At 44.4% G+C, this 144179-nt stretch overlaps 2 protein-coding genes across 7 annotated transcripts; one reads left to right on the plus strand and one right to left on the minus strand.

Moving 5' to 3' along the window:
- Nucleotides 1-1495: 1495 nt before the first annotated feature.
- On the minus strand, nucleotides 1496-29456 carry Dcaf17 (DDB1 and CUL4 associated factor 17). Of its 3 annotated transcripts, XM_075984926.1 has the most exons (14): nucleotides 29092-29456; nucleotides 28636-28739; nucleotides 24770-24860; nucleotides 20923-21059; nucleotides 20445-20523; nucleotides 16342-16431; nucleotides 13696-13800; nucleotides 13320-13425; nucleotides 10332-10474; nucleotides 7314-7423; nucleotides 5146-5233; nucleotides 4368-4451; nucleotides 3246-3401; nucleotides 1496-2348 (listed from the first exon to the last, which is right to left on the minus strand). In XM_075984926.1, the coding sequence occupies exons 1-14, from the start codon at nucleotides 29215-29217 to the stop codon at nucleotides 2208-2210; spliced, it is 1560 nt and encodes a 519-aa protein (XP_075841041.1). In that variant the 5' UTR covers nucleotides 29218-29456; the 3' UTR covers nucleotides 1496-2207. The 3 variants fall into 3 exon arrangements, 2 of the variants coding, with proteins under 2 accessions (XP_075841041.1, XP_075841042.1); XR_012911773.1 differs by lacking the exon at nucleotides 13320-13425 and having other exon boundaries at nucleotides 1619-2348; nucleotides 29092-29432; XM_075984927.1 differs by lacking the exons at nucleotides 1496-2348; nucleotides 3246-3401; nucleotides 4368-4451; ... (1 more) ...; nucleotides 7314-7423; nucleotides 13320-13425 and having other exon boundaries at nucleotides 10328-10474; nucleotides 29092-29432.
- Nucleotides 29457-29604: 148 nt separating this feature from the next.
- Nucleotides 29605-99801, plus strand: Mettl8 (methyltransferase 8, tRNA N3-cytidine). 4 transcript variants are annotated; one of them, XM_075984928.1, is made up of 10 exons: nucleotides 29605-29810; nucleotides 54282-54436; nucleotides 68815-68906; nucleotides 83424-83767; nucleotides 85168-85217; nucleotides 88553-88616; nucleotides 91811-91950; nucleotides 97436-97542; nucleotides 97883-97948; nucleotides 98704-99801. In XM_075984928.1, the coding sequence occupies exons 2-10, from the start codon at nucleotides 54294-54296 to the stop codon at nucleotides 98859-98861; spliced, it is 1164 nt and encodes a 387-aa protein (XP_075841043.1). In that variant the 5' UTR covers nucleotides 29605-29810; nucleotides 54282-54293; the 3' UTR covers nucleotides 98862-99801. The 4 variants fall into 4 exon arrangements, 3 of the variants coding, with proteins under 3 accessions (XP_075841043.1, XP_075841044.1, XP_075841045.1); XR_012911774.1 differs by lacking the exon at nucleotides 97436-97542; XM_075984929.1 differs by lacking the exon at nucleotides 97883-97948.
- The last annotated feature ends 44378 nt before the right edge of the window (nucleotides 99802-144179 follow it).

The following is a 144179-nucleotide window of genomic DNA, read 5'->3' on the forward strand; positions in this document are numbered from 1 at the left end:
TTTTAAACAGCCAACACCTTTCTCCTTAGTCCCGCTGATCATCATCAACTAGAAACATCTTTGCAGACTTTCAAGGGCCAACGGGACAGGACTCACACCATTCCGAACATGAGGAGGGCCAAAATGAAGAGACCTTTATACAAATCTTCCAAGCTAAAATTCCATATATCAACCTTATACTTGAATCAAAAATGGTTTATTGCTGCTCTTTTATGCTTTGAGACAGGGTCTTATGTACAGGTTGGCTCCTATACTCCAAGCTGATACTGAACTCTATAGATTGTTCTCCCTCTGCCTTTGGAATTAAGGTGTTTTGTTGTTGCTGTTTTCTGTTTGTTTTTTAAGGCAAGGTTTTATTTCATAGCCCAAGTTGGCTTTAAGTTTACAGCAATTCTGCTGCAGTTCCCTGAGTGCTCAGGTTACAGGTGTGAGCTACCTGCCCTGCCCTATTCTTGTTTTATATTGTTCTTTTGAGGCTGAATTAGAAAAATGAGATGGACATGTGGATTCTGAGAAACTGAATTTCTCTAACAGGGAATGTAAGCAACAGTTTCTCCCTACACTTAGGTTGTCTTTATCTAACATTCTGAAAAGTGGTTAGTGGAATTCAAGGGCCAGGCTTAAACATGTTCTAAGAAAAAACAAAAACAAAATATTCCTTCCACCGACACTCTGCTTCTGGCTAACCAGGAGATTCCGGGCAGGAAAAAACTGGGGTTTCAACTGTGCTACAGGGAAGAGGCCACCAGGGGCCAGCAGTGCACGGAAGTGGCCTAACAGACGCCCCTTTATATTCTAGCACAGATATGAAAATATCGTTCAATGAAACAGATTCAGTGAGTCAATAGGATGGAAAAATCAGTCCAACATCTTTAGACGTATTAGGAGCTAAATGGGTTACAAATCAGGAAAAGGTTTCATTTCAATTTTGCTTGGATTTTTTATTTATTTTTTATTTTTTGGTTTTTCGAGACAGGGTTTCTCTGTAGCTTTGGAGCCTGTCCTGGAACTCCCTTGGTAGACCAGGCTGGCCTCGAACTCACAGAGATCCGCCTGTCTCTGCCTCCCAAGTGCTGGGATTACAGGAGTGCACCACCACCGTCCGGCTACGCTTGGATTTTTTATAACACAGATACACAGTGCTGGGGGATAGCTCAGTCTGGGAGGTGCTTGTTACACGACCATGCAAATCTGAGTTTGGTGCCCAGCCCCCGAGCAGACATCGGGCTTGATGGTACACCTTTAACCCCAGTGCTGGGGAAGCAGACGGAATCCCAGATTAGCCAACCAGACTAGCAGAATCAGTGAGCCCGGATTATAATGAGAGCCTATCTCAAAACACAAAGTAGGTGGCTCTTGAGAACACCACCACTGGCTGACTTCTGGCCTCTGACTGCACATGCAGGCACACCTGCACAACATGAACATGTAGATATATCCACACAAACACACCCACGTGCACAGATATAGTCAATGAGAACATCAAGTCATGGAATAAGATCATATAAGAAATGGTAATTTTATAACTAGAATCAATTCTTGATATTGTATAGAAACATACACACACAAAGCTATATGTATATTTTTTGTTTTTTACAAAGAAGCTGTGATGATTTTTGGCTCAAAAGTATAATTTTTATTACAAATCCTATTTATAATCTTTAAGAAAAGTTTGGTATAGAGTACATAGGATTTATTTATCTTTTTGTTGTCATTTTGAGAGCAACCTGGCCTTAAATTTGCTATATAGCCAACACTGGCTTTGAACTCCTGTTCTTTTTGCTCTACATGCCATGTGCTGGGATTACAGGTGTGTTACACCTGGCTTCTATGTTTAATATTTTTATTTGTTTCTCTCTCCTAGCCTTACCAATTAAAACATTACAGTAGTCGTTAAAAGTCATGGTAATTATCCCTGCATCAATGATGTCTCCTGACACCTAAATGTAACTGTCCCGTTCCCTAGCATTTCATATCCACAGTAGCACCTCGTCTAGAAGAGTCACAGGCTGGGTCTATTGGGACAGCAGTCTAGAGAGCATTCACATTAAATGGAGTCCTTACCCCCTTATGTGCAAGAGTTTAACCTAGTCCTTTGAAGCTAGCACACGACCTGTTATGTAAAATATTGCAGAATGTTCCATGCAGATAATAAGCTGAGATAGGGTGTTTCACCAAATGCTTCAAGTTACAATGATCTCACTGTCTTAATCACTTCTGTTGACAATTTCTTCTTCTTCTCCAGGGTCACAGACCATCTGGTAAACATAGCAGCTGAAGACCCGGTTGGGTTTCTGTTCGATGTGCAGCACCAAGTCTCTGTCAAAGTAGACTTCATGGCTATATGTCTGTAATGAAAACAGTCACCTGGGGTCTGCTTTTCACACAGTCATCGTCACTGCTGTGTCACCGAAATATCCTAGCACCTACCCCAAGAACCTTTGTACGTACACAGATGTGGAAGAGTTGTCAAAAACGAACTTTTCACAAAAAATGGATTTTTCTGTGAATGTAGATGACTAATAGAAAATACAGACCATTTAGACACTGGAAAGAGCTGTGGACTCAGGAGCCCGGGGACCAGCTCACTGCACTCGGCTGCATGAGCACACACGCACACACACATTCACACGCTCCAGTTCCTAATGATGGAAAGGGCTAAGGCAGAAGCACGCTGTTCCTTATGCATTTATGTGGGTGCTGGGGATCCAAACTTGAAAGTGCCGTATTTCACAGCAACTGAACCATGTCCCCAGTCTCCTGAGCCTTGTTTACTGTCACCACCTACTCAGTTCTGGGTGGTGCAGGGTCTCTACCCAATCTGCAACAGCCCCAGGACATGCACATTTTATAACATTTGTAAGAACAAGTATTTCCAAGTGCTGGACACCCAGCTTGCTCAGATACTGCCTCTTATTAACTAGCTGTGGAAGATAATTATATTATAATTTCATTTAAAAAAATGTTACCAAAAAAATTGGAAGGAAAATGAAAGACTATGTTAAGGAAATTACATGTCTCAAAACCCACAAAGCTTTATCTTCGAGGGAACTGATGAAAAGATAACCCTAATGCTAAGAGAAAAAAAGTTTAAGAAGTACTTATTTTGTCTTGCATGTTGGGCAATAACGTCTTTCCTGCTGTCATGGCACCGGTCCTGAGTGTGGACTGATACGGACATGTTCTAACAAACGGCACCTTTAAAGGAAACTCTTACAACTTAGTACTCCAGTGGGTATACGTACCACATCCCACGACTCCACTAGCGGGATGCTCTTGAGTAAGGTTCCGTACTCGTTACAGTGGAAATCCAAGTGAGCTTTCCCCTCGGCATCTATTTGAGTGACAGCCACTACAGACAGCAAGTCCAGCTCGTCCTCATAGTCCACAATTTTGATAGTCTTGGAGACAGATGAGAGCAGGGCCAATTTCAGTTAATGAGTTAGGACTATTCCTACATTTTAAATTTATTTATTTTATCCCTTATGAAAATAAAAGAGCAGAAGGAACAAGTAGGTGAGAGAATCAGTAGAAATGTATCTCTATGTATATACCTGTATGTATACATGTATACATGTAAAACATGGTATATACCAGATTTTCAGGTGTTAAGCAGTATCCCGTAGACTTTGGCAACAGAACCAGAAAGAACACTGGATCCCTGGGCATGGAGGCATAGGCCTTTGCGGGATGCTCAGTTCATGGGTGCTGGGACCCAAACTCATCCTTATGATTGACTAGCAAGTGCTCTTGACGGCTGAGCTGTCTCTCCAGCCCAAGAGTAGTGCCAGAACACCCTCAACCTTATGGCTCCCAAGTGTTCTCTTTTCCCGTTGCTTCCACAGGGACTGGACCCAGGCGCTCTCGCACGCCATGTGAGCACTCTACTGCTGAACTGTAGTTATCGCTCGTCTTGGAGAATTGGTCTTTTAAAAGCTATTTATCTTAAAGAAAAAAGCGTCTCTGTGTGTGTGTGTGTGCACACACATGGAGCTCAGAAGACAACTCTTGGAGAAGAGTTCTCTCCTGCTACCTTGTAGGAGCCAAGGACTGAATTCAGGTCACCCAGCCTGTACCAGTCTGTGCAGGGCTTCTACCTGCAGAACCCCCTTGAGAGCGAGCCAGTGAGTGCGCACCTCACAGAAACAGTAAGTAAATCGTGCTTTCAAATTATTTTGGCACCATAAACTTGAGTACGAACTGTGTAGAAGATTCCAGTAGGAAAAGAGAAGGTGGGGTGACAGTGACCAAACAACAAACGGCCGCCGGCAGGGACCCCTTATCCAGTGTCCACCCCGGGCCTGGGAAGCTTTCAGCTGGACGGGAATGCCTGTTGGCTCGGCCTGCTATCATGGACTAATGAATACCTCTTGCTCCGGGTCATCATCCAGGAGGCTGAAATTTCTTTTCACCACGCGTCCAGAAGCTGTAACGGTGATTACGTTTTCGTTCTGCCGGAGGGGAAAGGAAAATCAGGACACGCTCCCTTACATGCAGTCGAAGGCAACAATCCTCAGAAATGTGGTAAAACCAGCCGTCCCTTCCCAACACCCACAGTCCGTCAGCTGACCGAGAAAATTCCAAATTTAATTTAAATCTAATTTTCAATCCTTCACTCAGTTAAAAATAATTTATTTTAATAAAGGTTTTAATTGGATAAAATGTTAGAACAGGCAAACACTAATTAGTTAAAGGTTAGACTTGCTCCTCATTCGTCCTCTGATCTGCCTTTTCATAGCAGAGAAGAGGAAAGGTGGATTTGCTTTCAGAAACACCCTCTTCAATCTCAGCTTATACACTAACGGCAAAATAACAGCTACCTACAGTTAATGTATGGTATCTGGTTTTTAAAAGATTTATTCTACACCTAGTCCTAAATTTGCACAGTTATTTAGAACCAAATATTGACAATTCAGCAATAAAAAATTTGAAGAGGAAAAAAAAAAGAAGAAATGAACAAGATAAACTCAGTATAATCAACTGTCTTCAACTCCTATCCGTGAGTGGGGGTTAGACCAGCTACTCATGCAGACAAGACGAGCAGATCCTGCACAGCTGTGCTGTCTGCAGCCAGGCAGGAAAACATGCATATTACAAGTTACCTAGACAGTTCTATAGAAAGGACATAAAATATTTCTGACTTACTCTGTCTTCTCTATTGGCCCAGATGACAAAATCTTCAGAGACCTGATGCTGAGAACTATTATTTTCTACCTCACTTAGCTTCAAGACTCTGAAAAGGAGTAAGAATTGTAAGAATTCAACACTGCAGAACACCATCAAGCTGCCAAAGCTGACCTCCAATGAAACTCAGCAAATGAAAACTGCAGCAGCTCACTTCTCCTCCATTGACTAGGCTGTTCTATTAATCTCATCACCGACACTCATGACCTTCCTCACACTCACATTTGTGACACAGAAAAGCGCTACTGAAATAGGTAACGCGTGGCTTGCTCAGGCCTAAACCATTTTTCAACAAGTTTCCTGACGACACCATGCCACCCTCAGCTGTCCCTGCGGCAGGCCCTGCGTGTCTCACCCTAACACAGAGCAGACAGTTCCACTGCTGTGTCTGCACAGTGCACAGCTAACAACAGCACTCAGCGTTGCCAGTGATTGAGACAGGACAACAATTAGGGAAGAACTTTTCAAAGAGAGTAAAATCCTCACTCAACAATACCATTTTTTTAGGATTGTATTTAAGATTTGGATTTGTAGAGATAAATGATCTCATGGGTCAAGTTGACTAATCAAGAGAAAAGAAAATAATCTGCTTCCCACCCATAGAAATCTGTTCACATCATTAAAAACTTCAAGATCACAAGTTCTCAAACCTCCACAGTCCCATACGCAAAGAGAACAGCAAGGAGAAGCCACAGTGGCAGGGACAACTGAAACTTCCCATTGACAACAACAAAGAAATCAGATCATGTTTCAAACTGATAGATGATTTTGTCAATCAGTGGAAATATTCAAAGGGGATTATCTTTTAAGACATGGGAGAAGCCAGGCTTGGTGACACCTGCTTTTTATCCTAGCACTAGGGAGGCAAAGGCAGGTAGATCTCTGTGAGTTCAAGGCCAGCCTGGTCTACATTTTAAGTTCCAGGACAACATAGAGAAACCTTATCCAAAAAAAAAAAAGGTTTCTGTTTCTGGCATGAGAGCTCTGTGTTAGTGTACAACCAGGGTGGAGTTGAGCAGCGAAAGAACTAGAATCAAACAGGAAGAAATTCCTGAGTGAGAAGACAAGACCTAAACGCCGAGGTAAGCAACAGTTAGTGGAAGTCTGGATAGAAGATGAAAACCATGAGAGAGCCGGGCGATGGTGGTGCCCGCCTTTAATCCCAGCACTCGGGAGGCAGAGGCAGGCGGATCTCTGTGAGTTCGAGACCAGCCTGGTCTACAGAGCTAGTTCCAGGACAGGCTCCAAAACCACAGAGAAACCCTGTCTCGAAAGACCAAAAAAAAAAAAAAAAAAAAAAAGAAAAGAAAAAGAAAACCATGAGAGATTAGAACAAAGAAGGCTGAGAAGCAGGAGAACATAGCTTGATGTCAGAGCTATGACACATGAGGGCCATTTTAAGGCAGAAAGTTGATGTGAAAGCAAACAGTACACAAACACCAGTCCAGGAGCTCAGAACAAAGGCAAACCACCACCTTTCTCTAGGCACCAGAGACTGGACCAGGCGCTCACCCACAACAGCCAAGTACTCTACTGTGAACTACATCTCCAGCACCCCTTCCCCATTTTTTTTTTTTTTTTTACAAACAAGGTCTCACAAAGTTGCCCAGACTGGCCTTGAACTTGCCATCTTCCTGCCTCGGCCTTTTGGGCAGCTGGGATTTCAGGCCTGTGCCACCTGGCTCAGTGATCATCTTTCTCACCAGTCCTACAAAATGAAGACCCATTTAGGTGTGTGCCACACTCCTATAATCCCAGGATTCAGTGCAGAGGCAGAAAGACTATGAGTTCAAAGTCAGGCTGAGCTACAGACACTTGCAGCCAGTATGAGCTACACACTAAACCCCTAAGAATCTGCCTTAAAACAAAGCAAACAAAACTCAACGAAGAAAGGATAACCTATAATTCCCTTCCATTCATTCACATACCATCAATCAAGAAAGTTATGTGCAATACTTACAGACAATAAAGCTAAAGTATAAAAACCAGACTCTGTGGACAAGTCTCTCAGGAAATACTCTGCACAAGCAAATTTTTCATAAAATTAAAATGGCTACGAGCAAAATAAAAAAAGTCAATAAATGCACAAAAAATGCTTTTAATTTTAAAGTACTAACATAATTACTCACTTGACTTGATTTGGGCCAACATGTATAATTCTTCCAGAAGCATCAGGGTGAAAATAGATCCAGTCAGATTCTAGGGAACAACACTCCATTTCTTGGATTCCATTTTTTGCCTGAAGTTGGAAAAAAAAAAAAGACAGATTAAAAGGGTAAATAAAATTTTCAAACTTAACCGTTTCGGTGACTCCCAGGTACAGGAAAGAATCTAGAGCGGCTGGCTGAAGGGGGATGTGGACGATGGCTAACTGAGGACACGCAAAGTCGAGAAATTCAGAGCATCTAGAGTCAGAAGCTTTGCAGTAACAGTAACCCAAGCCGCCAGCGCTTGTGCGTGTGCTGTGTATTGGGGGCTGTGGGGTGCTCATCACAGCTGCACTGAATTTTAACACTCAAAGCAAATATCAACCCCATTCTATGGCTAGGAGACTGACACACAAAGAGAACAAATCTGCCCCATGTTTTGAACCTATTAAACGGCAAATCTGACTCCAAAGTCCACGAACGTTCCATTACTATACCTGTGCAGCTCCCTACAGCGTCCTCCGCCCAACCCCAGCCACAGCTGCCTGTCAATCAAAAGAGCCGGTACGCTCACTTAAACACGCAACCAAGCCAAGAGTCTCTGACTCAGGCCACACAATCTCCTTAAATAAGTCAAATATTAAACTCTCACATCTGAGAAAGGAATCTAATACTGATGAGCATTTAAGACAAGAAACGAGTATTTTTATTCTAAAATATGTAGGTATACTTAAACATTTAAATAAAGAAAAACGCCACATACTGGTGTTGCATGCCTTTAATTCTATTGCTCGGGAGGCAAAAGCAGGTGGAGCTCTGTGAGCTCCAGCCTGGGCTACATAGTGAATTCCAGGACAGCCAGGGTACATAGTAAGATCCTGTCTCAAGAAAGAGGGGTATTTGGGGGTGAGCACTGTATGACAAATGATCCACATGTGCTCCTATGTTTTACCTTCTACACAGCAGCACCAGGAACTAACAGCAGTCTGCGTCCAGTAATGCCTGGGCCATTATTTATAAATGTACTAAAATGCAGGCCTGACTACATGCTGTAGTTGTTATTAACGAGGATGTGATAGGTATGTTTAATTCTTCACCAAAGAACACACACAGTCAGTTCTTCTATAGGAACACACGGACTCTACAAGCTGTGACTGGATGACACATCAGGCAGAGCACAGAGGCAGAGAGTGACCGGTACTGATAGCTGAACAAAGTCCCGGATGAGAGGGAGCAGTCACACCAGGACTTGCAATGGCAGGGAAATCCTTTGTAAAATGATACAAAAGGGGTTTTCACTGGGGGAAGAAAGGGACAAGGCTGTTACATGTGACCAAGAAATGAGAAAAATGCTCTTACAAAAGTAAACTAGAAGGCGCTACTCATAGTGACCCCATGACATCAGGAGAAGGTAAGAGGACCCAAGCCTATGCCACCCTTCAGCACGATGGAAGGTGGAGACCTGGGACTTTAAAAGCTACTAGAGCCATAGTGACTGACTACAAGCGTCCTGGAAGACATGTGTGTAGAATAAACTGAATCCACCTCATAAAAAGCAAATTTATCTGATAGAACAAGAGATCTCAGGAATAAACCACATAAGTCAGCGATAGCAGCAGAGGTGAGAGCCACAGCATGGGTCGGGGGTAAAGGTGCTCTCTGGGCCGCCCGTCACACAAACAGGGAAGAGTCTTTGAGGAATTACACACAAGCTGAGAAAGAAACTGTGCTCCCAGGCACGTCTGGCCATGCTAGACTTCAAATGATTGAATGGAAAATCAAGAAAAAAAATCCTATTTTGAAAGAAAATTAAGATGAATTCAGTGAGTAAACTTTTACTGTTTTGCCATGAGCCTTTTCTTCCTGTGGTGCCAGAAGCAACTTGAGGAAACCCTTGAAAAGGCACCATTTCAGTGCCAACACTGTGAGCGCCAGAACTCCATCTGGTTCTGCTCTCTTCAAAATCAACAACACATTCCACAGCAATTTCAGAGGCGGCCCTGAGGATATTCTACCAACAGTTCCCACGGTAGCATCTGAGGGATGTTTTCCACAAGAATCCCGCTGCAAGACTGTTAGAACAAAACCCTGCGCTATGTATGGTGACACACAGCTACAGTCACAACACCTCGGAGGCAAGGTCGGGAGTATCAGATGTTCAAAGCCAGTTTTGCCCATGTAGTGAGTTTGAGGTCAGCCTGCGTTACATGAGTGTCTAGGATGGGAGGGAGAGATCGAGAACCCTTGGTACTCTAAGACCTTTCAAAAATTCATGTTTGGGGCTGGAGAGATGGCTCAGTGGTTAAGGGCATTGCCTGCTCTTCCAAAGATCCTGTGTTCAATTCCTGGCAACCACATGGTGGCTGACAACCATCTGTAATGAGGTCTGGTGCCCTCTTCTGACCTGAAGGCATACACGTAGACATAATATTGTATATATAATAAATAAATTAAAAAAAAACTTAAAAAAAAATTCATGTTTTAAAAATCTGGGTGATGGACTGGAGAGATGGCTTAGCAGTTAAGAGCACTGGCTGCTCTTCCAGAGGTCCTAAGTTCAATTCCCAGCAACCACATGGTGGCTGACAACCATCTATACTGACATCTGATGCCCTCTTCTGGCCTGCAGACATACATAAAGACAGAACACTGTATACATAATAAATAAATAAATCTTAAAAAAAAAAAAGACAATTTCCCAAGAAAGGGAAAAAAACAAGTGCAGTTTTTTAAAAAAAAATCTGGGTGACAAAACAGTATTTCCTATGTTCTCTGCATTTTAAATTGTTCACAAGTGTCAGGAGTGGGAGCGCACGCCTTTAATCCCAACACTGGGACAGCAGAGGCAGGAGGATCACTGTGAGTTCCAGGCCAGCCACCGCTACATAGAGACCTTGTCTAAATGAGAAGGTAATTCCTGGACATACAGAGCTATGAGAGCAGAGAATAAAAATTTCTAATATAAATTTACTGCTAAAAAGCTGAGTCCTCATGAATTACCAAGGAATTATCCTTTAGAGCACAAATATGGAAGACTCCTTTCTGTTTCTTCTTATTAGGGGTGATGATGTAGTGCCAAGGATGGCCGCCAATCTGAAACGCGTTCTCCAGGGAGGAGACTTCAAAGAGCGGGGATGGCGAGCCTGCAGAGATGAGCAAGAGAAATTTATGAGCTTCTCATCTTGGGAGGACTTGCATCATTCATTAACTAAGTTCAACCTTTCTTGGTACATACTTTATGAAGTTCCACTAATGAAAAATTACTATGTTCAAGGAAATAAAATACAGTCAGAAAAGAAGTCTGTCGTTCAGAGGACAGGAAGCTGGTAGGAAACAAAGTGACTCTTAGCTAACTCTCTAGGCACGCATTTTAGAGGGCATGTGTGGCCTACATGAGGACAAAAAGAAAAAAAGGAGGCCCAAGGTGCTTACCACGGGGACGAGGGAGGCAAACACATAATAAAAACTGCAGCCACCCCCAAGGATCTCTGTATAACTCCAGGTTAGCCACAACGTCAACTCCCTAAACAATCGAGGAACATAATCAGGCCTCATAAATCTTTCAAAGGCAAGGAGACCTTCCATATCATAGCCTAACAGGTATACACCAGCAAATTCAACAAAAGCTGCCCTGTGTTAGGTGTCTGGTGTACAAGCAATGTTAGTCTGAACGAATGCAACCAATTTAGGACGGGTCTGCCACAACGGCGACTTTATCAGAGAGTCGACATCACTCTAGTGTTATCATCAAACAAGCTAATCTTTACAGACGTATCCAGTCAGTCTCTTGGGGATGGACATCAAAGAAAATTTTGTTAGTGCTTTTTTTCTCTTCCTCTTTGATCACAGTTTTAATAATAACATAATAGACTGACTCCAAACACTGTAAGGAAAAGGTATTGTAGTGAGGACCCAATTCCTTTTGGTGGCTACAGATCTGACTGCTCATCTATAGCCTCTAGATTTGTGCTTCTACCTGGAGAATATCTGGTTCATAAAGCCACTCGTCTTCAAGAGGTTATTCTCAGAAAGATCGTTCATGTAAGAGTTACGTGTTAAAATGGAAATGTGTGTTTTGTTAGGGCTCCTTTTACTTCTGAGAGCTGCACACAGGAGAAAAACAGATAATGAAAAGTGGCTTACAAGCAATTTTGGGGAGAAAGTAAGAACAGGTACGGATATAATTATATCAAATATACTTAAAGTACATAAAAGTTTTTAAGAAAAGGAAACTATCTTTAATAAGCAAAAGTCTTTACGAGTAAAAGAAAAATATTACTATCCCAATATAATAATAGCCAAATTCAAACGTCACGTGATAATAAACTCAGGTTTGGTCCCCAGCATTCTCATTATAACTATCTGCAACTCCAGTTCCAGAGGATCCGGCACCTTCCTCTGGCCTCTGCTGGCTACAGACATGCACATAGTGACTTACAGACAGCAGACAAAATTTTTAAGGAGCTTTCTGAGCATGTCTATACTGAACTCAGGAGGTATTTCTGAGCTTAGGAGGTATTGCTAACTTTTCATAAAACTGCCTAATTCACTTAAAATGAATCATTTTTAAAGCATTTATTTTGGACTTCATGGAGAGCTTAACTGGTTATACTGAGCACTTTTCATGGCTTACGTAACTACCATTTGCCACTGAACAGAACATTCTTTTCCTTTCTTGCATCTTTCACTTCTGTTTCTTGACCTATTTATTGATGATACAATGGTAAATGATGAGAGAGAAAAAAAATTCCTGTTTTATTTTGGCTATATTAGAAAAACTTTTGGAGTTTCATCTAAAAAACATACTGTTTACTGGTTAGAAAATGATGAAAATGTTCTCAGCATCATGAATGACTCTTAATGAATTAAGAATAGAGGCAAAAATACTAGGATAATGCGATTTATCTACCTGACTCTTTTAACTGGACAGCAATCATCAAGCTGTCCTTGGATGCCTGAGAAAAGACCTGGACAGAGGGCTGCCGTCTCCACAGTGTGCAACAGACACCTAAACACCCTATATACTTTGCTAATTTCCTTAGGCAGATGACTCCCTAAATCATTCAATCGTATTGGTCTGTAACAGGAAATAATTTTATAGACTGTGTTTTTGAATATCATTATTCATTATTATTTTACTTTTTTTGAGACAGGATCTCATGCTGGCTGTCAATTGCTGGTTTTTTACTAAGTTGCTGAATTTAATAAGATAGGGTGGTTGGGTGGTTTTTATTTGTTTTTGAGAGTCTGATATAGCTCAGGCTGGCCTCAAACTCACTATATAGCCAAGGATGACCTTGAACTCCTGATCCTCCTGCCTCCACCTCCCAGGTGTTGGGATTCTAGAAATGAGCCACCATACCTGGACCAGTTAAGTGAGTAAAATACAGAAACTGGTTTTTTTATGGTCTTCATAAAATTCATGTATAACTTTCTTTTTTATCATTCCTAGGTCTAGGATCTGTCTATCTTTAGTTGGCATCGCATTGCTATTTCCTTGGAAAACACTATCCTTAGAAATAGGTAGACTTAACAAAATTAAAAAACCTTAAATTGGCAGGGTCAGTGGTGGTGCACGCCTTTAATCCCAGCACTCCGGAGACAGAGACAGGTGGATCTCTTGAGTTTGAAGCCAGCCTGGTCTACCAGAGCGAGTTCCAGGACAAGTGGGTTCTAAAGCTAGAGAAATCTTGTCTCAAAAAACCAAAACCAAACCAAAACAAAACTTTACGTTGTAAGGAAACTATGATGCTATGAACCGCTGCAACCCATCATTTTCCAGGCAGGAGGCTCAGCATCCTCGGGCCTTCACTGTAGTAAGAGAGGACAGCACTGTGCTGACGATTACTCAGCAGGAGGGTGACATGCTGTACGGAAGTGAAATGAGTCAGTGCACAGTCAGAGAGAGAAGGGTGCGCTTGCAGCACACAACTATTCACGCAAACACTTACTTTCTTAAGTTGAAAAGATCCTGTATAGCAGCCATACCTGTGATCTTAACATTACAAGGAATGCCAAAAGGAGCCTCTCCTACAGTCCCAGTAGTCCCGCCCTGACTGCATGCACACCCTAAGTCAAGTTTCTGTTGCATGAACTAAAAACAAAACAAAACAAAAATGGTGGCTTTAGAGCCTATTTAAGAAGAAATAAAATTTACATGTACATGGCAGAGAAAATATCTTTATTCAAGGGCCTTTCTGTTTATCCTCCCCACCCCTCTTGCAAAGGTTATTGTGCCTTTTCATATTTCTATAATAGCTTTTATAATTTAAAATTATATGACACCTGACTCACTAAAAACAACAACAGAAAACTTCAGTGCAAGCCTCATCCTGAGTGTGTGTCCAACTGTAGTTTTCTCTACCTGCTCAAGGATGGCTTGGAAGCTATACAGTCTGACCAGTCCCGAGCTGTACATCACAATCAGTATTCCATGTGACAAGGTAGCATCTGTGACATTCGCGAAAACCTAAGGAGAAAGGCAGAGGTCACCTAAGAAAGGCCAATAATCCTCTGAGTTATCAAAATGTTTGCTTCCTGCTGTATATTCAGGTCATTGTTGCTGCCTCACATTAAAACTCAATTAAAACTTAGCAGCGTGAAGCTAGAGTGTTATTAGAGGCATGCAGCTCATCCCAGATACCCAGGCTGGAGCATCAATGGAAGCAGGGCACGCAGGGCTCAGAATGATGTGTCAACATCCGTTTGCTGTATAGCTTTGTCAATACAAAGTAATTAAAATTCTACTTTTCGTGGAACAGTGGTATATAGTGAGGCCATGTAATTTTAAAGGAGTATTTATTGGGTATATCCAATAGAGACTCATTGTTTACACTAAGATGTTCTTCACAAAGACAAAAAATCTATAGCTGCTTAATAGCAAGAAGATTGGATCTTGGGAAGTAATTACAAGAGAAATGGCCAGCTACAGATCCGTGTATGTTTGTGTGCTGTGGGTATAGTGCATGCATGTGTGAACGTGCGTAAACCCATGTTCCTGTGTGCAGTACAAGAGGATAACACTGGGTGTCCTGTTCTACCGTTCTCCACAGCGTCTCTCTCACCGCATCCAGAGCTTTCCACCTTTGCAGCCAGGGGAACCGCTCTTGTGCAGTGCTAGGGTTGCGGGCACACATGGCCATGCCTGGGCTTCACGTGGGTGCTGGGGATCTAAACTCATGTTCTCATAGTTATACAGCAAGCACTGTTACCTACCAAGTCACCTCTCTTAGTTCCCAGCTCCAGATTTTTGGCACTATTAAGTTCTTGAATTTCTATTCGAGGTTTCATTTCTCAACTGCTTAAAAAGCAAAACCATAAAGATCAAACCCTACAGACTTTTACCAAGAGTAAGGTTTTGCCTTATTGTTCCCTAAAATTTCTATTCTTGAAGCTTGAGATGATTTTCTCTACAGCTCTGAGAAAGGGCATGATTCCGTGCCTTTTTTAATATTCAACAAAAAGCAAGGTAGGCAAATATTTATAGTACTGAAAGCATTATAGAGAAAATAAAAATCCCTTTGACTCCTTTCAAGGACGATTACTCAGTAAAGATGTTCCATGGTAATAAGTAGCTTAAGTCTGACTGTTCAAGAGCCTCGCCCCTGTATATTTTTAACATAAATAAGTGAAAGCTGTGCTGTAATCCCGAGTTAGAGTCATCAAAACCAAATCCCTCAAGAGACTGGATATACTAGAAATAAACAGGAACAGCTTTGACTTTGCTGGTCTTTTTGTGTTTTTCCTGTTGTAGAATGTAATGCACATATAATTACTCAATCCACAAACATAAAGAAAACAATGAAGTTACAAGGTGGGCTTTTTGTCATTTTCTTAGAAAGATAATTATGGTTTGCTTTGAATTGGGTAGCTCTTAGCTTTTCAATTCCCTGGTTCTATACTTTAAAAGAAGTACTTTGGTAATTCAAACATCTGAAAGTTAGTAAACGTAAACGGCTGCTCAGCTTCCAATAGAACACGCTCTCTGTCACAATGCCCTAAAATACTTAAAATTGCCTAGCACAAAATAAACTATAGGTGACACTAATATTATTCTTTAGTTTATGCAATTCAGTGTAAGCTAATATACTAGAAAATGTTTAGACAGTTAGCTTGTCTGCTCGTGATACTAACAGAGTCTCAGATCTTGTCTCCTACAATATTCCAGCATTTAAACACTAGTAGGAGAATTTCCAAAATAGCTTTTCACAAAGTGAAATTTTTTTTTTTTTTTTTTGAGACAGGGTTTCTCTGTAGCTTTGGGTCCTGTCCTAGAACTAGTTCTTATAGAGCACGCTGGCCTCGAACTCACAGAGATCCGCCTGCCTCTGCCCTCTGAATGCTGAGATTAAAGGCATGCACCATCACTGCCTGGCTACAAAGTGAAAAATTTTAAAAAGAAAATAGACTATTGACTTTTACTTTCCTCTCATTTATTCCACAAATCAAGACAAATGGGAAGACAATAAAAACCCAGGCTGCGTTAGAAAATTTATACATTCCATTCCAAGTCTTGTTATGTAATATAAAGCACGTTTTAGACCTGCACCTTGTAATTTAAAACGAGACATTTTGTTGAAGCTTAATGATCACTTTAACAAGCTCTGACATATTCTCTTTGAAAAGTCCCTTAGGCATTTCATGATTTTATAAACTAGCCGTTTGTTAATGACCACACGATTTCAACAGTAATAACACTAGCCATCTGAGCAGCACAGAAACATGCCGGAAGCTTAGGCTTCTTCCCAAGTCAAATGTTTACATTGTGATATGTAAAAAGACAGATCAGTAAACATTTCATAGACAGGAGAACATTTCTATCAAAATATCTAACAAATAAATGAAGATATTCCACTTAATTGTCAATAAAATATTACATTTAAGTAACTACAGTGTGGCTCTGCACAATTTTGATCCCAGCACTTGGGAGGCAGAAGCTGGTGGATTTCTGAGCTCAAAGCTGGCCTGGTCTACAGAGTGAGATCCTGAATACATTAAAATTTTTTCTTACCTTTTTGTTGATCTCTAGAATCCCTACAAGTGAAAAGGGCAGAACCCGGAACACTGCAAGGTATAACAAAACAGACTGCTGAGTGCCTGCCTAAAAGAAAAGAATAAAATTATAGGTAGCTCTCCAAAGTACTTCAGAAAACAATTATCTTCATAAGTTCAAAATATCCATCTGTCCTTGTATAGTTTCAAAGACAAAAGTTTTCATGAATTGAGAATATCCATCTATTTAGATAATAAACCAAACGTACTTAAAAATGTTCACTAGTTCTCCAGCTCCTCACACACGCAAATTCTTAAACATAAAACTCTACAAAAGGAAACATAAGCATTTCTTACCATCAGAATACAGTGCATTTGCACTGCAAACTAGAGTTCTAACAATGAGCCTAACCAAAAGCATGATGTGGCCATGGTCCTGTCATTCAAAGTACTTGTACTGGTTGGTATGACTCTACTGAAGACAGACATTACATCAATAAAAGTTTGAGTGATTTATCAACTTGGAGAAGAGAGTTCCTTTATCTTGAAAAACAAGCTCCTGGGGCTGGAGAGATGGCTCAATGGTTAAGAGCCAGGTTCAATTCCCAGCACCGACATGGCAGCTTACAACTGCCTGTAATTCTAGTTCCGGGGGATCCGACAGGGTTTCTCTGTAGCTTTGGAGCTTGTCCTGGAAGACCACCTTGTAGACCAGGGTGGCCTTGAACTCTTAAAGATCCGCCAGTCTCTGCCTCCTGAGTGCTGGGATTAAAGGTGTGTGCCACCACCACCCTGCCTGACACCCTCTTCTGACCTTCTTGGACATTGCTCACATGTAGTACACAAACATGCATGTAGGCAAAACACCCATACCATACATATAAAAAAAATAATTTAAAAGAAAAGAAAGATAGGCTTCCAACAATTATTTCCATTATGAAATGCAAAATAATCTATTTACTTCTCTAGTTAAGAATTCAAGGGAGTATCTTCAGTTTGGGGGCAGCACAGCTGGCAGTCCCCCCGTCCCCCTCCCCCCCAGCAAAATTCTGCTTGAGCAGAAATAAGGTTTGAGCACCAAGACTATTAAGCAAAACCACAGGAAATAAAAAGTAAAGGCACAAATAAATACAAAATCAGAATGTGGTGTTTAAAGCCCCAGAGACCTTCCCTTTAAAGAAACATACTTTTACTAAGCTAAGATTTGTGCTCCTAAAACCTAAAGCCAGGTTTTCTATATATACATACATACCATGGGCATATGTGCAGAGTTAGACTGAAGCCCTCGTTCTTACAGAGGGACATTAGACCCGGCACTTCTAGAATTCTCATGAAATGTTGCATTCCTTTGTTCCAGTATTTAACTTTTATGAACTTTCCTTTACCAAAGCCGAGAGCTACACAGTGCATGTGAACAGCAGCAAGAGACAGCAAGCCTTTCTCAGGCTGGCCACCTCGATAACATGAGGAAAAGGCCAAGGAGACCCCGATATGAGGTATGTCATTGTGCTATTAATATGACTGAGCAAGATATAGGAAGTATTTATAAATAGCCATCATTAGAGGAAGTTTAGGTCTGGTGAAACGGTCCAGTGGTGAGGTGTTTGATCCCTGGAACCCAGAGGGTAGACGAGGAGAACTGACTCCTGCAAACATCCTGTCCTCCACTACACGTGCACCGGGACATGTGCTCCTCCACTACACGCGCGCACTGGGACATGTGCTCCTCCACTACACGCGCACTGGGACATGTGCTCCTCCACTACACGCGCACCGGGACATGTGCTCCTCCACTACACGCGCACCGGGACATGTGCTCCTCCACTACACGCGCGCACTGGGACATGTGCTCCTCCACTACACACGCACCGGGACATGTGCTCCTCCACTACACGCACCGGGACATGTGCTCCTCCACTACACGCGCGCACTGGGACATGTGCTCCTCCACTACACACGCACCGGGACATGTGCTCCTCCACTACACGCACCGGGACATGTGCTCCTCCACTACACGCGCGCACTGGGACATGTGCTCCTCCACTACACACGCACCGGGACATGTGCTCCTCCACTACACGCACCGGGACATGTGCTCCTCCACTACACGCGCGCACTGGGACATGTGCTCCGCCACTACACACGCACCGGGACATGTGCTCCTCCACTACACGCACCGGGACATGTGCTCCTCCACTACACGCGCGCACTGGGACATGTGCTCCTCCACTACACACGCACCGGGACATGTGCTCCTCCACTACACGCACCGGGACATGTGCTCCTCCACTACACGCGCGCACTGGGACATGTGCTCCTCCACTACACGCGCACCGGGACATGTGCTCCTCCACTACACACACTGGGACATGTGCTCCTCCACTACACGCACTGGGACATGTGCTCCTCCACTACACGCACCGGGACATGTGCTCCTCCACTACACACGCACCGGGACATGTGCTCCTCCACTACACGCACCGGGACATGTGCTCCTCCACTACACACGCACCGGGACATGTGCTCCTCCACTACACGCACCGGGACATGTGCTCCTCCACTACACACGCACCGGGACATGTGCTCCTCCACTACACGCACCGGGACATGTGCTCCTCCACTACACACACTGGGACATGTGCTCCTCCACTACACGCGCACCGGGACATGTGCTCCTCCACTACACGCGCCCAGGGACATGTGCTCCTCCACTACACGCGCCCAGGGACATGTGCTCCTCCACTACACGCGCCCAGGGACATGTGCTCCTCCACTACACGCGCACTGGGACATGTGCTCCTCCACTACACGCACTGGGACATGTGCTCCTCCACTACACGCACCGGGACATGTGCTCCTCCACTACACGCGCACTGGGACATGTGCTCCTCCACTACACGCGCACCGGGACATGTGCTCCTCCACTACACGCGCACCGGGACATGTGCTCCTCCACTACACGCGCGCCCTGGGACATGTGCTCCTCCACTACACGCGCACCGGGACATGTGCTCCTCCACTACACGCACTGGGACATGTTCTCCTCCACTACACGCGCACTGGGACATGTGCTCCAAACCCCACACACGGAAACAAATTAGTGCCATTTAAATGTTTTGAGATGAAGTTTAAAAAGCTAGACAACAGCTTATCTGGTTCAGTGGCATACACCGAGCCAGAGGAGGCAGGCAGGAAGGGAGGGAAAGTAGATGAAGAGAGGTGCTGGAGTTGACGAGGGAATGCCAGATGGGGTTATCTAAACAAAGGGCAAGCACAGGAACTATTTAATTCGTTATAAGTCCTAAAGCAGGTACAGTGGCATGCAAGTGATCCCAGGGCTTGGCAGGCTGATGCAGGAGGATCTCAGTGTGAAGACAGACTGGGCTGCACAGCCAGACTCTCTCAAAAACAAAACCTAAACAAACTAAACCCACCGCACACAAAAAGGAACCCTAGAATTCTAAGTAAGTTACCTGGCAGTCAGTGCTACAGGAGTTTCTAGAAGGCTATGTTTCATAAAAGAGTACAAGGAGGAATTTTAATACAGAGCTTGCCAAAGCAAACAGAAAATAATAGCTTCTTATTACAGTTGTTTTTTTTTTATATATCCTGTCCTGAGATAAAAACAGAAAACATCTATGAGGAAAAAAAAAAAATCTCTATTTTATAAAAATGCTCAGTATATATTTTGTAAGTATTTCCTCATCACTTAAACAGAAATAAGTTTCTTGCTATGTCTAGGCTTTATAAAGTCTAGTAAATTCTGGATGATACCTTTTGGGGGAGAAGGCAGTGAAGAGGGTCTCACCATGTAGCCCCGGCTGACCTGGAATCAGGGATCCTTTGCTGAGATTGAGGGTCTGCACCACCCTGCCTGACCCATGCTGAGTGATTCCTCGAGAGAACCATTGAGGGAGGTAGCTCAGCACTAGAGCACTTGACCAGCATGCACGAGGCCCTAGGTTCACTTCCCAGTGCCCCAAAAGAAATAAAAAAAATAAAACAGAAAAACGCCCATTTGAACAGTCTGCTTTAGGAGAAAAGTTATCTACAAATTTAAACAGCACTCTTCAGTCACCAAAGGTCACTTTAACCAGTGTGCTAAAGCACGGTGCTGCAGACCTGCCGGGCCACTGCTGAGCCTTTGTTCTGAGCTGACTTGACCGCAATGACCTCTTGAGGGGTGTCCCAGCTCAAGTACCTTTGGAAAAAACAAAGAGGAATTGAGTGGTTTGGATCAGTCCCCTTATATTTAAAATTAAATCATTATACTTTGTTTACTTACCTACATATTTTTGGTTTTCAGAGATAAAATCTAGCCTAGAACTCTTGGATTATACTAGAATGGAGGGAGGACCTACCTCTAACTACTGTGTAGAGGATAATTACTTAGTAGGAATACAAAGATAAATACTGTAGGTCACCAGCCTCAGATCTTCAAACAGAGCGGAGTGAAGGAACAAAGAGAGTAGTTCATAAATAGGGATCATGGAATACACTGGAAAGACTGGGACAGAGGGCAGGACTGAAGAGGTAAAGATTTCCAGGGCCATAAGTCTCAAAAAAAAAAAACTTTAAATAACAACCTCACAGCTGATACCTGAACTTGCAATAGGAAGCAAGGTATATTTTCTCCAGGATTTCCCCTGTAGTCGCCGAAATACGAAGCAGCCAATTATGAGCAGTCAGTGCTATGAGTGAGGATTTATAATCTGACGGGTCAGGAAGTATTTCTCCCTGAAAAAAAAAAGACATAAAAACAAACTGCTTGGCTAGAAACAACATACAGTAAGTACTCTGTGCACAAAGAAAATGGCTAGTTACCTCGTCAATAAGTAAGCTAGAGAATTACTAACTGCACAAATGAAGAAGGCAAGGGAAGGCAAGATTGTGGGTTGCTACTTTAACAGTTACTTATCTTTTTACTACTTTAAAATGTATCATCATTATTCTGTGCATATAGGTGCACCAGCCACAGTGCACATGTGGAGGTCAGAGACAACCAGGGGGGCTCAGTTTTCTCCTTCCTCTTGTTAGTTTGAGACAGGGTTTCACCATGTAGGCTTGGCTGGTTGAGACTCACTCTGTCTACCCGCCTCTGCCTCCCGAGTGCTGGGATTAAAGGTGAGAGCCAGCAAGCTCAGCTCTCCTTCTGCCTTCACGTGGGTTCTGGGATCAAACTCAGGCTGTCAGGCTTGCATCACTAGGAAGCAAGTACCTTTACCACTGGGCCATCCCACTAATCTTCAGAACTTATCAAATGAGTTTATCCATTTACACACACAAAGGAACATACAGCTTGTGGACAGCATCTGGAAGAGCTCACTCAGCATCACTCCAGAGCAGAGCAGTCCCCAGATGTAGCCAACAAGAACAGGAACATCTGCGATGGCGCTGCTGTGGTAACAGAACTACTGGAGCTCTTAGTCTACTCATGAGAGCCACTGTTTGGACAAGGCACAGCTCTGACGCAGGCAGGACAGGGCAAATGTGTTGATTTTAGGTTAGCAAAGTTATGAGTCGAGAAGATGAAATTAATGTGGCATTTGCGCCAGTAAAACATGAACGGGAAAGAAGAGACTAAGGCCTCTGCCCAAGCTACTAGAGCTATCTTCCCCTCAAATTCCAGAGAAATAATCATTGGCTTTTAGTTTGCTTGGTTTTGCTTATTTTTGTTATTTCCTAAGCAGACCCCGTGTAGTGCTGACTAACCCGGTCCTCCTGCAGCCACACTGATGCTGTGATTTTTAAATGTATTAACTAATTATATGTAATTTGTAGGCAACAACATGAATGCTTTTATACTATAATGTCTTTATGTATCATCTCATGGAGACCTTAAAGTTTTCAAATATCTACTGCCCCTACTTAGTCCACTAGAGACACTTGGAACAAGTACACATGGATTCAAACTATTTCTTAAACCAAAAGTGACATTTCATACATATCTCAGAAACAGAACAAAACAGAGTACTAATTTCAAAGTAGTTTTGTTTCCATATATTAACAATACAGTGTTCCTCTGAGTTCCTCACAGACAATCTTGCGTCACCACAAATAAAAACAAAATCATTTAAATGTTTACGGAATGAGAATAAGAATTGGGTTAACTTTATTTTTCCAGGACTGCTCTATATTTTGCGTGTTTGAATTGGCATATTCAAACTTTCTCAATTAAGAAACCTATCATCTCTCTAATCCCCCTCAAGAAAATAGATTAAAAGGCTTGCAATTGTTTAAGGCACAATTATTCACAGCTTTCAATTAAAGAGGAAGAAAACAGGCTTCAAACTTTCTAATTTTTAAAAAGGAGACCTCTATGAAAAGAGTAATTATAGGGGAATGAGAGTTTTAAAAAAATTACAGCTTTATGGAAAAACAACAGCCTGGAAAAAATTTAACATTCAATTCAGGATATTTCTGCCCATGGCTCAGATAGTACTTCCGGGCACAGCCTGGGAGTTCTCTTAAAAAGCAACCAACCACACTCACAGACAGGATTAATTCGCTGCAGTGTGTCCCAAGAGGACTTCCTAGAAATGATGCCATGGAAAACTTACAAAGGGAAGAACTGTCCCTCAAAAGAGGGCTGTGATTAAAGACTTTGGCAAGATGGTCTGACAATTATTGTCTATGTAAGCATTATTAGAAGCAGTATTAAAAGCTGAGGAAGAATTTTACAAATATCTTGGTTTAATCTTTGGAACTTTCGATGTTCCATGTTTATTTTTTTTCCCCAGATTAATTCCTCCTAGCTCCCCTGGTGCATGCATACTCATGTCCTGAAAGTGTCCTGAAAGGAGCACACCCAGGGCAATGCTGGCCTAATGGAGTCACTATTGCAGTTTTAATTTTTATCCTATTATTTTCCTAACTACATTCATAGATGGAATTTATGAGAGTTTACTTTCAAAGATCTACGTAATAGCTGCTCACAAGAATGACTGCAGCCGGGCCGTGGTGGCGCACGCCTTTAATCCCAGCACTCGGGAGGCATAGGCAGGCAGATCTCTGTGAGTTCAAGACCAGCCTGGTCTACAAGAGCTAGTTCCAGGACAGGCTCCAAAACCACAGAGAAACCCTGTCTCGAAAAACCAAAAAAAAAAAAAAAGCTTAAGAATGACTGCAAAGTACCCTACATTATTATAAAACTTTTAATCGGTTTTTAGCTTTTTAAGATTTATAAATTATCTCTAATTTACAATTTTTTATAATAAACTGAACATGGTGGTGCATACTTATAATCCCAACACTCAGGGATGGGTAGAGTTCAAGGTTCAAGCTCATCCTCAGCATCATATCAAGTCTTTAGCGAGCCTGGGCTCATACACGAGCCTGCTCAAAATAAATAAATGAATTCCAAATACTGCTTTAAAAAAAAGTATTACATTTGTGAGTGTGTATGTGTGTGTGCACATGCATGCATGCATGCACATGTGTATGTGCATGGCTGTGTGTGTGCATGCATGTGTATGCACTGGAGGACACCAACAGACAAGTTTTAGAACTTACTTTCTCCCTTTCCCTAAGTAGGTCCTGGTGACTGAACTCAGATCATCAGGCTTGGCAGTAAGCAACATTACCTGCTAAGCTATCTTCCTAGCCTGTAAAAAAGAATGTTTAAAGTAACTTCGTAATGGTACTGAAAAGACACATTGCCTTCTTGGTTATTCTAAAGATTTGGGAGTCACATGATTTTTAAGTTTTATCCATTTTTTTTAACACGCTAACAATGACTAGCTCTTCTAAACAAAAATGCTTTACAGAACATCATGGAGGAGGGGCGAAATGTTGCAAAGCAGCCAGGTGGCAGTGGTGCAGCCTTTAATCCCAGCACCTGAGAGGCAGAGGCACGCAGATCTCTGAGTTTGAGGCCAGCATGGTCTACAGAGCGAGTTCCAGGAAACAGAGAAACCCTATCTAAAAAAAGAGAAACACTGCAAAGCCAGATGACCAGCACATCTGCTATGGGGCTGTGTTCTCCATATATGACAGGAAGCTGCACCCATGAAATCTCATACTACTGCCTGCACAACACCACCAGCTAGATGGGGAAATCTCACGAGGCCCCGCCCCTAAATGAAGAGCTACAGGCAATTAACGGTCGCTGAGAGAGGGAGAGTCGGTCCTTCTCAGAGACTTGCCTCCTGACAGCTTATCCAATCTGAAGGGTCAGTCCTGAACACATATGCATCCGAGCAGCAGTAGATGAACCCAGCAGGTTGTGTGTGTGTATATACAATAATTAAGAAGAGGTCATGAACTTGAGAGGGAGTGTATGTAAGGGAACATGGAAGGAATTGAAATGGGGAGAGAGTAGGGTAGAAATGATATAAATACAGTACTTGTATAGGACTTTTAAACAATGAAATAAACATAAAGATAAAAACATTTAAGAGTTGGGGGAGCTTTAAAAAAAAAAACAACGCTCTAGAAAGAAATCTCACCACTGGGCATTCCCATAACAAAGCATCCTCAATTTTTTCTGATTTGGAACATTTTGGCATTTCATAAAGTTTTCTTGGCTCTGATGCAACACTGGGAAAAAAGAAAATAAACATTATTATTAGTTTAAAACTGAGGCAGTCTTTCACATGTCTGTAGCCCCAAATTACAAATTGCTATTGTTTCCCCTAACTCTTTGTTTTTTTTTTCTGCTCACAAATTCATAACATACAAACACAGAAAAATGTTAAAAAAAAAAAGTCAGGATTAATATAGTTTATAAAAGGGTCTGGAGAGATGGCTTGTTTGGTTCCCAGCACCCACATCAGGCAGCTCACAACTGTTAATTCCAGCTCCAGGGGATCAATGCATTTGGACTCTGCAGGTACCCCTCCCCCCCTCTCACACACACATATTTTGGTTCATCTTCTAGATGTTCCTCATGTAAATGGAGCTATCTGGACATCATTTTACAAAATAGCATTGTATTGATTTCTTTTATCCTTAAACATTTACTGTAAGACTGTTGAATCCACTAAGTTCATTCTATTGCTCTGATATTTAAAAGTGATTGTGTATAGATTAAAAGGTTCCCATTAGGCATTGGCTAGTTTTATGTCAACTTCACACAAGCTAAAATGATCAGAGAGGATGGAATCTCAATTTATAAAATGTCAGAAAGATCAGGCTTCAGGTAAGGCTGTAGGGTATTTCCTTAATTAGTGACTGATGCGAGGGAGGGCCCTGCCCACTGTTGATGGTGCCTACCCTGTGCTGGTGGTCTTGGGTTCTATAACAAAGCAGGCTGAGCAAGTCGGAGGAAGCAAGCCACGAAGCAGCACTCCTCCATGGCCTCTGCATCAGCTCCAACCCCCAGGTTCCTGTCCTGCTTGAGTTTCTGTCCTGACTTTCTTCATGGATGAATAGTGATGTGGAAGTAGAAACGAGATAAACCCTTTCCTCCCCAAGTTTCTTTGATCATGCTGTTTCATCACAGCAATAGAACCTCTAAGACACATTAGTTTGAATGAACTTTTGTGGATACAAAAGGAAACACTCTTTATGTATATTTTATTTTTTCAGAAATATTAAATATGTGTCTCTTCCCACTATCACTGTACGTTCTATCTTCCAGCAAATTGAAGACTAGGCTATGGCATGGTTTAAGGTGCTTGTCTGGTTTCAGGCTCTGTCCCAAGAACTGCATTCACTCTCCTCTGTACTGAAAAAGTGAACACTGTATCCTTGGTGCTTATTTTTGAAACAGTCTTGCTACTAGCCACAGGCAAGCAATCCTCCTGGTCCCAGCTTCCCCAGGCTGAGGCTACAAGCCTGCCACCTCCCCTAGCTAGTCTCGACTTCTCTGGCAACTACTGAGATGTGGTCATAGATGTTTTCTTTTAGCTTATGAACTTTAAAGTTTGACTATTATCAAGAGAAACATTCTTAGGATGACACTTTATTCACCTTTGATAGTAACTCAAAGGTTTAAATGAAACAGAATATCACAGGAGCGAAAGCAATCTGGTATGATCCTACCTGTGGGTGTAACACTCCTCAACAGCACCGTGAAGAACTCTGTATCTTTTATCCCTAGGACACTAATCAACAGCATTTACTTTGCATGAACTTTTAAAAATCAGAACAACTATCTCTGCCTCGAGAAAGTGACGAGCTAGTATTAATCCTGGTTAATACTGCAAGGTATGGTGATGAGCGCCATGAACATATGAGACAATGCCCAGCTTTCCAATGCTAGAACCAGAGCCTTCAAACAAACACTTTTCAGAAAGAACTGATGAAAATGATGAAAGGGCAACCACTCAAAGCCTTTGGTTGTCCTTATAAAAGCACACCGAGAAGCATTTATTCAAGAAAACCCTCTGAACTCAGGAAGGATAACGGGAGCCCAGTGTCTGTACCAGACACTTTCCCTCCCTCCCTCCCTCCCTCCTTCCCTCCCTCCCTCCCTTCCTTCTTCCAGCTCAGGAAGAAGGTATCACAGCTCTAAACTGTTTCTAGTTGGGTATACTACAGTGTAGAACAACAGGACTCTAACATCACTTCTCTTTCTTTGTAAAATCCAGACTGGCCTTCTCTTTCTTTCCTAAGCTGAGTATTCTGTGCACCTGATCTGCTCAACTTCCACCACTAAAGGAGTCACTCCACTAACTCCTGTGACTGGCTCCACAGAGTTAGCCTGGAGACTTGAAGACTCCCTGGGCAGAGAAGCAGTTCCAGACAGATAGCCCACCGTTCTTCCCAACAAAACTGACTTCATTTGAAACAGATGTGGAGGAGTTCAAGTATATGCGCACTCTAGAAAGCATGGGAAGCCACGTCCAAGGGCAAATGGGGGGTCATGGGTAGATTCACTAGCATTAAGGGTTAAATTGAAGGTCAGCCGATTTACCAAAGAACCAAAAGAATAACTACTAGAAGAGTGGTTCTCAATTTGTGGGTTACAACCCCTTTGGGGTCACATACCAGATATCTTAAATATCAGATATTTGTGTTACAATTCATAACAATAGCAAAATTATGGCTATGAAGTCACAACAAAATAATTTTATGGTTGGGGAGTCACCACAACATTAAGGGTCCCAACATTTGGAAGGCTGCGGACCACTGTACTAGAGTCAAGGCAAGTCCCAGAAATCGCTAGGCTCTCTGACTGCTAGTCCCTAATCTGGTAATAGAACTTACACCAGGCAGTGGTGGCACACACATTTAATCCTAACACTCAGGAAGCAAAGACAAGCGGATCTCTTTCAGTTCAAGGCCAGCCTGGTCTACAGAGCGAGTTCCAGGACAGGCTCCAAAGCTACAGAGAAACCTTGCCTCTAAAAACAAAAAAGAACTTAGATGTTATCACCTCTGAGAAAGCTCAGTTGGTAAAACGTTTGCCACTCAAGCAAGAAGATCTGTGTTTAGATCCCACCTCTCATGGTTTCTGGTACTTGTAATCCCAGAGTCGGGGAGGGGGAGATGGGAAAATTCACAGGACTACATCATCTACTGGAAACCTAGCTGCCTGGTCCACTGAACTAAGACCTTGTCTCAACAAAAAGTTGGACGGCTCCTGAGGAGTGGTTCTGGAGGTTGACCAACTGCCTCATTACACACACAAAGGAAATGCCCATAATCTTTATAGAGATGTGAGGTGAAGAATGTGTGTCTAGAATGTACTTTAAAGTATTTACCATTATGGGCGGTGGTGATGCACCCCGTTAATCCCAGCACTTGGGAGGCAGAGGGTAGAGGGATCTCTGAGCTAGAGGTCATCTTGTTCTACAAGGTGAGTTCCAGGGCAGTCAGGGCTACATAGAGAAGCTCTGTGTAAAGTAAAAGAGAGAGAGAGAGAGAGAGAGAGAGAGAGAGAGAGAGAGAGAGAGAGAGAGAGAGGCAAATCGGTAGTATTCTCTGTAGCCTGACCATCGCTGGTTGTGGATGAGGCTAATAAAAACTACGCATCTATAAATACTATGCTTTTGTTTGAATATTTTCCCTTGGAAAAAAAAGTAAGCACTTCTAAAACAAAATATAATACCCATCTCCCAAGCAGCATCTAATTATTTCATAACCTGTTTGCTGGACTCTGATCTCTTAAATGTTATAAAGCTGCATACAGTGCTGAGTAACACAGTATTTTGCCTGTGCTGTAATTTTGTGTGAAATAAGTATTTACAAAGTTGAAACCTGCAACTTTAGATTTAACAAGGTTTTAAAATTGCATGCATTTTCCTCCTAGTTTTATTATGGACTCATTTTTCAATCTTCCTATTTCGCTAAGACTAAAGGAGCCACGTGGTTCTATAAAAACTACAGTCAGGCGAATTATGGCACAAAATCATCACCAAGAATTTACCTGCTGACACAGCACCGGTAATTGTCAAAATAAATTCTTCCTCTTTCATAGGCTATAGGTGACTTGGAATGGGTTGTCCAAACATTCTTAAATTTAGTACTCTCCTGAAAGATACAAAAGAATTTCTGTTTAGGCCAGAACTCAGCCCCCTGCTGTGGAACCATTTTCAAGTGGGAAGTTTAAATCTACTGTTTCAAGTACAATGTTTTTTATTCTTCCTCCCTCTGCCCACACGTGTTGGTTTAATTGGGACGCCCAACTTTTACATCGATTGTTTGCAGGATGGCAAAAGCTTTTTAAAAACTAAAGCCACGAGATGGACCTATAAGTACCTATTTACTAACACCCTAGTTGAAGAACTCCCCACTTATGACCCTCAAAGAAAATCCGAGCGCGTAAAAAACTGCATCCCGGGAGTAGGATGGACCCAGGCACCCCGACGACGGCGGGCGTCACCTGGCACACCAGCGCCCGCAGGATGCCCAGGTTCGCCCTCTGCACCACGCCCGCATCGCGTGCGAAGAAGCCTAATGCCCGGCGACTCAGCCTACGACAAACATTGGCCTTCGGGGTCGGGCCCATGGAGGCTCGGGGTCCGCAGGGCCGCGCCCCTCACTTCCGCGAGGGGTGGCAGCCGCCACCTGCGAGCCTCAAGGGAAAGCTGACGCGAGATCCCTGTTCTGGGCACTCGGGGACAGTGAGCAAGAGTTAGCACCACTCGCGTTCGCTGCAAAGGAAGAGAAGCAACGGCGCCTGCACGGCCTTTCCTTCAGCTCTCGGGCTCACCGCCGCACCTCGCGGCCCGCCGTAGCCACTCCCTCTTCCGGAAATGTAGCTCCCAGGCCCCTTTTTTCCCCACCCACTTGGTTTCCATATCCCAAACTACAATCCCCATCAGGCATAGCGAGGACTGGTCCGGCCCCCGCCTCTCTCCGCCCACAGTCCTCCTCTCCCGACCCTAATAGGCTGCGCGGTGGGTTGGGCCGGCTTCCGGGCTGCACGAGGCTATCGGGAGACCTTTGGGGGCGCTGTGCGGCCGCCTCCTCGTGCGCCTCACTTCTAGTCCCGCACCCAAGGAGCAATCCATTTCCACCCTGGTGGCTGGAAGCCTGTCAGCCCTGCAAGGCTCTGGCCACGTGTCCGGAGGGCGTTGCGTCCAGTGGGACCCTCCTAAGGTACGCCCCGCGCCTTTCTCTCAGCAGCGCTTGGGACCTTGTGGATGAAGCTAACTTAAACATTAGGTTATATGAACACTTACGCTTTTGTCATGTAGTTAGTGGTGAAAGATGCTGGTCCCCCCCCCCCAAAGTAAGATTAAATTTCTCTTTCCCAGAGACCCTAGTGTGGCCAGCAGGGGCCCCGGCTGGTTTTGTGATAATTACTCCTTGCTTCCAGTTTTTATCCCTTATAGGGAATAAAATATGAAACGCTTGCATTCTTATTGGACTGCCTAAGATAATCCAGGTTTACTTCCCTAAGTAAAAATTAGCATTCTCTGTTAACCAGCTCTGCACACTAAAATTTCCGTAACTGTATACCAGATGCCACCACTACCTCGTTGTAAACCCGTCTAGTGTGGTGTGTGCATCTCCCACATAGACTTGGTATGCCACTCCTTGATCTTAGTAGGTGCTTTAAAAAAAAGTCAGTAATGTCAGCTCTCTGATTGACAGCTGGGTCGCGATTTAAACGCTTAGGGTTTTTTGTTTTGTTTTAAAAAAGAAAGAAAGAAAGAAAGAAAGAAAGAAAGAAAGAAAGAAAGAAAGAAAGAAAAAACTGTCTTTTTACCTTTGATGCATTTTTTTTTCCGGGGTCTAGCTTTTTTTCCCCTGATGTTTCATGACTTGCTCATGGCATAGGGTGGAGTGTTTGGTGTATTTTTAGAAAGCTCTACAATAGTTAATTTGGTCATTCATGAATGCAGCTGTCACTGAGAAAACTGGAACCCGGAAAAATATATCTGGATTTCCTCTGGCTGAAGCGAAATGCAAATCATGGCTGAATTGCACTCATCATCTCTCTTTCTTCTCCATGCAGCTCTTGTCTGTCAGCCCTCCCAGCCTTTGTATCTGTGCTTATCTTTCCTGAAGCTTTAAAGCACCGCTCTAATTCAACATTACAACAAAAACAATAGCAAGTAGTGGACGTGTTGGGATTCCACCACCACCCGTTCACTTCGGCACATCAAGTGCCAGCAATGAGTTAGTTATTCCATGGCTGGACCCAGACCACCCCTCAGGCGTGATGGGCATCACCCTCGTTTGCTGCTCCATTAAAGTGACACTGCCGCTCCTGGTTTGGATCAAAGTCCCCTGGTTCTAACAGATCCAACCGCTTGTCCTCTGGGAACTCTGGGAGCAGCTTGAGACGTCTGTTTCCATGTTTCCCCCACCTGCCCTCTCACGGGTAGAACTTGAAGAGTTTTCAGATCTTGCTGAGTGGCTTCAAGCTTGACCCCTAAATCATCCTAGTAAGTGGTTTCTTTCCCCAGTTTTGACAGCCAGTGAGCAGGCTGGGGCTGTGGGGAGCAAGAAGGGTCTGCATACGTGTGCACAGCTTGGGCAACCCTCCACTCTTCTTTTACCATGCGTGTTCTGAAATGTTCCCTCCCTGTGGTTATCTTACCACCAAGCTCCCCAAGTCAAGTCTTTAGATTGTCTCTGCCTCCCCCACAACCAAGTCCTTTGGATTCTCTTTCTGTCCAGTCTTTTCATCTGAGTACTTAAGTGCCTTCCCACTTTTACCATATTATTAATTAGCCTTCTGGTGGCTCTTTCCACCTAGACATGGGTCTAGGCTTGGGTCTTTTCGGTCCCAGCCTGCCACAGTTTCTGTCGAGTGACATTACTAATGTACAAGCTGTCACTCATCCTTGGCGCTCCTCATCCCCCACTGCAGAGTGTTTCAAACCACAGTCCAACCCAGGATCTTCCATTGTTAGAGTAGTTTTAGTATGCTAAACATATGCAAATATAAAACTACCTATAAAGTCCTACGTATCTTCTATGCAACTACAGTAGCCTGGCATTTGTAACAGATTTTTTTAAAAAAAATATTACTCTTGTTGCGAATAGATGACCACGCATGTCTTCTTCCTCCTTAATTGTAGTAATCGTCACTTGTGGGCTTCAGGAGTTTTTCCAGTGATGACAGCCCTTCAGGAAACCGACAGTTTTGTTACGTCTCTGCCTTTATCTTTCATTACTATTTGCTGTCCTACTATGTTGACGGAGATTTGCAGCTGAGTTTCCACTCGGGTAACGATACTGATATTCACTCTAGTGCTTATAAACAGAGTAGCTACCACTGAGGATAACCATGCTAGTACTAGGTCCTGATAGGATTCATCTTCTCTGCTAGCTAAACAGAAAAGGCAGGAAGAGGGCAACAGGTAACAGTGGAAAAATCTCAGAAACACAAACAGGAACAGTCAGAATCAGCAGTTGAAGAAAGATTTGTAATGCAGGTGAGGAAACACACAGCAGACACTCAGAGAAAAGCCCCACCCTCACTCCCCACCTCCCCCACCTCCCCCACCTCAGAAAGCAGAGAAATCCAGGCTCTTCTCAAGGGCTGGGGCTTTGAGGTCTCCGAAGGGTTTTCCTCCCCTGACTTTGGATTGGTGATTTGAAGAAGGACAGGATGGCTGGTGACTCACAGCATTGTGCAAACATGCCTTGATCTGCACAGATCTCCCCATCTGTCCGCCTACCAGGGGATCTATCTGCTCCTAGTCCCTTAGCATCGCAGACTGCTGACGGCTCCTCTTTATCAGGTTAATAAAATTCTCTCCTGTTCCAATTGGCTAAGATCAACTAGACATTGAATTTTATCAGTGTTTTCTGTATATCTGCTGCTGTGATCTGTGATTTTCCCCCTCTATTTTGGTAATGTGGTGAAGTACGTAAATACACTTCAGAATGTTAGACTAAATGAGCCCATTTAGATAAATGTGCTGACATATTTTGTTTTTGTTCATTGTGTGCTTTGGGTTGCTGCTGGCTCCAGTGCTCAGTCAGGTCTGGAATTTTGGTTTCTGGAAATATCTTTCTAGCTTGCTGGATCGGTGATGTATGCTGTTAACATAATATATATTTGTTTACCCATCATTTGGGGGTGCTGCATAGCAGAAAGTCTTCTGAGGTATCAAGTTCACCAGATTTCCAGGGCCAGATTCCATTTCCTCATATTTTTTTTTTTTAACTGTTAAAGCTTTAGTCAACATAGAATAGAATCTAAATGACCCCCAGCAACCCTTCAACACTGCACAAGGAATCCCGGAGTGTGTAGTGGAAAGAGCATCATAGCAAGAGTCAAGATCATGTCGTAGCCGCCGCAGCAGCAGCACCTACTAAGATCTTGGGCAAACCACCTCCTCCCTTTGGGCTTATGCAGTCATCTGCTGAGTGGATATGTGTAGGACTGAAGTGAGATACATATGCCTGCAGGTATTAGCATCACATAAGGGAAAAGCCCGAGATGCATATATGGTACCCGGTGCATTCTCTGTTAGGAAGGATACAGCAGGAATGGAGAGGGTTTAATAAGATACTCTGAGAACTGCTTTTTTTTTTTTTTAGGGTGAGAGACTATTTTATATAAAACTATAATGATGGTATGTATACATTTGCTGAAACTGGGAGTTTACAGTCCTGAGAGAAAGGAGGGGAAGGAGAGGAGAGGAGGGGAAAAGGGGAGGCAGCCAGGGGAGAAATAGAACTTGCTTTTCCTATCCTAAGAGTAGAGACTGTAGGGGGCGTGGCCTGATTTGTGAGGCAGCAATTCCAGACCTGGCAGGTCTGACCTCGAGTTCAATGTAGATGCAAATGTGTGCGTCTGTAGCACTTAGAGCCATAAATGGGAGTCTGGTTGGTTTGTTACAGACATGCATTTGCTGCTTTGTCAACCAAGGGGTACAGAAGCAAAGACAACCTAGTAGTAAAGAGCATACTCAGTGCCCAGACTCTAATGAAAAGGACAAGGACTCTTTGGAGAAATTGCTGGTTGTAGTGTTGGATCAAGAATAAACAAGATGATGGCCGGGCGGTGGTGGCGCACACTTTTAATCCCAGCACTCGGGAGGGGGAAGCAGAGGCAGAGGCAGAGGCAGGCAAATCTCTGTGAATTTGAGGCCAGCCTGGCCTACAAAGTGAGTTCCAGGATAAGCTCCAAAGCTACACAACAAAACCCTGTCTCGAACGTCCCTCCCCCCCTCCCAAAAAAAAAGAATAAACAAGATGAGCTTACAACATGCTGTGGTGTCAGAAAGTATAAAGTGGTAAAAACAAAAGCATGATAGAGGCGTACCTACGGAATATATGTCTGTGCATGTGAAGGCCGTATGTTGACTTGGCTTTGCTGCTCTGTCTTAGTCAGGGTTTTTAATACTGTGGTAAAACACCATGACCACGAGAAACTTGGAGAGGAAAGGGGTTAATTCAGCTTACAACTCTCTTGTCATAATCTATTGCTGAGAGAAGTCAGGGCAGGAGCTGAAGGCAGGAGCTGAAGCAGAGGCTCCGGAGAGGGCGCTGTGTACTGGCTTGTTCCTCAGGACTTGATCAGCCTGCTTTGTTATAGCACCATGACCACCAACCCAGGGTCGCACCACCCACCGTGCCAGTCTACTGAGGGCATTTCCCCAGCTGAGGTCCCCTCTTTCAGAATGGCTCTAGCTTTTGTCATTGACATAAAGCTCACCCCCATATCCTCTTATCACTCTCTGTGCTTCGAGGCAGGTTTCTCTCTGAATTTGACACTTGCTGTTTTGGCGAGGCTGGGTGGCCACCAAGTGCCAAGGTCCAGCTCTCTGCCCTCCATGCTGTGGGGCACAGGCATGCACAGATGCACCCACATTTCAGGCAGGTGCTGGAGACTCAAGCCAGACCTCGTGCTTACATAGCTTTCTATTAAATAAATTGTCAGCGGTCTGACTGAGATGATACATGGAAAAGATTTAGAGGACTGTGCGGCAATATATATTAACTCTGTTTATTATCACTACTCTGCACTTTAGTTTGGGGCACTTTTGTGGTTACAGCTGAATTTCACTGCATTGCACCTTTTCTACATATTGATTTGGGGGTTGGCATGCCAACAAAGCAGTTTAAGGCTACATTCTTAAAGGAGAAAACATCAAGATTGTAAAAATTCAAGAGAAAAAAAAACAGAACTTGAAAATTCCTTTTTTTAAAAATGTGTATGAGTGTTTTTCCTGCATGTATGTCTGTGCACCATGTGCGTGCCTAGTGCCCAGGTTGGTGACAGAATATTAGACCCCTGCACTGGAACTGTGAGTGGTTGTAAATCACCATGTGGGTGCTGGGAATCGAACTCACATCCTCTGCAAGAACAAGTGCCTTTATCACCGAGACATTTCTCCACTCCGAGAATTCTTAACCTTAGCTTCCCGCTTTGTGTGAGGCAGTGACTGAGTGAGCCACGGAGCCTGGCAGGGGCTTCTGTCTGCGAGGATAGGTGCAGACCTGCATTGAGACTCTGAAGTTCACTTCTTTGATCTTCAGCAGGTTTCTGATTAAATCGTCCTGTTTTTTGTTTTGGTTTTGACCCAGATTCTCAGGTATGTGGCACTGACTGGTCTGAAGCACCCCTTTGTAGCCAGGCTGGCCTTGAACTTGCCTCCTGCCTCTGCCACCCAAGTGCAGGTGTGAGCTGGAACTCAGGTGCCAAGCGTGTGAGGCGAGCACCTTTTATCTGTTGAGCCATCTGGTCAGCCCTTTCCCCTTTTTTTAATTTTTTGAGACAGAGGCTCAGCTGTGTAGCCCTGGCTGGCCTGGAACTCAGGATCTTTTTTTCTCAGTCACTGGAATCCTGGGATTTTAAGTGTGGGACACTATGCTTGGCTTTTTATGATGCTTTCTTCTTACTGCTACTTTTAAGTTAGTATACAAAGTCCCACAATGCTGTTGATGGAATATATTTTTGGAGTAATTTGATGTTTCTCTTTAGTGTGAAGAAGGAAAGCAATGTTTTAGTCAGAAGTTGTCTCTTTCAGCAAGCATTTGCAGGAGGACCTTGTTCCCAAATCCCTCACTGAAACCCAAAAGGCAAACGAAATGCCGGTTTGGGAAGTTGTCTCCCTGTAGATGGCCAGCAGGGGGCGCACGAGCTTTCCCAGGGCTGGGCAGATCTGTCTGGGGCCATCTGTGTTTGCTGTCTGATGATTAACAAGTACTATAAATGAAAAGATCGTGGTGCATCAGAGCCACAGTTGCTAATCAAGGAGAGAAGGTAGTCATAATGCCACACAGCAGTGTGGAACTGTGGTCACTAGAGGACAGGAAGGGGAGGGAGGAAGAGGATGCCGGAGGTATCCAGTACCTGGTACCAAAAATGGAGCTGCCATTCTGCTGACAGCACAGTGGCCGCAGTGTATGCTGTAAGGAACCAGAAGAGAGCCACAATGACGTGATAAATCCTTAATGATATAAAATGTTAACTATCCTTATCTGATCATTACATATATGAGCACAACTTCTAAAGAAAAACAAGAAAGTCAAGGTAGCAGGTGCCTGCTATAGTTTGGTGAATAGGAAGCTTCCAGATGATGTAATTTGGCATCCTAATGGGGGTTTCTGAAACCTTCCTAGTGTGAGCGCCACTTCTTCCCCTCCTTCCCTCTACGTATGGATATTATGTCGAACTTGTATACTTACTAAATTTAAAAATAGTTTGTTTTATAAGTACAAAGGTAATTTGATAATTTTTTTTTCCCTTTGAGAGGTGGATAAGAAGAAAAGGAGTTCAAAACCAGCCTTTGCTACATTGTAGTTTTGAAGCCAGCCTGGGTTACCTAAGTCCCTGCCTCAAAACATAGAAGCAAAAACCAACCAGCCAACCAAACCAGAGGGAACTTTTAGGATGCGCTGAGAGCGCCTGTGAGCCTGAGTCAGAAACCGTCTTCCTAGACCACGTCTGTGCGTGTGCACTGGCACAGCCGTGCAGGTCCTGAAGGTTCTCCCCTCAGACTCAACCAGAGAGCTTTTTTCTGTATTAATAAGTTTAAGTTTTGACAACATTTCGCACAGTTACTTGTTTTTCCTCTCTATGGATATGCATATAATAATTTAGCCAGTACTGTAAAAATAGCTATACTTTCTCAGCATATGTACAAACAGTGCTGTGACAAATTCTTAATATATTCTGATTATTTTACAGAACATCTTTCTAAAAATGGAATTTTCCATCATGTTTTATTATGGTGATGCATACTTTCAATCCCAGCACTAGGGAGACAGAGGCAGAAGCCTCAGCAGATCTCTGAGCTCAAGGCCAGCCTGGTCGACAGAGAGAGTTCCAGGCCAGCCTGGGCCACATAGAGAATTAACCTGACAGCCATTAGATTGTTCTGTTTTTGGGTGAGCGAGGCTCTCACTCCCTGTGTGTGGTTTCGTAACATCGTGTCTTGGTATTGTATTAGCTCATCCACTGTAGTGGCTCCTCCAAATGTTGGCATACTCCATTGGGCCCTAAATCAATCAAGGGTTTCTTACACTCAGCACAGCAGAGCACACGCGTTGGAAAGCTGCTACCTCCCAGTGGCGGGCACACATTTACTAGAATTTTAATGTTTGTCTAAAAGCTCGAATTTTAGCAAAGGCAATGTGCGGTGTGTTTTGTTTTCATGACAGGCATATTTTATTTTTGAGGAAATGGCAAAGTAAGAATTGTGCTCCTTGAAGACACTTTTTATGGCTTCATGAAGAGCCGAGTGAGTATGAGTGGCCAGCTCCCTGAGAGGGCAGGGAATGAAGAGGGCTGTGCCTGTGCTCTCCACAAACCGTGGTGGACTGTGGTGACTGACCGTCATCATGAAAACAGTTCTGGCCTCTGCAGATCCCTGACGGGAACTTGGGCCCTCCATGGACATAGGCTGAGAAGCTGAGCGCTCCGTGCCTCACAGCAGCCCATTCTTCCTCCTGATGTTAGCTCGGGGATGACCTGTGACCCCGTTCCTGTGAAACTTCAGAGTGGGCCTTTCAAGGAGCTTGTGAAAAAGTTTCCTCTTTCCTAAGAGACTGAAGAAAGATGTGGCCCTTTTATTTCTCTGGAGGCTGTCATGACTGTGGGAACTCGAGCTGCTGCAACCATTTTGTAACCAGCAACGGGACTCAGCCCTGTTCAAAGAACCCCCAAAGTCATATGGTTAAGGGAAACATTTCTGAGTGGCAGTTTGCATTTATTTTGTGGGTGCCTGTTCATGACATTAGTATATTTTCTACTGAGGTCATGTCTGCTTGTTTTCTAAGCATTCTTTATGTCTATAGTAATAAAACATCCTAATAGTTTACAAATATCCCCACATCTTTTATAACATTTCCAGAATCTTTTCTCACACATCTTAGGTGTGTATGGTGCATGCGTGTGAGTGTGCAGGTGCGCGCACCTATGTGTGCACATGTGTCAGTCAGAGCGCTTCGTCTCCCGCTCTCCTCTCCCTTATTGCCTTCAGACGGGGTCTCTCTCCCTGTTTCCTCCGGCTGGCTGCTCAGGAAAGTGCTGGGATCTGCCTGTCTCCTTCCGGGCTTACAGACTCAACACAGTTATGCCTGGCTTTTTCTGTGGGGTTTGAGTCAGGTCTCCGTGCATGCAGAGCAGGCATTCTTTCCACTGGAACATCTCCCCGGCCCATCAATTAATTCCTTTTCATTTTTTATAGTTTGGTATCATGTTTAAAAGAGTTTTTCCTCCCCACTTTTTAGAAGTATTTATGATTTTCTAAGCCTATTAAGATTCGACTTTAACTTTTTTTGCAATTACATAATTCTGGAACCTGTGGGAAGGTCAGAGGACAGCCTGCAGGACCTACCATCCAGGTTCCAGGGACAGAACTCAGATGGTTTACTTGCCCACTGTCTTCTCACTGGCTTAAGATGTGATTGCTTGCAGGACGGTGGTGGCGCACGCCTTTAATCCCAGCACTCGGGAGGCAGAGGCAGGATCTCTGTGAGTTCGAGGCCAGCCTGGTCTAAAAGAGCTAGTTCCAGGACAGGAACCAAAAGCTACAGAGAAAACCTGTCTCGAAAAAAAAAAAAAGCAAAAAAAGATCTGATTGCTTTATGTTCAAAGTGCAATTTATCTGCAGTTTTCGTGTTTGATATGGAGCAGAGAAATAATATTTCCCCCAAATGGCAGGTAGCCATTTTCTTAAAGTACTTCTTTGAATAAGCCATTGCTCTCTATTCAATCATTGCACTGATTCAAAACACTCGCTATTACAGACAGTCTTCTTAATATGTATTTTGATGAGTTTCTGGACTTCTTAACCTGTTGCATTTGCTGAGCTCCATCTTAGCATTAGATGCATGGCCAGGACTACTTAGAGTGCTGTAGGCTCTGGCCAACAAGCCCACTACCATGGCACTGCCCTGAAGCCCGGCCCAGTCTAGCCGCGTCACCCTTTTCTCTCTGGTACTTTCCTGGTACTTCTGAATGCTTATTTTTCCAAATGAATCCTTAAATTATTTGTTCAAGCTCCCCCCCAAAACACTTTTAGATTTTGAATGGAATTACTTCAATTTTATAGATGATTTTAGAGAAAATTTACTTTTTCTTTTATTTTGCAGTTGTGAATCTTTACCTCCAGAAACTCACATTCTGTCTTTTCATTGACGTTGTCATTCATGCCATTCTGCAGAGCAGCTCAGCTTTCTTCCTACCAGTCCTGTATGCCAGCCTGCTGCGTGTGTGTGTGTGTGTGTTCGTGTTTGTTTTAAGAACATTTTTAAAAACTCTCAGCTCATATATGCAGATAGCTCTGACTTGTTCGGGCTCAGCATGCACTGAGGGCCCCGTCATTCATGGTCTTACAGTGTGTGCCCTGAGCTGGATTTAGGAGCTCTGACTGTTGAAGACTGGTTAAGGAAGCAGAGCATCCTGGAAACTGTTACTTTAATGAATCTGATCTCTGGTGCTGGATACTTGGGGAATTTATACATTTGTAGCAAAAGAACAGCAGCGCTATCAGGAAACAGAGAACATTGTCCTACTGCCAAGAGCTTGGCTGGCTGAGACCCTGGAAGAGAGGAATGGGCTGCTGGGTGCAGCTCCGGAAATGGGGTTTCCGAGCCATTCTGCCGTTATTACTGGGGGAAACTGTGATCTCTTATGATGATTCCAGGGCTCTTGTTTGGCTCCCAGGTTCAGTTTAGTCAGTGTTGCGTTCTGCACGCCCTTTGTGTTGTCAGGCAGCCGGGAGAAGCCGGCAGGTTTTTTTGTTTTGTTGTTGTTATTGTTGTTTTAAAAGAATCATCATTTAATCAGATTGTTTTTGTGTTAAATAAGATTCAAGTTGCCCCAGGCAGTATGGATTGGCAGCGGTTCAGCTATCTGGGAAAATGGAATCTGCCAGCTTTCTAAGGCCATTTGAAATAAACAAACACATTTCTTTTCATCCACATTATGGATTTAAAAAAAAGCATGTGTGAACTAGCCTGGTATCTTAATTACCACTTAAAATGTTCCTATAGAGGATGCGCTTAGAATGGGATGTAGCCGCGTTGCTGCCGTGCTTGCCTAGTGTGTGTGAGGCTCCGGGTTCGATCCCCAGCACCGTTTGTTTCAAAGTGGACGTGGTGGCTCAGTCCCCCTAACCCCAGCACTCAGGGGGCAAAGCAGGAAGATAAAGTCCAGGGTCATCCCTGGCTATGTGGAGTTTCAGGCCAGCCTCAGCTAGGAGACCGTCTCTAGGAGGAAAAGGAGAAAATGCCCTGTGAGCCCTTACCACTGTCTCACAAGTGATTTTAGGGGTAAGACCATCCAGAGGCCGGAGATGCTAAGACTTCTGTACATGAGATGAAAATGGAACTAATAGACTCATTATCTGTCGTGACATTATAATTCATAGACTTCTCTAAACTTTTTTGTTTGAAGTGCTAGAGATTAGGCCAAGGGACCCACTGCTAGGCAGGTATTCCACAGCTGAGTTATGGGGCCCAGCCCTGAGCTATTCTCGGATGTCCAGGGTTGTCATTTTAGCTTTTATGGCTTCTGAGGCTAAGGTTTCTTATGTGTCAAGCAGTAAATGCCTATGTTCTTTCCTTGACTCGCGGGCTCTCTGCCCACATCCCACATGTGGCCTTTCGGGGTGAAACACAAGGGACTGTGGAGCTTTGCCTGGAAGGTGTCTGGGGAGATGCTGGCCCAGTCGGTGCGTTACAAGTGTTCAGGGAGATCACAGCCATGGTCACACATCCAGCTGCATTCCCAGCTCAGGACCTCCATTCGGAGGACTCTCCAGGGGATGTCTTCCAAGATGCTTCCTCTTCTGTATTATTCAATTCTGCCCCATCCCACCAGCAGCTTCGGAGGTCTATAATAGATAGGCCTTTATTTTTTTCTAGGCTCCTTAACGATTTCTCGTCTTTGCTAGACACAGCTGATCTTCACCCTTAGGGGAAATGAAGCACAGGACAGCTGCCTCCTCTTTCTGTTTCTGCCTGCATGGCCGCAGCAGAGCCTTGGCTACTGTCAGTTTGGCTTGTCCAACTGAGCCCTTCAACACCTGATTACTCGCAGTGGTTGGTAAGGATTAATTATTCATTAATTTTATTGTGTTTCTCTTCTTCAAGCTTTAAGCGGTATCCTTTAAAAATGTTAATCGAGGACCAGTGAGTTGGCTCCAAGGAAAAGGTACTTTGAACCAAGCCTAATGATCTCAGTTCAATTCCTGGAACCGGAACCCATATGGTTAGGAGAGAACCAACTTCCTCAAGTTTCCTTCCATTCTCCATGTGCACATGACACACACACACACACACACAAATAAATAAGTAAATAAATAAATAAAATTCTTTTTTAAAAGAATTACATATGAACCTATATTTAAGCAAAGTAAGTACGTCTTCCAAAAACTAGGGATAATAGGTGATCAAACAGGAGATTGAACTCGGGGCTGATCCTGTTATCAGTTTTGCACTCTTTGCAGCCCACTGTAATAGCTTGGTCTTTGGTCTTTGGCCTGCTTGGGAAGCTGGGACTAAATAGAGCTCTTTACATTAAGAAGCCTCCTGGTGGAAAGCTTGGTCCTATATCTGTAGAACCCTGTGGACATTTTAAGGACGGCCAAACTAATTGGCTAGCATCAAAAAACCACGAACCCAGCACTATGCCCATGCCCTATCCACTATGCACTTCCTCCTGGAAGCCTCCTACAATTTGAAATAATCATATGACATTTTATTGATGAAACTAAAATGATCCAAGTATCATGCTGGAAGTTGTCATGCTAAGATATCAGTGACAACCCATGGATGCAGTTGAGGCCAAATCCTTCATCACACCTGAAACCACTTCAGTCCCATGTGCTCCTGCTCCACATGGAGTATTTCTCGATGTTGAGAAATAAAGGATGGTTTCAAGGAAAAACTTCAAAGACTCCTAGGTTCACGTAAAATGTGTCTACTAATTCGTCTGTAAACACAGATCTAGGTATGTATGTGCTCTTTGTGCGTAGAGCGCCTATTCAGCCGCAAAATCGGAATAAGTACAAACACTATGACAAACCCAATAAACTCAGACTAACGGCATTTATAGTGTGACTGCTGTTTTTCTACAGAGGCTAAATTGCAGCTCTCGTTATAAACAAGGCACTGGGCATCACCGCACAGGTTCTTCTGACTTCAGCCCATCTGTGCTGTTGTGTGCTGTGTGTCTGCTCAATTCCCTCACCGTCTTTCTCCATTCAGAATGCTGCAGAGTCTTTTTACAGTGCGGTGTGCTCAGATGCATCATTTACATATTACATCTGTGCTGCTTGTTGCCAACAAGGTCATAAATGCAAACACAGGCGTTGAAATGGAGCAGCGGTTACACGTGTGCTCCTGTTGATTCCGCTTTTAGATTATTATCATAATAAAAACCCAGTGAAATTATCATGGAACCTTTGTTTGACAAAGCCTACTTGAGAAGATGTGCCCATGGGGGAGCTGTGCCGGCTGCCTTTCAGAAGACTGCGGTAAGGTGGTGAATGGATTCCATTATGGGCTTTTCTCAATGCCCAAGTGTTTCCTTTACATAGATGTTTATGGCTTTGTGGTCTTAGCTGTGTTGAAAGACTCTCTCACTCAAAACAGATTGTTCTTCTCGTTGTTACAGTGTTACTGTTTTTGTTACTAGGAGACACAGGGTAGCCAATTTAGAAAACTTAATTACTAAATCCTTTCTCCTGTCTCTTCCCCACCCCCTTGTTTCTATTAAACCTGGGCTGCAACCACATCCAGTTCACCAACCCACCCCATTCTTCATATAGGCCTCTTTCATTTATTTGTTTATTGCTTATTTACTGGGAAATGACCTTGACCTTGTACACGCTGGGTCGCTGGGTAAACGCCCCACTGCAGAACTAAGTCCTCAGCCTCCAGAGGCTGAGATAGAGGTCAGGCCTTTGGGCCAGCCTGAGGCTTTGTTTCAAGTGGAAAAAAGAAAGAATGGCCAAATTTAGTGATAGATAACAGAAAGCTCAAACTGATTTAAATGATTGTAGGAATTTGTTGGCTCAGTAAGGGAGATTGCTTACTTAGGGTTTCTATTGCAGCGTTGCAACACCGCAGCCAGAAAGCAAGATGGGGAAGAAAGTTTATTTACCTTGTACTTCCATATTGCTGTTCATCATCTAAAGAAGTTAGGACAGGAACTCAAACAGAGCAGGAAGCTGGAGGCAGGAGCTGATGCAGAGGCCATGGAGGAGTGCTGCTTACTGGCTTTCTTCCTATGACTTACTCAGTCTGCTTCCTTATAGAACCCAGGACCACCAGCCCAGGGGTAGCAACACCCATAATGGACTGGGCCTTCCCTCATCAATTGCTAATTAAGAAAATGCCTTTCACTGGGTGGTGGTGCAGCCTTTAATCCCAGCATTAGGGAGGCAGAGGCAGGTAGATCTCTGAGTTCGAGGCCAGCCTGGCCTACAGAGTGAGTTCCAGGACAGCCAGGGCTACACAGAGAAACCCTGTCTAAAAGCAAAGAAACAGAACAAAACAAAACAAAAACCAGGGCATTGCAGATGGGGTGCCTTACAGCTGGATCTTATGGAGGCGTTTTCTCAATCGAGGTTCCCTCCTTTCAGATAACTCTAGATTGTGTATAGTTGGCATAAGCCTAGCCAGCACAGGACACTAGGGAGTCGGGGGAGATAAAGGTGGGATTGATTCGAGTGAAAATCCAGCTACATAACCATGGAACATAGCCCCTTTCCACTGTATTAGTTTTCCTTGCTCATAATTGCCTTCACCTTGAATGTATATCATGCTGTGCTAAGGTCAGGCCCAAGAGTGATCTTTTGCCATTATAGTTCCCAGTAGAATCCTGATCCTTCTGAAGCTTCATGAATACAAACTCCCACCAGAACGGCCTGTTAAATTCTGCTTACAGGATTCTAGGATTTCTCTAGCTGGAAGTTCCAACCTCTTTCACACTCTCCCTTCAAACCAGCTCCAAAGGGCTGTGAACCGCAGGGTCAGGTTCATCGTGGTGGCTGTCCCCCTTGATGCCAGTTTTCTGTATTCATTACCTTTTCTTGTTATGTAAAACACCTGCCTTGGGCCACAATTTAAGGAGCAGTTTGTTCAGGCATGGTTTGAGGATTCCAGTCTATCGTGGGGGAAGCATGCGCGGTGATGGGAACTGGAATTAGCGGATGACATTGCATCTGTCGCCTGTTCATCACTCTGTCCTGCTCATTTTCCCTGTTAGTTAGTCTGAGCACCCCATTGGCAGAATGGTGCCTCTCACATCCAGGGTGGGTCTTCTCTCCTCAGTTAAGCTTCTTTGTAGATGCCCTCCTAGACAACATGCCCAGAGATGTGATCCTCAGTGATTCCAAATGCAGTCCAGTTGACAATGAAGACTAATGGTTACAATGGGTACATATGATTCATGCATATATATGCACACATCTGCAGATGCTTTATTTGTGTTTACATCTGTTTATATCAAACTAAACATGCCTTCATGGTGATGGTCTCAGTTCGAATCTGGGAGTTTTGGAAGTAGGGCACCTTCTCCCCTCTTTGTCTCTGACCTCCCACTCCAGTATGAGAAACCTGGTTTCTGCCGTTTACCATCTGCTCATGAGCCGCTGAATTCCGGTTTCCTGGTGCTGCTTTCAGGGCTGTTGAGCTTTCTCAGCTACCACACTGAGAGCTGTATTGCCTGTTGTCTTTAGTCCTGCAGACGCTGCTCTTCCAGAGTTACTCAAGTTAGCACAGCAGCGTGCTTCTCTGACGCTTTCCCTTTACTGGAGATTGTCTGTAATTCTATAGCATTCTCTTTTGTTTTGATAGGGTCTCCCTGAATATCCTAGACTGCCCTGGAACTCACGTTGCTCAGGCTGGCCTCAGACTTGAAATCCTCTGTCTCAGCTGTCTCAGTGCTGGGGTTATGGATGTGAGCCCCCACACACAGCAATTCTAGTTCTTTAAAATAGAACTTACACAGTGTCTCTGCCTGTGTGAATCTCATCTTAATTTAAATTTGTAGAAATAACCAGGCAGTGGAGGCGCACACCTTCAATCCCAGCACTTGGGAGGCAGAGGCCAGTGGATCTTTATGAGTTCAAGACCAGCCTGGTGTACAAAGCAAGTTCCAGAACAGCTAGGACTGTTACACAGAGAACCCCTGTCTCGAAATAACAAAAAATTAAATTTGTAGAAATAAATTCATTTGGACACTCTTATTCATTGAGGATATAGTTCAAGATTTTTAGATCTAATATGCATTTATGACTGGAAATTTTATAATATTCTATTCTCAGCTAGGACAGTCTTATTGATAAGGGCAGTCCAAACATGAATAACCAAGTAAATCTTGCGTATGGGTACAAGTATCTCCTGCTACCTAGTTTACCTAAAGATAGAAACCTCTACAGGGAGTGAAAGCAGAGCAGAGCTCCAGGATCTTGTCCACGTGAGCTTTTTATCTCACTTGTAATGGCTGCTGACAGATGAGCAGGCGTGTGTGTGCCTTAGGACCACTTATCAGCCCACAAACTGGCTAATACTTCCAAATGCTACTGTAGCATAGATAATGTGGAATGGCAATTGATGACTTTAAACCAGTTTTATTCTGAGCTAGCATAATGTATACGTTGGCACTCCCAGAGTGATTAAAATAGTAACCCCTTCAGATATTTTGGATTGGTGGGCTTTCCTGAAATCCCAAACTTATGCTCTGTTCCTGAGTCCTCGCAGCTTCCCTTTGTGTGGGAAAGGGCATGATGCAGCCACCTCTCAGGACAGCCCTGCTGAGCAAACACTAACCATGAGATTCCCATTTTGAAGCTGCAGGGCGACTGACGTCATAGCTTGATCAAAGTGCTCTGCAAGCACTTACTGTAATTATTGTTGTTGTTCTGTTCTTGCTAATAACCTTATTTATACCCCAAAATTATAATCATGCAAAGAAAGATTAAAACAAGATGTGCGAGTTGCGGAGCTGTTTGCCTGCAAATGGTCACCCTCGGAGTTCTCTGAGAGTGCCCGGGTTAATTGAAGCTTCAGTTTTCGCCGTAGTGCAGTCGATACTTAAGTGTTTCTTACCTGACGGCTTTTACTCTCCAAAATAGTGCAGCAATAGCACTTTAATTCCCTCTCGTTAGTGCTAGCCTCTCAGGTGATGTCTAGATGACGCTTGCGCCTCTGAAGGAAACCGCTCTACCAGCTTCCCAGCTGAGAAGAAAGCTAAACAGTTACAGAGGTAATTTGTTTATTTAAAAGAGGCTCGGAACCCTGGAAATGTCTGAAGGGGAGTTAACTTTTAAGTGGTGGGCAGACATGGAGCATATGATTAACACGATTCTCTCTCTTGGGTTTCAGGGAGCCGAGACAACTGGGAATCATTCTTGGGGAGTCTTACAAATAGGTTTTGCCTGGAAGCAGCACAGTGCTCCAGGGGTAATTCCCACAAATGGGATTCCTTGCTCTGTTTCTTGGAGTTCCTTTCAGCACTGAAGTCTCCCTAAGTTAGGATCAAGCTTAACCATCAGGGAAGTTAAGACTTCTTCCTTCCTCCACTCCCTAGCTGTGCTGCTTGCTCAGTGGAAGAACCCGTGGTAAAATGGTGCTTTCTTTCAGGGATGCAGGTATCTTGAGGGCTGAGCACTGGGGAAGAAAGTACTCTCCCCATGTGGGGTGGGGACTCCCAGCTGCATTCCTTGTTGGCTGTTTGATGAAGGCCCAGGAGAAGCTACAGAGATGAGAGAGGAGGAAGAAGAGGAGGAGGGAGAGGAGGACCTCTGATCCTCCTTAAGTCAGTTGCAAAAAATTAGTAACTGGATGAAAACCCAAGAATCAGTACTAGGATACCTTTGATATTTATGGTATTTAAAAGTAGTAGGCAAATGAGTAGCTGGATGGATAGATAGATAGATAGATAGATAGATAGATAGATAGATCGATCGATCGATCGATCGATCGATCAAGGCTGTCCTAACAAAAGAGGACAGAGCATGGGGAAAGGGAACATGACCTCTATACTTAGACAGCTTGCCTTGGAATCAAATTTCATTAATTCCTAGCTGGGTAATACGTGACTGTATTTAATTTGTTATTCCAGTTCAGAGCATGCATTTCCTTTGTCCTTTATTGGTTTCCCCCCTAAAATAAAACCCTCTGATGGAAATGGAGGTTACAGTTAATTAATTGTGATTTAAAATATTTGGGAATGGACTGAAGAGATGGCTCAGAGGTTAAGAGCACTGGTTGTTCTTCCAGAGGTCCTGAGTTCAATTCCCAGCACCCACATGGTGGCTCACAGCCATTTACAATGAGAGCTGGTTCCCTCTTATAACATGCAGGCAGAACTGTATACATGATCAATAAATAAATCTTAAAAAAATATTTGGAACTGGCCTGGTTGTCCAGGGGGCTCATGGAGGATTTCGAGTTCAAGGATTGCCTGAACTACAGACTGACTTTAAGTCTAGCCTGAGTAATTTAGTGGGCCCTCTCAGAAAGAATGTTTTAAAGAGTGGTGGGGATCCGGGAAGGGGCTATGATTCAGCAATAGAGCACTTGCCTAGAATGTAGGAGGCCCTCATTTCAATCTCTAACACCATGCCAAAAAACAAAACAAATAAATTTGGGGCAGGGGTGGAGACTGTCTCTGCACTGAATATACACAATTTACTTACCATTATTCCCTCCATTGTATAGTATAGTAACTGTATCTACAATATTTACTGTGGATTCAGCATTATAAGCTATCTGGGGGATATGCAGATGGAGGAAGGGCTTAGGCCCTGGCTTTCCGCTTTGTAGCCAGTGTCCTCAGTACAACAAAAATAAAGTTGGGCGGGAAGATGGCTCTGTAACTAAAGTACTTCTCATATAGACACGAGGACCTGAGTTCAGTCCTAAGCATCCATGTCAACAAAACAAAACTAAATCCTGGGCATAGTGGCTTGTGCTTCTAATGCCAGTGCACAGAGACGGGGACAGGAAGGTCCCTGGGATTCATTGGCCAGACAGAGACCTTGGCTCAGAAAAACAAGTCAGGGAGGGAGACGGCTAAGTGAGTAGGAACGCTTTAGTGCAAGCTTAAGGACCCGAGTTTGAATCCTCAGGCACCCACATAAAAACCAGGCATGGTCATATGTGCCTGCAGCTCCAGTGTTGGGAGGTAGAGACGGGGGTCCCAGAAGTCCACTGGCCAGCCAGCAAACCCAAGAGAAAGCTTTGGGTTTGATCAGAAGCCGTCTTAAGAGAATGAGTATAACACCCAGTGTTCCTGTCTGTCTTTTGTATGAGTGTGCTTGGACATAGGTGCACACACACAGGCACACATGTGCATGGACATACATGCACTTATACGCACAGAAGAAAAAAGTAAACTGAAGTAAAGCTTAAAGGGAGGTTGTACATAGCTTTCCCAAGAACACTCCTGTTTTGTGTGAAAGATTTGAGCATTTATAGATTTTGATCCCGGGGTCTTAACTAACAATCATGGACTTCAAGGAGCAGTACCTTGAACATATGACATACCTAACTTTTTTTTAAATTGAGTCTTGTATGAACAATGAATTGGAATTGGTGATTTAATTTCTTTTTTCAATTTGCAAAATCTATAATGGATTATTTTCTATCATTAAAACCTTCCTTTTTAGTTAAAAAAAGGTAAAGCAAATAAAACTATTGTTTTACAAGCATAAAATTTGCAGTTATTCCAGAAGTGCTTTTTTTTTTTTTGTGGTCAGAACTATAGCTCAATGGTAAAGTCCTTGTTTAACACCTTGGACTTAATCCCCAGTAAAACACACACACTCACTCGCTCACACACATGGCATGAGAAGCATTTTTATGTGTATGAAGTTCATTTTACCAGCCCCAGTAGACTGGTGTGGGTCAGCAGTTGTGTAGATTACTGGAAAGGGATACATTTTAGAGGGCCAGGCATTGGGCAAGAGCTGTGAACGGGAGCAAGCTGTTTCCTTTCTGATGAGGGCTGCTGCTCCTCTAAGTTTGTGGTGATGGTAGTGGTTGGCCCAGTGGTTGGCCACAGGCCAGTGGGTATCAAGACCATCTTGTCCTCAGCTTGTCACACCCATTACTGGACCCAAGCCATTTCATGCATTGGTTTTTTTCCCCTCAAATTCTAAGGTGGGCAGATACTTGTATTAGTATTCTGTTGCTGTGAAGAGACAGCATGACTAAAAGCAGCTCTTATAGAGGAAAGGATTTAATTAGGGTGGCTCACTTACAGTTTCAGAAGGTCAGTCCATATCATGGCAGGGAGCATGGCAGCATGCAGGCAGACGTGGTGCTGAAGAAGTGTTTTGGAGTTCTGTATCCAGATCTACAGGCAGCAAGAAGAGAGAGACTCTGGGCTTGGCATGGGCTTTTGAATCCTCTGAGCCCACCCCCAGTGACACACTTCCTTCAGTGAGGCCATACCTCCTAATCCTTTCAAATAGTGACACTCCCTGGTGACCAAGCATTTACATATATGAACCTGTGGGGACCATTCTTGTTCAGACCACCACAGCTGCCTACACTGAGAGCTGGCAGGAAGCCAGTTGGCTAATCACTGTATACTTCTGTGACTTTGGTGATGACACTGCCCATCTGGTGCTTGTGTGAGCATTCTCTCCCTCCTGGGTTTCTGTTCCTTAAAGACCGCTTCAGCCAGCTGGCTATGAAGTCTTTGAGCTCTAAAGGGCTCTAATGCTGTTTTCCTGTTCACAGTTCACCTTGGCCCTTACAGCATTCACGTGGAAGGATCACTGCCAGGTGCTAAGCTGAAAATGGGATAGAGGAAGGGAAAGAAAGGCCACTTGGTGACATGTGGCACATTTGTTTGAGCTAAGTGAAGGGTTAGAGCCACATTTCCAGCTGCAAAAGTAAGCAAAGCTCACAGCAGCTAAGGAGGCTGTGTGATTCCCCAGCTCTGAACGGGAGTGCATAAACTACATACAGTTCACCAATGATGGGCACTCCTTCTGAGAGATCATCAGTCGATGGTTTGTTGTCATGCGCACGATAGAATATACTACACCAGTATAGATGGTGTAGCCTCCCTTTCTGCCTAAGCTGTATGCTGTAACCATCGTGCTAGATAACAAACCTATGAACAGTGTCCGGTACTGCTGCCGTGGCTACTGTGACGCAACAGTCTTTGTCTGCTGCACATAGGAAAGGTGTGGTAAAATACTAGGTGGTAGGAAGGTTGTTTTTTATTATAACTTTTTTTCCCACTGTAATCTTAGGGAAACTACTATATGCAATTTGTCTCTAACCAGCATATTGCTATGCAGCTCATGACTGTATCAGCCTCAGCAATTAAAGTATAATAAGAAATGCTCAGAAAACCCTAGGCTTTCCCTCCTTGATAGCCTTAAATTTTATCCCTAGCAAATTCTTTATAATCTGAAAATCTAATGGGAAGCACTGTCTGTGGGGAAATTGTACCGTAATGATGGGGCCATATTCAAACCTTTTTTTTTTCATACAAACTCATTTTAATTCTCCCAATGATGCTGGCCTCAAAAGAGGAGCTTCAGCGTTCTCATCTGCTGTAGGATTTGGTCCTGTTGGTATTGGTTTTTGTTTTTGTTTTTCTTAAATGTTTGTTATTCACTAGTGAGGATGTGTGGGCCTGCAGCTCTCTTTGTAGGAAAGCTGTTTGTTTTTATTGTGGGAAAATACACCTAAAAGAAAATTTCCCATTTTAATCCATCTTAAGGGTGTGGTTTGCAGGCATTGAGCACTCATGTTGGGCAAGCGTCACCAGCACCCATCTCTAGGGCTTTTCATCTTCCTCAGCGGAAACTGCCCCCAATTTCCTGGTCTAGCTGTTCTGTTTTTGATTCATGGATGTGGGTTTTGTTTTGCTTTGCTTTTTGAGACATGGTTTCTCCAGGTTAGCCTTAAACCTTCACTACTTTTACATCAGCCTCCCGAGTGCTGGAATTACAGGCATGTGCCACCATATTTGACGAGCTTCCTTTTACAATTACGTATCTTTAAGGTGTGCGGTAAGACATTTTCACATCACTGCATGTATGTAGTAAAATCTCACTTAGTTACCCTTTGTGTGAGTGTATGTACGTATGTGTGAACATGTACTTTTTAAAATTAAATTTGAGGTTAGCATATAAAGTATTGAATTTCGTCATGGCATCCCCATACATGAGAAGAACATACACTTTTGGAAATCTGTGTTGGCCTTAGCGCTCTAGGTTTGCTCCTCCCACATGCACCTGAATCTGCTGATGTCACTCCATTTCCATTTCTGACCTGTGCCTGCTAGCCTTGCACTTCCCATTCTCCCCTCTGCAAGTACCTCCCCGCTCTGTCACAGGATCTGACTGCTCTAGGAGCCTCCTCTAAGAGGCACAGTAAAGCGTGTGTGCTTTTGCTACTGCCCTGTTTCTAGCTCCAGTGTCTTTCTTTAAGATCCAGTTGTATTGTAACCTGTGTCAGAATACAGTGTTGGGTGTTCCCAATTCCTCCTCCAGAGAGCACTTCAGGTTACTTCACTGTCTACAGTGCCACTGTGAATCTGAGCGTACAAACATCTTTTCCCGTCTCTCCCTGCTTTCCTTCCTTCTGGATGTATACCCAAAAATGGAATCTCTGGCTCTGGGTCTAATTTTTTGGGAAGTTCACTATACTGTTTCCATAGCAGCTGCATCATTTTACATCCTATCAGAGTGTGTAAGGGTTCCAGTTCCCTCATATCCTTGCCAGAACTTGCATTCTCTGATTAATTCTTCACCTATATGGGCATGTATATGTACACACATACACACACACTAAATATGTACTAGTCGTCAAGGTCCTGTTTTTATTTAAATTATAGACTCATTTAATAAGTTTAGTCCTGCTTAAGGGTTTTTTTTTACTTGTGATGTTTTAGAAAGTTATTATAGGTAAGTTGTTTTTCAACATTACTTATCCCATAAATAAATGAATAAAAATTATCTATAATGGCCATTTAGTTTTTCAGTATCTATGAGGTCTTTTTATTCCTTTATGTCATTTTTATGCAGTCAATCAAACAATCCACAAATAGCAGGGCTCTCTACTTCTAGAAGCTGGCAGTTTAGCTTGAGAAGTTTAAATACATTAAAATTATGAATTTAAAAGATGTTTCTGTTTCTGTTAGATATATTAGTTATTTATTTAATTAAGAAGATAAATAGTGCAGCACCAGATGTGGCTATTAAATATGATAAGGAAATGAAAGAAATAGATGTCAGTGTGGTTAATTAAAGAAGCAGCTGCCTAAACAAGGAAGCTGCCACATGCTCAGGCCCTGGCCGTGCTGAGCTCTGACTGCCAGCCAGCAGCCCGCAAGGCTCACACTCCTGACATTTTGCTCAGAGCCAGTCTGGTTGTGACTTTTTGTGTGTGGCCATTTACAGTGAGAGAAGCTTTGCCTTCCTTCCCTTTACTGAACAGCAGCTAGTGTCACGTGATCGCTGGAATCACATTTAGGCTTTCCTGGGTGGGAGCCCCTGTTTGTATCATTTCTCATGAATTACCAGTCTTTGTGGGTGTGATCAGTTTCTGCTCTCCAGCATTAGAGGGCATTTTATGAATATATTTAATGCAGAAAGGTCTAAAGATAGTTTTGTAGGTAGAGTTTTATTGGTGTTGTGTGGAGTGCTGACTGCAGAAAGAACAAAGACACCTGATGGTAAAGGCGGGAGGAGGGCAACAAACCAAAAGCTGGGGCAGGTACTGGCTGCTGCTCGCTGATGGAGCTGGCCAGCATTCACTGCTTGACTAAATCCCCACAGGAAAAACCTTGAAAATCGTTGTGAAAGTATAGCGAGATGTTTTTGACATTTCGAAGTTCATTTTCAGCAGGATAGAAAGGGTGTTCACTACCTCCTGGTTTTATGCCTGTTGCCTTGGTGCCTGTTGTATACATGTCACCTAGCGCCGTTACTATGGGCTGGCTACATCGCTAGGCTGAGTGCTGTGAGGAGCGCCTGAACCGCTCAGCAGCAGCGCGGTGTACACTAAGACTGTCTTTTGAACACTTTCCCATAAAGGCTTGAGAGTGACATGTTTACCGGAATAAATTTACGATGGCATAGTCTTTACAATTTAAATTGTCAACTTAATTGTCAATATCACCTTCAACTAATGATTCTTCTCTTGAGCTAAAATTGAAATGCGTATGTTGTATGGGAAAATATACTTGCAACAGTATTATTGACTGGGTTTTTTTTCTTTCTTTCTTTCTTTCTTTCTTTCTTTCTTTCTTTTTTTTTTTTTTTGATTTTTCAAGACAGGGTTTCTTTGTGTAGCTTTGGAGCCTGTCCTGGAACTAGCTCTTGTAAACCAAGATGGCCTCAAACTCATAGAGATTCACCTGCCTCCCGAGTGCTGGGATTAAAGGCATGTGCCACCACTGCCCGGCTTATAGACCATTCTTAAAAGTATACATGTATTAACTGCTGATCCGGGAGCATGGAAGGTTTTTCCATCATCTGGTATCTCTATGATTTCCTTTTTTAGAAGTAGGTCTGCTAATAGGGATAGTTTGACTTCTTCTTTTCCTATTTTTATCTGTTTTATGCCTCCATCTTGTCGAATTGCTACAGTTCACACTTGGAGTACTCTGTCAAATCAGGGAAGGGAGAGTGGACATCCTTGTCCTGGTCCTGATTTTAAGGAAATGCTCTCGGCTTGTCTCCCTTTACTGTAACATTGACTATAGGTTTGTTGGGCTAGCGCTTGTCTCCACCTACTATAGTGCTGGCTACAGGTTTGTTGGAATAGCCTTAACTACTGTGGGACATGTTGCATCCATTCCTGAAATATCCAGAATTTTTCTTATGAATGCATGTTGAAATTTATCAAATGACTTTCCATCGTCAGTTGAAAGAATTATGTGGTTTCTGTCCTTAACTTTATTTATATGCTGTATTACGTTTATTGAATTATTATGTTGAACCAACCTTGCCTTTTGGGATGATGCCCGCTTGGTCATAATGTATAATCTTCTTTTTGTTTCCCTAAATTTGGTTGGCAACTATTTTGTTGACAATTTTTGCATCTGTGTTCCTCAGAGAAATTCATCTGTAGTTTTCGTCTTCTGTTGTATGTTTGCCTGGTCTTGGCAAACTGTTTTAGTTAGTCCTTGTTGACTAATTCATTTACCTGTGTGTGACTTTGCAGGTCCTGTTTAGCATGAATGTGATTTGGAGAAATTGTATTTGTCGTCTGAGGCAAGGGAAGGCGCCGCACAGATGCCAGAGTGGTGTCCACCCGGTGGCCCCGCTGGGGTCACGGATTCTAACTGATCCAGCCAAAGTTTTCGAGCACAACATGTGGTGAGTTTCCCCCAGCATTTATTTATTTATTTATTTACTTAATATTTACTTATTTCTTTGGGGCGCACATGCCACAGGGTACGCATGGAGGCCAGAGGACAGCTTTGGGAACTCAAAAACCAAATAATAAAATTCTTCCTTGGGAATAATGTGAAAAATGTATCTAAAAAACACATACAATATCAAATGTAAAAGTAAAATTTGGGCCAGCAAGATGGTTCAGTGGGCAGAGGTGCTTGGCGCTAAGCCTTATCAGAGCTGGATCTCCAGAACCTACACGGTGGGTGAGGAGAAAAGAGTTCCCAAAGCTGTCAACAAGGACTAACTAAAACAGTGTCTCTCAGCTAGAGATGTGGAGTCGTGGTCCAGGGCTTTCCGTCTGAAAAGCTCTAGGAGTACTATCAGAAGGTAGCCCAGCGGCTAGAAGCCTTATTCAAGAGACATTTTAACATGAAATTTCAATATTTAAAAGGTGAAAACATGGGCATGATGGTGCACACCCATAATCCCAGTACCTGGGAAGCTGAGGCAGATGGACTGCTTTGAGTTAAAGGCCAGCCTGGGCTATATAGCACAACCTTATCTCAAAAAACCAAGGCGAATGAATGGGTGGATGGATGTAAAAGCAGGCCACTTTGAACAAAGCAGAGGCCTAGGACGTGGGCACCTGCATGCCAGGAGAGGGTATTCAGTTCCATCCTACATGGTTTGAAGCCACCCTGTGGTTGTTGGGAATTTAACTCAGGACTTTTCGAAGCACTGCCAATGCTCTTAACTGCTGAGCCATTGGGTTAGTGAGATGGCACAGCAGGTTAAGACACGTCCCACCAAACCTGGGAACCTGAGTTTGATTGCTGAGCCCATATGGTGGAAGGAGAGAACTGACTTCTGCAGGTTGTTACACACACACACACACACACACACACACACACACACACACACACATGTTTACTATTGTTACTGTTATTTTGACCTTTTGAGACAAAGTCTCACTGTGCACCACAGAGTGGCTTCAAGTGCTGTCCTGCTTCAGCCTCCTGAGTGCCGTATTAGGATGGCTAGTCACACACTCTGCTTGCTTTGGGCTTCTCAGAAGATTTATAAGTTTATTCTTTTTTCTCCAAGTCCACAGTTCTATCCAAAATCTCTCGTTTTTCTCCTTGTTTTCTTTAGGAATGTGTTTTTTGTTTTGACTTGTTTGATTTTTAAAAAGATTTCTAGAAAAGTGCAGTTTATTGCATGGATTGGTGTGTGAAGACAGTATATGTGCATATAAACAGGATTGGGAGTTGAATGGTTAGTTTTACCCTCTGAGCTGTGCACCCATGGTTTCTGGGGTTCCCCCCCCCCCCCGTTTCTCTTTCTAAATGTCATTCAGAATAGCAGAATTGATTTCATGACTCCCCAGAGGGTTATGACCTTTAGTTAAGAAAACACCAAGCTAAGGCATTCTCAGGAGACTCGAGGTAAGACCTGGATGTTGCAACATGACCTGTTACATAAATCATGGGAATAATGGATCATTTCCAAAATCAGAAGAGGTACAGATGGCAGGAGTTCTCTTCATTACATAATCTTTCTTATGTAATCGCTGTGTTTACTGTCTCAGTCCACCCCTGTTGCAGCCTCAGATCTTTAGTACAGTTAATCAATAAGTACTTCCTTTAGCTTCCTCTAGCCTGACTTACCACAAAAGACGCTATCTAGACATGTGGAACACAGACTCAATAATTACCTAACTTTGAGAAGTCGCTTAATCCGTCTAAAGCTCAGTTTCTTTATCTGTGAGATGGGATAATAATAGTAAAAACTGCCTATCTGGTATTGTAAGGATTAAATGATTCTATATAATGTAAAGTGTCTAAATATAGGAAATAAGCAATATACCACCTAAGAATTAGCTATTTTGTTAGTATTATGATCTCTGTATGTTTTACATATATTTTTGGTTATGAGCTTAGCCTTTAATGGAAAGGTCTTTGAAAACAATACACTGTCTAGGAAGTTTTACCTACAAAATAAGGAAAAGAAAGGAGAGAGAAGAATGCAGCATGTCATGTGAGTTAGTGTACTTCTTCCGGTATTTCCTTCAAGGAGTCATGCATGCCTGGCCTCACAGCAGGATTGTTCAGAATTGATCCATGTTGTTCAATGTATCAATAGTTTGTTCCTTTGTGTTGATAAGCTCATAATTAGAATAGATTTTAAAGTTCTTGAAATTTGATAATAAACATCAAGCGAATAAAACTGAGCAAAGACATCATCACTTTACCAAAGAAAACATTGTCAGGAAATAAGCTCACGGGAAGATGCTCATTATAGCTAGTCGTTAGAGGAATGCAAATTAGAGCCACAATGAAACGCAACTCATTTGAATAGCCAAAATTCCAAATACCAACCATGCCAAGTGTTGGTGAGAATGGAAGGACTAGAACTTTCTACACTGCTGGGGGTAATAGGAAGTGACACAGCCACTTTGGAATATAACTTGGCAGTTTCCTGAAAAGCTAAATGTGTACCCACTATTGATACACAACATGGGGCTGGAGAAATGGCCTAGTGGTTAGAGCATTTGCTGCTCTTCTAGAGAACCTGAGTTCAGTTCCCGGCACCGTGTCGATCAGCTCACAACCATCTGACTCCAGCTCCAGAGGATACAACACGCTCTCTGCCACACATGCGGCAAACATACATACACCTGAATAAAAAATTTAAAAAAGATATGCACAACACGCGTGAACTTTAAATTCCTGTAATGAGTAAAAGGCTTTATGGCTGGAGACTATAGTCGTCCCCCCTTCCCAGTTGCAGTTATGTGTGGCTAGTTGCAATTTAAACCTGTGTATTTGAATTTTGTTCACTGCAGTACAAGGTACTTTCTGTCCTGGTCTAGAAAACACAAATTAATTTTTAGAGATAAGCAGCAGGTCAGTGAGTGCTCTTGAGGGCAGAGTGACCTGGTGAGGAGGAGAGGGAGGGAGATGAAGGAATTTCGTTTTGGTTTTCAGGTTTTCTCGTCTTTATTTGAGGCATGATCCCATCATGTAGCTCAGGCTGGCCTCAAATGCTCACTTGCCTACCTCGTTCCCCCCAGTTCTGGAGATGGTAGGCTGCGCAAGCTACACTTTATATGTATAGTGTTAGTAGAATTTGAATTTTAAGGAAATAATGCACTTTCCTATTGGCTCTTCCTTATCTGCCTGGTCCATTGTATGTGCTTTAGTATAGATTAGAACCCCTCAACAATTTTGGTTTTACCCCATCATCCTGATAAGTGGTTCAGAGCTCAGCATCTCATATGTAACAGGATTCCCAGTGAATGTCTCATTAGAGAGATCAAGACTCTGGCCACCTCAGGCTGGCTCCCACCCCATTGTGTTCTGATGTGGAGACCTCAGATTTTTTCATGTTATGTCTGTTAGTCATTTAGCCCTGAGGAATAAACTGACTTGCTAATAACAGTCATCAGGATATATTGACGGCTGAAAAGAGAAGTGGGCATCTAGGAGTCAGTGATACAAATTAGCATAAATAGTGGAAAAGAAGGTTTAATTGAAAATAGTTCACTTATAGCTGATACACCTGTAACCGTTGCAGCGCATCCAGTCTGGGACTCACACTCCTGAACTAATTAACGTCTCTGAAATCATGACTCTTCTTACAGTTGATGACATCTTACTGTTGTAATTGGAGGAGGTTTTATTTCTTACAGGTACAGAAAATAATAGCATCTTAGTTTGATGAAGTAGAATAATTAGAATTTCAAGTACTAATTTGAATACTGTTTTGAGAAGTATTAGTCTTCCTTGATTAATATAAAGCAGAAGGACACATACATCAGGATTTATATACAGAGTATTTGTTACCCTGTTAGAAAAGCAATAAACCCTTTTGATCCATGGGTAAATGGGCAGTGGATATAGAGAATTGAACTAGGAGGGAATACCTGTCAGTACCGGGGGGAAATGTCAATAGTAAGAGATATCGGTTGACACAATACGGTGCTTTTTAGATGGACACAGCATCACATCCAAAGGCACCACTCTTAAGTTTGATGGTTTACAGCATGGTCTATGAGTAAATTCCAAGTTTACTCGTTGTGTACCAAGACCCCGTCTCAAAAATCAAAACAAGACAATTAAACCAGAAACAACAAGACACCTTTTTAAATACATTTAATTTTCACACAGAAGTAAGGGAAGGAAGGGAAAAGGAAGGAAAATAAAGATAAAAGGAAAAGAAACATAACATAGCAGCCCTGGTGATAAATTTCACTTCTTTATTCACATGTGTGTGGTGACTTCTAATCACACTCACGCACTCTAATCTAATCTAATCTAATCTAATCTAATCTAATCACACACTCTCTTACCTCACACCAGCCCTCATTAACCCCTCTCCTTGTGTCTTTAGATTATTCTTTTGTTTTCTGACCCACTGAGTTTCAGCAGGGCCTTCTTCCTGAGCTTAGGTATGGCACTGTCCACCAAAGCATGGGTTGTTCCTTGGTGACTACAGCGCTGATGACCACGACTCCCACCCCCCACCCCCACCCCTATATCCAGTGTTCCCAAGAGAAGGAAAGGGCCCCCGTCCTTCCCAACCACACACTTTGACTAGGTTTACACAATACCAGGCATGAGTTCCCTCCTATGGAGGAGCCTCAAATGTAGTCAGAACCAGTTGGTTCCCTCCTGACCCTCCTTACCACTGTTGCATAGTGAGCACATCCGTCTCGCCTGGTAGGTTGGTATTGTAGCCTCCGTCATCTGCAGCTGGGCAGGATGGATGAATTTTCTCCCTCAGCTGCCTACACAACAGCCCCTTCTGGGTCTAGGCAAACTACCAGTCTGGACTATAGGCAAGGAGGGAACGTCCAGCTCAGTCTCAGCTTGATTTCTCTTTGTCTTGCTACCAAGGTGGGTGCTGACTTTATTCAGCCTAGGTCGAATATGTAGGTCCGGAGAGAAGCCAAGACCACTGGCTGTGTTGTTTGGGGGTTGCTGAGGCCTCCTGACCAACTCCGAGAATATCCCACATCTGGCATGGGGATTTTATTTGATCACCCATGGCTTCTGGGATTGTCATTGTTCAGCTATGCAGGACATCTCCATTCAAAGCCTCTCTCTGTATGTACACACACAGAACATATATGTGCATATATATACTAGGGGTAGTGGGCGTCATGTGACTTCTTTGCACTTCCTTAATTTTATAAATTACAATTTTGTTTAGTCATTTTTTTATTTTGTCTCTCTGCTCCTTTTCTCCCACTTTGATCTGAATCAACTTAGTGCTTTGTGTTCTGTTCTCTCTACTGACTCTTTAGCGGTTTATTTTTTGCATAATTTTAGGGGTTATTCTAGGCCAATAGTTTCAAACACTTTAGTCACAAGACCCCTTTGTACCCTTAAGTCACAGAGAACTGTACCTATTATTTATGTGAATTGTGTCTGTTGATATTTTTTATAATATAAATTAAAATGGACATTAAAATATTTGTTCAAGCTAGGGATGTACACCTTTAATTACTTAACTTAAGAGGCAGAGGCAAGTGAATCTCTGTGAGTCCCAGGCTAGCCTGATGCACATAATGCGTTCTCGGCTAGCCAGGGCTACGTAGGAGCCTGTCTCAAAAACTAAAACCCAAATCCCCCAAATATATTTGTGTGTATGTATATGTATATATTATATGTGTGTATATATATTTGTTCATTTCAAAACAGTAGTGAAAACACTGCATATTAATTCAAATTACATGTTTTAAAGCAAGTATCTATAAATTCTCAGAAGTATAGTGCAAAGATTGTTGCTGCCCTAAGAGTTTACATGTCTCTCAGCATCGGGTTTGGCTGAGGAAGCTGGGATCTCACATCTGCTTCTACATTCAGATTCTGTAACATGTTTAGGTTGGGCTGTAGGAAGGCAATGTGTCCTTGCATGGATATGTATTATTAAGCAAGATATTCTTCATACCCTTTCAGAACAATTTGTATTTGTTTCTATGTGTACTTTGGTAATAGGTGTTGGATCTTGAACACGACAGGCAATACTTTGCTACTGAGCGACTCCAACAGCCCATTTTATACTTAGTGTCTTGAGCTGCCCAGGCTGGTCTGTAGCCAGAGGAAGCTTTGAACTTGCCCTCCTCAGCTTCCCAGCTACTGAGGGCTACAGGCCTGCACACCTAACCCCACCTAAAGCCCTTCTCCATATTCTACCTGGTATTAGCAGCCATTCATTAGTTACAGCGTGGGTTATAAGCACGCGAATACCCGCTCATGTTCTTTGGTGTTAGAACCTGTTGTGCACTCTGGATTTCGGATGGAGTCCTTACCTGTTCACCATTTCACAACATTGAGCATGGATAAATTTGATGAGATTGGTGTTCTGTTTTATGTAAAATTCCCAAATGTTAACACACTTCATTGTACAATATTTAAAAATCACATTCGTTAACATCATCACTAGTCTCATCAGAAAACTCTGTAAGTATTAGGAAGCTATCAGAGTCGTGGCAGTAGACATGAATTTTCAAAAGTTCTAATTTTTACTCAAAGCACCAGATTATCGCCGTCAGCTAATACTAGCATTTGTTTCTCTTGAAGCGATGGGCTATTTTGTTTCCCTTTAAAAAAAAACATGCCAAACGCCCAGATAACTACAGTTTTATTTGGAGTTGTTCTTTCAAGTAAAAATAGCATCCTGTGAAAAAAGTTGTTTGCCTCAGTGCTCAGACACACAGGAAAGCAGCTGTATCTGTGCAGCGCACACCAGGCTTCCCCTCTGCAGTGTGAGCACACACCAGCCTTCCTTCCCCTCTGCAGTGTGAGCACACACCAGCCTTCCCCTCTGCAGTGTGAGCACACACCAGCCTTCCCCTCTGCAGTGTGAGCACACACCAGCCTTCCTCTCTGCAGTGTGAGCACACACCAGCCTTCCCCTCTGCAGTGTGAGCACACACCAGCCTTCCCCTCTGCAGTGTGAGCACACACCAGCCTTCCTCTCTGCAGTGTGAGCACACACCAGCCTTCCTTCCCCTCTGCAGTGTGAGCACACACCAGCCTTCCCCTCTGCAGTGTGAGCACACACCAGCCTTCCCCTCTGCAGTGTGAACACACACCAGCCTTCCTTCCTCTCTGCAGTGTGAGCACACACCAGCCTTCCTTCCCCTCTGCCGTGTGAACACACACCAGCCTTCCCCTCTGCAGTGTGAGCACACACCAGCCTTCCCTCTGCAGTGTGAACACACACCAGCCTTCCCTCTGCAGTGTGAGCACACACCAGGCTTCCTCTCTGCAGTGTGAGCACACACCAGCCTTCCTTCCCCTCTGCAGTGTGAACACACACCAGCCTTCCTTCCCCTCTGCAGTGTGAACACACACCAGCCTTCCTTCCCCTCTGCAGTGTGAACACACACCAGCCTTCCCCTCTGCAGTGTGAGCACACACCAGCCTTCCCCTCTGCAGTGTGAGCACACACCAGCCTTCCCCTCTGCAGTGTGAGCACACACCAGCCTTCCTTCCCCTCTGCAGTGTGAGCACACACCAGCCTTCCTTCCCCTCTGCAGTGTGAGCACACACCAGCCTTCCCCTCTGCAGTGTGAGCACACACCAGCCTTCCCTCTGCAGTGTGAACACACACCAGCCTTCCCCTCTGCAGTGTGAGCACACACCAGCCTTCCTCTCTGCAGTGTGAGCACACACCAGCCTTCCCTCTGCAGTGTGAGCACACACCAGCCTTCCCTCTGCAGTGTGAGCACACACCAGCCTTCCTCTCTGTAGTGTGAGCACACACCAGCCTTCCTCTCTGCAGTGTGAGCACACACCAGCCTTCCTTCCCCTCTGCAGTGTGAACACACACCAGCCTTCCTCTCTGCAGTGTGAGCACACACCAGCCTTCCCCTCTGCAGTGTGAGCACACACCAGCCTTCCCCTCTGCAGTGTGAACACACACCAGCCTTCCCCTCTGCAGTGTGAGCACACACCAGCCTTCCCTCTGCAGTGTGAGCTTACACTAATGCTTTCCTCAGGTCACCGCACTGTAGTGTGAGGAACAGTCTGTATTGTATATGACGCCTGCTTTGCTAGATCAAATACTTAAAAAGAATGTTTCCAAGGGTCAATGATTTTATTTAAAATTTATTTATTGGGCCAGCTATGTGGTGTATGTACTTAATTCCAGGCCTCAGGAGACAGACAGATGGATCTCTTTGAGTTCAGTACAGCCTGGTCTATGTAGTGAGTTCTAGGATAGTCAGGGATACACAGAGAGACTCTGGTGTGAGCATGGTGGTCCATGGATTATGCAGCCCTTGGGGGTCAAACCGAGAGTTTCCTGCACAGTCGGAGCAGTTTACCAACTGAGCTACATCCCCAGCTGCTCACTTGGTTTTTGTAACAAAGTTGGAATTTTTTTAAGTTTTATCTAGAATTAAGCGTAGGCATTAAGAAAGGAAGAGAGTACTGTGGAGTGAGTTGGGGCTCCTCAAGAGACAGTGCTGGAATATTCTTTAGGTCTTTACATTTTAAAGCTGCCCTTACGGCAGGTATATGAAACCCTACTCTGATAGCAGATTCTCCGTCCTTGTTTATTGTCTGCTTTGCCACTTTATTGGCAGTGTCTTTCTTCGAGACTTTGAACTTCTAACACCACTAGTGTCCCCTCCATATTCTTGCTGTTATTATAGTTAGTGTTCCCGTAAATATCTCTGTACAGATGTTTTCTTATATTTTTGGTTGTGAGCCTAGCCTTTAACGGCTGAGCCATCTTTCCAGCCCCAGATGTTTTCCTGAATAGAACTTCTCTGTTCTTTTGAGCTATTTCATTATAATAAATTCCAAGGTGTGCTGTTTCTGAGCACACAGTGGAAATGGCTTTTCCATTGGTTTTCAAATGCCTGGTGCTTTGATTTGCTGGTTAGTCATGCCTGAATTCTGTAGTTGTGTTTCTTACTTATAAAACTCAAATAATCCGCCAGGCGGAGATGGCGCTCACCTTTAATCCCAGCACTCAGCAGGCCAAGGCAGGTGGATCTCTGTGAGTTGGAGGCCAGCCTGGTCTACAGAGCAAGTTCCAAGACAGGCTACAAAACTACACAGAGAAACCCTGACTTGAAAAACAAAGCAAAACAAAAACCTTGAATAATCCTTACTGCTGGCCGCTGGGTTTTCCTGCAGAGGAATCCGATTTCTGCTGGCAAGAGCTGCAGAGAGTCCCTGTAAATGCAGCAGGGATGTCTGTAGCTGCCGTGGGGAACTGTGCCGTGGAGACCTCTGCTCCTGTGCCTTGGGGACCTCAGTTCCTCAGACAAGTGTGCGAGCCTCTCCTCACTTCACAGTTAAGAAGATGAAGTGACCTAAAGAACAATGAAAGGAAGTTAAGAGCAATCGGATAAATAATCAAATCTATTAACTACTCAAGAAATAGGACGTGACAGTCAAGACCAAGACCAGTGTTTCAAGACCACACACACACTCTCATTGTCTCGGGACTTGGCTCTGTCACTGAATGAAGGTTTCCCTTTGGAAACAGACTCACTCCACATAGCCCAAGCTGGCCTGTATCTCACTGTGTACCTGAGGCTGGCCTTGAAGTTCTGACCCTCCTGTCTTCTTAGGAAATGGGGTTCACCATGCTGTTGAACCTGTTCCAGTCTCCTGAGTGTTGGGGCTACTGGCACCATTCCTACCACAATTGTTTCTTCTGTATATATTGTAGGAATTTGTAGACAATTAACTCATCCCAGCCTTAGTAATAGTAATTTTTAAATGACTGACTTGTTAATTTTAGTATTATAGCTGTCACATCAAAAGTGTGTGTGTGTGTGTGTGTGTGAACAGTAAATAAAGTAGCAATTGGCAGCTCTAGCTTGTATAGGATCACCTCTACAGTAACTAAGTAAAAACAAGTTTAATTCCATTCTTTAAAACAAATGATGAAAATGCTTAGTACCCGTTTGGGTTGCGACTGGGTTTTTTAAAAAAAAAGACTTGTAGTTAAATATGTGTGAAATTTTTTAAATTTTCATTTGCTTTTCCTGGAGACCCCAACATCCTTTTTAGAAGAGCAGAGCTGGGTACAGTAGTTTGAGTCTGTGATCCCAACATTCAGGAGACTGAGGCTGGAGGATTACTACAAATTGGAGCCTGTCTGGGCTTCATAACAAGATATTTTTTTTAAAAAAGGTGGTGAGGAGCGGGAAGAGGAAAGAATGAACCAGTTTCTCACCTTTCAATAGAGGTGTTTATAGCCAGGTAACTAGGCCACCGGAATGCACTCACGCATCTGATTGCATAAACACTGCTTAGAATAGAACCAGGCTTCTCACTGCGCCTCCCAAGGTGACTCCTTTATTCTGTCATTCACCTGCTTTCCTAGACATTCCTGCTGTGTCTCTACAGTCAGGGCCCATTCTTCCCCAGTCTGTAGTTCATGGCTAGACTACAGCAACTGATTTCTCCATGTCTTCTTATGCTCTTCCTTCTGCTTTCCCATTGCTGCCACCTTAGGGTTTATCACTGCTGGACCACAGCGGTCTAACCGATCTCCCTGCAGCTCTTTCCACTCATGGTCTTGCATGGTACTCCCCAGTCTCTGAAATCCCGTTACCCAGCTCCCAGCTTCACCCGCAGCTGCCAAACAGAAGCAGTCACAGTGGACACGCTTTTACTGCTCCCTGTGCGTATCCTGTCTGTACTGCCAGCCTCCCTCTAGGAGAGTTGTTGCGCGCGCGCACACACGCACGCACACGCACACACACACACACACCTTTCCTCCAACCCAAGCCCAAACGCAGCTTTGTGCTCCTCCTGTTTTCCTAGACAGCACTGACTGGCTGAGCTACCTGAGCTATCGTGTCTACCGTCAGTGCTAACTTCCACGCCACAGCCTCATCATTCCCTTCTCTCTCTGCAGTAAGAAAACCCACGCCTGTTGTCGGTTGCTTTTTACTCTTTGATTTTTTGGGGGGACCCGCCACCCAACTTCCAAATAAATCACACACAGAGGCTCATTCTTAGTTAGAAATGCCTGGTCCTAGCTTGGGTTTTTTCTAGCCAGCTTTTCTTTTTATCCCAGCTACCTTTTGCCTCTGGGCTTTTTCCTTTTTCTTACTTCTCTATACCTTATTTTCACTCTTACTCCGTGGCTGGCTGGGTGACTCGTCCCTAGGATCCTCCTCTCCTCCTTTTCTTGCTCCTTCTGTTCTCCTCTTCATTTTTCCTTCTATTTATTCTCTCTGCCTGCCAACCCTGGCTATCCTTTCTCCTGCCTTACTATTGGCCATTCAGCTTTTTATTAGACCATCAGGTGTTTTAGACAGGCAAAGAATCACACCTTTACAGAGTTAAACAAATTTAGCATAAACAAAAGCAGCACATCTTTATATCATTCAGCAGATGTTCCAGAGCATAAACAAATATAACACACCTTAAAATAATATTCTATAACATTCCCCCTTTTGTCTAAATAAAAAGGAACGTTTGACTTTAACATAGTAAAACTATATACAACAAAAACAGTTACCAAGTAAGAATTACATTTAAAATATTTTATATAGTTGTAGTTAGCATATTCAGAGAAAATAGTGCATTATCTATCCTATCTTAGTGAATCCAAAATTATACACGTAACTTATGTTCTTTCATATTTAAAGAAAACTGCAACTATAAATATCTAGTCTTCAACTCCATCCAAGACCGCTGAAGGAATTAATATTACCTAAGTAAACAGGAAGTGTTTTGCAAGCAACTTCCAAGACTCTAGAAATGACAGAGACACATGCCCTTGATGGAGAAAGAGTTAAGTCTTAAAACCCCCAGCACTCCCAGTTACCTTGGTAGAAACTAATGAACTAAGGGGGTAGGGATGGACTTTGATGTGAGTGTTGTGAAATATTTGTTCACCTATGCAAAGATGTGTTGCATCTGTTTAATTATGTGAAGATGTGTTGCTGTGTCACCTTGCCTGCCTAAGGCACCTGATTGGTCTAACAAAAAGCTGAACAGCCAATAGCAAGGGAGGAGGTATAAGTGGAACTTCTGGGCAGGGAGAGTAAGAAGGAGGAGGAATTTAGGCTCAGGAGAAGAAAGAAAAAGAGACACCAGAGAGGAGATGCTGGGGGCCAGCCAGACACAGGGGAAGCAGGAAAGTAGAACATACAGAATAAAGAAAGGTAAAAAGCCCCGAGGCAAAGCATAGATGAATAGAAACAGGTTAAATTAAGTTAAAAGAGCTGGTGGGACAAGCCTAAGCTAAGGCCAAGCTTTCATAATTAATAATAAGTCTCTGTGGCTACTGGGGAGCTGATTGGCAGCCAAAGGAAATTCTAACTATATACGACCCAAATCTGGGTTTGAATTCGGTTTCTGCCTGGCTATATTTCTGTTTCCTCTTATAGAATGTGCAGGATTATAACTCTTTGACAGAAGTTTTGAAAAGTTCAAATAAGACAAATATATGAAATGTGTTTTGTGTGATGCTTGACATGCAGTAAATAAGAAATGGCGGTGATTCCTATGATTATGATCATTTAATCCAACTGCTCGGTTGATGTTTGTCAGTCTTCTTGAGCCATCAAGAATTTTATTTATCCCTTTTCATTGTTCAGATGATACTGTATGATAACAGGGTCAGAGCCTCTCTGGGCATGTGTGTGTGTTTATAGGTGCCTGTGTGCATGTGTATGTATGTGGAAACAGAGCTCAAAACTGCATGTATTTCTTAGTTGCTGTCTGCCTTATTTTTGTGAGAGAGAAGATTCCTGACTTGGTTGTATTGACTGGCCAGTGAGCTCAGGGTCTACCTGTCTCGCCTCCACCCTGCCCCATTGTTTCTTGTTGCTATCTGTGCTGGCTTGTATTATGTCAGCTTGACACAAGTTAAGGTCATCTGACAGCTAATTAAGAAAATGCCTCCATAGATGGGGTAGACTAGACAAAAGGACATACTATGTGACACTGCTCCCGATGCCACCAGGATGAATGAGGAGGTGTTGGAGAGGCAGGAAAGAAAGAGAAACAAAGAGGGGGTTTTGTTGTCCGTATTTTTGTTTGCTTGTTTTGTTTTGATTTTTAAATTTTTCTTTTGGGGACACTGCAGGGGTTAGGGGAGGATATGGAGGGCCCAGGAGATGAGCAGAATTAGGGTGCATAATACGAAATTCCCAAAGAATCAATAAAGAGCTGGGCGGTGGCACACGTCTTTAATCCCAGCACTTGGGAGGCAGAGACATGTGGATCTCTGTGAATTTGAGAACAGCCTGGTTGGTCTACAGAGTTCCAGGACAGCTACAGAGAAACCCTGTCTCAAAAAAACAAAGAAAGAAAGAAAGAAAGAAAGAAAGAAAGAAAGAAAGAAAGAAAGAAAGAAAGAAAGAAAGAGAATCATCATGAGTGTGAGGTCAGCCTGGCTTACACAATGAAATCTGTCTCAAAACAACAAAATGTATCATTTCATTTAAATATAAATTAATGTATTCCTGAAATTGAAATAGCTTTTAAGAAAAATGAAACTTAAATTACTTTAAAAATTTAGAGAACCAAATATTTTAAAACTTGCATCTTGCAGCTGAGGAAATGGCTCAGTGGGTAAAGTACTCGTCTTGCAGCTTAAGGACCTGAGTGTGAGTCCCTGGAGCCCACTCTTAAAGGGTGTGGTGACATCATGTATCTGTAGCCTCAAAGCTGGGGTCTGGCCAGACAGGCTGACCAGACATTCTAGCCATGGGTGAGTGCCAGGTTTCGTGAAATACCCTATCTCAAAAAATAAGGTATAGTGTGATGGACAGAAGGGACTGGAGAGGTGGCTCAGTGGTTAAGAGCACTGGCTGCTCTTCCAGAGGTCCCGAGTTCAGTTTTCAGCAACCACATGGTGGCTCACACCCACCTATAGTGGAATCTGATGCCCTCTTCTGGCATAAAGGTGTACATGCAGATAGAGCACTAATATACATAAAATAAATCTTAAAAAATAATCAAAACAGAGTGATGGAGGGAGACAGCTGATATTGACATGTCCACATTTAAAAACCACATACATACGCACAGGTGCACACTCGTGTGCTCACACACATTTCCGGCAGTAGAGTACCAGAATACCCCAGCCCACAGACAGTAATACACTGGAATGTTCTGAGGACATGACTAATGCAGCCATTTCCCAAAGGTGGCTGGCTTTTCCCACAGCCAGATTTAAACAGGAAACCTGTAGGAGTTGCAGGGTGGCGCTTAGCACTAGGAGCAACATCAACACAAAACCAGTCTGTGTGACATGACTTTGTGTGCCTTGGTCTAAGATGTGAGATGGCGGGCCTGGCCACATGGACTCTGCCTTCCCTGCTTGTCAACCATGTTTTTCTCCTTTTCCCCCCTTAATAGGGATCACATGCAGTGGTCTGAAGAAGAAGAAGACGGAGCTAGAAAACAAGTAGAGGAAAACTCAGCCACACGAGTTGCTCCAGAAGAGCAAGGTAAAGCTGGGCTCCCACCATGCCCCTGCAGGGGCAAGCGTTCTTAGCTTACACCCCAGCCCATTGCTGGGATTCCCGGTTCTTCCCTTGTAGTGGGACCAAAATTAATGAAATAAATTATGTCTTCACCCTATAGTTGGTCTTTTGTAGTCACATTGCTTTTTCTGGGAGATAGACATATGGGTGGCATTTTAAGCAAGATGTGAAAATGTAGCTTTAAACTTTGCTTCTAGCTGGGCCGCTTTCAGTGCGTTAGTGCGCGCTTCTCCTGCCGGAACTTCTCACAGACTCGTAAACTTAAAGTCAAAAGAAAAATTCGTATCAAACTATTGCTGGCCTTTTAGGATAAGGGACTGTGCACACGTGTGTGTGTGTGTGTGTGTGTGTGTGTGTGTGTGTGTGTGTGTGTCGGGGCGCTCACTTGTGTGCATGTGTGAGGTCAGAGGTCGATTTCTATTGTCTTCCTCTTTCGCTCTCCACCTTGGTTTGTTTGGTTTTGTTTTTTGTTTTTTTGATACAAGGTCTGCCACTGACCCAGAAGCTCACTATTTCAGGTAGACAGGCTGCACGGTGAGCTCTGCCTCTACCCCACCCCGACTCAGCTCTGAGTTCACAGAAGCAGCTTCCATACCTGGAGTCCTACTCAGGTCCCCCTGTCTGTACAGCAAGCGCGTTCCCCCACTGAGCCACCTCCCCAGCCCAGGAAAAGGTTTCCTGGGAGATCAAAAGTGGTTGTATTGGGAGAGTCTGTATTCAGAGTTTAGTTCAGGGAAGGCCTTGGCAGCTTCATAATAGCTCTCCAAGTTTGGCTTGGGCTACTATTAAACTACTAAAACATGACAAGCATTGAAAAGGATGAAGAGAAACAGAAGCCCTGTGTGCATTTGATGTGAATCAAAATTCCAGCCACCGTGGAAACCAGTGTGAGACTCCTTAAATGTTAAAAAATATTAAAAAAAAAATGAAGGGACTAGAGATTAAGAGTGATTTCTGTACTGGCTGCTCTCGCAGAGGACTCTGGTTTAATTCCCAGCACCCATGTGGCTACTAACAACTGCCTGTACTGTAACTCCAATACTAGGAGACTGTCACGCTCCTCTGACCTCCATGGGTACCAGGCATGCATGTGGAGCACTTACACATACTCAGACAAAAACTCTTACAAAAAAAAAAGTAAAACTAAAATAGTACCCCCCTATAGTTCTTCAGGTCACTTTTAGAATATGTCCCAAAAGATCCAAAGCACACTCTCAAAGAGACATATGCATTGCATGTTCATGGCAGCAGTCTCCATGGTAGGCAAAAGATAAACACAATCAAAACACAAGTGTCTAAAACAAGCAATACTGTTAAAGAACAGCCTGCTCATAGGTTAATGAAAAGACAAGTAAGTTTAGCCTTAGAGAAAAGAACAGGGCCATGCTAGTACCTGGGTAATACGGTAACAATGCCCACATATTCTGAGGACATGGATTCAGCAGCCATTTCCCAGCAGTGACTGGGGCCCATGACTACTATAGATAAATGGGTAATAAAACATACTACATGATGGTGATGCCAAGGGCTGGGTACATGGGAAGGAGGAGCTATGTAATGGGATTAGAGTTAGAGTCGGCATTTGGGAAAGATGCCAGAGGTCTGTTCCACAGTGATGTGAACGCTATAGACCATGTACTTAAGAATGACTAAGATGCTCCATTTCATGTGTTTTTAACCACAGTTTTTAAAACTAGCACATTGAAGCTGGGCAGTGCTGATACACACCTTTACTCCCAGCATTGAGGCAGAGGCAGGTGAATCTCTGAGTTCAAGGCCAACCTAGTTCTACAAAATAAGTTCCAGGACAGTCAGAGCTGTTACACTGAGAAACCCCGTTTTGAAACTCCCTTCCCCAAAATTAGCACACCGGAAAAAAAAAAAAGAATGTTTAGAAGAAAGTGGCCAGTGTCCTTGGAGATGTGTGGGGTGTCCCTAGTCACTCTACCTGACTGCTGTATTCTCTGTATTCCATCTTCTACCTTATTTTTCTTAAAATGATTTCCTCTTTGAACCATCTGTCTCCTTCCCTCTTTTGTTGTTTGTGCATATATGTGTATAGGTATGTTCATGTGTGCAGGGTGCACACATATGTGTATATGTATAGGTATGTTCATATATACATGTGTATAGCTATATGTATGTTCATGTGTCGAGGCATGCACGTGTGTATATGTATATAGGTATGTTCAAGTGTGCACAGGTGCAAGTGTGTGTGTATGTATATAGGCATGTTTGTGTGTGCATGGGCACACATGTATATATATAGATATGTTCATATACTCACACATACACATGTATGTGTATATGTGCACAGGCATGTTCATGTGTGCACGGGTGTGCATATGTGCACAGGCATGTTCATGGGTGCATGGGTGTGTATATGTGCACAGGCATGTTCATGGGTGCACGGGTGTGTATATGTGCACAGGCATGTTCATGGGTGCACGGGTGTGTATATGTGCACAGGTACGTTCATGGGTGCACGGGTGTGTATATGTGCACAGGCATGTTCATGGGTGCACAGGTGTGTATATGTGCACAGGTACGTTCATGGGTGCACGGGTGTGTATATGTGCACAGGCATGTTCATGTGTGCACGGGTGTGCATATGTGCACAGGCATGTTCATGGGTGCATGGGTGTGTATATGTGCACAGGCATGTTCATGGGTGCACGGGTGTGTATATGTGCACAGGCATGTTCATGGGTGCACGGGTGTGTATATGTGCACAGGCATGTTCATGGGTGCACGGGTGTGTATATGTGCACCGGTATGTTCATGTGTGCACGGGGTGTATATGTGCACAGGCATGTTCATGTGTGCACGGGTGTATGTATATGTGCACAGGCATGTTCATGGGTGCACGGGTGTGTATATGTGCACAGGCATGTTCATGAGTGCACGGGTGTGTATATGCACAGGCATGTTCATGGGTGCACTGGTGTGTATATGTGCACAGGTATATTCATGGGTGCACGGGTGTGTATATGTGCACAGTCATGTTCATGGGTGCACGGGTGTGTATATGTGCACAGGTATGTTCATGGGTGCACGGGTGTGTATATGTGCACAGGTATGTTCATGGGTGCACAGGTGTGTATATGTGCACAGACATGTTTATGGGTGCACAGGTGTGTATATGTGCACAGGTGTGTTCATGGGTGCACGGGTGTGTATATGTGCACAGGCATGTTCATGTGTGCACGGGTGTATGTATATGTGCGCAGGCATGTTCATGGGTGCACTGGTGTGTATATGTGCACAGGTATATTCATGGGTGTACGGGTGTGTATATGTGCACAGGTATATTCATGGGTGCACGGGTGTGTATATGTGCACAGGCATGTTCATGGGTGCACGGGTGTGTATATGTGCACAGGTATGTTCATGGGTGCACAGGTGTGTATATGTGCACAGGTACGTTTATGGGTGCACAGGTGTGTATATGTGCACAGACATGTTTATGGGTGCACGGGTGTGTATATGTGCACAGGTACGTTCATGTGTGCACGGGTGTGTATATGTGCACGGGCATGTTCATGGGTGCACGGGTGTGTATATGTGCACAGGTACGTTCATGGGTGCACGGGTGTGTATATGTGCACAGGCATGTTCATGGGTGCACGGGTGTGTATATGTGCACAGGTATGTTCATGGGTGCACGGGTGTGTATATGTGCACAGGCATGTTCATGTGTGCATGAGTGCACCTGTGTAAATATGGATGTGCAGACTAGAGATCCACCTAGAGTGCTGTTCCTCAAATGCTGGTCACCTTTGGGGGGAGGGTATCAGACAGGGTTTATCACTAGCCTTGGCCTCATCAAGGAGGCTGGGCTGGCAGGCAGGGAACCCCAGGGACCCACATACCTCTGCCTCCTCATTGCTGGGTTTATAAATATGTGCAACCATGCCAGGTTTTGTTGTTGGGGTTTTTTTGTTTTTGTTTTGTTTTTTTTTGTTTTTTGAGACAGGGTTTCTCTGTGGTTTTGGAGCCTGTCCTGGAACTAGCTCTTGTAGACCAGGCTGGCCTCGAACTCACAGAGATCCGCCTGCCTCTGCCTCCCGAGTGCTGGGATTAAAGGTGTGCGCCACCACCGCCCAGCCTGTTCATTTTTAACATAAGTTCTGCAGATGAACTCAGGTCCTCATGCTTGGGAAGCAAGTGCTTCACTGCTGAGCCAACTCCCAGATCTGTCTCTGCCTCCCTGTTACCGAGTCACAAGCACATGCCACTGTGTTCAGCTCGTTTTACATGGGTGACAGGGACAAAACTCCTTACAGGGCAAGCACTTCACCACTGAACTCACTCAGTGCGCAACACTGGCTGGCCCAAACTCAGAATGTAAACCAAAGCAGCCTCCAACTTGCAGTGATTCTCCTGCCTCTGCCTTCCGAGTGCTAGGATGCCCAGATTTCTTTCTTTCTTAAAACAATATTTGATTAGAGCCAAGCATGGTGGTGCATGTCTGTTATCTGAGCCCTTGAGACCAAGATAGGAGGATTGCTGTGAGTTTGAGGCAAGTTTGAACTACATAGTGAATTTGGGGTTACCTGGTAAGATCCCATCTCAAAAGTCAAAACTAAATAATTTATTGAAGTACCAAATATGTACAGAAATTGATGTAATTCACCGAAGAGTCCTCACGTCGTTGCTGGATTGTAATATCAGCGTAAGCAGCACTGACATGGAGAGGCGGCAGTTTCCCTGTACCTCTAAGCACCTTTATTATTCCTCCATCCCCCCACACCTCCCAAAGAGTAGCCCCCACCCTGCCCCCATGGCTTCTAACCCCATGGCTGTTTGAGTTCTACTCTGGGTAGACTGGAGTCAGCAGGCGGTGGTGCCTATGCACCAAATCCAGCTTATTGAGGTTGTGTTCTCACACGCAAGTGCATGTGTGTGTGTGTCTGTGTGTTTGTGTATGTATGTGTGTGTGTCTGTGTGTGTTTTTACAGTGTATGTAGGTCTGAAGTTGGGTGTGTCTTCCTTAGTAGCAAAGTCTCTTGCTGAGGTTGGAACTTGCAGATTCTGTCTGATCTAACTAGCAAGCTTCCCCAGGGATCTCCATTCTCTGTCTCTCTGGTGTTGGGGTTTCAGCCAGCTGCCACACCTTTTAGATGGGTTCTAAGGATCTGAGCTCTGGTCTGAGGGGTTGAACTCTTGCATAGGCACTTTATCCACTGAACCATCTCCCTAGCCTGCAGCATGGTTTTATAAATAAAATTTTAGTAGCACACAGGCTTTCTCACTTGTTGACATACTGTCAGTGGTTGCTTTGCAGCTGTTTGGTTCAAAAGCTACTGTAAATGTCACAAAGACTGAATACGTATCTGGCACTTATCGAAAGGCTCGGCCAAAGCTAGCGGTCCAGTCCTAGGTTGACCAGATGTCCAGAACTCCCCAGGGTTAAAGGTTTGCACTCTTCCCTGTAAGGCACATAGTGAAAATCAAGAGAAACACGGTTGAGATGTTAGCCTGCGATTGCTGGAATCTGAAGCAAAGGTATCTGGAGAGACTGAGATAACGAGACAGCCGCAGCGTTTGGCTGGCAGAGGAGCCAGTGCCAGCCTGCCTTGCTCTCTGGAGTCAGGGGTGACCTCTCGTGTCCTCTGGTGCAGTCTGTCTCCCTCCATATCAGTGAATCCTAGGGTGGAGAAGAAAGATGAGCCTCTGACCCCAGTGGAATTAGTCTATTTTTATGAGCTCTAACTGGGCAATCCTGGAGTGGAATGCTGCCAAGGAGTGTTGGGCTTGGACTTGAGAGTGGATAGCCGGGGCAGTGTTGCCGTTAGCCGGCCAGCATCACCTTCCTTCGCAGGCGCGCTGCCACTGGTTCTGAGGAAGCAGAACTCACTTCTTTGCCAGCAGCTGCACAGACATATTTTCCACATGACTCAAGAGAGTGGCCACCTGGGTGTGGAGACTCCAGCCTGAGCTAAGTTCAGCATTGTCAGTTGTTTTAAGTCATTTCCAGGAAATGAAAACTTATCCACACTATTATTTGCACATTATCCTAATAATATGAGAAACCAGGGATTTTTTTCTTCCTTTTGAATATGTTGCTCAGAACTTAAGTAGAGCAGGGCTGATAATGTTAAAGTTCTCTGTGTGGCCGCCTACTTTGTCCTGTGTGTGTTAACAATGAGTTTGAGTGAAGCTAATGAGGTTATTTTAACGCCTCAGAAACCGCAGTGAAGAAACGACAGTTCCTACAGAACCATAGTGTGACCAAAATAGAAAGGTGATGACTGGCCTTTCTGTGCAAGAGGAGAGGCGGCACGAAGGCCGCGGCGTCACTTTGAGACATTTGATTTGCCTTTACGGTGACAGTCTTTTCTAAGTATTTTTCTGGCCACTGTGAAGATAGAACTAAAGATTCCATTTCAGAATACCTCAAAGAAGCAGAGATTTGTGCTGGGTCCTCTCTTCCTCCCTCTGCTCAGTGCCCTGGGCTCCTCAGTGTCAGGGGACCACACTGCAGGGGAACACAGTGCAGAAAAAGATGCTACAGGGGCTATATTATATTATATGTGTGTGTGTTTGTGTGTGTACACACACACATGTACATATATACATATATATAATTAATTTTTTAGAAAAAACAATCTTTTCTCATTTTATATACCTATCCTGATTCCCACTCTGTTTCCTCCTCCTGCTCCCCCCACCTTTACCTCACCCCAGCCCCCCAGCCACTCCTCAGAGAGGGTAAGGCTTCCCAAGGAGAGTCAACAAAGCCTAACACATCACTTCAAGGCAGGACCAAGGCCCTCCCCCATATCTAGGCTGAGCAAGGTATCCCTACAAAAAGAATGAGCTGCAAAACGCCAGCCATCACTCCAGCCTGCTCTCTTATATTCAAAGCAAGATGTAGTAAAGACCACAGGAAGGGTAGTGAAGAAGGAAAGCTGTTCTGAGGAACAGGATATTTCAGTGAGAACCAGCAGGGTCTCCGCTGCAAGGGACCGGAGACCCCGTAGAAGTCTTGGGAGAGTGTCCGGTCCCTGTCTCGTGCCTCTGATGAATGTGGGTCAAAGAATAGATTGCTCTGCTCTGCCCCCAGGCTTAGTGAGAACCCTAAAGAAGCTCTGACCTAGCCACCATCTCTTCATATCTACGAGAGTCGCCAAGTGTCTGCAAGGCCAATTCTCTGCCGTCACAAAGGATCCCATCTGCAGCGCATTGTAGAGCAGGCACACTGTTGATTGATCTTATCTCCGTTATTAATGCCACTGAGAGGAAATACCGGTTGTTCTTCCAGACCAGCCAACCCTGTCTGTCCATTGCTCTTGGTCTCTGCATGCCACTCTCCCGCCTCCCACTTCTCACCTTCTGTCAGAGCCGCTGGTGATAACAGAGGCTAGAAAACACCCTCACAGTCTGAAAAGAAGATCATCACTGCCGAGCGGCCACGGGCTCATTTGCATAACGAAAATGTATAGCATCCAGGCTCTAGTTAGCAATATTTCTTTCAATTAGATTGCCCAGATTAATGATTTTTAATTCCATGTTTTCTATTCCTAATTACTTTTCAATTTTATTATAGCTCATATTTCTTTTAAAACTGGGTTAACCCAGAAAATAAAAAAAAAGATATAATCAGCGTTTTTTGAGTTAACACGATTATACTTTATAATTTCCTTAAAAAGATCTCCAGTGTGCTGTATGTCAGCAAGTTGTGTAGCAAGTGTAGTGGGTTTTTAGAACTTAATAACTACAGTAGCTGCTATTTCGGCTTTAAGAAGTCTTTGTAAATAAAGTCGTACCTAGGGTAAGAGTCCACGGCTGGCAGATAAAGGTCTGCACTTTGTGCTGTGAATGCCTTGCTGCCGAAGAGAATGCTCTATAGGAAGGAGAAAGAGACCAGAGTGGTTACACATCCTTGTTGGTAAAGACAGTTTGCCTGCCTCTAAGGAGACTTGGACTGCTGGAAGTTCCACGCAGCGCCCTGAGAATCCCACTTCCAATTTTGTAGTTTTAAGAGTTTTCTTTTATTAGACAGTGAACTTCCTTCAGTGACATGTGGAAATTTCCAACTTTGAGAGTTCAGGTATTTGCGTAATTGATGTACAGAAATAACTTTAAATTACTTTTTGTTACATAGCAACTTAGAATAAATTTTCATAATTCATATTAATCACATCATATATGCCAGATACATAAATGGTTTAATTTGGTTTTTCAGTTATGATGTTCAGGGCAATTCAGATGACTTGTGAACCTGTAAGCACAGTTAGTGTGATGTATTCCTTGTTCTGCTCAGCTATATGGAGCTTAATAAATGAATTCTTGAGAACGTTCCTCACTGGGCTGTGCCAAAACAGATTACTATAGCCCATGTATTGCCATTGGCATAGAACGGTTTATCCTGGACAGCTAGCAATCTTGGACAACAAAAGAAAAAGCTGTTTCTCCAAGGAAAATCTGTCATCACCCACCTGTTAAACGTCAGGGCAGCTCAGCTTTCCCCACACTGTGTAGACTCTATGGTTCCTGGCCTGTTAACAGAGTGAGCCTGAAGTTTTTCTGCCTAGGTTAGAGAGTGGCACCTTTTGTTCCCTGTCACTACAGGTACACTTTCAGTTTCGGAAGTTCAGTGATAACACTAGAGGTGTTTATTGTTTCAGGCCCATAATTACGATGAAGTTGATTGTGCTTCTGTAAGGTCACGGAAACCATTGCACACTCTCGGGGACCATGGAAGACACCGCTGGGTGCAGTTGACAATGCCAACATGTGGCAGCCATGTGTTTGCGTGTGTCTGCCCCACAGACCAACCTGCACCCCTAGAACACTGTGAGGTTCTGTTGCTAATCGTGAATTCATCCTGTAACGTCATCTAGCTTGTATTCTATCTCACTCAAAGAACTGGGCTTGATTCCATGCTTACCTCCCTTTATGAAGGCTAACTTCAGTCAGCACTGTTTTTACAGCTCATTTATTATAACTTGCATTGAGGTTTTAATCTCAATTTAGTGCTTTGTAATTGGGAGGAAAATAAGAATCAGTTAAACAGATTATCTTTAGGGATACCTTAGAGGGAGCACACACTAACTTTGTATCAGGGAGATGGGGCTATGTGATAACCAAGAACCAAGGGCTTTGGAGTCTGACTGACTTAATCTAGGTCTTGACTTCCCTTTCTGGCTAGGTGACCTGGGGAGGGGGTATCTCATGCCTTTTGACACTGAATTTCTTATCTATAAATTGGAATAACATTGTGTATCTGAAAGATACTGTTAACCCCAAATTGTTGGCTTCCCCATGGTTGGCTCTAGCACTGTCTGGCTCTCTCTCTCCCTACCCCCTTTCTCTTTTTTCCTTTCTTCATTTGGTGTAGCAATGTCAGAGGGTAAAAATGAAGCATCACGGGAGGAACCCCAAGTTTGTTCAGTGTCCAAAACACAAATACATGGGAGTTTCAGACTCACAGGTCTCATCCCATGGTGGGTAAGGAAGCCATAGACTTGGGACAAGTGGAATGAAGAGGAGAAGAGGAGGGGAGGGGGAGAAGAGACACTGATGAGATGACTGTGAATCAAGGGCTTTATACACATGTGTGAAATGTCATTTATACACATGTATGAAATGTCATTTATACACATGTATGAAATGTCATTTATATACATGGATGAAATGTCATTTATATACATGGATGAAAACGTCACAGTGGAACCCGTTACTTATGCAGTTAGTTCATGGGAAGAGTAGGTCAATGGAGAGAGGAACAGCTATGTTTTTTCTGGGAATGGCAGCTCTCAGGCACCGTCACATCTATTAGAGGGCTGTGGTTCTTGCCAAGGCGGCCTGGTAGGGTGTCACTTAGTATGTAAATTAGATCACTAAACAGGCCTCCAGAAATCACCATCAGCTATCTTAGTGCCAGTGGTCTTGGTTAACCCAGCTGAAGAGGAACTTCCCAAAGATAACCAGGATGAGGACAAGGTAGAAATTCGCCAGGCCAATAAGCAGCACCCTAGGTAACAGTACTGTTAGGAGCAAATGGAGAAAAAGCTAAGAAAATCATTTGACATAGAGCCTGAAACCGTGTGTTACTGATGGGTTTTTTGTTTGTTTGTTTGTTTGTTTGTTTGGTTGGTTGGTTGGTTGGTTTTGTTTTTGAAACAGGATCTCACTATGTAGCCTTGGCTGGCCTGGAACTCACTATATAGACCAGCCTGGCACTCACAGAGGTGTGCCTGACTCTGACCCTACCTCTGTCTCTTAAGGCCTAGGATTAAAGGGATGCACCACTGCCTAGCTAGGGTTGAATTTAGGTGCCCAATTTAGTTTTTTATTTCAGTGTAGCTTATTGCAGTCCCATCATCACAGAATAATACCTGGTAATGCCTGTTTTCCATAAATTCATATATATGTATATCTATACACACATATATGGGGGGTGCTTAAAGAGGCTATGCTAATTCTCATTAAAGGAAATTGGCAAAATGAATGGATAATTCACATGAGATTCTGTATGTGTGTTTGTGTGTTACATGCATGTAAGTGTATGGGCGTGTAGAAGCTACAGCAGGAGGTTAGATGTCTTCCTCTTGCACACTTAGCCTTATTGTCAATAAACCAGAAGCTCACTGTTTCCTGCTTGTTTTTTTTTGGTTGGTTGGTTGGTTTGTTGTGGTCTTTGGGTAGGCTGCTTTACTAGCCAGTGAGTTCTTGGGATCTCCTGTCCCCACACCCTATGCTAATGTTACAGAAATGCATACCCATGCAAGGTTTTTTTTTTTGTGTGTGAGTGCTGGGGATTTGAACTCAGGGCCTCATGTTTGCAGAGCAAGAGCTGTTACCCACTGAGCCATCTTCCCAGCTCCTCCCTGCCTGCCCAGTTACTGTTCTTTATCTTTGGCAACAGCTTTGCAAAAGATAGGGCTATCTAATAATCATTATATTACCCCGTTCCAAACTTTCATCCACTACTAATGAGTATAAACTAAATGTCAGAGTTGCCGCCAGTGTCTTGGCTGGTGTGTGAGTGTTTTTCTTCTTGTTATCCTGTATGTTCTGGGTGCTACATGGGTCTGCCCTGTTTAGGCCTGCGTAGTTTATGCGCTCATTTCCAGACTGTGATTTGAGTAAGCTGCCGCTTCTTTCCTGTAATAAGTAGAACTGCTTGCTCATATTTTTGTCACATTACTCTCCTGAATTCCCTACTCCACCCTCGTTAATTCTTAGGGGAATACATCTTGAGATTAGCCACAATGTAGTATTAAATTCTAGTTAGTGGTGATTCGTCTCAAATTCACCTTGTAAATAGCTTTATGTTGGAAAACCTAGTCCCAGAGATTTGACTAAATTTCGGTCTTATTACCTTTAAATATAAGTATTTGGGATGCTTTTTCTTAGATACAAAATCTATATACGCAGAATGAGTTACAAAGAAAGTTTTTAAAACAGAGGAAGACAGTAAGCCATAAGAAATCCCTTGGGAAATCGGGAAGTTCTCTATTTCCTCCCACGTCTGATTTTCAGAATGTTGTTTTTGTTTGCTTGCCCAGTGCACAGGTGCACCTTAGTTGTTGAAAGTGAACACAGAGCTAGCTTCCAGATCAGTATGCACTTTTGGACTAAGCATAAGTAGGCTGCCTTTGGCTAATGCAGATGAGATGACGGTTTAGACTCACAAACACACGTCCCTTATACATAGGGCCCACTGCCATTTCTCAGACCTTTTTTCTGCTGCCAGAGTGTACCCAGGAAGCATGAGCCTGGATGAGTGAAGGCCTGTGGGACCAGGCTATGCAGATAAAAATGAAGGAAAACCTCACTTCAGGACAGTGAAGGAGACTGTTGGCAGCCACATGACTCGTAGGTTGAATCTCTTTGAAATTATGAATGAAAGGGGTCCATTATTTTTATTTGTGGCTTAGCATAATTTTGGAATCAATGGTAAATTCCCATGAATCAAAACTAACAAAAATTCTCCATTAAACTGCAGGTTTTTAAAATCTGCTTGTTTGGTTTTGTTGTTGTTTGTTTGTGACAGTGTCCCAGGCTTACCTTGAACTCTTAACAGTCCTCTGCCTCAGCCTCCCCAGTCCTGGGATTACAGGCATGAGCCACCGTGCCTGGTGCTGTTTTGTACCTATCCTAGTAAGTACCTGAGAACATGTGCCTGCTTGTTTGCATACACATGCAGTTTTCTTCTCCTCCTTCCTTCTAGCGAATGGCATAAGATTCGTTCTGCCCTGTACCTTACTTTTCTCCAGCTGAACCTTGGGAATCGTTACATTCCCATTAGGAAGCTTTTGCGGACTTTGAAAGTACTTTTAAACTGTCAATGAGTCTGCCTACTAGGGTAAAAGTAATTCTTAATCCATGGATTAAGACTAAGGATTAACCTTATTACATAATTGGAGTTAAGAAATGGTTGTTCAATAAAAGATAGAGTGAGCAAGTTATTTGAGTTTTTGTTTGAACTTGTGAACCTTCTTCCTTGTCACAAGTGCTAAGCTTAAAAATTTGTGCTACCAGCCGGGCGGTGGTGGCGCACGCCTTTAATCCCAGCACTCGGGAGGCAGAGGCAGGCGGATCTCTGTGAGTTCGAGACCAGCCTGGTCTACAAGAGCTAGTTCCAGGACAGGCTCCAAAACCACAGAGAAACCCTGTCTCGAAAAACAAAAAAAAAAAAAAAAAAAAAAAAAAAAAAAAAAAAAATTTGTGCTACCATGATTTATTTGAGGCAAGAGTTTTTTGATATAGCCCAGGCTGGCTTCAAATTCTCTTTGTATTTCAGGCTAGCTCTAACTTGAGATTCTCCTGCCTCAGCCTCCCAAGTGTTGGAATTACAGCCCTGTGTTACTATACGTGGTTTAAATCACTTTGTCAGTGCAAGGTAGAGATGGGAAGGAGCAGAAGACTAAGAAATGCCTGGAGTCCTGAGACCGTTGACATAGCTGTTGCCCCCTAACCCAGGGAAGACATCACCAAGAGCATCAGGAATTCGCTTAGAGACTTCCATTGGGAGACAGCAACAGAAAGAGATGCCTCTGGATTTGAGGGTGTGGGGGGGGTGAAGTTACAGGATGGCCTCCACAAGGAGTTTCAGTTCCTTTCTTCAGATGTAGAACCAGGAAGGCAGTGGGAGTAAACTGTCTCATCGACCCCTCTTGCTCTAAAGTTATGTCGTTTATAATGCCCGCATTCTTTTCTTATTGCCTGTCTGTACCTTTGTCGAGACAGACTGGGACGGAGTTCTTTCTCCAAGAAAATAGAAAGGCACACACAAATAGCTTGATTAAAAATACTATTGTTAAGCCGGGCGGTGGTGGCGCACGCCTTTAATCCCAGCACTCGGGAGGCAGAGGCAGGCGGATCTCTGTGAGTTCGAGACCAGCCTGGTCTACAAGAGCTAGTTCCAGGACAGGCTCCAAAAACCACAGAGAAACCCTGTCTCGAAAAACAAAACAAAACAAAACAAAAAAAATACTATTGTTAGGCCAGGTATGGTAGTACATGCCTTTAGTGTCAGTACTTCACAGGGGAATCTCTGTGGGTTTGAGACCAGCCTGGTCTACATAACAAGTTCCAGCCTAGCCAAAGCTGCACAGAGAGATCCTGTCTCAAATATGTATACATACATACATACATACATACATACACACATACATACATACATACACATATGTGCATATAATACACATATACATATATAAGATAGACATATAATCGATAGATAGACAGATAGATAGACAAATAGGTAGACAAATAGGTAGATAGATAGACAGACAGATTCAAAGCTTGGCTTCAAAAAATAATTCTCAAAGTTTCTATTCCTCACAAAATGGAATGGCCAACTATTGACAGGAAAATAGATTTTAAAAGTAGAATTAAATATATTACATATTGATCTTTTGAAGAAAATTAAATGCGCTTTTGTATTTTAGCCGTATATCCAGTAAGTAAAATTATGATGATGATAATAATATCAAAGTGACTGAATTGGAAATCCAGTTATTGATAAGTGTGTGTGTCTTAGTGTTCTGTTGTGAAGAGACACCACGACCATGGCGGCTCTTGTCAAGGAGAACATTTCACTGGGGCTGGCTTGCAGTTCAGAGGTTTACTCCATTATTATCATGGCGGGAAGTATGGTGGCATGCAAGCAGACATGGTGCTGGAAAGAAAGCCAAGAGTTCTATTTCTGGATCAGCAGGCAGCAGGAAGAGAGAGCCAGCCACTGGGCCTGGCTTGAGCTTCTGAAACCTCAAAGCCCACTGCTAGAGACACACTTCAGTAAGGCCACACCTGCTCCAACTGTCCTGGAACTCACTCTGTAGACCAGGCTGGCCTTGAATGGAAAGACCTGCCCGCCTTGCCTTCCCAAGTGCTGGGATTAGAGGTGTGTTCCACCACACTTGGCTTAAATATTTAATTATTAAAGGTATTTAGTTACCAAAATAGCAGCCAATAGTAAATATCGTTCATAGTAAATGGATTTTTTTTTCCTCTCTGTTTCAGTTAAGTTTGAACGTGATGCTAATAAATACTGGGACACATTTTACCAGACCCATAAGAATAAATTTTTCAAGAATCGCAACTGGCTGTTAAGGGAATTTCCTGAAATTCTTCCAGTTGATCAAAACTCTAAAGAGAAAGTGGAAGAATCATCCTGGGATCAAGTCGGAAGTAACTTCTCAAGTAAGCAGAGAATGGAAATGGATTGTCAAAAGAGCCACGTCTCATCAGCCCCTTGGGGCGAAGAAAGATCTAACTTTCCCAACCAAGACTTGGAAGAACACAGCGAAGGGCCTGGGAAGACAGAGCGCTTTCCTGGTAGCAAGGCCACTTTCCGAATACTGGAGGTACTGTGTCCAGGGGACAAGACATCCAAGAGGTGATGGAGTGTGCGCCCCACACTGTTTTATGAATGGTCCAGACTGCCCAGGTGGAAGACCAGACCTAACCAGATGCTCAGTGTGCTTACACATATAAGCAGTACTTGGGACTCACATCTTTAATCAGTCAAAGTTTGTGGCTTTTATTTTATTTGTGTTACTTATTCCCTACCCCCCCCCCACCTTTAATTTGCTGTATTTTCTAACTTGGAGGCAGGTCTTAAGTTCCGATAGACTTTTGGTCTTAATATTCACTCTTTTTTCTTCTCTTCTCTTCTCTTCTCTTCTCTTCTCTTCTCTTCTCTTCTCTTCTCTTTTCTCTCTCTCACTCTCTCTCTCTCTCTCTCTCTCTCTCTCTCTCTCTCTCTCTCTCTCTCTCTCTCACACACACACACACCCCTTCTGAAGTGAAATAAAAATAAGTGAGATGTTTAGTTTTCTGTAATCTAGTGTAGATAGTGGTTTCCCATTTTTGAGCTGAAACCCCATCTTTCTGATTCTACGGGTAATAGTTGCTGATTACAGAGGATTTACAAGAGCACAGAAGAGAGACAGCATAATTTTGCTCCCCTGTTGTCATACAACTGGCATGGATTATTTTCTCAGCACATGTCTTTGCCTCCATTTTCTTTTCCCATCTTGGGTTAAATTCACTAGTTTACAGTATTTGGAAACTTTTAGAGCTCTTGAAACAGACTCCCAAACTGCTTCCTAAGAAGCTATACTAATACAACCAGACGTGGAAACATGTGCCCACAGTCTCAGCACTCAGGAGACAGAAACAAGAGTATCATATGTGTTTAAGACCAGCCTTCTCTCTCTTGCTCACTTGTATGAGGGTTTGAACTTAAACTATAGACAAGAGTTTTCCACATCCCAGCCCATTTTGAGGCAGGGTCTCACTAAGTTTCCCAGGCTGGCTTCGGACTCACCCTATAGCCCAGACTTCTTGCCGCAGCCTCCCGGGCTTCCAAAAGCTCCAGAGCCTGCGTTTGTTTATCCCTTTTCCACCACTCAGTACGCTCATGGCTCTTCAGACATTGAGACGTCACATGCTAGCTGTCCTCTGCCCACTCCTTCCCTTTGCTTGTCTATTGTATGAGTCCTGCTTTTTACCATGGCTACCTGCAAACGCAAATGCTTTATTCGCTGCTGTGCCGTCTGCAGTGCGTTGTGCACATATTCGTTTAGTTGGGAGGCTTTGGTTAGTTCAAAATTGTGACGATCTCCACAGCCAAACTTTGATGGTTTGGGGCTTCACAAGTCCTGCCATACCCAGAAATTCAGTAGTTATTTTTTTTTAAATAGAAAACCCAATATTGGGAGTGAAACGTAATGCATTCACATTTGTTTATTTTCAATTTTAGGTTGGCTGTGGTGCTGGAAATTGTGTTTTTCCAATCCTGAACACCTTGCGGTGAGTTTTAAGTGTTTCCCCTACAAAAATCTTACATATTTGTGGGATGTTGAAAAATTCTGGAAATACTTTGTGGTACCTATGCCAAGAATTCCGAATTCCCAGATAAACCATGACTAAAGCAAGTTTCAAACGACACGTTCTTAGTGACTAACATCACATGAACTGGGGAACATTTCGAAAAAGCATTCCGTAGCCACGGGTTTGAAGTCGTTTTTAAACTCGTGTTTACGTAGACGGCAGAATGAGAAAAGAGCAAGAGATCTCATCCTTCCACCAAGCTGTGCTTTGCTTAGCGTCAGATGTGGTGTGCTCTTCCTGGATACCAGATGGCACCTTACACAGAGAACTGGGATTGGAGCACACACCTCACTCCTCATACTGTGGTATCAGCGTTGCTGGAGCAACACCCCCCCACACACACACCCTTCACACGTCAGATCTCTGTGCCTGGACTCAAGTCATCTGCAGTGGTAGTGCTGACCACAAGCGGGAAAGCAGAAATAGATGGGGACAACACAAATGTCCTCCTTCCTGCCCTTTGAGGCCACCGTCAGTCTCGCCTGAGTGTTTTGGTGTTCTTGTGATGAGGCCACCTTGCAAACTCTCTCTACCTTTTGCCTCCTCTGGTCTCTCCAGTTCTCTCTCTAAGTTTGCACGATACCTCTCACGTTATTTCCCCACTAAAATCAGCATAAGTGCATTTCCAAACACTCGCGACAGGAGGCGGTGTGGGTCCCTGTCGCTCGCATAGCTACTGTGCAGTCTGCATACACATTCTTTAACCTATGATCTTTTTATCTTTCAATTACAACTATGTAAAAGCATTTTGGAAAGCAAAGAGCAGTACAGTGAGTTTCTGTGAACCCACCACCTCGATTCAACAATTTTTAGCATAATGCCAAACATAATGCCGCTTCAGGATCCAGGATGCATCTTCAGAACATCTGGCTATGGAACAGACGGAGCCTCCCCATTGTTATCTATTGGCAGCTGCTGTGGCTGGGCATGGGAGGCGCTGGCGAATGAGCATGGCCTTACTCCTCATCCTTACTTTCTTGTCTTCCGTTTCCCTGCTTCTCTTCTGTTGCATATGACCAGGTCTCTCCACCCTCGTGACCTCATGACCCCGTGCTGGCGAGTGGTTGTGTTACTCTATGGCTGTTCCCAAGTTATTACTAAGCACGTTGTTTTTAAATTTCTTGTTTCTCTATTTTGTATATTCCAGGTAACCTAACAGTATGACATAGCAAGAGGTCGTTAGATATTGATTATTAGTTCTGTATTAGTTAGTTGTGCTTTCATTTCTCTCTCTTTTCTTTTCTTTTTCCTGTTTTTTTTTTTTTTTGAGGCAAGGTCTCTCGGCATAGCCCTGGATGTCCTCACTTTATAAACCAGGCCTGCATGTGCCTCCTAAGTGCTGGAACTAAAGGCATGTGCCACCACACCTGACCTCAGCTCTCTTTTCAGTTAACTCCTAATGGAAAGCTCTAAGTTCCTACCTCTTCTGCACCCCTTCCCTTCCTCTTCCCCACCTCCTCATTTTCCTTTTTTTCCTCCTCATCCAACAAGGTCTCGCTATATTCATCAGACTGGCCTCAAACAAGATTCTCCTGTCTTTATCGCCCATTATTGGGGTTACAGGTGTGCTTATTAACCCGGGGAATAATTCATCTTTAAAAGCCCAAGAGTGTCCAGCCTTCCAGAGGGAGAATTAAGCTCCCCACCCCCAGGATTAATGTGTTACCCTTTCCGAATATTTCACCATAATTAGACCGTTGGAATCGAGGGTCAGATCATTCTCCAAGGATCGTTTGCTTCTTAACCTCCTCCCAGACAGTGCTGCTGGTGTGGTGTGGTACTGACGTGTGTACCCGTGGGAGAAGAGCCAGGGCGGTCAGCTGACTTGACACAAAGGCTCTTGAAGGTCATTGGGTACAAAACTGCAGCATGGGATGCTGATGCAGTGAATTCCATCTCAGAGGTCAGCTGGCACCTTGATAGGACACATGGCACACACTTTCCTTTAGCTGCTGGACTCTTCTGGGTTCAGTAGGTGTTCCGTAACTACTCAAAGGTGGATGGCAGCCCTCTCACAGGCATTAGCTGAGCTAGAGTCCAGAAAGACACTGAAGGATATAGACATTTTTAGAGGGTCATCTGAGTTTTAAGTTCCTGGGAGTCAGAAGCAGGTTTCAGAATAACAATAACAATAATAATAATAGCAATAACAGCTGTAATAATGGCTGAGATCTGTTGAGTGCTTGTTTTTCTGAGCCATGAGTCTTTTAGAACCTTACCATGTGGATCCATTCAGCCCTCATAACTACCTTAAACACCACACTTGTCTCTATTAAAGATGAAGGAACAGAGTTACAGACAGATCAAGAAACCGTCCTCCAGACACATCACTTAGTAGTGGTGGAGCCAAGTGTTAGGCCCAGGGCAGCCTGCTTCCAGGGGCCTCTCATCCTCAGGCACAGAGCACTCGTGCGTGAGTGCTAACGGAGCACATTCGTGGGCGTCCAGCACTCAATAGTTCACAGGCCACAGTTACCTGAGTTTCATAGCGGAGTACAGAGTATATGCTGGAGTAAAGTACTAAGATGTTCTTACGTACTTCTTCCTTTCTGTTTTTGAGACAGAAGCTCACTCTGTGGCCCAAACTGGCCTTGAGCATCGAATCTTCTTGCCTCAGCCACCCAAGTGCTGCGAGCAGAGGGTCTGGTGCCCCTGTGCTCAGCACCGCATCATTTTCATAGGGGACAGATGACAAACAAAACAGAATCAAGCACTGCAGTCTTTTGCTTTGATTTAGTGCTGGTTAACTTTTCACAATCAAGTCCTGTCTGTTCTACTTCTACTTGTTTGGACCAATCTTAAGTTGAGTGCAAATCCCAGAGCTGCGGAGCAGATTAATTATGTGTGTATAATATCCAAGAATCTTAACTATCCAAGAATTTGTGTATTAGAGTTTGATTCCCTTTTAGAGATTGCATGTATTCCCGTGATAATGCTGTATGTGCTTCTGCCCTGCCAGAGCAATTGAGCACCTGTTTGGAAAGGTTCAAAACCAAACAAGTTGCAAATAAAGGAAGAATGAGGGGCTTGGAGAAGGCAGAGCTGGGCATGCCGGGCCTTGGGGGTGAGGAACAGGTGGGAGGGTGGGCTTAGAAATTCCCATGTGAGCATGAGCATAGCCTCAGAGGTAGGCAGGTGCCCTTCAGCACAGGATGGGAATTTCAAAGTTACCCGGTAGTGGTAAGAGCTTGTCACACCTTCTCTAGTTTGAACATGTCTGACTCTGAACCTAAATGTCTTTTTCATTTACATAGGAACATTCCAGGATCCTTTCTTTATTGCTGTGATTTCGCCTCTGAAGCGGTGGAGCTTGTAAAGGTATGACTTATATAGTCTTGAAAGAGAGGCATGGGCTGAGGGGGTGGCTGTCAGGAGAGTGCTCATCATGCAAGCAGGAAGACCTGAGTTCAGATCCAGCACCACCATTAAAAAGTCTGGGCATGGCAGCGTGAACCTGTAATTCCAGCACAGGGGAGCCAGAGACAGGAAGATCCTTGAACTTCTGGCTTGCCAACCTAGACAAATCCCTGAGCTCCAAGTTCAATGAGAGACATAAACACAAGATAAAGGGCAATTGAAAAGGATAGCAAACACTCATGCACACAAATACACACAAGCATGTATATACACATAAATTAAAAATAAAGAGAGAGCCAGGTGATGGTGTACTGGCACACACCTTTAATCCCAACATTTGGGAGGCAGAAGCAGATAAATTTCTGTGAGTTCAAGGCTAGCCTGGTCTACAGAGTGAATTCCAGGACAGACAGCCAAAGCTATTTAGTGAGATCCTGTCTCAGAAAGCAAAACAAACCCAAAAACTAGATAAATGAATAAATAAATAGAGACTTTTAAAAGTTCTAACTCAAGAAGCCTGAAGAGCTTGGTTTAACAGTTACGAATGCTGATTGGTCTTCCAAAGGGCCTGGATTCAATCCACAGCACCTGTACGGGGCTCACAACTATCTCTTACTCCATTTCCAAGGGTCTAAAACCTGCTTCTCAACTCTGTGAGCATCAGGCAGGCACATGGTGCCTAAATATAGACACATAGAATAAATAAATACATTTAAAATGTCTAAATTGGGGCCTAGAGAGACGGCTCAGTGGTTAAGAACACTTGCTGCCCTTCTAGAGGACCCAGGTTCAATCCCCAGCTCTCACATGGTGGCTCACTGCCATCTATAATGAGATCTGATGTCCTCTTCTGGCCTCTAAAGGCATCAGACACAGGCATGCATGCAGGCAAAACACATATACACATAAAAATAAATTTAAAAATTTTTTTAAAAGATCTGTTGACTTCTGAGGTGGTTGATTCTTCTGAAATATTTCTGCATCAGGTGCATCTGTGATGATGTTTAGCTGGGCTTTTGCGCTTTCTGGAAGCTATTTCAACTGATGTTAAAGTATATTACCTATATAGAATGCCTTGTTTTTAACCTGGAGAGGTGTCCTAGCTAGATAGATGCTCAGTGGGTAAGAGCACACACTGCTTCTGCGGCAGAGCTGAGTTTGGTTCCCGGGGCACATTCGATGTGACTCGCAGCCACCTAGACCTAGCTCCTGGGAGTCAATGCCTTCTCACCTCATGCACAAACCCACACACATATGTACAGAATTAATCATAAAAATCTTTTTAAATCCAGTCCATGTTCATGAATAAGTTCAAAGGATACCGGTAATATTAGTCAAGATTTTAACAACCACCTACCTACCCCATGTTTTAGTTAAACCTCCAAGAAGAAGCTATCACTCATGCGTGTCTCTAACAGCTTACAAATATAGTCTAGCACATAGTAGGCACTTGTTAGATTGACATTCTTGAACTAAGAAAATCTAAGAAACTGTGAGGAAAGCTTTGGGATCCCGGGCTTCCTGAACAAACCGTGAATGCTGGTTAGCCTTCCTTAGGATGAAGAGTCAGCAGTGAACGGAAGGAAATTCTGTCACATAGAATGCAGGGAGATGGCTCTGTCAGAAGAGTACTCGCCTTGTGAGCCGAGGACCTGAGTTCAGCTCCTCAGACGGAAAAGGCTGGGTGTATTGACCATGCTTGTGATCCCAGCCCTGGGCCGGCAGACACAGACAGAGCCCTGAGTTCATGGCCAACCAGCCTAGCCTGTTAGACCAGTACCAGGTCAGGGAAGACCCTGTCTCCAAACTCAGGTGAACTGAACTTGAGGAAAGACAGCTGAGGTTGTTCAGTGACCTCCATACACACGCGTCTACCTTCACACACGTGGATTACTGTACACACAAACACGTAGCTACAAACAAACCACAAAAAAGTGTGCTAAACATTTAAGTAAAACTTTCAAAAGTTAACACTGGCTGGGCCAGGTGATAGAACACACTTTTAATCCCTGTGCTTAAGAGGCCAAGGTAGATCTCTGAGTTTGAAGCCAGCCTGGTCTACATAGTGAGTTCCAGGACAGCCAGGGCTACTCAGAGAAATCCTGTCTCAAAAAAAAAAAAAAATAGCTAATGCTGAAAGTTAGTTTTGGACAATAATAGTGTTTATTACAGACATTTCTCAAAACAATGCATAGAGGAGAAGGCAAATATACCAGTAATCACATTTCCCAGGATAACATGGGGTTTGATGTCTCTCCTTCTGCTGCTGATTCCATAGACAGATCCTGTGGAGTGAGTTTCACCCAATGCTGTCTACAAATAGCCTTACTCAACTGCCTCGCACAGCATCCCATCTCAGAGCGCAAGAGAGCGGATTTCAGTAGTAGAGCTGTGTGACTGTAGCAGGGCTCTGACTGGTGTTAATAATGAAAACCCAGAGTCAGATGTAAGGGGTGAAAGCTGAGAGATGAGTGCAGCCAGCCACTAGAGAGCCTTTTACCTCTGCCGACTCCTCAGACTGAAGGGGAGGTCCCGCCTCTACAGTCCTCAGACTGCACTGAGCCTCGGTCTCCTCCCAGCCCTATCACTCCCGTCTCCACCTCCCTAGTGCTGGGATTAAAGGCGTGGGATCCCAAGTGCTGGGATCACCTTGTGTGAGCTCTGTTTCTCTTTTAGACAGAGTCAATCTCCTGTAGCCCTGGGTGGTCTTGAACTCACAGAGATCCACCTGCCTCTGCCTCCCGAGTGCTGGGATCAAACACCATCTGGCTTTGTTTTTGTTGTTTTAGGGCAGCTTGAAATAAGTTATAGAGTACTGAACCAGGAACGAAGCTTATTCAAGTTCACAGAGAAGAGATGCCTGAGAGAGAAAAAAAATTGTTTATTACATGTATTTATTTTGTGGGGAGAGAACATACATGTCAGGGACTGATGTGAAGACGAGAGAACAGTTTGGGGGGTCAGTTCTCTCTCCACCATGTGAGTCCCAGGAACAAGCACCTCTACCAACCAGGCCATCTCACTGGTCCAAGAAAGGATTTTTTTTTTTAAAAATAGCCTTTATTTTAAAAAAGATAAAAAAGATAAGGAAAAAACAAACCAAAACCCCTCTGGAGGCCCGCTAACTCGTGCCGTTTGTTCCTCCGCCGTGACAGTCGCATGCGTCCTACAGTGAGGCCCACTGTTGTGCCTTCCTCCACGATGTGTGCGATGACGGCTTGGCCTACCCTTTCCCAGACGGGATCCTGGACGTCGTTCTCCTCGTCTTTGTGCTCTCTTCTATTCACCCTGACAGGTAAAGGGAGACGAAAGGGCAAAGCTGGCGTGGAAAGCTCCTTTCTCGGCCGTGGCTCTTAGAACTAGCAAAGCAAACATGACAATCCCTGAATTTATTATCTAGCGAACTCCGTTGTGTTTAACATGCAGCCTTTTAAATGCAGCTTCTCCTGCCTTTACACTTTTAAGAAGGGAACCGGTCAGATGCTTCATTAGCGAGCTTTCTGTCGCTGTCGGAATGAAGCGAGCACATTCCGGAGAGACACATACCTATTAGAAGTGACAGCGCTTCAAGGAAATTACAGATGCAGAGCAGCCTGATAGACTCCCAGGAGGGAGATTGTACGGGAGATCAGAAACAAACATCTTTGACGTGGCATCCTCTCGAGTGATTCATTTGTATGGGCATGGGTTTGTGTGTGTGAGCGTGTCACTGTGAATTAACCTTGCGATCTTGTGCGTGTCGACATGTGATCTTCTACTGAGTGTCCCTGATCCCCTGAGTATGACTTAGGTTCTTATGTATATATGATGTTGGTTTTCATTTTTGATTTAGCCTGTGTAGCCTATGCTGACCTTGAACTCTCTATCCAGTCCAGACTGATCTCAAACTCCTAGTGACCCTCCTGCCTCAACTTCCCCACTGCTGAGATTACCTGTCCCACCATGTCCACCACAGGACTTGTACTTTTATGAGGTTTCACAGCCCCCGAGAAGAGGGCACATCTGCGTCCGATCCCTTTTGCGTGATAATGCAATCCCTTCCCACAGAAACGTGAGTCCTACATGCTAAGCTGCTAGGCCCCTTGCTGGCTTTTCAGTTCCCATCCGTAGAAGAGCACTTTATTACTTAGTGAGGGAAAATTTGATTCCCAAATCAATCAGAAAGGAAGTTATATTTATACCTGATGCATAGATTAGGTTCCCTCTCGAGTTCCGCAGTGTCTTTCTTTCCTGATCATGTGCTCATCTGTTGGCACAGTTGCGGAGTAGCCCAAGTGCCTGCGCTGGGGTTGCTTCTGTGGAGGAATAATTAGAAGGATGATGTAGGTGATGAAGAACCAGATTTCTTGCGGGTCCTTAAAACAGGAAATGCATAGATTCTAAATAAGACTGTAGAAAGACTATTTGAGATTTGTTCTGATAATATATTTTATCATGATTTGAATGGAATGTTAATAAGGAGAAATAGATATCTTAGGATGCTTACCTTTATAATAAAGCATTCACTCTGTTTAATATAAAATTCAAATGTATCATGTCAGCACAACTTTTTTGCCTATATGAAAATGATCTAAAAATAAGTTAGAATGATCTGGGTGTAGCCGTGTGTGCCTGTGGGCCAGCTACTCGGGTGATTAAGGCACAAGGCACTGGGCCCCGGGTGTTTGAGACCAACCTGGACAACACAAAGAAACAGCACCTTGAGGCATTTTAACTAAATAATAGTAAGGTGAGCCAATCGAAGAGAGGCAATAAAAATAAATTGTCTTCAGCAGTGTCTTCAGGGTCACTATGGACTGTAACTGTGAGTGTGCATCCACGAGCATTCTAGAAGAGCAACTCATTGGCAGCAGACACAAAGAAATGGCAGTAATTCAGCTAGATCCTGAGTCTGGGGGTGGCAGCTTAGATGGAAGTAACTCCTAGGAGACTACAGAAGAGAGCTGCCTTTCTGTCACTGAATAAAGGAAAATGTAAGAGACTTCCTGGAAATGAAAGCAGAGCGGGGAGTCCTCAAACTGGGGAGTTTTTGTTGTCTGTCTGTTTTTATCTCTTTTCCTTTCCTCTTGCTCTGCCCAGCGCCAGGTAAGGACAGCAATCAACTGAAGTGCACAAAAGAAAGAAAGGGTTGGGCATCCCAGCACGTGGAGAGGCAGGTGGAGCTCTGTGAGTTCTAGGCCAGTCCAGGATAGTGAGAGCTTGTCTCAAAAAAAAAAAAAAAAAAAAAGCAGAGCCGTGATGATTAATATCAATTGTAAACTTGACAGAATCTAGAATTACCCAGGAGGGGGTGGTGGCAAGTGTTAGTCGTCCCAGCTTTCATGAGGTAGAGGTAAAAAGATCATGAGTTTAAGTGAGTTTGAGGCCATCCTGGAGTAGGTGAGGCTCTGCCTCGAATGAAGAAAACTAAGAAGAAGAAGAGAACTAATGACCATTTATGCTCCAGAATGCAGTATTTTGTGACTCTGCTTCAAAAAGAACCAAAACCCCAAGGCTGAAATGTAGCCCTGTCAGGAAAGTGCCTAGCATGCAGAGCCCCTGGTTTGATCTCCAGCACCATATACATCATATGTGGTTACATGGAGTGGCCCGTCTTACCATGGGAGGGGCTGTGGCCAGTGAATTCCAGACTATGTAAGACAGCGAGCTGAGCGTTAGCGTGCTTCATGGTTCTCTGCTTTCTGACTGGACAGGGTGTGACCAAGCGTGTCAAGCTCCTGACTCCTTGATTTCCCCATGGTAGTCTGTAACCTGCACTATGATCCAGAATAAACCCTCTCTCTCTGAAGTTGCTCCTGTCAAAGTGTGTTATCACAGCACCAGGGAAAGCAACCAAGGCGGGCTTTGTCCTGTTCCTCTTCTCTGCTGCGTCCCCAGTGTGGTCCCACCGTGGTCCCCAGGAGCCTGAGAGGACGTGGAGTGTCAGGAGAGCAGCCCCTACTCCTGCCCTCTGCACAGACGCCCCTGTTAGGTGAGGCTTTACACCGTGGCTGCAGAGTGGGGCGCATCGTTTGTTTTCCCTGCATTTTTATGTCATTCTTTTTTTACTAATAATTCCAGATATTTTGCTCTGTACATAATACATTTACCTTGAAACTATATTCTTTAAGACTTACATTTTTTTTTTATTGTCAGAGAGCAAGGATGTAAGCACGGCATGAGAATGACCTGAGATGAAAGAGAAAATCATTTTCCCTTCGTGTATTTATGCTTCTTTTTCTTTTTCTTGAGCTCAGGGTCTCACTCAGGCTACCAGTAAGCCGGCGTGCTTCCTGGAGCTTGGTAGTGTGGACGTTAGTGCCATGAATACCTCAGCGTATATTCCAGTTTTTAAAAAGAGCTTTTCACCTAAACATGCGATCTCTTTCTGCCACATTTCTCCCTGTTCAGACTTAATTTTATAGCAGCTTTTATTTTCTGCCTTTCTGCTTTTTCTTTCTTTCTGTTTTTTTAAATCTTATTTTGTTTTTCAAGACAGGGTTTCTCTGTATTACTCTGGCTGTCCTGGAACTAGCTCTGACCTGGCTGGCCTTGAACTCACAGAGATTTGCCTGCCTCTGGCTCCAAAGTGCTGGGATTAAAGGCGTGCGCCACCACCTCCTGGCTGCTTTATAATAATATAGAAGCTGGATTTCACCCACTAATCCACTAAATGTCGTTTTATAAGATTTTTAAATTACATATATGTGCCTGTGTATGTGTGTGTGTGTGTGTGTGTGTGTCTGTCTGTCTGTCTGTCTGTCTGTCTGTCTGTCTGTCTGTCTGTGTGTCTGTGGTCCTGTGTGCTCCACAGCATGTATGTGGAGACCAGAGGATTACTCTGTATTTTTAGTTCTCCCCTTCCATATTTACATGGGTCTGAGGGATCCAACTCAAGTTGCCAGCATTTGTGGCAAATGCTTTTACCAGCTGAACCGTCATGGCAGCCGTGAATGTTGTCTAAATGAAAGGAATTTATAAATTATCTGAACTAGCCTCGTCTTTTCAAAACAAGAAAACCTCAGCACCTTCAATTGGCTTAGATAAAGCAAAGGCACATCTGGGTGTGGTGGCTTAGTGTGTAACACTCAGGAGGCTGAGGCAGAAGGACTAATGCAAATTCCAGACCACCTTGGACTACAGTGTAAGACCCTGTCTTAAAAGCCAACATCAAATAAACAAACAGAAAAGAGATAACAAAGGCTTGCCGTGTAGGCTGCCATTTCCCTTCCCCACGTCAGCAGGCAGTGACCGATTGTTCTGTACCCGATTGTCATTCCCTCTGGGCTCCATGAGTCCTGTCCAGTGGAGCTCTGTGGGCAGCTAATGCCAGCCACTCAGCATCGGTAGAGGGCCCGAATCTTTCTGGCCCATAAAACATAGACCATGAACGCAGAACCCAAAAGCTACATCAAGATTTGGTTTAAGAGTCATATTTGATTGCATGCTGCAGAAGCAGGACGAGGAATTAACAAGAATAAAACAGAGCCTCTCGGTATTGAGCTGGGAATTGGGATGTGAGTACAGTTGAAATAGGCCAAGAATGACTGAGGACCCAGTTCAGATTCCCAGAACCCAGCTGAAAACCCAGACAGCCACAGATGTGCCTATAGTCATGGCATTCAGGAGGCAGAGACAAGACCTGAAAGCAAGGTGGCTGTTAGGTGAGAGACCCTGCACAATGTCAGCTGTGGGCTTATACACATATGTGGACGTGTGTGTGCATTCTCATGAGTACTATACATGCACACACAGAAAGAAGGTGGGGAGGCAGGCAGGAAGGCAGACCATCCAGGAGATGAATTAACATGGAGGAAAGGTGTTTAGCTATGTAAATTTGGGGTGGCTCTGGCATGTTGTTTTATTTCACAGAAAATGAACCTGTGTCTCCTACTGTATTTAATGGCTGAAACCTTAGTGGATGGGTGGGTGAGTTGTCTATTCAGTTTGTTTGAGACAGGGTCTCACGGTATGACTGAGGCTCGCCTGGTACTTGGGCCCCAGCCTTGGCTGGTCTGGAACCCATGATCCTCCTGCTGTAGCCCCAGAGTCTGGGATCGCAGGTTTGTGGTTTGCAGTTCAGCTTTGACAGGATGTCAAGCTCTTAAGCTCCCAGCTGAGTTCAGCGATGTGGGACGTCCTTCTGTATATGTATTGCTTTTATTGGTTAGTGAATAAGGCTGCTTTGGCCTGTGGCAGGACAGAATATAGCCAGGCTGGAAGAGACACATAGAGTAGGCGGACTCAAAGAGACACCATGTAGATGCTGAAGGAGGCAGATGCCATGTAGTTGCCCAAGAGGTAAGAGGTAACAAACCATGAGCCTCATGGTAAAATACAAATAATAAAAATAGCTTAATTTAAGATATAAGGGCTACTTAGAAATACGCTTGAGCCATTGGTCAATGTTATAATTAATATAGTTTCTGTGTGATTATTTGGGTTTGGGAGGCTGGAAATGAACGAGCAGTCTCCGCTTACAGTTTAGCTCTCGAAACACTAGACGTCTGAATTCAGTTCCTTTGGATACTTTGTTTTTGGGTTTGTTTTTTGTTTTATTTTGTTTTTTAGGTTTTTGTTTGTTTATTTTTGTGGTTTGTTTTCTTTTGCTTTTCTGTTACATGTATGATTTCTTTGGCTTATTGAGATCTTGTTATTCTGTCTCCAGGAAGGTTGACCCTAGCGTATGAAAGGTTTCCATACAGGAAGGTTGACCCTAGCGTATAAAACATTTCATACAGGAAGGTTGGCCCTAGCATATAAAACATTTCCATGCAGGTTATCTCACTTTGTTTTCCAAGGATGCAAGCTGTTGTTGACCGACTGTCCAGGCTGCTGAAGCCTGGGGGAATGCTATTATTTCGGGATCTTGGAAGATATGATAATGCTCAGCTGCGTTTTAAAAAAGGTAATAGAAGCTGGAGGGGTTGCTCAGTGGTTAGGTGCTCTTGAAGAAGACAGAGGTTTTGTTACCAGCACCCACACCAGGCAGCTCACCTATAACTGCAGCTCCGGGGATCCAGTCCCCTCTTCTGGTGTCGTTAGGCAACCACACACATGTGCGTATAGCCATATACAGACACATGTTTACATAAATAAAAATAAACTTTTAAAAGCTAATGGTATACTCAGTTCTCAGTTATTTGAATGTGTTTTGAGAATATAAAAATATCTCATGTCAAATTATTTTGGTTTATCTTGTTTTTTAAGGAACTATCAAATTTTTCTTTATTATTATTATTTTTTAGGGCGTTGTTTATCTGAAAATTTTTATGTCCGAGGAGATGGTACCAGAGCCTATTTCTTTACGAAAGGTATGCGGTATGCTGCTCTATCACCCAGGTCAATGAGGAGCTGTGAGACTCCTCAGATAATCATTTGCAGGGAGGTCCTCAGACGCTGTGAACACGAGGACTCAGGGCGACACCACTGTCTTCATTCCCTGGTGCTCACAGTGGTTCTGCAGAAAAGCATGCAGATGGCCTCTGCCTCCTAATCTTCCAGCTAAAATCCCTTCTGAAGGGCCGTTTGCTCCACTCTTACGCTAGAGTGCCGGTGCAGGGTGCAGTTTGGGGATAGTGTTAGCCTGGATATGGAAAGAATTGATATTCTGCCCCAGCCATGGGAGAAAATTGGACTTTTCTAAGTCTAAAGAAAATTAGTTCTCGCTAGTCAATTTCTTGACTTAAACAAGTACTTCTGACAGCACCAAGTGGATTCTGCAGCCACGGGGTTCCCCAAACTTAAAGAACCTTGTATAATAAGTCATTTTGGGTTGGAAAACAAAGGCTCATGAAGGAGACACGTTTTAAAATACTGAAAGCTCCAGCCATAGCTCAACTCACAATAATCTCCTGATCTTGCTGGCCCTGTAAGCCTGTTCATACTTGCAACGTATGGGGTACATAAGAGAGCCCCACTTGGTTTTGTGGGTTTTCTTCACCCAGCTGTGTAGTGCTTCTTGGTATAAACAACTCGGATGAACAGTCCTCCATGGTGTCTTATTGGTCCTTACCTCCCCTCTCCCCTATCACATGTTAGATCTTTGACATCTACTTTTGTCTCAAAGGGGAAATCCACCGCATGTTCTGCGAGGCTGGATTATATGAAAAGCAAAATCTGGTCGATCATCGCTTGCAAGTTAACAGGAAAAAGCAGGTGGCGATGCACCGAGTGTGGGTCCAGGGAAAGTTCCAGAAGCCATTGCCCTGGACTCAGAGGAGCTGAAGTTAGCATGTTCACCCCTTTCTCGTGACTGAGCTGTGTGTCGTGGTAAGGTATGAAACCAGGGTGAGATGTTGGCTTCTTTGCAGAGCCGATGAGAAGAGCGTCTGCGGCCCTGATGCTCTGCTGGCTGGGCTCTGAGGACATTCTAAGTGCCCAGAAGTGACCTGAAGGATGGCCGACCCTTGTTGTTTCAAAACTTGAAATGCATGTTTGTTTGATCTTGTTTCATCTAGCCACATTCCCTTTGAATTACTGATATAAGGCATATAGTTTTGGGAAATGTAACCTGTCCATTTTTTTAGAAGTGGAAAAATTGTCTTCTTTATTATCGGGTGTGGTAAAGCACTCCCAAAGAGTCGAACTCCCCTCTCTGTCAGTCAGCAGCAGGGAGCAGAGTGCCTTGCTTTTAGGGAACTTGCAAGCCTAGGATGAAGGTTTATTGTTTTTTGTTTTGGTCAAATATATTTTCTCCAAACCCCCCCCCCTTTTTTTTATCCCTCTCCCCATACTAATGTCTGAGATACAATTTTGGTTTCTCTTCCTTTCCAAAGATGGGGAAGCGTGGCCCCTGTCAAGTCACTTTCAGGCTCTTCTTAGAGGTGCAGATCGCTGAGACACATGTCAGTTTTCATGCCAGCTCGACACAATCTAGCCTTGCCTGGGAAGTGTCTCCAGACTGTCAGTTGTCTGGGAGTTTGTCTTGATTATGTCACCTGATGTGAGCAGAGCTGCCTGTGGCAGGCAGTGCCATTTCCTAGGCTGGGACCCTGAACCGAGGAAGAGTGGAAGCAATGAGCTGAGCCCTGGCTCACCTGGGCTCGTTCTCTCTCTGCTCCTGACTGTGGATGTGACCAGCCCCTTCCTGTTCCCGACTACCCTGTTGTAACCTGCTGGACTCTAATCTGGATTTGTGAGCTAAAATAAACCCGTTCCCCCCTAAGTTGCTTTTGTTGGAGTACTTCGTTTTATTTTATTTTATAGGTATGGGTTTTACCTGAATGTATGTCTGTGCACCGTTGTGCATGCCTAGTGCCTAGGCCATCAGTATCTCTGCTTGCAGAGGGTGTTTGTTGTGGAATAATCTTTTTGTACACTGTGAAGATGTGTCATTTTGATTGGTTTAATACAAAACTGAATGGCCAATAGCTAGGCAGGATTTTCAGACACACAGGATGCTGGGAAGAAGAAGGAGGGAGTCACCAGACAGACAAGAGGAAGCAGAACGGGCAGCACAGAGTAAAAGAGCATAGATTCAAAGAGTTGGGTTGATTTAAGTTATAAGAACTAGTTAGGAACAAGCCTAAGCTAAGGCCGCACTTTCATAATTCACAATAAGTCTCTGTGTTGTGATTTGGGAGCTCATTGTCAGAATAGAGAAAGACTCACTGCAGACCTGGAGGTGTAGGTGGGTGTGAGCCTGTTGTATGACAGACTTCCCTGGGAAGAGGCAGTACACACTCGTCTCCTCACACCAGATGGGGAACCTGTGGCAGAATAAAGTATGGAGACCACCAGAGTCCAACTTAGTGAACTAATGAGTGTTATTGGGGTCACTTACAGAAATATGGGTGAGGGGTTGCTTACCTGTCTCAGGGACAGCTGCTCACCAAAGCCTGCCCAGCAAGGGTGACAGCTCACAAAGCTGGGAACGTGAAGCACACTGCACAGCCTGCAGGCTGCTCAGCAATGGAGAGTGTCCTTTCCAGGTGCCTCTTCCGGGCAGCTCCTCTGGTCTCTGCTTCTTTGAGTTTTGGTCTGTCTTTACTGTTTACTCTGGGAGGGAAGGGCCTAGCGAATCCAGTCAGCTTTAGGGACTTCCTAAAGCTATTTTGAGTTGTCTACTTTTTGTCTCAACTCTTGGATATGAAATGATTCAATCTAGAAGGAAACTACTACATGACAGAGCTGTCACGTGAGCACTGGGAATCTTCTGGAAGAGCAGCCAGTGATCTTAAACCCTAAGCCATCTCTCTAGACCCACTGCTAGGGTATTTTATCACAGGATCTAACACATAGATTCAAGAAAATTCTCCTAATAATTAGAAATGTATCTGTTCCCTTGCTTCAGAAAGAAAATATGCTGGCTTGCTAATTCTCCTTGTGAAAATAGAGTTCCTAGAACAAGTCTCTCACTATGCAGTGCTTGCTGAATATATACATGATGTATTATCAAACTTTGGGGTCACAACTTGTGCCCCAAGTCAGGACTGGTTACCCATCTTTAATAAGTCAATTAAAAGAGCCAAAGTAAAGCAGAGAAGGAGACTTACTCAATGTGGACACATCGGGAAGAGGGACAGAGAAATCCAGGAGGCCTCCCCAAGTCCAGTCTTTGGGGTTTTAAAGTGAGATCGGAGTTTAAATCAAGAGCCGAGGGCATGCTGTCAAAGCAGCGCTGCCCAGGGGCTGATCTCCAGGAACTCTGGTCCAAGCACTGCTGGTTTACAAACATGTTTAGAGAGATTTGTTGAAGACTTGCTTATGGCATCTAAAGTGGAGTGAGGCCAATGATCAGTGGGGAGGAAAACCACAGTCTTGATTTGGGAATGAATTCGTCTTTGGATGTAGGTCCTCAGAAGTGCAGATGTCAAGGTTTCTGTTGAAATATGCACACATCAGTAAATGGAAGAGTCAGAATTCGCCCAAGACTCTTAACTCACTTGTATTTCATAATTAAAGTCTACATGTAAAAGCCAAAACCGTCATGAAAGTATTATCTACAACAGGGCAGTTAAGATAAGTCAGTGTTGCTATGGGAACCCCAACCGATCTTCTCGTGTCTCCATTTAAAAACCATGGCCCAAGGTGGTTTTTAAAAACAACAGAAGGTAAAATTATTCGCACATTCTCACACATGTAAATTGTACTGTCTCTCTCGGTTCTAAATAGCAGATTCAAGCCAGCCTCTTGACTGGCTCAGTAAAATTCAGCTTCGTATCTTTCTATAATGTATTACAGCATGTGAGTTAACCTTTAAAAGCTTCAAAAATACATCAACCAAATTTGGACTCTGAGACACAAACTGGGCTTTTTTTGGTCTCCCGCCAGCACAGATCTCCTAATCTTTGAACATCCCCACAGAAGCCTCACCCCCACCGTCTTCTGCTTGCCTGATGGGTCCTTTACCCCCTCAGCCCTACCTGCGTCAGCCCCCTTATTTAGGTTTGCTGCCAGACAGAAATGTAGATTTAAGCAGGGCAAGCCAAAGGAATGGCCTGTTTGAAGTTTGGCCTGTAGATACCGAGAAATCATGAGGTGTCACAAGTGTATCTGTTTGGATATTAGCGTAAAATAGCTGATAACTGTGTAAAATCCTAATTCCCCTACATACATAAAGCTAGGACCACGGTCAGCAGAGGCCGAGATTTAAAAATCCATTTCGGAGGGAGCTGCCTTTCAGAGAGTCCATTTTCCTTCCCCCCCCCTAGCAGAAAAAGGTATGTTCCTTCGCCTTCTTGAACGAAAGAAACAATGAAACGGATTAAAAGTGCACGCTCTATTTTCTCGGGTTCCGAAAGTCACTTTGGAGCGCTGTCCACCCGGGAACATTGTCAGTGAGGAAGTCGAGGAAGGGGTTTCTGTTGTTACAGGTTTCCCATTCCCCATGGAGACACTCAGTCGTCCCTGACTGACTTCGGCTAACTACTTGTTTGGGTTCCAGCCTGTGAGCACATCGAGATTCCTGCCATTAAGTACTGGTAAATCATGGATCCACTCCAGTTGGTGCGTGAAAATTCACCCATATGCAAATAAGTGCCTTCCTGGGGACAAAACCCACAGTCATCTGATCCCAACGGCTTCTCTCCGGAGCTGCTTTACTCTGCTGCTCCGGTTTTCTAGCTCAGGAAGATCTAAAGCAGGACTAGATCAGCCTTGTTACCTAATTGGTCCTGAGATTTTTTTATGCTCCTCACAAGGGCAGATGACTTCACATTCGCATCGCTAATAGACCTCTTTCAAAGCCTCTCCTCCTCCTCCTCCCGCCTGCAGCTAGTCATCAGGAGAGAACACGTTGGCGAGGGTACTTTCCCCCTCTTGTGAAAGCACACTGTAAGTTCGCGAGCACCGACTGCGCGAGGTATTGTTATGAATAACATCGTTTACAGTCTACCAGAGAGCGTGCGCAGCACTCCACAGATACTTTTTCAGTGGTTTTTGAGACGTTGCGAGAGAAAGACAGTACAGTGCCGTGGAAAAAGTATTGCCCGGAGTCTCTCAGGAAAGCATAGGTTCAGGTCCCAGTAAACCACTTCGCTACTCTCCATTCAGCCCTGAGTGCTGATTGTGTACACAGTAGGTACTTAATTTGGTTCCCACGAGCCTACGAATTAGCTGTTATCGGGACCATTTAGCAGATGAGACCGGGGCTCCGAAATGCTAGGTGACTTGCCCGGGATACTAGAACCGCAATTGCCTGGCTCCAAAAACCTCGTTTGTGGGCTCAGGGGCCGCTGGGAAAGACGCTGGAGAAGAGAGCTTCTGAATCCGCTGGTGGGAGTTTGGCTCAGGCGACCCTCAAGGTTCCTGCTCATTGGGGATTCAGTCGTTCTGGGAAATAAGTAGGTCGCACTTGTCCTCGGTTATAAAATGGAAAGGAAGGGAGGGAAATGACCCGTGAGGAATGACAAAGCAAAAGGGTCTCAATTGGTTCTCTTCAGCTCTCTCTGAGTCTGCCCGGCTCTGCTCCTCCCCCCCACCTCCCGCAGGCTCGGCCTTGCACTTGGCAGACCTCCTGGCAACGAGAACACACATCGCTTGCGTACTCCCCAGTTTAAGTTAAAAGAAACAAAAAATAAAAATAAAAATTCCATGCTTCCCAAGGAAGGGGAAAGGCCCTGAAAACATCTTCAGAAGGATTTGCCTGTGCTGTAACCTAAAATCTGTGAAATCAGGAGGTGTCAGAAATAAAACATGTGTGAAACATCTTTATTTAAAACATTGTATGTACATGAATGCCACATTATTGCCAATTCAAACATGAAATGTGTATCCTTTCTTGGAATATGGTTTGGGATTTGAAAGGCACAAAGGTATCCTGCAAGCTGGCTTTGGTATGGTTCTAGCTATAAATAGAAGTAAAATAAAATAGCGCTTGCATCTTCATTTTTAATGAATCTGTATTGTGGCCTCAGAGTTATAGCGGAGAGCAGATGCCAAAATCTGCCTTTCATTTCCATATGCCTTAAATGACAGGGAAGAGGTGTTGAAGACGAAATTACTTTTTCCTATGGGTATGAATCAGCAACATGCAGCAACAAGCAAGTAATAATAGTTCTGCAGGTGAGAGCCTGCAAGAAAAATAGCATCGGCCGGAAAAAGGCACAAGTGCACCTGCGAGGGGGATGCAGGAGGCCACAGAGCGCAGCGCCCCGGCAAAGGTCTCAAGCACCGTGACCCAGACTCTGGCAAAGCGGATTGGCATGAGATGGATGGAGTACATTAAAACCTCCAGATGGTCCAAGACAGCCCACCCTCAGCTGCCGCTGGAGCTGTCTGTCAGAGGCTTGGCCAAGAGCTTAAAACAACAGCCTTTGATTCCCTGTTGCCTGTGGTTTCACAACCACTTAACCTTTAGTAGGGAACAGCTAGAGCGGCGGTTCTCAACCTGTGGGTCGCGGCCCCTTGTGTGTTGGGGGAGGGGGTGTTGGCGTCGGAGATGAGCAACCTTTTTCACAGGGCTGGCCTAAGACCATCAGAAAACACAGTTATTTACATTGCAATTCATAATAGCAAAGTTACAGTTGCGATGTAGCAACAAAAATAATTTTATGGTTGGGGGTCACCACAATACGAGGAACTGTATTAAAGGGGTGCAGTGTCAGGAAAGTTGAGAACCACTGAGCTAGAGGCCATGAGCATTATATGAAGAGGTGGGGAATCCACACAGGACCTAAAGTAGTCACAGGGTCCACATAGCTGTGAACTTGGTGTCTCAGTGTTCTGTGCCTTAACTCTGATTTTCTCTAGTAGGCAGCTAGTAAGTAGAGCAAGGACCCTCATGTGGGGTGGAGGGACGCTTTGCTCTTAGGTGTTACAGAGCAAACAAGCCTTTGATTGGCCCCAGCAAGCCCCAATATCTTCTCTTCTATATGGACTGATGAGACTTGCATCAGGAAAATATGAACTGTGTTATAAAGATTCCTAAGTGCTGAATGGTGGCACACGCCTTTGATCCCAGCACTCGGGGAGGCAGAGGCTGGAGGATCTCTGTGAGTTCAAGGCCAGGCTGGTCTACAGAGCGAGTTCCAGGACAGCCATAACTACACAGAGAATCCCTACCTCGAAAAACAAAAACAAAAAATTCCTCAACAATGTTCTCAACCTATTATTCCTTTTGGAGACACTTCCTAGTCCATTACAAAAAAGAAAGAGAAAGAAAGCAGGAAAGAGAGAAAGAAATTATTTTTTTCCTCAGTTAATCATTGTATATCAAGTATGGTTGTTTCAAACCCCACAGTGGGAGGGTGTACTCACCCTCCAGGCTTTTTCTCTGGGGAACACTGTTCTAACCTATGACTTCCTGAGATTAGTGGTGAGACGCTATTGAGGTGAATGTATTAGTTTTAATTTTTTATTTAATGTTCTTTACTTAGCACAATCAACACCGTGCAATTGCCGCCTCATTTCTCCTGCTTTCTGCCTCCTTCGAGTAATACGTCTCCCTCCTGAGGCCCCTTCTGCCTAACAGAATGGCCCATCCATAGCTGTGTGTAGCTCCCGCAGGTGAACAGAAACCACAGTACCCCTGGGCAGCGCTGGGAACTCAGTACGGAAAAATCACCTGAGAGAAAATGGCTGAAACCACCAGCGGAGCACGCGGCACTGAAGCAAGAGAAAAATTCCTGCTTCCAAGAACAATTGCGTCTCTCATTCCTCATTGCGCTTCCTTCACGGCCCTCATTTATTTTAATGCATACAATCCACTTTGAGTTTCTGAAAGATGGGTTGTGGTTATTGTTGGTTTTTTTTCCCCCTTAATCCAAATGAAAGGTAAGATTTGGGAATCCGGGAAGGTGTGTGTGCCTCCCGGCCCTCACACACGTGCGTTCTTAATCACCCCCTCTCCCCATTTGCAGCTATCTTTCCTAATAGAATGCTGGGCTCTGGAGATTAGTGAGACAAAGCTTCATTATAACCGGCTTGCTTTACTCCGTTTCTTGTACGCCTTCCCAGCCTCCAGGTGCTGCTTTCCCTTGCCAAATAGTGCAAGGAAATTCTTTGCAGATCTTTTATTTGGGGGAGTGGGGAGCAAACCGTGGATGCAGACATTCCCTTTCCGGGTGCTGCTCATTTCCTCACTGGCCTTTAGAGTTTGGGTCAGCCAGGACCTGGGGGTTCATTTGCCACCTACAGTTTCAGGAGCGGGGGTGGGGTGGGTAGTGCTGTGCTGAGGTGAAGATTAGGTTCTGTGCATTCCCTGGGTAGGCATGCTAACCTTCCCTCCTAGGTTTTGTTGGGTTTTTGTTTTGTTTTCGTGCTCTTCTAAATTTAGATGTCTAGTCGTTTAGTTTTGACATAAAAAGGTGTGCATTTGTATTGCTAATTGACACATAGTGATTGAACATACTATTGGCACATACCTTGGCTTTGAACTTCAGCACACACGGCTTGTGGTCTGCTTCTACACCACTCCTCCTGTCCTAGCCTCAGCTCCTTGGAACACATTTGATAGAACTGTTTGTCCTCCAGGGTATGAGAAGTGGTCGCATGCACGAGGAGGGTCTCAAGAACAAAGCAGGGCCTCTTTGCAGTCTTCCTGCAGTCCGACGCCCTGTCCAACACTTGTGTGTGTTTTCATTATTAGAAAATAAAACTCAAAGCCACTATGGGATAACACCTTATACCCGGTAGAATGACCAGTCATAAAAATAGGAGTGGGAAATGGGCTGGAGAAATGACTTAGAGTAGTGGTTTAGAGCGAGTACCACTCTTACAGAAGACTGGAGTTCAGTTCCTAGCACCTACCACAGGTGGCTCCAGCTCAGGGGCATCCAGTGCTTTCTCCCAGCCTCCGAGAGGCACCTATACTCAACAGGAATGCACCCACCCACCCACACACACACACAATTTAAAAGGAGAAAAAAATGACCCAATGGTAGAGTGAGTGCCTAGTGTGTGGCCCTGGGTTCAGTTCCCTGTAGAGGGGAGAAGAAGAAGTGGGGAGGAGAAAAGGAGATGGGGGAGGGGGGAAAGAAATAGGTGTTGTGGGAGACATGGAGAAATGAGAAAGTCTTACACTGTCGGTGAGAGTGGAGAACGGTGCCGTGGTACCTGTAAAAATTAAAATAGACTTCCTATATAATCCAGCAATCCTCTTTCTGGCTCTGTTTTCAAAAGAAATTCTTTAAAAGTCCCGAAGAACTCCTTGTCCACCCTTGCTCTTATTATCATTAGTCATAATAGCCCCAAAGAGGAAATCCCTCAAGTGACTGTCAGCAGACGGATGAGCAAACACCACATGGTGTCTGCCGCAATGCGATGTTGTTCAGCTCTGAAGGATTGCACACCTGCAATTCCAGCACCCAAAGACAGGGGCGGAGAATCAAGAGTTCAAGGCTACCCCAGGCTACACAGCAAGTTGGAAGCCTACCTAGTCTATATAAGATCTTGCCTTTAGAGAGAGAAAGAGGTTAGAAAAAAAGTCCAACCCAAGGGAGATAGGTGTACCTTAAAGATATATAAAATAAACTAATCATTAATATATGTGTGTATATATTTCTACCCATGTTGCATACTCTGTACTCTCTGTCCCACCCTTCCTCATTGCACCTAACCCACACGGACTCTGTCTGGCACTTGGTGTAAAGTCTCGTCACTGTACTGGCTGGTTTTGGCAACTTGTCTGGAAAGAGGGAATCCTAACTGAGACAATGCCTCCATCACACTGGCCTAAGCAAGTCTGGACTGTTTTCTTGATTGATGATTGCTGTGGGAGAGCTCAGCCCACTGTGGGCAGTGCCACCTCTAGGCTGGTGATCCTGGAGGGTTTAAGAGAGTAGGCTAAGCAAGCCATGGGAAGCAAGCGGGTAAGCAGCATTCCTCTATGGCCTTTGGTTTATTTAGCTCCTGCCTTCAGGCATCTGCCTTAAGGTTCTGCCCTGTCTCCCCTCAGTCATGGGGTGTGTGACCCCTTCCCTCCCCAAGTTGCTTTTGGTCATGGTGTTTTATCACAGCGATAGAAAACTAAGAGTCACCAAAGACCTCAGGCTGCCACCACCACGGTACTGTTAGCCCTCTCCCAAAGCTGTGCTCTGGGATCAGAGCGGCCCTTCGCTAAGCAAACCTAGAGCAATTCTGCCCTTCCACCAGCCTTTGTGGTCAGGCAGGGTGGTATAGAGCAGGTGCAGAGGGCCTGAAGCCAAGATATTGTGTTTGATTCCTCCTTACTCCATACACACGATGCTAGACACAACGTAGAAAGACCATAGCATATGCACACACACACATGTATGTATGTATATAAGTATGTATATATGTGTTATGCATGTATGTATTTTGGTGGGTAAGGTGTAGTATGCAACCATAATTTTGTTCTTATTTCTTTTTTGTTTGTTTTAAGCTTTTTGTCTGTTTATTTATTTTTTGTTTTTTATGTCACCATTAGAATTTTTCCTCTTTCCAGCTTCCTCAGCCCCATCCACTCCTCCTCACTGTTTTTCTTCAGGTACAGGCAGGCCTCCCATGGATATCAGCCTGCCACGGTGTATAAGAGTGAGACTAAGCACCTCCTCTTTTGTAAAGGCTGAATGGGGCAATCTGGTAAGAGGTAAGAGTCAGAGACAGCCCCTGTTCCCACCGTTAGGAGTCCTACAAGAAGACAAAACTACACAACTGTAACATATATGCAGAGGGAACCGTGCAGGCTCCCTGGTTGTCGGTTCAGTCTCTGTGAGCCCCTATAGCCCAGGTTAGTTGGTTCTGTGAGTTTTCTTGTGATGTCCTTGACACCATCAGCTCCTGCAATCCTTCCTCCCCCTCTTCCACAGGATTCCCCGACACCCGCCTAATGTTTGGCAGGAGGTCTCTGCATCTCTTTCCATCAGTTGCTGGGTGAACCCCTCTCTGATGACAGAAGAAATTTTCATAATTTTGTTCTTATTTCTGTCCACTCTACTGGAGAATTTCTTTTCTCCTTTGTTTTCCTGCCCGGGTCTTCCTAGAGTCAGAGGCAGTTGCCCATGGTAACACCAGCATCACCAGGAGAGGTTGTTAGCGCTCAGCACCTGGGTTCCCGGCGGACCAACCAAACTAGTATTTACGCTTTAACAAGATCCCCAAGTGACTGTATACACATTAAAATTAGAGTCGTAGAAGGTTTTTCACTGCTCCTGGGACACTGGATCTCCTCCCTTGTTGGCTTATTCATAGAACTACCTAGGAAGTTACAAAGGCATTCCTGCCTTGGGTCTACCGTTAGATTCAGACTCGAGGCACCCATGCAGAAGCGCCTAGGCAAGGGTGTTTGTTATTATGTGAGAGATTCTGATATAAAGTTAGAGTTGAAAGCCACTGAGTTATAACTTAAAGGAAACCATCGCAGAATCCCATGGATTACAAACTGGCTTAGAGTTGGGAAAGGCAGGAAAAGATGATAGAATCTGAGTGGTTTTTATGTCAACACGGGACAACGTTACTCTACAAGATTGCGTGGACAATTGAGAGCTCCTAAAAAGTGTCCTCTCTGGCTGCTTATTTTCCTCTTATTTCCAGTCTCCTCGGCAGCTCCCCAAATCTCTATTCTCTGGCGCTCGCTCTTGGGCGTCCCACCAGACTCAGTGAGACTGCAGGGCTCCTGGTCCCGTGCTCACACCTGCTGTGGCTTGCTACCCTGCTAAAGCGGAAGTGCAGAGAGCCCCAGGGCGGGCCTGTCTACAGGTTTCCCTTTGCTGCTGCTGTCTATGGAAGTCCCCTTGTACTCGGGGTGCTAAAGCCGCCCACTTAGCAGTGTTGTGATCTCGGCCGTGAGCGCTGAGTTCTCCCACATAGTCCCTGCTCGTCAGCTTTGTTGACTTCATGTCCTGCTCCTCAACTGAACAACTTGGGTGTCCCCACCGATTGGCCCCTTCCAGGTCTTCAGCAGTTCCCCATCTGTCCTGGAGCCCACTGGGAATTTATTCCAATCTAAAGAGCGGTTATGAGCAGAGAGCCTCAGGAGGCTAGGGAGATGGCTAAGTCTATTGTTGTCGGATGTTCTGTGCTTCCTAGGACAAAGAAAGACAGTCAACAGGATGTAATTCAGTCTCTTTCACAGCAAGGAGAATAGTTTCTATGAACTGAGTCTCCCTATGCAAAGGCATGTTTATTGATTGTTACACAAACGCTGTTTTTTTTTTTTTTGGTAAAACAGTTTCTGATACCAAAGCCCCTGATCTAATCTATATGTTTTCTTAAAGAAAACATCACACCCATACAGCTTTAGTCCTTACTGTGGACTGTGTGCAGTACCCAGTAATGCAGGATGCTCCAGGTGTGCCAGGACCATCTGTGACCAGAGTCATGCATAGGCTGTGACGTTCCTTCAGAAAAACAGCTCTATAAGCTGCAGAAAACCGTCACTGTTTCCTACAATAATTTCTTCAAGGTCAAAGTCCTTCTAGAAAACTACTATTCATCCTGAAGTTTACCCCAGATACAGTGAAAATGAGATACAATGATTCTGCTGATTTGTTCTCTACAGTCTGTGAGTGCTTGGAACAGAAGCAGGAGAGCATGGATTTGGGGGCACACCAGCAATGCCAGTGCTGGGGAGGCAGAGACAAGAGGATTCTGGGACTCCCTCACCGCCTGGCCACTCCAGCCTGTGAGTTCTGCCTGCAATGAAAGATCCTGTCTCCAAAGACAAGGTAGAAAATGGTTAGGAAGACACCGAAGCACCCACGCATGCTCAGGCGTGCACACACAAAGCACCCACGCATGCTCACGCGTGCATACACAAAGCAGAATGTCTCATAAGCCACACGGATCTCTCTTCCTGGGGACATCCTTTTTTCTGGTTTTGTCTGTTACTTTGAAGCTGAATTTGCCATCCTGGTTGGCCTTGAACTCATAACTAACCCACTTCCCCAGGCCTGGGAATTCACATGAGGGTTTTCCTTTGTGTGGTCACAGATAAGGAGAGAGCCCCTCTGCAAGGCTGGGCAAGCATGTCTATATCTGCCCGTACTCCTCATTTCTATCCTAGAAACTAGTTTTGTTTTGTTTTGTTTATTTTTTTTTGTTTTTTTTTTACAAAGTTTAGAGGATTTTGTTAGTCAGTGTGAGAAAACTTCTTAAATGTTTGAGGTGAAATTCAATTGATTTATCAGATTTTAATTGCATTCCAGCTGTTGTCTTCGGCAGAAAATGACTCGCGGCTTTCCCATTGTTATTGAAATATTCATCTTCCTTATAAATATTTTGACATTTTTTGAAGTGCCAAAAATACACAATGTGTACAGCTAGATATGAGTAAGACAGGGCTCTTGTTTTAGCTTAAAGTTTCCTTCGGGCAGGGGGAGGAGGTGACTGAGACCGCAGAGAAGGAAGCAGAGTTGGGCTAAGGCAGCCATCTTTCACTAAAGCGAGACATTTCAAGGTAGCGACCAAACAATCTCACTTCCCCACGAGAAAGGCAACCCTGCGTCTGGGACTCGTTTTGGGATTGGAAGTTCTGACTGATAATTAAATACGTGCCGTCTAGCGGCTCAGTCTTTCTCTGCCTCAGAGTGTTGATTGTACCACAAGCCTAGGAAAATCTCTTCCAGCTCCCAAAGTCAGAGGTTTTGGGGTGCAGCTGAAGAATTAGCTGTGGTTGCGCTGGCTGTTCTTCCAGAAGACTTGGGTTCAATTCCCAGCATCTACTTGGTGGCTCACGACCTTCTGTAACTCTAGTCCCTGGGGACCCAGTGTCTTTTGTTGGCTTCCATGGGTACCACTTGCAGCCAAAATACCCGTACACATAAAATTAAAAACAAAACAAACAAACCCAAAGATTCTATGACTTTTCAGAGAAATTATATATGGCCAAAAGATTAGAACAGCATCTCCTATTTTGTCCCCACTCTTGATCTGACAACATGCGGAAAGCCCTAACACCCAAACAGGAAGACATGGACTCAGCACCTGACACTCGGGTGCTGTCATTTTATGGCCAGGGCTCATCTGTGACCATATGTATGTATAATAATACAGTTATGATCATAAAGCAGGCATAGTTTTATGTTTGCTCTGGTTCCTTGCCGTCGCATAGGTTTGTTTATGCTCCCGTTATCGCTCATAATTGCAGTCTTGGTGCTCAGGTGGCCCTCATGTGGTGGTCTCACTGTGGTTACATAGCTTAGTGACACGGTGCCTGCGTTTGGAGCCATAGATTGCTCTCAGTGTTTGAGAATATAAAGATTGCAGCAGCACATTTTTGGTCCTTTTTGTTATCAAGCTTGGAGGTCACAATCTGTGCCCCAAGTCAGGATCAGCCACCCATCCTCAATGGACCAATTATAAGAGTCAAATAAAACATAAAAAGCAGGAAGCGAACCCAGCGGTGGTGGCGCATGCCTTTAATCCCAGCACTTGGGATGCAGAGGCAGGCGGGTCTCTGTGAGTTCGAGACCAACCTGGTCTACAAAGCAAGTTTCAGGACAGCTGGGACTGTTACATAGAAAAACCCTGTCTCAAAAAAACAAAGCAAAACAACAACAATAACAAAGATCAGGAAACAGATTTATTCCATATGGCCACATTACAAAGAGGGACGGAGAGACCCAGTGATGCCCTTTTGAGGTATTTGGATATTTGGGGTCTTGGAGTAAGACCAAAGTTTAAGTACAAGGATGTACAGTCAGAGTGGTCCCAGTCCCCGTGTGGCCCCCTCCACCATGGAATTGTGCTTATCTGGGCTTCAGTCTCGTCTGTAAGGTGTAACCTGTAACAACCCACAGGTTGTTAGAGCTGTGTAAAATCTCTTTTCAGGAGACAAGATACCACTGTCTGGTGCCTTTTTCTTCTCAGAACATGAGATTTCTCTGGCAATTCCCATTTGGGGCCGGGGTGGGGGTGGGGTATTGTTTTAACAATCTGAACAATTGACAGACGCCAGCGTCTCTTCAGAATATCTCAATTTCCACCAGCCTCTTACATCTGGATCTTTCTGTTGAATGACTAGGAAATATTTTTTTTTCTAAGAAGAAATTTCTAATGTAATTCCTGGGTTAAAGGAAAGAGATTCTTCCCAAGATCTAATGAATGCTTCCCGGAAGGTGTACCCTGACTGACATGGTTGCTGTAGTGTCTCAGAGTAACTGATTAACCAGCCCCCTCCCCAACCAAGTGCAGGACGGAATGGCACCTAAGGGCTTGCTTTACACTTCTTTGATGACTAGAAATCATAGCCGTTTTCTATCCGTGATTGCACTGTCTCTTCTGTGAACCGTCTAGCTGTACCCTTCCCCTAAGCGGACTGTGTAACCCTGGATGACGCTGGCTGGGGCTCTCTTCTGTAACCAGGATGATGGTAGTCCCACCTCCAAACGGGAGCAAATGACACTGGAGCGCCTTCAAAATGGTTCTAGTTGTAGCATGAGAATATTAATGAGTTTCATTTGAATTTATGATTTCCTCTGATATCCATATAAATGTGAATGTATCTTTGCAAACCTGAGGAGAGCTTTTCAGTCAGCTTAGATGTGATTCCCGTGGGCTGTCAGGTTTGACTGGGCGTCTTTCTCTATGCGTGGCTTTAGTTTCTGTACTAGTCTTGCACGTGCGTACTGACATGTACGTACGTATAAGCCTATGAGCATGTATTTCTCATGAGACCAGAAATGGCATCTATGCCCGAAGGAGCACTTGTAAAAATGTCACCGCCTGCTGGTGTTCAGAATGGCTTACCCAGCTCTACTGAAGAACTGTCCAACTAAGTGGTTCAGGATAAACAAAACCAAGCGACCCCAAAGGCATGCATACTTGCATTCAGAAATCTCAAACCAACACCAAACCACACACACATCACAAACATGCAAACCACCAAAACCCATGCATGTTTCAAGCCAAAGAGACGAAACTAACCTACAGAGAATGCTCTTTACAGTAGGTTTTTGTACACATCTTGGGCCAAGAGGTAGAAAACCAAATAGATGGGCTCCAATAACTTGCCTTTCAGAATGTGCAAACTCAGTCCCCAATATCGTGGGTGCAAGGGAATGAACGCTGTTAGTATGTTCAAGACCAAAGTTAATCTCCCCTCCAGTGAGTGAACGGGAAGGGATTAGGAACAGTGAAGCAAGAATAATTCCAATAAGGGGGAGCTGATGAAGCCTGCCACCCAGACGAGGATCGGAAACTATTTAAACTGGATAAGGCAGTGTGTGTTTTGGCTCTGACAGAGCAGAAGTTGAACTTTGGAGTAGTGATCAAGGACTTGGTCTCAAAGCATTTGCAAACAGTGCGGGTAAAGAGAGCAGATGCCGGCGTTATTGCCAATGGGAATCGCAACGTGAGAGTTGGAGTGCCAGACGAAGAGAAACCACAGGGATTTTTGTGGAAATCTCGGCACTGAAAATGATTTATGGCTGATTTAAGAAGGAGACAAGGAAAATACAGCTACAGGGTTGTAGCATCTGAGGACTGCAGACAAAGGAAAGAAAGAGCTGGCCACGGAGCGCCAGCCTTCTGGAGATCCGGGATCCTCCACTTACAGACGGGCGCCAGAATACTTGTCTGAATGAGTCTGTGCTTCTTCTCTGGCTTCTAAGAATAGTTACCTGCCTTCCTCTCTGCTTGCTGCCTGTTTAGGCTTAAAAACCCCCACCAGTAGCCAACAGTGGTAGAGCATACCTTTAATCCCAAAACTTGGGAGGCAGAGGCAGGCATCTCTAAATTCAAGGCCAGCCTGGTCTAAGGCATGAGTTCCAGGACAGCTAGGACTACACAGAGAAACCCTCTCTCAAAAACAAAACAAACAAACAACAACAAATCATCAGCCCTTAAGTGGCAGGAACTCATCCAAAGTGATTTGCAGGGACCCTTATTTCTTCCTAGGGGACCAGGGAACCTTGCAGGCAGCCTTCAGCTCAAAGACAGGGAAGCCCTGTGTTACCATTTTACGTTAGAAAAGTAAAGGTTGGAGGATTTAGAGGACACAGGTGACTCTTCCAAAAATACGAGAGAAGGTATCCAGGGATGCTAACTAAGTGAGGCAGGAAAGATGTGCTCACTCTTTGGGGTCACCTAAGTTACTGCGTCCCTCCAAGCACAGAGCGAGCAATTCCCCCAGCCCTCCCCCTTCCTCTAGCCCCCATCCCCAGAAATAAGAATGACTAAAGATATCTCGTAGGGGCTTCATGTTGTTTTAGGGTTGGTTTGTTGGTTTGTTTTGTTTTTATGGTCAGTTGGTTTGATCTTTGGAGACAGAATCTCATGAAACTGAGCTGGTCTCATACTTACCAGGTAGCTGAGGCTGACCTTAGCCTTGAACCCACTGGGTAGCTGAGGCTGACCTTAGCCTCGAACTCACTGGGTAAGCTTCTGATCCTCAGTCTCTACCTCCAAAGCACCCTGAGTTTTGAAATGAGAAACAGACACGTCTGACTAAGAATAGTAGGGTTTTCATGGGATGGAGACAAACTACAGGGGCATTGGTGCTAGTTTTTACAGCTTCAAGATCTCCACAGGAAATGGGACTCATCTGAGAGAAAACAACAGACAGCAACAAGAATGCCACCAAAGAAAACAATAGACTTTAGCATCTAGCCAGTAACAATGCTCATCGAATAGCAAGGAAAACAGATGCAACGAGGAAAACAAGACTGGATTTTTGTGCCTAGGAATCTGCGCCAATTAAGCCAACCAGTGGTCACTGTTATGCTCCACCAGGAAAACAAGTTTTCAGCTCCACCAGCAGAAGATGTTCCCTTCCTGTAGCGTCTTATACACAGCACACTCTTCATTATTTTTCTCGTTGCGATGAACAAATATCTTACAAGACGCAACCGAAGGGAGCAGGTGTCTTTTGGTTGAGTTTGAGGAGATGCAGTCATCATGATGGGCGAGAAAAGCCGGTCACATGCTTTCGTCTGTCAGGAAGCAGGGGATGAACAGGAAGTGATGCCAGGCTATCAAACCTCAAGGCCCGCCCCTAGTGATCCACTTCCTCCAGCAAGGCTCCACTCTTTCAAAGGGCACCATCAGCTGGGTGCCAAGTGTGCAAATACACGGCCAAGGAGGTCACTTCACATTCAAACCACAACAAAACTGATTGTGTATTTCCTGCATTGTTTTGTGATGGAGTGCTTGTCTGTCTTGTTGGATCACCAACTCCATGGGGGGGGTCACCATATTTCATCACGGTATTTCCAGCCTTAATACAGCATCTAGAACTACACAGGCCACTGCAGGAGTCACCAACCAGCTCAATAGACTTTTGTGTTTGTTTTAGTTTTATTTCTGTTGCTGTGATAAAAGACTTTGACCAAAAGCAACTTGGGGAGGAAAGGGTCCCAGTCCAACACTGATGGAAATCAGGGCTGGAACTCAAGGCAGGAGCTTGAAGAAGAAACCAGGAAGAATGCTGCCGGCTGGCTCAATCTTTGGCTCATGCTCAGCTAGCTTTTTTATAGCCCAGGACCACTGCCTGAGGGACAGTGCTGCCCACAGCGGACCGCAATCTCCTACATCAATTAATAACCAAGACCGTCCCTCCGAGACTTCTTCACAGGCCAACCTGATGGAGGCAATTCCTCAACTGAGGCTTCTTCTTTCGGAAGACTCCAAGCAGCATCATGTTGACAATTAAGACCTGATGAGAGTAATAATCACATGTGAAAATGGCAATAGTTTAGCTGTATTAGATACTTTTCTTGTTGCTATGACAAATACCTGATAGAGATAAGGAAGGGAAAGAAGGGCTTATTCTGGCTCACATTTTGAGAGTCCAGTGGCAGCAAGAGGGCATGTCAGCTTGTCACATTGTGTCTGTGACCAGGAAGAGAGAGACCTATGCGAATCTAGCTTTTCCATTTGCCATGTTTGGTCCACCTGGGGCCTTAGTCCGTGGGGTGGTGCCAAGCACATTCACGGTGAAAACCCAAAGTCTCTTCTGAGACCCAAAAGACTTAGTCTCCATTCCTTAGACCCAATCCTTGCTAAGTAAATGTGTCCTGAGGGCTCCTGGTTGGGTGTTGTTATTGCTTATTAATATCTACAATATCTACAATCCATATAAGTGGACATTTATAGACTTGATCTTTTTAAATATCTATCAGATCTAAGGCTTCCTAATAAGTGATATGCTTAAGATATTAAAGTAGCCAGGTGGTGGTGGCTCACCCCTTTAATCCCAGCACTTGGGAGACAGAGGTAGGCGAATTTCCATGAGTTTGAGGCCAGCCTGGTCTACAGAGCAAGTTCTAGGACAGCTAGAGTTGTTACACAGAGAAACTCTATCTCAAAAAGCAAACGACAACGACAACAACAGCAAAAACCAGCAAGCAAGCAAACAAACAAACAAAGATATTAAAATAAAAGTCCAGAAGAGACAGCAGGCACTCGCTCTGATTCTGAGACTCAAATAAAGCCAGATTTACCTGAAGCATAAGTTGATGTTCAGCTTGCTTCCATGTTTTAAACATTTTGATATGTAACATATATGAATGTTGTGTTTTAAATAATTGTCTCTCTCTATATGAATATATATACGGTAGCAATTAATGGACAGATTCGCAATAAGATGGCATAGTGGGGGGTGATGGAAAACAGAGGTGAGGCCTAGTGAAGGAAATAGGGCACTGGGGACACTCCCTGGAAAGCTATGTCACACTCCCTAGAGCTCCAGCTCTCTCCCCTCCACCAAGATGCTATGCGTCACTGGAGGAACTGAAAAAATAGGCCAGGTGACCCCTGCCGAGACCTCTGAAACCGTATGTCAAAATAAAGCTGTTCTCTGCTAGATTATTTCTGTCTGGACAGTCGTATAGCTCAGTAATAAAGCATTTGCCTAGCATGTACAAGTTTGGGTATATGCATTTAGCATGTGTACTGGGTCTCACCATCTTGTTTAACATGCCTATGCAAACACAATACCTTCCCGGTCAGCAGCTCTGCTGTTGCTGGTATTGTTGGGAATTTTATCTGAAATTGCTTCTGGCTGTTTGTATCTGCTGTTCCCTCCTTAGGAAGGCTTTTCCTTCCGTCTTTGGCCAAATTGAAAACAAAGATCTTCTCCGTAGCTCTCAGATCTGATGTCTCTTGCTCAGGAGAGCCTTCACCTGCTCACTCCTGAGTGAACCACCCTTGCCCATTCTCTCCTGAGCGTTATTTTATCGCCTTCCTAGCATTGACCACAGCTTAGCTGCTTTTGCTAAATTTCCTTTTATTGGTTTTCATCTCTTTGCAATAACAAGAATTTAACTTTTGTGAGTGTGGCAGGATCGTGTGACTGTTGGAAGAGTTTTGTGTGAATTCATACGCTCACATCAACCCTCACTCCCCTTGGAGAGACAAGGACACTAAGATTCAGGTGCAGAGATGTGGAGAGATTAAGGGGCCAGTCAAAGCCCCCACATTGTTTGGGGAGAGTCAGCGTTCAAACCCAGAAAGTGGTGGGGGTGTGTGGCAGAGTTGATAGTAAAAGCTCCAAACCCTAGGCCCCAAGGGTCTTGTGTTTGTCACAATCCTGGTTGACATTTATCAAAATCTTCCCATGCTAAACCATCACACTAAGGGAAGCAGGACAATCACAAGTTCAAGGCCAGCCTGGGCTACCTAGGGAGACTCGGTAATGGCTCATTTTGATGGTCAACAAGATTTAGAACCACCTGGGAGACAAACTTCTGGCCTGTCTCTAAGAGTGTTTCCAGAGAGGTGTATCTGAGAAGATTCACCCTGACTGTGGGCGGCACCATCCCGTAAGCTGGGGTCCCAGACTGCAAAAAGAGAAGGCGAGTTGAGGACGTCCATTCACATCTCTCTGCTTTGGTAGTTGCCAAGGGACCAGCCGGGACCAGCTGCCTTCCGCTCCGGATGCTACAGCAAGAGCTGCCACTCCCTCCGTCCCTGTGGACTGAACCCTCCAACCGAGTCACACCCAACCCTTCCTTGATTATGTTGTTTTAAAAGAAAGTCTGGAATACAGACCCTGTCTCAAAATGAAAGACTCTTCCTGGGGGTGCTGCGTCTGCTAGAAGTTTTCACTGTTCTTACAACAGCCTCACGAAGCAGGGACGACTGTCTTTCTCCTTTGATCAGTGCGAACTGAGACCTAGGGAAATTAAGAAACCATCCGAAGAGCTCCCGGCCAAACAAAATGGCAGAATGATGCTCTGGATCCGGCTTTTTATCCAGGAGAATCCTGCCTCCGTTACACGTCACACTTTCCCGGGTCTGAGACCATGTATAGCGTTCCCTCAAATAGAAATAATCTCCTGTGACCTCTGAGGGGTATGCCGACAGGCTCATGGATATGACTTCCTCCTGAACACTCGCTGGGAAATGGCTGCCCCCACCCTGTGTCCTGCTGTCCGCTCCAGCCTGAGTTTGTTTGGGACCTCCCAAATTGAGACATTTCATTTAACATTGTCCTTTCTCTGTGGAAAATCTGGGAAGCACCAATATTAGGGAAACGAAGCAGCATCCACCCAGTTGAACAATGGGTCAGAGAAGAAATCAAAAGAGAAATATGCGAATGTTTGGAGATGAACGAAAACAAAAACTCAGAGGATAGAGAGGTAAAGCCTCAAATGTTTGGAGCCCAGAGCTGCTTGTCTTTTTCCTATCCCCGCCTCTTGTCAGTTTGCTTTTTAAAAACGACATCAGCTCTGTTTACTGAAGTCCAATTCGGGGTGGGGCAGAGGTTTGAAGACAGCCACAGCCTGGTAGGAATTAGCTTGGCAATGGAGTAGGTGGACTAACGGTTACAGACATTGGCTGAGGACACAGTGAAGATTCTAGCCAGCAAGGGCGAAACCTTGCCCTTCTGGCCGGGCACTGCCTGCTCCTGTCTCTTACCCTGCTGTCCCCCAGCTCTCTTTGGAGACTCGACTTCCTTTCTGACTCACTTACACCACTTTTACTGTTTATATAGCCACTGCTACATGATCCGTTTTGCAGATTTTGTACAATTGATGTTTGAACCCCATTGACTGGAATCCGGAATTAACCCCCACCCCCACCAGGCCTGTGTTCCCCAGACAGTGAGCACTGGGGATACAGGGGGCAGTTGCAACATTAGCCTGAGGGAGGCTGAAGCAGACCATCATTGGCTCTCACCCCAACCCTGGTTCCTCCGCTCTCCACAAAACTTAGCATGCCTTCCCAGCCACACAGGAATGCTTCTTTATTTTTTTTTTTCAGTTTTCTCACTACTTTGCTGCATCTCCACCAGCCCCAATACTGCAAATAGATGTCTTCTGGCTTCATTCCTGTTGTTTCCAGAGTTGGGGAATGTTGTTTTAAAATTCTTCTTATACAAATTTGTATTAGCAATTCTTAGACTAATGCCTGCACACAATAGGTGTGAATACACGTGACAACACATCCAGGGTAGCACAAGAGGGGCAGGGGTGGGGGATGAAGCTCAGTTAGTAGGCTGCTGGCCTAGCACGCACCAGGTCCTGGGTTCAACACCCACCATGGCATGGCAGTGTATTCCTGTAATTCCCGTGCTTGGGAGACAGAAACAAAAGGATCAATAGTCCAAGGCTTCATCAGGAGTTTGACGTCAATCTGGGCTAATGAAGATTCCAGCTAAGAAGAAAATATTAGCATATAAAAAAAGAAAAACCAATAATCTTTTTAAAATTATTTATTTTATTGTATTGGTGTTTTAGCCTATAAGTATATCTGTGTAAGGGTGCTGGATCCTGAAGTTACAGACAGATATAAGCTGGGAACTGAAGCCGGGTCTTCTAGAAGATCCGTCAGTGCTCTTAACCACTGAGCCATTTCTCCAGCCCTAAAAAACAATCATTTTAAAGGAGGAAAGATCACTAGACTGTTTAGCACAAATAACATGGCTGTATGACATGTAGGGGTTTGAGTGCCCATTTCTTCCCACACCTCAGGGTCTTCATCTCTTAGAACAAAATCTCAATGTACACTAGACTAATAACAATAACGAATAACTATAGGCTGCTCGGTCAATCTCTGAACGATACAGAGGAGGACTTTATGATGTTACTGTTATTGTGTGTATGATGGGGCTGGGACATGCGCAGGCCAGCTTTGTGACATCCGTTCTCTCCTTTATGTAGCTTCCAGGGATGAAACTCAGATCACCAGGCTTGCATACCGGGTCATTTGCATGCTGAACCATCTCCCCAGCTCGGGAAAACGGTTTCTATCAAGACTGTTATCTGACATGGTTTCTGAGAGGGCTGGAGGGATGGCTCAGTAGCTAAGAGCACTAGCTGCTCTTACGGAAGACCTGGGCTCACCCACACGGTGATTCACAACCATCTGATCTTCAGTTCCAGGGCAGCTGACACCCTTTCCTGACCCCCGTGGCCGCTGCATGCATACAGTGAACACGTACACACGCAGGAAAACATTCACAACGCATAAAATAAAATGAAAACATCTTTAAAATTGTTTTATGAGACAAGGTATAAATGAACTTGGGTGAATGCACTATAAATATTACCAGGAAAATTTCTTAGAGAGGAAACGACATTAGTGTCTCTCCTGCCCACAACACCTATCTCTGAAGATGAGAACCCCTGCCTGGTCCATCTCAGTGGTAGGGGTAGGGAAGGCTTTGCACACGGAATGGGAGTGCAAGAGAGTGACTATGTGACTGTGCGGTTTCTGTTTCTGTTCTCCATTTCTTTCCAAATGCTCGGGGAAAAAAAAATCCATTTATAATTCCATCCTGTGGCTGCTGCCGTTGCATTTTCTTCTCATTGTACATTTAAATTCCATGAACTGTCCAGTTCGTGTGGACACGCATAATAAGTGGCCCCAGATCTGACTCGAAATGGAAGCCAGAGCCAGTGACCAGACTCTAGGAAACCATAATTACCCCAAGAGCAGAACCGTGTTTGCTGGGAAGGCTTTTATCAGTGTGTGGAGACCCAGCTGTACATCTCCGGCATTAGAAGAAAAAGGATTTATAAAACACATTTCTCCTCTTCCCTGGCAGAAGGAAACCCTCCTTTTTGCAAAAAGACTTCGTGTGCCAGTGCATCCCAGCCCTTAAGGGAAAGGAAGAAAATTATATCAGAAATCTATGCATGCTAAAATAATATTCACTCAAAACGGGGAATGATTGATTCTTTCCATATGTTCTTATCCTATTTCAATTTAAATTAATTTTGCAGAAGCCATTAACCATCCCTGTAAAATTTTTCTAGATTTTCTCCTGACGCTGGCTTTGGCACACCTACAGCCGGTAAGCATCTTTATGGTTAATCTGTCGAACCAAAATTAATTTCAGCGCAAAAGCTAAATGGTCCTCAAGAGGCCTTCCTCATATGCCTGGCTGGCGTTCACCAGGGACAGAGAACGCAGCCGACAAGGGTGATGGAAACATTGCAGGGATCCCTTCCAAATTCTTGCATTATGTTTTTTCTTTCTTCCTAATTTGCAGGTGCAAAAATTCCATTTGTAATTTTTTAATTCCAAGGGCGATGGGTGTCTTGGGGTCTCAGAATTCAGCACAAGTGGCCAGCTGAGACGTGTTATTCCGCTCTTGAGTCGTTGTCAGGTGCAGATGGAGGACAAGCAGGTCGAAGTTGACCCCCATTTCCGTGTCCCTGTCTCCCTTTTCTGGGCGGGTGTGTGACTACCCGGCTGAGTTAGTCATCTCCAAAACCACACTGCCGTACACCAGGAAAAAGACTTGGTGCCTAACCCATATTCCCAGGCACCTTATGGCTCCTTTTATGCCGCAGAGTAAGAAGCGCCGAGCACACCCTCTGTTTTGTGCTATGCCTGCTGGGCGCGTTGCTTGTGATTGCTCTGCTCTCAATAGATGGTCTTTTTCACTGAGGTTGAGAACATCTATATTTAGAAAACAATACGAGATGTGCAAGATGAGAAGTTTAGAGACAAGCAGGAGTATGGGGTGGAGAGGGGTAAGAAATAACCACAGACCCTGTTCACGACAGGAGCCACCCCTTGCATCCATGTTCGACTGATTGCTCTTCTTCCTTGGAAAGTGGAGTCATTGAGGATTTGAGAGAACACACCAGGGCCAAGGAAAACATGGACACGGAGCAGGAATCCAGGCAATGACAGACCGCTGTGTCAGCCAGGAAAAGCCCGTGCACGTGTCTCCAGTGGCCTCATATATTCTTGGTTGGAGCTTTGTCGGCACATGAGGATCCGGTGAGGTCAGTGACTTCTTTCCGGATGAGGAGTGGTTTATATGATTTTTCTGCTGTTTCTGGAAGTTTGGTGATTTCTACCCTGAAATGTCCACCAACAGGATCTGCTTTACTGTCGCCCTGAAAGGGGGCTTTGAAAAGATTAGCGGGCAGAACAATCATTTCTGTTGTTGTTTTGTGTGTGTGTGTGTGTGTGTGTTCGAGACAAAGTTTCTCTCCGTGGCCCTGGTTGTTCTAGAACTGGCTCTATAGACCAGGCTATCTTCAAACTTAAAGATTTCAAACTCAGAGATTCTGCCTGTTTCCTGATTGCTGAGATTAAAGGTGTGCACGACTATTCCCCGACTTTTCTTCTCCTCCTCCTTCCTTCTCCTTCCCCTTCTCCTTCCTCCTCCTTCCTCCTCTTTTTAGTGGAAAAAGAAGGCTAGGGAGGTTGAAGCAAGGAAGGAATGCCATCACAAGGTCTAACCTTGTCCTATGCAACTGTAAGAATGCCATCTTTCATTATTTTAGACAGCAAGCCTGTTTGGTTGTCTGTGGGCTTGAGAAGTGTTTGTTCATTTCTACATGGTCTCTTTAATGCTGTGTAAAATGTACACATTTATATTCATCATGTATATATTTACTTACTTTACAATATACCTGGTATAGAAACACATTTGGTTAAACACTCAACAAATAGATAAGAGTTGCTTAGATGCTCATTTTTATTAAAATAGGTTATGCATAGATGCTGTCTTTGAAACTGAAAATGCAATGAAGCTAGGAGTGGTGGTACATGCCATCACTCTGCGGGCCTAGGTCAGAGGCTCACAAAGTGAAGGTCAGTATGGGTCAGTGAGTTTAAAGACATCCTGTAACATCTATATATCTATTTGGCATAAACCATATGTGTGTTAAACAATGGTATCTAGAGAAATACAATGCACAAAGAAGTAGTTACCGCTGCCCAGCTCCCCTTCCCTCTGGAACCCTGCCTCAGCATCAAACTCTGGCTCTGTAAGATAGTCACCCTGTATGGTCTAGCCTTCTGAGGGACTTAATTCCTCCAGTATCCAGTGACCTGCTTTGAGCTTTAAGTGAGAAGTATTGAACTTAACTCTTTTCTTTGGTGGGGGGACAATGTTTCGAGACAGAGTCACTCTGTGTGTGGCCTTGAACTCACAGAGATTCTCCTGCCTCTGCCTCCTGACTGCTGGGATGACAGGAGTGAGCCACCGCTGCCCGGCTTGAACTTATCTCTTTCTTAACTATTTCTCTCCAGTGCCCCGGCTTTCCTGGGTGACCTGAATGTCAGCCCTCAGGTGTGTTTCTTTCTCTGATGCTTTCTTTACTAGGCCCTTTTACAGAGTAGCCCGTGACATCATGGAAATGGGGGAATGGTTTAGAGTCAGACAGTTCTGGCTCATCCTTCAACAAGTATTTATTTAGCATTGCTATATGCCAGGCGCTATTCCTGGTGCCTTTGAAGTTCGTGTGTGTGTGTGTGTGTGTGTGTGTGTGTGTGTGTGTGTGTGTGTTCCAGTATAGTTAGTCTGTGGCCTTAAGAAAATCACTTAGCTTGGGCTGGAGAGATGACTCAGCCGTTAAAGGTTAGGCTCACAACCAAAAATATAAGAAAATCACTTAGTCCCTCTCATCTTGCTTTTATCTGTCTATAAGATGGATTTTAAAAATGTTATTATAGTAGCATCTCAAGATTTGATGTTAAGACTGAACACATCATACAACAGAACTCTCTGGCCTCTGTTTTGATTGGGGCTCTGTTCACGATAGCCGAGTTATGAAATCAACCGAGGTATCCATCGGCAGATGAACGGATAGAGACTGAGATGTGGCCATGCACACAACGAAGCACAGCACTTTGTCATCTGCAGGGAAGTGGATGGAATTGGAAATCACATTAAACGAAACAAGCCAGACTCGGGATAACAGATTTTATACGTTCTCCACATCTGGATTAAAAGGCAATCGAGACATGAAAGGCAGAAGGGATAAGGAAAGGACCAGGAAGAAGAGACTGGAAGGGAAGGGAAGAATGTGGGTGGATGTAATAAAACATGACAGATATGCATGAAATGCCATAACAGAGCTCATTATTTTGTACAATGAATACACAGTAATTTTTTTTAATAAAAGATTTGACATGCCAGATGTGCTACCTGTAACCACAGCACTCAGGATTGGAGACCAAGGACTTAGGAGTTTAAGGCTAGCCTGGGCAACATGAGACCCTATCTCAAGGAATTTTTAAAAAGATTAATTAATAGCCTTTATAGCACCTACTTTCCAATAAGGGTTCAGTTCATGCTGATTAGTTAATTAAGACGTGAATTCCACTGTGGGACGAAGCACTCTTTCGGTTGTGTAATTTTGCCTACATATGTGAAATCTTTTCATCCGTCCTCTGCTGTGTGGCTTTGAAGCTGGGGACGTCACAAAGTTACAGGGCTTAGAATGTAGACATTTCTCTCTTTGTTTCCTTAAAAGCAACTTCATTCGTCAAAGAAGTACTTTCTGAGCTTTAGTCTGCCTTCACTGCTAGGCTGGCCCTGGATGGCTGGGGATAAATGAGATCTCCCAGGCTTTACTGAGAACCAGAAAAACAAGAGGTTGGATTCCACTGGGATCCTCACTTTTGGGGCTTATTCTTCTCGGGTTGATGCTGACGGTTGACACTCAAAAAAAAAAAAAAAAAAGCAAGAAAGGAAAGAAGCCCTGTACTTGGCCAGTGGGTCAAGTGAAGTTCTCCTTGAGACCTCTATATAGCTCAGTGTACAACCCCTTGGCAGCCTCCGTCTACTCAAGAGGAAACAGATGGCGGGACACCTGTTTCCTGTAGCTGCCCCAGAGGTAAATTTCAGTCTATCAATCTCATTTACAAGTAGAGAAAATCAGCCAGGTTATTTACTCTACGCAGTCACGTGACCAGTTGTCGCAGATATTTTAGAGGATATCAATAAAAATAAGAAAGTATTCCAAGAGATACAAGTCACTATAGGACACAACACCCTTCCTCCAAGGCAGAGGGGCGGGGTGTGCAAGGCAGAGGCAGGGTGTGCAAGGCAGAGGGGCGGGGTGTGCAAGGCAGAGGGGCGGGGTGTGCAAGGCAGAGGGGCGGGGTGTGCAAGGCAGAGGGGCGGGGTGTTCAAGGCAGAGGCGGGGTGTGCAAGGCAGAGGCGGGGTGTGCAAGGCAGAGGCAGGGTGTGCAAGGCAGAGGCAGGTGTGCTCATTTGCTTACTCAAGGAAGATCTGTTTAGGAACCAGGGGCTTTGAGCAGTTTCACTGAGGGCTGGGTTTTCTGGTTGAGAGAATCAAGGCGGTGGAAAACATCTGTGGAGCACCTATTCTATACCAGCCACTATTGATCGCTCTACTAATGTCATATCAAGTTATGTTCCCATTACTAAAAAGAAAGGGGAAGTCTTTGATCAGTCAGGTGCGACAGCTCAGAGAACTATTACACACAGAGAGAATCGATGTCATGAAGAATCAGCCCCGGGGTGGCAATCCAATCATGGGGATGAAGGTGGGGATGGGAGTGAAGTCGGGCAGTGGATAGCTGTTCCCAGAGAGTGGCAGCAGGCTTCACAGAGGTGGTGGCATCCTAGTATTTAAGAAGAAAGATTTAAAAGAGGTTGCCACCAGACAGGTAGGAATACGGATGGTAGGAACTGATGGTATCGAGTCTAAGAACTGCAGGAGCTGCCAAACCCCTACGGCCCTCATCTTGACTGAGAAGCCTGACTTACCTCTGATAAGGGCACCCAGGCCTCAGAATGTTTAGTCACAGTGTGCTCGGGCCTGATCATACTTCCTTTTATGAAGGAAGAGTTTCCATTCTGCTCTGCAGTCTGTTGGGTGAGCGGCCAGTCTTTACATAGATCCGTGTTGAAACCTGGCTTGTTCTGTAAGGACGGGATCCAGGAGGGATGCACAGCGACGCACGGATTCCTTCTAGGTCCCGGTTCTGGAGGTGATGTAAAGCCATCTTGTGTGTACTTTCTTCTCTCAGTTGGAAGGACTTAGAAGGTGATGTTGGTTAGATGGTGTTAAACTTTGAGTCTGAATTGTGGCCCTACGCTTGAGTTTCAAGGGCTCACACCTCGGTGCCTGGCTCTTGTGGCAGGCACTATTATAAAGGCTATAAACGCTTTGGAGTGGGGAGGACTGGCCAAATACGTCACAAGGGACAGGCCTCTGAAGGTTATAGTTGCTTCTGCTTCTGGTCTGTGGTCAGCCCCCTACTCCGAGGCTTTGTGCGGAGTCTCTGACACATGCTTCTGCCACCAGAGAGCCGCTCCTTCAGTGCCCCTGCCCACATTGCCTTCTTCCCATAACAGACAGACTTTCCTCCAAACCTATGAGCCAGAAGGACTCCTTCCTTTCCAAGTTGCTTCTTTCAGGTTATTTGTCTGGTTGTTTTCATTGCAGCAACACAAAATAGCACAGATATGGAGCTGTGGAGACAAATAATCATAGGCTCGCACCTCAGGCTCCGCCCCCACCACGTAACTAGCTGGTAATTTTTTTTGGATAGGCTCTTCACACCAGTCTGAATAGTGGGGTGGAACCCAGCTGTAAAATGTGGGATACCACTCTAAGTTTGGAGCCCACTAAGGAAAAGGCAGGCATTTTTACCCTTCTATTCACTGAGTAAACAGGGGCCACTCACTGGTCATACCCTCCCCACACCCCAGCGTTCAGATCGTGTTTACCTCCGTTGCCTAATTCAGCAAGAACTCCTGATGACTGAGGAAGCCTTAGGAGCTTCTGATAGGAAATGGCCCATGCAGGCTCCCCTGCATTCTGGAGGGCTGTGATTGTGTTGAAGGAAGCCGCTTGTTGGTTCCCAGCTGCTCAGCCCTGAAATAATCACACAGAAATTGTATTATGTAAATCTCTGCTTGGCTCATTAGCTCTAGCTTCTTATTGGCTAACTCTTACATATTAATTTAACCCATCTCCATTAGTCTCCATTAAGCCATGTGATTGTGACCAGGTAAAGTTCCCAGTGTCTGTCTCCAGCAGGGCTCCATGGCTTCTCTCTGACTCCACCTCCTTTCTCCCAGCATTCCATTTAGTTTTCCCTGCCTAGCTCTGTTATCCTATAGCTCTGCTATAGGCCCAAAGCAGTTCCTTTATTTATCAATGGTAATCACAGCATACAGAGGAAAATACCACATCACCTCCCCTTTTCTGTTTAAATAAAAAGGAAGGTTTTAACTTTAGCATAGTAAAATTACATAAATTATCAAGCAAGAATTAGTTATATCTATTTTATCTTTTATCATAACTAAGGAAAACTATATTATTACAATCTAGTCTTCAAATACCCTTTTTCTGAAGTAGCTGAGCTTACAGACAGGTAGGAGGCCAGAGTTCTAAATCTGAAACAAAAATAGTATTAATTAAAAGTGTTTTTATATGCTAAGTACCATTCTAAGAACTGTTTTAACCTATATACTCTTTTTAAAGATTTATTTTCTTTTTAACCATGTGTATGTGTGTGTGTATGTGTGTATGAGTATATACCATACTTGCGTAGGTGCCTGAGGAGAACAGAGGCATCGGGTCCCCTGAAGCCAGAGTCAAAGGTGGTTGTGAACTATGTGACATGGGTGCTGGGAACTGAACTCAGGTCTTCTGGAAGCCACTGAGCCATCTCTCCAGCGCCCTAACTTATTAATTCTTACAGTGATCCTATGAGGTAAATAACGTCATCTTATTTTGTTTACAGTGCTGGGCACTTAACCCAGGGCCCGCTAAGCAACTGCTTTCCCCCTGAGACATAGAGGAAAGTGGCTGCCACCGGGTCAGAGCCAATGTCTCTACCTACACTGTGTGTTCAGCACCTACACCATGAACTGGTCTCCATCCCATAAGTCATGTTCTTTTAAAACTCTTGTAACAATAATGCTTTGTGTTCTAATTATAAAGCTAAGTCATGGTTGGAATTTTTCTAAACAGAGAAAGGAGTAAAGAAGTCAAAATTATTTGTATTTTTTTATCAGCTGGTGATAATGTTTATTAACATTTGGGTCTATTTCCTTTAAGAAGCTAAATTGCATATATAATTCTTTCCAAGAAGCATAAGACCACGTGTGACTTTTAAAAATTAATGCTACAATTTGGACATTTCCCCATGTTACCAAATATTCTCAAAACCAGAGATTTCAAAGCCTGCAAATACTCCAGTTATTCAGAGGTAGCATAATTTATTCTAAAAATCCCACAACGCTGGGCCATCGGGTTGTTCCCAACATTCCTGGGGCTTGTGTGGGGAGCCTGGAGGGTTCCAGAGCTGGGCTTCCTCAGGATCCAGCCAGGAATCAACATCTCTCCCCTGTGTAGGAACAGCTTTGGCCATGGATGAGAGATGAGCATTAAGAAAGGTTTGAGTGTCCAGACTCCCAGCGAAATTTCAGAATCCCATTTGGTTTTTTTTTTTAACGGCATGACGTTCTCTGTCTCTATAAAAATGACATATATCTTACCAAAAAAAAGTACAAAATGAAAATGTGCAAGGGTCTGGGAGATGGCTTACATGCACCATGAATGTGTGCAACACACACTCACATGCACACACTCACATGCACACACACTCACATGCACACACACTCACATGCACACACACTCACATGCACACACACACACATGCACACACACTCACATGCACACACACACATGCACACACACTCACATGCACACACACTCACATGCACACACACTCACATGCACACACACTCACATGCACACACACACACATGCACACACACTCACATGCACACACACACACTCACATGCACACACACTCACATGCACACACACACACATGCACACACACTCACATGCACACACACTCACATGCACACACACTCACATGCACACACACTCACATGCACACACACTCACATGCACACACACACACATGCACACACACTCACATGCACACACACACACTAACATGCACACACACTCACATGCACACACACACATGCACACACACTCACATGCACACACACACACTAACATGCACACACACTCACATGCACACACACACATGCACACACACTCACATGCACACACACACACTAACATGCACACACACTCACATGCACACACACACATGCACACACACACACATGCACACACACTCACATGCACACACACACACACATGCACACACACTCACATGCACACACACACATGCACACACACTCACATGCACACACACTCACATGCACACACACACTCACACATACAATTTGTTGGAGGAGGGGCTGCTAGTTAGTTCCCAGCTGCTCAGCCCCAAAATAATCTCACAGAAACTGTATTAATTAAATCACTGCTTGGCCCATTAGCTCTAGCTTCTTATTGACTAACTCTTACATATTGATTTAACCCATTTCTATTAATCTGTGTATCACCATAAGGTCGTGGCCTACCAGCACATCTGTCTTCAGCAGTGGCTCCATGGCTCCTCTCTGCCTCTGCCTCCTTTCTCTCAGCATTCAGTTTAGTTTCCCCACCACCCCGCCTACCTAAGTTCTGCCCTATCAACAGGCCAAGGCAATTACTTTATTTACCAATGGTATTCACAGCATACAGAGGGGAATCCCACATCACAGACACACATACGTACACACACACATACACACACACTCGAACATGCCACACGCATATCTATACAAAAAGATAAAAGAAGTAAAAAGAGTATGCAAGCTGGATGTAGTGGCACACAACTGCAATCCTGGCAGTGGGGAAACTGAGGCAGGAGGACTAGGAGTTCACAGTCCGAATGGATACATCATGAGGCCCTATCTCCAAAACTAAAGGAGGAGAAAAAGGAAGAAGAGAAAGAAAAGGCTGAGGAAGAAGGGACAAAATGAAAACTTGACCTACCACCATCATCAAAACAAACAATAAGCAAATGGTAAAACTGTAACTCCCACCACACAGTCCTTATCTTCCCACAATGCACACTATCTTGGCTTTGCTGTTTGATCAACAACACACCACACACATTCTTCTGCTAGTAAATGTAGGTCATCCTTCCAAAAGGTAGCTGATCTCTGCCCAAGCCCAACAACCACTTTGAACTCATGTGTACGTGACGCAAAGCATTTTCCATCCTCTATTCTCCCCCACCCCACCACCCACCACCCGCCACCCGCCACCCGCCACCCACCACCCGAGTCTGCCTTCTCCTGGGGAGAGGGTTGAGTATCCTTGAAGCAAATATAAATGATTTTATAGGGAAGTGGTCTAAAGCGGTGCTTCCAAAGACGGGCATATGTGCTAATAGGGAAATAATCTGGTCATTTTACAAATGGAAATATTTTATCTTTCATTAAAAAGCATTTTCTCCTCTCCCTCCTTCCCTTTCTTTCTTGTGGTGTGTGTGTGTGTGCGCACGCACAGGCATGTAGAGGGCAGAGGATGCCAGGGGTCTTACTCTATGGCTGTATTAGATTTATTTCATTAGTATGAATATTTTGCCTGCATGGATATATGCGCATCTTGTATCCAAAGAGACCAAAAGCAGGTATCACGTCCCCTGGAACTGGAGTTACGGACAGTTGTGAGCTGCCATGTAGATGCTGGGAACTGAACCTGGATTCCTTCGAGAGCAAGCGCTCTTGACCACTGAGACATCTTCCTGGCACATCTTCACTGAACTTTTAGGGCAGCCTGAAGATTCAGTCTTTTCTAGGTTCTCAGTCTGGTAAACAAAGGGTGTCTTGAGTTAGCTATGCCGGAGATGCTCCCCCTGATTATAACTCTGCCTCTCAGAAGGTTCCGGTGAGTTTAAGGCCAGCTGTGGGCACGTGAAATCTTGTCTCCAAACCACAGAATACAAGGGTACTTCTTGCTCTGGAGGATGTCCTTCTACTTTCTCTCTCCTTTATCCCTAACTTTCCACAAAGGAGAATCACAGACTAATCCCAAGTTCATTTTATTTACTTATTAATTCTAATTAATTATTTTTAATTAATTAATAAGATATTTTTAAAAAGCTACAAGTGTCTGTGAGCCCCTTGATGTGGTTATGAGACTTGAACTCTAGTCCTCAGCAGTGGCTGTGTGTGATCTTATCGGGCCTCATCTTAGTCCTTGAAGACTTTTTCGTTTCATTTCGTTCATTTTGGTTATTGTTTTTTGTTTGTTTGTTTGTTAAGACAGGATTTCTCTGTACCAGCCCTGCCTATCCTGGAACTCACTATGTAACTCTGTAGATCAGTCTGGTCTCGGACTCACAGAAATCCATCTCTGCCTCCCAAGTGCTGAGATTAAAGGTCTGCTCCGCCACTGCCTGGCCCTTGAAGACTTTTTCAATAAAGAAAAGAAAGGGCTGTGTGACTCTGGAAATCATCTACCCTTATTTCTCTTCCTCACACCTGCCAGACTTGCTGCTAAAAGCCTTCCCGACTTCGGTATATTATTAGAAAGATGTTCTCCTGGCAGGCGGATCAACTCTACGGCTGCCCAGGCCCAGAACCAGGGTTCTGAGTTGGCCCACCCCAGCATCCACCCCATCTGTGATCTGCAGGAGAATGTGAAGGGACCTGACCCACAGACCCAAAGTGGCAGGATTTCCACAACATAGGGCAACAGCAGGATGTCCAAGAAAAGTCCTAGTGAGGCCCAACATCGATAGTATAGTAGAAACCAGAAACCTCAAACCAGACCAATGACTCTGGAATGAACACTTGCAAGTTCAGATGTATGGATAAAAAGGTGTACTGTGTGACTCACTGTGTCAACGCTGCAGCTTCCATGGCGAGATTTTTAATCCCCCCTTTTTTCCTTTTTCTATTTTTTTAGCTTTTACTTTGTTTTATTTGGGGGAGGGGGATGCAGAGGTGAAGAGCAGATGCGAAGGGATGGGGGAAATGAATGGGATTATGATACATGATGTAAAAGACACATAGAATAAATAAAAAGGAAGGAGAAAAAGAAGGATGTTTTCGCTGGGTATAAAATTCCAGCGTGCTTTCCTTTTGCTTTTCCTGTCTGCTCCTGTCTGTGAAGGTGTGGCTTCACTGTCCTTCTGAGCCGCCTCACCCCTAGAGCCCACTCTCCTCTGTTTTCACTCACCTCTGCAGTGGTTTGAATGGCCCCATAGCCTCACAGGGACTGGCACTATTATGAGGTGTGGCTTGGTTGGAGTAGGTGTGGCCTTGATGGAGCAAGTGCGCTCCTGGGGGTGGGCTCTACAATCTCAGATGCTCAAGCCAGGCCCGCTGACGCTCTCTGGTCCTGCTGCCTCCAGACCCAAATGTAGAACTTTAATCTATTTTCCCAGCACCACATCTGTCTGTATTCTGCCATGATTCTCACCGTGACAATAATAGACTAAACCTCTAAACTGTAAGCAAGTCCCAACTAAATGTTTTCCTTACTAAGAGTTGCCATGGTTGCAGTGTCCCTTCACAACAATAGAAACCCTAACTAAGATAACCTCATACATTACATAACTTGCCCCACCCACTGCTACTTTTAAAGATTTTTTTTCTTTTTATCACTGGCCTTGGATGCTTTTTAATGTGCCATAATAAGTTTCTTGATTCTTCTGCTTGAGTTCGTAGAGCTTCTTGGATCTGTAAGTATAGACATTTTTATCAAATGTGGAACATTTTCAGCTATTATTTTTTTCAATTCTCTCTCTTTCATTATGGCTTGAATGTCTCTCTCTAAAATGCATGTGCTGAAGGTAATTCTGAGCATAACTATTTTAGGATGGAATCTTTAAAGAAGTAGTTATGGTTAGAGTCAGCTAGGGGGCACAGTGAATGAAGGGCTCTGCCACCAAGCCTGGTGATCCGAGGGCCCGGGAAAGGAGTAAGGATAGGCTGCAAAGCAGATGACAAGGCCCACTGGTCACTGATTTCAGTAATTTGGTCACAGGCAGTGCTAGGCCACAGAGTTCTGTCTGGACTGTTCCATGACTCGGTCTCCCATGTGGGCTGGACAGGCATAGGAGAACTTAGCCGGCTAATTGCTAGTTTTCTACCAATAAAGTGGAGATAAATGGAAATAGAAAATTTAAAAAGAGGCTGGAGTGTAGTTCACTAGCGGAATGCTTCATATGTATAGGAGAGACTCTGGATTTGATCTTAGGAACTGAATGAATGACGAATGAATGAATGAATAACAGAACATAGTTTTTATTCTCTCTAATTTGATTAATTAGAAATTCATTTTAGCCAGGCATGGTGGCACGTGCCTTTAATTCCAGCACTCTGGAGGCAGAGGCAGGCAGATCTCTGAGTTTGAGGCCAGTCTGGTCTACAGAGCAAGTTCCAGGACAGCCAGCGCTACACAGAGAGACCGTGTCCTAAAAACAAAACAAATAAAATAAAACAAAAGAAATTAATCAGTTAATTAATTTGCATTGTTTGTGGTATGTGTGCTTGTGTACATATTCACATGTGTGGGAGTGAATGTAATTATTCAAACACATGTCCACACGTGTGTGCTGGTTGATGTCAGATGCTGACATTGGATGTCTTCCTCCTTTATTTTCCAGCTTAAATATTGACTAGTCTAGCCAGCCTGTCTGCTCCCAGAATCCCCTGTCTCCACCTTTAAAGGAGGGCTGGGATTACAAGCAGGCTGTCACACCTGCATGGCATTTATCTGGGTTCTTGGGAGCCAAACGTCAATCCTAACCCTAGTGTGGCTTTTCCCACTAAACCATTTCTCCAACTCCTAGTTTTTTTTTTGTTTTTTTTCTTGTTTTGAAATGAAAACAAAGAAAAACAAAACAAAAAACCTTAAGTGTGAAATGGATGTAAATGAGGGTAAAATGTAAAATTCTATGAACTTGAGGGGATATACTTGGAAATTATGTCAAAAGTAACAAAGGGAAAAGAAAGCTGTTTAAGAAGGTGAGACCGAATCAGAGGGTGTGCCTAAGTGACCCTCATCCACTGCTCTTCCCAAAGCACACCTTATTTGGGGGCACAGCAGGTCTTTCTAAGAGGAAAACCCATCACGGTTCTGGGCAGGGAACGCATCGGAGTCAGTTCTGGAAGCACCGAGGAGTGGTGTCTCCAGGGAAGCACCCTGACTACCTGCTTCAGAGGGCTTTGGATGGTGACCCTGCAAGTGCTTCAAAACACAAACGGATGAGAGTCACCTTCTTTCCTTCGCTGTTTCTATTAGGATTTCTGTTGCTGTGGAGAGATACCAGGACCATGACAACTCTTTTTTTCTATTTTTTGTTTGTTTGTTTCGAAACAGAGTTTCTCTGTGTAACAATCTTAGCTATCTTGGAACTAGCTCTTATAGACCAAGCTGGCCTCAAACTCACAGAGATCCACCTGCCTCTGCCTCCCCAGTGCTGAGATTTAAGGTATGCACCACCACCATTCGGCCCATGGCAACTCTTATAAAGGAAAACGTTTAATTGGGGGTGAGTTTCAGTTGCAGAGGTTTAGTCCATTGTCATCATGGCAGCACATGGTGGCGTGCAGACAGACATGGTGCTGGAGAAGGAGCTGAGAGTTCTACATCTTGATCTGCAGGCCGCAGCAGAAGTCTCAGTGTTCCACACTAGGTCAACTTGAGCATAGGAGACCTCTAAGCCCGCCCCCACGGTGACACATTTCCTCCAACAAGGCCACACCTCCTAATAGTGCCACTCCCTGGAAGGACCATTTTCCTTCAAACCAGTACAGTTATCACTAAAATGTCAATCATCCTGCTCATCCCAATGGTTTGTTGGGTTTCTACCAGAGGCCCTCTGGGGGTGTCTACAGACAACCTTAAAAACACTGTTGGGTTTATCGACTGCTCCTAATTTTCTGATTGGACACTTAGCCTTTATAAATTTCTTTATTTGTCAGACATGCTTCAATAATGTTGTTTTTTTCCCCCAAAGGAAACTTTTAAAGTAAGTCATTCTTCTTTTAAAATTGTCTAGATATTTTTATTTCCTTAGACATCTGATATTAGGATCATAATAACTGCTATTGGTGATTTGTGTGTGTGTGTGTGTGTGTGTATATATATAATTGATTGGCAAATATTTCTCAACAGTTGGAATTATCTAAATCGCCTCCTTTCCTTTTGGTCAGGCTGAATAAAAAGTGAGACTCTGCGGCCAGTATGGCGGAGCTGGCATCGCAGGAAGACTGCGGTGGCGAACCGTTTGCTCCGAAAGGTGAAAGCTCCGGGGTTATTTTAGTCCAGATGTCCCAATCCTGCTTCTTATTTCACAGCAAATAGAGGATTGAATGGATCTCAAGCCGTAGATATTTCTCCGGTCTATTTTTAAACACACACTGGCTCTTTCCCAGAAAGAGGAGAAACAAAAACCGACTGGCAGGCAAGCTTTACCTTTTCCACTGAATTTCCTCAGGAGAGAGAGAGGGAAAAAAAAACTCTCTGGAAACCCAGAACAGATGGAGCATCATGAAGAACACTGCGGAACAGGAACTTAACAAAGTACTTAGGAGAAAACAAAACACTCAAAAAGACCTGTCTTTAAAAAACTCAGTCGATGGGAGACAAAGTATCCGATGGAGTAAATATTTGCCTTTCTTTGAAGAAACTGGGTATGATAAAAACAATCACATTAAATTGTTCTCCAGGCTGCTCTGTCAGGCATGGATCCTAAAGATTTCCAGTCTGAATTGGCCAACTCGGGTAAGGCTTAGAGAACGGATAAAAATGTTACTCATTACCATGTATTCTCTTTCTCCTAGCCATGAAACCATTCTTTAGATATCAGAAAAGTTAAATTTAGAAGTCTAAACGCTGGGTGGGGATGCAAAGAGCTAAGCAGATCCCACATTCAGAAGCCATGCTGTTCTCAGACTGGGATAAGAAAGCCACCCCACCCTGATGTCGCAACAGGTGTAGCGTGGGAGCTGGCCACTGCAGGGTCGGAGGGCTCTGAGCCGGGGCTGCTACTCAGGTCCCTGTGACTCCCAGGCTGCACACTTGCTACCAGGTGAGCTGTGACCTCAAGCACGTGACGCTGCAGCCAGTGAAATGGCCTGGAAAAACTGACACGCTCAGAAAAAACAACAAACAAACAAAAAACCACTGAAAGGGAGAGTCTCTGACTCAACAGGGACCTTTCCCAAGTCAAGAGTTTGTTTGTTGCAGCTTTTGTTTTTATGTCTTAACTGACAAACCCTTCTTGAGTTTCCAAAGAAAAGAGAGAGATAAGCTTCCATTTTTATATCAATGAAGGTGTCAGGCTGCAAGGGACCCAAACACCTTCTCAAGAATAAAACAGAGAGGAAAGATAGCAAGGTAGCCCACGGAAAGAAGTCCTGCAAAACACCGTGAGAGCAGAACCTCCCTTGGAGGGAAGCTGGGGGTGTATTTCCTTGTCTGAAGACGTGAGAGGAGTAAAAAGGAAGGAAGGTTAACGACTTGATGAGGCCGAATGAACATGTGAGGCCAGCTTCAGTGTAATGAGACTGTCCTGTGGCCTCAGGGGGGTGACCAAGAGTACCAGTCTTTTGATGCCTCAGGCTATTACAGGTTTAAAGAAGCTGGCTGAAGTCTCAGGATGCTCTCAGAGTCACTTTCTTATGACTCTTCATTTGTGATTTTCATTATGATTCTCTTTAGAGTCATCAGATAGATGCCTCTGGCTCGCAGATGGGGGTAGGGGATTAAAAAGCCTGAGTGTGGTGTTGTAATGAGTCCAGAGAGTTTGGAAACCGTCCTGCCGGTGACTCTAAATGCTTGGAATTGCGGGTGATTGCAGAGACGATTATCTGAAGGCGGTGGTCAGGCCCAGTTGCAAATGACTGCCTGAGAGAAAATGAGGCTCGTGGGGGACCCCCGCAAGCTTCGGAAACCAGCCTGGTTTAATTACGTCAGTCACTAACGGAGTGCAGGTGACTTACTGGTTTTGATCATTTGGCAGACTTGCCTCCTTCAGGGATAGCCTGTGATTCAAGACGCCAGGTCTGTTTGTGGCATGGATCAGATGTTCAGGACCTCAAAAGGGATGCAACTGGCCCCTGGCCCTCAGGTCAGTGACCTCCTAAGGGAATTATATCTTGTTGTCTAAAGAGGCACTCGAAAGGAAATGGCTTCTCTTTTCTGCCATTGGAAAAATAGATTATTTACTTGTCCGCGTAGCTGCCTTTGTTATGTTAACAAGTATCTTCTTAGCAGCTGTGTGCCAGGCACTGTGACAGATAAACTCTGGATGAAGCTGTCAAATAGGACCCTCGTGGAGTTTACATTCTAATACGAGTCCAATATAAGAACGTGAATATAAATGAATATCTAAGATCGCCAAATGAACTCTGGAGAAAATACATGGGGTGACGTGGAAGTGAATAAAAGGTGGATAAAATACGTAAAAGTCACCTTAGTGGGTGCTCAGGTCTTACAGAGCCACATCCAGAAAAGGGGAAAGCTGGGTTGGGGAAGGAGGGCGAGTAACAGTAAAAAATACAGCGGTAAAGGGCAAAGCCGTGGAGCAGAGATTGAGGCACACTCTGACATAGTCGGGGTGTGGCTGAGCCCAGGGAAAACTGAGGTTGGGTGAGGGCAGAGGAACAAGAAAGTGACCTTTAATTCCGAGAGCACCAGGACATGACTGGGCCTTTTAAAGATGAGAGTAGTCCTGGCTGCAAATGTAGTCTGCGAGAAAAGGACGGGCCTCATTTTCGCCAGCTCACTTTTGACTGCTGTATGGAAAATGTGTTAGAAGGAGATAAATATGGAAGCAATGAGACCAACCAGTAAGTGATGGGAAGTGATAGTGGCTTGTACTATTTTTTGCCACGCGGGGAGGGGGTGACATTAGCTGATTTGAGGACTTGGTGGGTATGTCTGGAGGACTTTCAGGTTCCTGGAATGAGGGATTAGAGACAGGAGGGCAGCGTCAAAGGCAGGGAGAGTTTATTAAAAGATACACTTCCAAGGGAGAAGAAAAAAAGGTTTAGAAACTCCACTGCGATGCTGTGCAAAGAGTCGGGCGGTCATTCTTGGGCTTTCTCACATGCCCTGTTCCATGTGGTTCTACACATAACTTCATGCATTTTGGTTTCATGAGTATTAAATTTCCACCTAAAGGCCTGCATTACAGTATTACAATCAACCATAGGTCACCTTCAGACACCCTGGCGAGCCTCTGTGCCGATGGCAGGGGCTGTATTTAGCTGGTGGCAGAGGGAGTGTGAGCTTTCTCCTTTGAAACTAGTTTCTTTCCTGTGCTAATTTTGCATCCTTTATGCAAGGCTCTCCAGACCGTATTATACCCGCTACTCTCTGGCCTCCGTGTGCTGTATTGCCCCTCCCTTAGACCTCAGACCTTCCAATCGCTTCCAATGTGGAAAGGAGCCGAGCGAGGTCTTCCAAATTTAGACTATACGAAGTCATGCAAACTCTTTTTTTTTTTTTTTTTTGTGCTGAGTCCTTGCTTGATCGGCCTGAGAAATACATTACTTGAGGTTGCCAGCCTTGGAAGGAGCCTGGGCTATGTCATGTGACCACGTGCAACCGTCCCAGTCAATGGCCCCAGCTAAGGTCCAGTTGGCGGCAGCTTTAGCTACTAGATGTATGAGTGAAGCTGCCTTCCAGGTGATTCCAGCTGCCCCTGTTCAGTCACCCTCCTCTCTCAGTCTTCTGCCTGAGTTACAGTTGTTAGCAACTCTGTTGAGCCCCTGACAGGAAGCGGTTTAAAGGAGAGAGGTTTCTATTGGCTTACAGGTCATCGTGGCAGGGAAAAAGCATGGCCACAGGAACATGAGGCAGCCCATCAACCCTGTGAGCATGCGCGGTGGGAAGCATAAACTAGGAAGTCGAACCAGACTTTTAAACCTTGAGGCCTCCACTTAGTGACCAGCTTCTTCCAGTGAAGTTCTACCACCTAAAGGTTCTCCTGATACGGTGGAGACCTTGACGGGTAAGAGCCAAGGTGCGAAGTTTTATTAAGAGGGGGGGGGGGGGGATGAGAGCAGGAGAAGAGGAGAGGAAAGGACAGGAGGGGAGGGGAGGGGTGGGGAGGGTAGAGACAGAGAAAGGAAGAGGAAGAAGTGGTAGAAATAGGCGGAGTTTTCGCCTTTTAAAGGGACAGGGTACTACTTGCCATGCCCGCAGGCGTGATGCTGGGGTGTTGCGCTCCGCAAGGATCCCCAAGGGGCGGGGCCAGGTGTGCAAGGATGCTATCATCCCCAGCCTTCTCAAACACCACCAGCTGGAGATAAGAATTCAAGCACACGCACGTAAGGGACGGTGTTTCACTTTCAAACCACAGCTTCTCCCTGGCTGAGGTCTGAGATGTGGAGCCCAGATAAATCCATCCCATGATGCCCTGTCTGGATTTCGGAACCACTAATATTTGAAATAGGTTGTCACACAGCAGAGGTAACTGGGGCAGTGGGAGAACATCTCCCAGGGAAGAAACAAAGAGTTATCATGAAATTTGAGGACTCGCTTCCGGAACGCGCAATCACGTGCAGTATCTTAGTCACCTGGATTCGCAGACATTGAGGCTGGAGGGAGCTACCAAAACCTGCGCGTGGATTCCCCTCGACTTCACAGGACTGAGAGAGATCACCCAGGAAGGGCAAGAGGTGGACCGAGAGGCTGGCTCAAGACCTTCTCTGAGAAAGTTAGGTATTTGGAGACACAAGAAAAAGCAGAGGTAGAATAGAAGGGGAGGGGAGGAAACGAAAGACTCCATTGAAAGGTTAAAAAAAAAAAGATAAAAGTAGCCATTGGGGTTGACTGGACAGAACACCCATGACCTTGAAAAGAACAAAGTCAGTGGGGGTGGTTGGGACAGAGGCTTAACAGGGGCTGTGATCTCAGAGAAGCAAGAACTGTCCTTACCTCTGCCACCTCAGAAGTTGGGTTAGCCCTGCCACAGCTGCTGAGGTCCTAGTTTATCTGCTTAGAGAAACAAAGGCGCCTGGGCTGAGTAAACAGGACACAGTTTTTTTGTTTTGTTTTGGTTTGGTTTTTGGTTTTTTTGAGACAGGGTTTCTCTGTGTAACCAACCGCCCTGGCTGTCCTGGAACTCAATCTGTAGACCTTTGAGCTTCAAACGCAGCAATCTGCCTCTCTCCATCCGCCTAGTGCTGGGATTAAAGCGTTCACCACCACCCCCGAGCCCCTGCACACACAATTTTGACATCAGACTGAACTGGGTTGAAACAGCCCTGGTCAAAGTATTTAAATGTATTGAGTTTCTTTATCTACAAACCATAGGGGAATTTAAAGCAAGAAAAAAAAAAAAAACCTTTCTCCCCCAGATTCTGTAGCGGGGGCTGAAAATTGATTTGCAAAAGGCGGACTTTGCAAATTTGCGGTACTTAGTTAGGGAAAGAAACTCAGAGATAGTAACTAGAGGGGTGGAAGGAATCGAGGCTCTTTTACAGCAGTAACAAAAGGCAGTGAATCTGTAGAGAAATAGCAAGGGCTTTTAGGGGTGGCAAACTGTGGGAGGTAAGTACATGGAGAGCAGGAAAGCTAGTGGAAAATAAGGGCTGTTTTAGTGAAGTTTGTTAAATTGATTCCTCTTGGTGATTCTGGAGTTACCTTGGGGTTGTCAGGGGAGACAGAATCACAAATGGAAATATGTCCTGCTTTTAGGAAAGTAGGGAGGAGGGCCTAGGAACTTTTGCCTGCGCCGTTTCTCCATTGTTTTTTAAATTAAAATAGGCCATATGTTGAAGCGATGTATTTTGGGATAGCACATTCTAATCCTCTACAAGGACCAGGACATTAACAATCTGGGGATGGCGGAGTCGGTAGAATGCTTTCCTTGCAAGCATGAAGACATGAGTTTGATCCCCCAGAAACCACATAAATAATAATAATAAACATGAGGGCCGGTGCATGCTACAAAGTCAGGGAGTGGGGCAGACAAAGAGATGATTGACAGCACTGGCTTTAGTCAAGAAAAATCTGCAGAGGGGCCCAAGTCCAAGAATCAGAGCCTCTCAAAGGCTGAGGTGGCTACAGAGCAACAAGGAGGAAGAGAAACTGAAACTTGTCCATTTTGGCCTGAGGAGGTGCGGCTAGGGAAATAAGGCTGGTGGTGCACTCACAGATGTCTCTGTAGCCGGTATCACCCTCATGAAGGACCAGGAGAGGGAGGAGGGCACCACTGCAGAAAAACTAGTTTCTTCAGGACTGGGAATGAAATCTCTTTAGTTTGGGGAACTGGCATTGTTAACCAGAAAGGGAAGCAGCTGATGTAACTATGACTAAAGACTTGCTTGTAATCCCAAAGCCAGGGAGATAGAGACAGGAGGATCCTTGTGTTCTCTGGCCAGCCAACCCAGTCTACAGGTTGGGGAAAGACCTGTCCCAGAGATCCAGGACAGCCAGGCTGCACAAAGAAACCCCGCCTCAAACAAACAAACAAACAAACAAACAAAAGGTGCACAGTTTGTGGGGAACAACACCTTAGGTTGTACTCTGCCCTTCCCACGTGCACCTGCATGCACACGCGCGCGCGCGCGCGCACACACACACACACACACACACACACACACACACACACACACAGAGTGATATATGTTTGTAATCTAACAAATTAAGTTTGCCTGAAGATCAGGTTGCAGAGCTAAACCACTAGAGGCCAGGCAGTGGTGGCACACACCTTTAATCCCAGGACTCAGGAGATGGAGGCAGGCAGATCTCTGTGAGTTCAAGACCACCCTGGGCTACACGAAAATGATCCAGGCCAAAAGAAAAACAGAGCTCAGACAAAGGTGATCGCAGCACTTGGGATCACATGCTATTAATCCCAGCACTAGGGAGGTGGAGACAGGAGTGATATGGCTGGGTGAGGAGAAAAATATAAGGTGGGAGGAGACAGGAGCTCAGTGCAGTCTGAGACAGCAGCCTGAGCAATTGTCACTCTGAGGTTTCAGTTTAGGCAGTCAGTCTGAGGATGTGGTCTGAGCATTAGTAGAGGTAAGAACTCTAGTGGCTGGCCTCTCTGCTTCTCTGACCTCTCAGCTTTCACCCCTATATCTGACTCTGGGCTTTCATTATTAAGAACAATTTGAATTTGTGCTGTACACACGCAGACACAGAGAGAGAGAGAGAGAGAGAGAGAGAGAGAGAGAGAGAGAGAGAGAGGAAGGAAAGGGGAGAGAGGGAGAGAGAGAGGAAAGAAAGAAAGAAAGAAAGAAAGAAAGAAAGAAAGAAAGAAAGAAAGAAAGAAAGAAAGAAAGAAAGAGTACAATAGGCTGGATATGGTGACAGAGAAGGAAGCCTGAACACTGCAGAGAAAGGCTTTGCAGGGAGGTGGGACTTTGTCTGTCACTCGAGTCAGTTTCCCCGGTGGAGAAGCTGGGGAAGGGATTCCAAACAGAAAATTCTCGTGTGAACGCCTAAGGCGGGAACTAAGGATGGCACATCCCAGAACAGTGAGTAGCTGGGCATTACTCCCGTGTAGCCGAGGAAGAACCGGCGCGGGAGGCGAGGGATGGGTCCAGAAGATGAGATGGAACCGGGCTGAAGAGACTCACTTCCTGCCGAGAAAGGAGTTTTAGTCTTGTCCTGAAGTGAGCAGGAGGCTGAATTCTTGCTGATAAGAAAGTGGTAAAACTAGTCCTATACATGAAAGATAAATCGGGCGTTTCCTTAGCTTTGTGAAATGCCTTGATTTTTGAAAGACAAAAATAATAAATAAAAAAAAAATAAAATGATGCTGTGCTGTGTTTTCCAGTCACACCTACGATGCTATTGTTCCCTTGCTGGGAGACACTCATGAACCCACCCCATAGAATACACACCAGAAACAGTACCCAGGTGGCATTTTCCCACGGTTGCATGTGGCCAGGGTTAACTATGAATGTGTCCTAACCCAAAACCTAAAACTTACTTAAAACATCGTGATTTATTTTACAATTTATTTGTTAACTTATTTTTGTAATTCAGCTGCACGGTGTTTGAGCAGGAACGGTGGGTGACAACGTCGTGTTGACATGTCAAAGCTGTGCTCCTCGAAAAGGAATGATGTTAGAGGAAAGAAAAGTTTAGCTTTTCATTCTTTCTCTAGAAAGAATAGAGCAGGCCA

This window comes from Microtus pennsylvanicus, chromosome 9 (assembly GCF_037038515.1).
Source record: "Microtus pennsylvanicus isolate mMicPen1 chromosome 9, mMicPen1.hap1, whole genome shotgun sequence".
Lineage (NCBI taxonomy): Eukaryota > Metazoa > Chordata > Mammalia > Rodentia > Cricetidae > Microtus > Microtus pennsylvanicus.

Bases quoted from the DNA above. Each gene is read 5' to 3' on its own strand.
- Dcaf17 (XM_075984926.1), bottom strand. From the start codon at position 29,217: ATGGGCCCGACCCCGAAGGCCAATGTTTGTCGTAGGCTGAGTCGCCGG. The intron at 10,475-13,319 runs GTATGGCTGCTA...TCATCTCTGCAG, and splicing joins TTGTAATGTTAAGATCACAG to GCTCGCCATCCCCGCTCTTT. The intron at 7,424-10,331 runs GTAATTCATGAG...TTCCAACTTCAG, and splicing joins CTCTAAAGGATAATTCCTTG to GCAAAAAATGGAATCCAAGA.
- Mettl8 (XM_075984928.1), top strand. From the start codon at position 54,294: ATGAATGTGATTTGGAGAAATTGTATTTGTCGTCTGAGGCAAGGGAAG. The intron at 68,907-83,423 runs GTAAAGCTGGGC...TCTCTGTTTCAG, and splicing joins AGTTGCTCCAGAAGAGCAAG to TTAAGTTTGAACGTGATGCT. The intron at 83,768-85,167 runs GTACTGTGTCCA...TTTCAATTTTAG, and splicing joins CCACTTTCCGAATACTGGAG to GTTGGCTGTGGTGCTGGAAA.